The following is a 144179-nucleotide window of genomic DNA, read 5'->3' as shown; positions in this document are numbered from 1 at the left end:
ATGCATGCAATGCACGTGTACCTTACTAGTATTTCGAGTTTGTGCAACACACGTAAACTAGAATACCAATGGCACGCTACAAAGTGTCTCTCTTACAGTTCATGAAGCCACGTGGCACATGTGTAGGCGTTGTCGCGAACTCCTTGCATGGATTGATCACAGTGACGTGTTGCTGGTTCTAGAAGAATGTACTCGTCCTCCCTGAGCCATACTGGTGGTACATGCACGAAGCGAAGATGTGCACGCACGCCATGCACGCACTCATTCCTCGCACGCACATGCGGGTACACGGGCGGACGCAATTTTGTACCAAGATCCACCCCATCTGATAATTTGACGCGTGTAAAGTCGTTCACTTCATTGATGGTCGATTAATACAGCGCATGCAAATTGAGTGGACGTGAGGGCGGAAGAAAGACATTATTACTCCACTGCGCGCATGCAAGTAGTTAAATCGTGGGTTGCTAGTAGTACTTCCATTGGTCTCCTTCATATTTTGTGCCAATTTTTGATAGTAACATACTACTCAATATTTACGCATTTGAGCAGTGTAGTACTTGAAATTTACGTTCTGCAAAACTCATCGGGAGCCGTTTCGGGCCTCGAAACCAAAACCATCAATTAATCTTTACCTTGTTCCCATCACATTCGAAAGCCTGCTCACACCTACTAGTAGTACGTACCAAACCTGCACGTGTTCCCACTATGCAGGTATTAGTACTAGTGCTAGTACTTAGGTTATAAAAAGGGGAACTACCTAACCGAAAATCACTCTACCTTTCCTCCTCATAAGTGCTTCTTCTTCGTCCGTCGTTGCCATGGCCGGTGAGCGGAGCTCTAGGTCGAGAACTACTCGTAATAAGGGAGCGGCAACCAAGGCTGCGGAAAAAAAAGAGAGGGCTCGCCACCACGCAGAGACCTCAAAAGATATCTCAAAGGCAGGTGATGGCTCCCAGGAGCGCCCTAGCCGCGGAGGCGAACATGCCGAGCCGGCGGAGCTGGAGTCGTTATCCCTCGACGGCATGCCCGATCAGCTCAATAAGCAGAATGAGTTCATCCAAGGCTTGATGGACTTGCTGAAAGAGAGCCTCGACGACATGCCCGCGGAGCTCAATCAGCAGGGGGAGTCGACCGCCAGCTTGGTGATGCTGCTGAAGAAGAGCATTGCCTCGGAGAAGAAGGCGACCGGCGAAATCCTGTGACTTCGGGAGGACAATGCGAAGCTCTCCCACGAGATCGACCTGTTGAAGGAGAAGAACGCCGGCTGGAAGAAGCTGCATGAGAATAGTAGTTCCACGATGAAGATGCTGCAGGCCCTCGCCATGGAACGGAAGGAAGAGTTGGCGAAGCTCCGCATCGAGCACCCGGCTGCTGTCAAGGTACATAATATGGCCGTGGAACAGATGATGAAGGCTCGCGTCGAGAAATGCCGCATCATGGACACAATGATGAAGATGGCAGAGGAGACGCGCAAGGAGATGGAGGTCGTGCAGGCGATGAAGAAGCAGTTACGACTCTGCGGCGAATTAGATCATTTGGGGTGATAATCTTCCTTCTTCTTTTGCTCCTGTGTTTCATCTTTTGCTTCGGGTGTTTCGCCGCACGTGTCACGTTCTCTGCGAGGCATGAATATAACAATGTTTTTTGAGGGAATGAATAGAACAATGCTAACAATGAGATGACTAGCAAATTAGATCATTTTTTATCGCCATATGGCACTGGGCTTCCGTGTTTCGTGCTCCTCCGTCGCAGTACTACTCCAGTGGAAAACTTGAGTATACCGCACGGTTCTCTGCTCCTCCTCGATCAGGTCGTCGGCGCATTTATACGAGTAGTCAAATCACAAGGCCCCGCCTTCCAGTAGTAATGAGCCATCAAATCACAAAGGCCCTCGCCTCTCGTGAAACCGACCAAGCTAGACTGCCCCGCCCTCTAGCCTTTTAAAAAATGTATACTTTTGTATAGTAGTAGTATCGATGGATTGCGCCATGGAGCAAAACTTGAAATTAAAAAAAGGTGGTACATATAGAGAGCGCTCGTCGCCAAATTATGCATATAGTACTATTAAAAAGGCTAGTCACAATAATGGTGTCCAGCACAACTCACCCCTCAAATAAAACTAAGAGGGTGCTTGGATACGTTTTAGTCCCATGACTAAAAGTAGTGGGACTAAAACATGCTAGCCTCACCCATGCTTGGATCCAAATACTAAAAAGGCTAAAATCAAGTTAATGAGCATTTATTATCCTCCAAACCCTCCAATCCAGAACTCGCCTGTGTTAAAGGAGAGGAGTTAAATGAGTAGAGAGAGGACTAATCCACATTTTAGTAGGGGTACCCCTGACTAAAAAAATTAGTCTCAAGACTAGTTTTAGCCCCTCTTTAGTCAGGGGTGCTTGGAACTTTAGCCTCTTAAAGAGACTATTTTTAGTCAGACTAAAATAAGTCCCTTGGATCCAAGCACCCTCTAAGCATCCTGGAATTCTTTGACAAAACTAAGCACCTTGAAATTCTTTGACAACTAAACTGCTGGCTATATGATGTTGGCCATACATATTGTACGTATATAATGTGAAGAAACGAGTGGTAGTACTATACCAACTAAAAGATGAAATGTAAGAAATACTAGTATGTACGTACTGAAGAGTTAAAGTAACGAGAAGAAACATAACATAGTTCTGCTGGGGGCTCAGCACAACACACCCCTCAAATTAAATTAAGCACACTTGAAATTAAACTTTGGAACTGTTCCGGTAGACACTGCATTAGAACCACCATGAGCAACGACACTGCCACCTTACTCGGAGTCCTCGTCCATGTCCTTGACTTCGTCCTTGTCCCTCTTCCTCTTGGCCGATACTTCTTTGCTTGAACCGCACACTTGGCTATTGCTCTTCATCCAACCCTTGTAGATATTGAAGCAAAGGTAGCCATCCATTGTAGCGTACTGGATGTGGTCTATATCTAGTACATTCCGCTGCCATGCATGACGATGAAACGTGTTTGGAGGTTTCACCAGTTTACCGTACGAAGGATGAACCATGGCTCCTGCCAGGGTCAGCATTGAAGGCTGACGAGAGGGCACCAGCTGATTCTTCTGGAGGTCGAAGGGGTTTCCTACAACGAGGCCTATCCGACCCAGGATTTCTTTGTCGTTAGCAAAGTCTACAGTAACGAGTTTGACTAGGTTGCTCCCGAGGAAGTCCTTAAAATCCTGGGACTCAACGTCGGCATGGCATATGTGGTAGACCAAGCATAAGTCATGCACGCAAACCTGGATAATGGCGGGCTTCTTCCTCTCTTCGTCCTTTAGATCCTTCTCTCTTCCCAGGACCGTGGTGTACTCAACATCTAGCCCAGCGACCCACTCATCATCTGAGTTTTCGAACATGCATCTAAAGCGAGAAAGGCATCCTTTCACCGTCGCGGAAGAACGGGTGTAGATGACGTGGAACTCATCGCCGGTGATGGTTCTAACCTTGTACTCACCGCCGATCATGGAGATTTGGGATGCCATGGATTTGGGAGGAGGGTTAGGATTAGTGGAATTGCCGTAATGTGAATGGACGGGACGACTAGGAGCGAACCACCGTAGTATTGAAGGACGTGCGGGGACGAGTAGGAGCGAACTGCTAGCGTGTGAACGGCAGGGTAGTGGCTTTCCATTCTCCCATGATACGGGCTTCCGAGAGCCCTTGGATCTGAGATCAAACGGTTACATGGCGTGATTCTAGACCTATGGGTGAATATCCCATCCTGGAGGGTTATTCTGCAAATTTTCAGCAACTTAGCATGCGACCGTTTGATCTCAGATCCAAGGGCTGCCAGCAGCCCGTATCATGGTCGCGCCTACCACGACCGTCGCATCGCTCGCGCGGTCGCACCCTTGGAGATTTAACACAGTGCATTAGGCTATCAGATGTTGGCATGTCATACATAGTCATCACTTAGTCACTCATACTACAACAAGGTTGGCTATAAGTATATTTTTTGTTACTCCTCTCTATCTCTTTCTTCGTAGTCAAGGAAGAAACGGTGCTAGTAAGCGCGTGTATTTATTGCATTTGCCAAGGAGTGACCTCTTCCAATGAAATGGTGTTGCTAAGTTTGCTTCATTTAATTAGTTATAGACTCAAAATTGTCTTTTCACCTAGGTACACGCGCTTAGCACCGTTTCTTCCTTGGGTCACCAAACTAGTCTCTCTCTTCTTGATTAACTTGACACATCAGACTTTATGCCTATGTGGCAAGCTTAAGCACCTGTAGGAGCAAGTAAAAGTAAGTACAATAGTGCACTTTACATGGCATTTTTGCATATTTGGAGGAAAGAGAGGCAAGGAAAAAGTGGAGAAGTGGGCTCTCATGCAAGAGCCAACCTCTACTACATGGTGGAGCATTGGAGAGGCACCTGTATGGAGGTGGTCAGGAATCTGGGAGACTCACGCCGGTCGTAGCGCCGCAGTTAAAATGATAATGGCAAGTCAAATCACGGGGCCCGACCTGTCCAGCAGTAACTCGCTGTCAAATCACACAGCCCTACGTTTGCAGCAGCCTACTCCCTCGTCTTCTCGCGTCTTTGTCGAACCGACTAGGCGGAACTGCCCCGCCGTCTACCGCGCAGGAAAAGCCCCGCCCTCGACTTTTAAATAGTATACAGTATACTAATTTTGTATCCATGGATTGCACCCGCGCCATGGAGCAAAGCGTCTAGAAAACGGAGGAGACACGGTGGTCTTGCAATAGAGAAGAGGGAGAGGCGAGACGGTGGTTTTGGAATGGAGATGATGGAGAGGAGAGGAGGTGGTTTTGCAATGGAGAAGAGGGAGAGGAGCGTGCGACAGCGATTTAGGATTGGACGAGAGGGCCGGCGCGCTCTGACTGGATCAAAATAAAAATCAATTTACCCTTCAATTAAGAAAGCGACCCCACATTAACTAGTCTCCCGTTTATTCTGGGTCATAATTGACCATGATTTTCGCACATAAAATATATGTTATACGTTGTATACAAGGCCACTATCAAAATTACAATTTGCAACTATGCAAGGCCACTAACATTAATCGAGGCAAAATTGATGGCGTTTGCCTCGTACTAGCACCCGAGGACATTAATATCCCTTGTGTGCATGTGGGAGTGAGAAGGTTAGCTTGCATTCCCAACATTAATCAACCAATGAGGAGTAAGAGGGTTGGCTTGTTGTGCTTGGGAGAGAAAAAACACATTAATTAACATGACAATCAAGTTGACAAGCTAGCTAGCAACATTGACTTAAACATAGCATTGATTTTTACCTTGGTACCTGTAATATGAGTTTGTGGCCTTGTATAAAAAACTGGAGGGAGTATAATTTGAAAGTACATTCAGATACGAACCAAACGGTACAATTTTTGGTGACATGCATTCACATTTTGCTTGTCAAATACAATACGTGGTCAAACTTTGACCCAAAATACGCGAAACAACAAAAAAATACTTCCAAGACCAGCGCCGCTCTTCCATTCTTCTCCTCGTAAACCACCGCCGCTCCTCTCCTGTTCCAATCTAAATGCAGCGCCGCTCCTCTCCTCTTCCATTTCAAAACCACCGCCCCTCCTCTCCTGTTCCAGTACAAAACCAGTGTTGCTCCTCTCCCATTCTAATCCAAAACCAGCACTCTCCTCTCCTCTTCCATTCAAAAACCACTGCCGGCGAGTGAAGGTGATGTGGAGAAGTAGATCGATGGAGGAGTACAACCGATACGTGAGGATCGCAGACGGCGACCATGTGAAGCTAGCTAGGATGTTGGTTTGACAACAAGGACCAACTAGCAGCGACGGCGACATCCATGGCCAAATATCTGCAATAGTGCGAAAAGGCGGCGATACTCCCGGAGGGAGTCGCGCCGGAGTACATAGAGCTGCTCCTCTGGGCCATGGAGCAAACAGATTCACCGAATCCGATCGTGAGGGAGCGATGGTGGGAGTATCGATCCCAGATGGAGCATCCACCAGAGATTGAAGGATCGAGCATCTACATGGTGTTGTTTGTGAGGGTGTCCTGCCAGAGCGAGCCGGTGGAGTCTTCGTCGACGGAACCCAACTGCAAGAGGAGAAAAGCAGTTGGCCCTATGATGCTTCCCCGCCATCATCTCCCTCGCTGTTCACATCGTCTCACGGGGCGGTTCTCTACCGCCGAGGAATAGGAGGGGGCTGCCCCCCCCCCAGCCCAATAGTCGGGCAGGTTGTGAATTGTCAGGAGGAGCTTAGGGTTGTCAGTATTTGCAGGTTGTGAATTGTGTTTTGTGTTGTGTATTTTGAGAGTACTTCCAGATATGAATGTCTTTTGAATTTCAGATTTGCAGTATGGAGCATATGAAGTATTTTATGAATTCTAGAGATCTATTTTTAGCACTTAAAAATGTAGTTTCGTAGGAGTATAAAAGTGCAGACAATGTGATTCTTAGAGAAGAAACTGCAAGTTTCAGTTTCAGATTATAAAATGCAAGTTCAGTTTCAGATAAGAAACTGCAACTTTCAGAGGCAGAGCATTTATATTAACACAGCCTTTTCAAATAGGGTTAACATCATGTTGGAAGTTTTATTCATGGTCGAAAATGGAACTACCAGCCAGTTAACATCATGTTGATCAACATTCATGCATAGCACATCTTCATATGATGCACAGTCAAAATGCCCACACAATGTCGAGTGTGCGAAACACAGAGAAAATGAGGGACGAAGTTTTGGCAAGTGTTGGACGTGGTTTTGGGTTGCCCCGTCTAGGCTTTCATTTTTAACATGCGCAGCCCACGCCCTCGGATGGGAGGTCCATAGGCCTGTTTGTATTTTCTTAGGGCCATCATGTATCGACCAGCCTATGGACCTCCCATCCGAGGTTTTATTTTTGGCAGCCCAATTTATGTATTTTTTGAAGAAAACACAGAGGTATGTTCTATTTTTTATATAAGAATAGGAACGCAAGGTCCAACTTATGTTTCCCTTCTAACTATATTATATATATTTAAATTATTTTATATGTTGACTGTTTAGTTCACATACTCCCTCCTTTTCGGTTTATAGGGCTTATCTCAAAATTTTAGTTTTTCAATTTTATAAGGCTCAATTTGGTTGTTTTCCATCACATGTTCAGATTCCAAGGTGCATTAAATCATTGCATGCAAGTATTAAGAGAAAATTGACCAACGCATGTACTTTATGCATGCATGCATTGCAATTTATGCATTGATAAACATAATTTTTTGAGGAAAACAAGTGCATTAATTAGGTGCTTTTGCAAACTACAAAAAGTATTCCACCATTCATCATCTACCTTGGTTGGTGATATTTTTAATGTGAGCCCTATAAACCGAAAAGGAGGGAGTAATTGGCAAATAGATCTCGCCGCCACCCCCCGCCTCCTGACTCCGGGCGCGCCTGCCCCCCTCAACAAGTCTGCTCGCGTGCCCCATGGAGTCGACGGCCATATCCACGGGGGAATGGCTGGAAGACAGACAGATGTACAAGATGCATCTCCCACATGTCTACAAAGCCTTCCCGCGGATGCTCCAGCCGCTCGACTCCATCGTGCCGGCGGTGCTGCGGGAGACTCGAGGGAGGAGATGGAGGGAGCGGGCGATGCGGATCCGCGACGATGCTCTCTCCTAGACCCAGTGCACGCACGAATGGAGGGAAGCAAAGGAGGAAGCTGGGAGGGAGGAAGCCGAGGAGGGACCGAATCCGTTCTCTCACTCACGCAGGTATGCTCGGATGTGCAAGGATCATGTGGATTGGGAGCTGCTGAATCAAGCCCTGTGGATCTACTTCAAAGGAGATTTCTCGGAGAAGCACGAGATGCCCCACCCCAGTGAGCCGCCGATTGTGTTTGTTCAATGGGCAAAAGGAGAAGTGAATTCAGGAGATCCACGCCGTGCTGTGAGATGGGAATGCTTGACTGGACTCCTGCCCACCAGCACGCCACCGGAGCCGGAGCAGGTGGATCCCCTACCTTACCTCTCCCCCAAACCTGCAGAAGATTGAAATTAGGCTTGCAATCTGCTTCAATTGAGTTATCTGGTGGTTATTTCTGCTTCCTGAGAGACAACATCTGGCTGGAGGATGAGCAGGAACCAGGAACTCCGATGAATTTCCCCTATCACAATGGGGGGAGCGCCGGTTGGGCAGTGGTATGGCCCACCTCCGCCCCAAATGGGGGCACAATCTGGGCAGGCTCCTGTAATTGCCCAAGATCAATCTGCTGGTGGTTCTGACTCTCAGATCAGTGGGAAATCTCAAGGCAAGAATCAGCAAAAGAAGAGATAGGACATCCAGAAAAGTGCTCCTGCCCCTGCTTCGGGCCTTATGGCATACTCTGAGGTGATTTGCTACAACTGTGGGGAACCAGGGCATCATTTGGATAAATGTGTCAAGCCCAAGAGTTTTTTTATCTGCAAAATGGTTACCCATAAAGTTGAGAATTGCCCTGTCAGAAGGAAAACCCACAGTTCTGCTAGATATGTTGGAAGTGATAGAAATACTGCTTACTTCCATGCAGTAGCTAACCAGAGGAGGAGGAAAACCCTCATTCACTCCCTTGATGGCCCTAATGGCCCTGTTACTGAGGTAGATGAGATGCTGAAAGTGGATAGTGACTTCTACAAAGACCTGTTTAAGAAAGAAAACCCTTCTGGGTTCTCTCTACAAAACAATTTTTTCTCTGCTTCTGAAAAAGTCTCTCCTACTGAAAATGAGCTGCTAGAAGCCCCTTTTTCAGAGACAGAGGTGAAGGAAGCCATTTTTAGATCTTATCCTGATGGGGCTCCTGGTCCTGATGTGATTCCCTTCTTGTTTTACCAGCATTTTTGGGACTTGGTGAAAAATGATCTCTTAGATCTTTTCCAAGCCTTTCATAGAGGAGAGTTGGATCCAGCAACTTACTCATGGGGGATCTGTTGGGGTCAAGTTAAATAACTGTGAAAGTGATTCTTTTTCCTTGCTGGTAAAGGCCTTAGGCAAGGTGACCCCATCTCCCCACTTTTGTTTAATTTAGTAGTGGACGTTCTTACTAAAATGCTGAGCAAAGCTGCTGATCATAGTATGATTGCAGGGCTCTATCCAGAGGTCTGCCCTGGTGGCATCATCTGCCTTCAATATGCAGATGATACCATCCTTTTCTTAGACAATGACTCCACACATGCTAGCAATCTGAAAACTATTCTAACCTGGTTCGAACAAGTCTCAGGCATGAGAATCAACTACTCTAAAAGTGAACTCATCCCTATCAACATGGATGATCAGGAGTTAGCTGGCTTCCTCTCTATTCTATTCTGTAATAAACGTAACTTCCCCATTAAGTACCTAGGTATCCCTCTCCACTATGATAAACTAAGGAGAGAGGATATCCAACCCCTTCTGGATAAAATCATTAAAAGGATTGCTGGGTGGAGGGGCAAACTTCTCTCTTACAGAGGTAGATTGATCCTCATACAAGCTTGTTTGGCTAGCATTCCAGTGTATCTCCTCTCCTTCTTCAAGTTCCCTAAATGGGTAGTGAACCTCATCAATTCTCAGATGTCTCATTGCTTGTGGAATGATTTTGAGGGAAATAGGAAGCTACACCTTGCTAATTGGGCCCTAGTCTCTATGAAAAAAGATTTTGGAGGCCTAGGCATACCTAACCTCCAAGAAATTAACATCTGTCTTCTAGGGTCTTGGCTTAAAAGATTCTATGAGGAAGACCTGAAACCCTGGAAGCTTCTTATTGCCCATAAATACCTAAGAAATAAACCTAATATTTTTGTACCTTCCTCCAACCCTAAGACCTCTAGATTCTGGAAAGGATTAAAATCTATTATGCATGCTGTGAAATTTGGCTACAGACAGAACATAGGGGATGGGAGCAGAACCAGGTTCTGGGAAGATAGTTGGTTTGGCACATCCCCCCTAGCAGTCCAATTTTGGCCTATTTACTCTGTCCGCAATGAGCTTAACAAAAGTGTCAATGAAGTTTGGGATGGTCAATGCCTAAAACTCTCTTTAACAAAAGCATTACCTTTACTGCCGAGCCGGATGCCCTGATTTGGCAGCTGGACAATAAGGGGAAGTATTCCTCCATCTCCCTCTATCATGTTATCAACTTTAGAGGGGTTCAACCTGTGTTTATCCCTGCTATCTGGAAATCGAGAGTTCCCCCTAAAATTCATGTATTTATCTGGCTTCTCTCCAAAAACAAATTGATGACTAGGGATAACCTTAGGAAGAGACACATCATCAAACCCCTTGATTGTGTTTACTGCTTGGAACAAGAGTCTTGTTCTCACCTATTTTTTGAATGTATAGTTGCTAAACATCTCTGGCCCACATTGAGGAATATTTCTCTAGTCAGATTGGCTCATCCTTCAAAACTATCGCCAGATTCTGGATTGCTACCAAAAAGTGCTCAGTTTTAAACACTGTTAGCTCAATTGTCCTTTGGTGCCTCTGGAAATATAGAAATGCTATGATTTTCAGTAACACCTCCTAGATTTCCATTCCGCAGGTCTTGAGGTTGATCAGGAACATGGTCAAGAACTGGGTGATTCTCTCCTACGGATCGGACAAGGATAAGTTGATGAGCTTCGTGGAAACCCTAACAAGATCCCTCCAGAAACCATTGGTGATCACTTGTGGCTGAACAAGGCTCGACCTGCTCTGGGGCTGGACCTGTGGGCTCGTCTCAAGATCTCTGATGAAGATGATGGGCACCTGGCGCCGAAAAAGAGGGATATCCACCATGCTACGCCTTCCAGCCTGGTCTCTCTACTTGCTTACTGGTCGCCGCAGGCTGACACGGCCCCTCGGCTGAAGACCATGAAGGCTTCGCTGGACCCTCCTTGTGTCATTTGAGTGCTCTATCTGCTCTGCCTTTGGCACCGCTCGGGTGATTTGTGTTATTCAGAGAACTTGTTCATCCACCCCCCTAGTTTGTAGCTTTTCTACCTTTGCTTTCGAACCGCTCTTTGAGCTGCTGTATCAGAATATGTTGTGGTTTCGTTCTCAGGAATGGAACCGGGGAGATGCTCACTGTTTTTCTAAAAAAAAATATTTCATATGTTATTATATATTATTTTAATTGTCATGATATATTTAACAGATACTTACATATGTAAGAAACCAATATCCCACATCTTATTAACTTATAAAAATAATTTCTTAACAAATAAAATCCTGGATTGTTTTGGCATGAAAATCCTAGTGATTGTGTACAAAAGCTTGGTAATATTTAAGGACGAATGTAATCATATCACTTATTATTTAAATATATTTATAACAAAATGCTCAACCCCTTTTTATTTTTTTTATAACATTACTGGCCCAACCCAACATTATAATTAGAATCAGCCCAGCAAAATCATGTATTTCGAGAAAGTGCAAATGGCCTGTAATTTTTTAGGAAATAAAATAAACGGGCCGCATGGATGCTACATTATTTGTTCACCCAGCCCAGCTAATGGCTGTAATTCAAAAAAAAGATCAAATTGACTATAAATTCTACCGCACAAAAAAAAGACTGTAAATTCTGAAAAAATGGGTTGAATACGTGCCACATTTTTGGAGGCTGAAATGTGGGCCAATAGGTCGAAGCCAATGCAAGTCGTTGTCAATTTAGTCAACAAATGATTCTGACATGTTAGCCGTTGGATTTACATCCAATGACATGCATCCATCTTCAATCTCTCGTCTTCTTCCTCCAGCACTGCCGGGACCACCTCCCGCCTCCTGCTGCTAGCAGCTTTGCTTAGCACGCTTCGCTATGAAGCGCTACTCCACCGTTGGCCAGGCCATCCCTCCACCCCTCCACACCTCCTGTTCTTCTCCACCGACTGCCGAACCACACCGCACTAGAACCAGTTAACCCTCATACACCTCTCTGTCTGCGACTCTACTCCCACATCTTCACATCTCCGGTTCGTTGCTGTCCGGGGCCTCGCCGTCGTCCACCACCTTGGATGCGCTCGGCGCAGCATGGTCAACGTGGTCAACGAACGACACCATCGGAAGTAGACTATGCGTGGAGAGGCTGACAGCTGGGTCCATGGCCGCACACAAGGAAATGCCTCCTTATTACGCGCAAAATAATGATTCCTCCACCTGACATCTGGGACCCACCGGAAGGGCCTCTGTATTTCGTGAAATAAAGTGCCCCCCCCCGCTGACATGTCGGACCCACCAGCTATCTTCGCATGCAAGGAAGTGCCTCCTTATTACGCACAAAAAAATGAATATTCCCCCTGCCAGCTGGAACCCAGCATAGTGGGAGGCTGACTTGTGGGCCTACCAAGTTGACGGGGACGGAGGGCTTTGTCAACTTAGTCAATATGAACGATTCTAGCTCCTGTTACCGTACGATGTTCATCCAACGGCCGTAGTGCTTCTTCAACCTTTGGTCTTCTTGCTCCAGCCGCCCAAACCAGCGCTAGTCGTGCCGCGTGCTCCTGCCTCCCGTGGCCGGATGTGATGCCGCGGAGGCCTCACTGCCCCCTACTACTCCCACCGCTGGCCAGGCCATCCCTCTACTCACCCACACCCCCTGTTAATCTGCGGCAACAGCAGCCTCACACCTCCACTGCTGCGTCTTCCCCAGCTCCGACTCGTCCCCTTCCTAGTCCTCGTCGTCGTCCACCGCCCTGGTGCTCTCGACGCGGCATGGTCAACATGGTCAACGACCGACTTCCATCGGAAGAGTACTGTACGTGCAGAGGCTGACAGCTGGGTCCACGGTAGCCGCAAGGAAGTGCCTCCTTATTATGCGGAAAATAATTATTCATCCACCTAACAGCAGGGACCCACCGGACGGGCCACCAGTATTTTGCGAAAAAAATCGTTTCCCCCTGACTGCTGGGACCCACCGGACGGGCCATCGTATTTTGTGAAAAAAACGTTCACCCCGCTGTCAGCTCGGACCCACCGGAAGTGCCTCCTTATTATGCACAAAAAATGAATACTCCCGCAGCTAGCTGGGACCCACCTTGCTGGGAGGCTGACTTGTGGGCCTACTAAGTTGACGGGGACGAAGGGCTTTGTCAACTTAGTCAATATGAACGATTCTAGCTCCAGTGACCGTACGATGTCCATCCAACAGCCGTAGTGCTTCTTCAACCTCTGGTCTTCTTGCTCCAGCCGCCCAAAGCAGCGCTGGTCGGGCCGCATGCTCCTGCCTCCCCTGGTCGGCTGTGCTGCCGCAGAGGCCTCACCGCCCCCTACTATTCCCACCGCTGGCTAGGCCCTGCGGCGACGGCAGCCTCACACCGCAGCCGAACCAGTGAACCCTCGTAGTCCTCTCCACGCGGGCTTCCACTGCCGCGTCATCCCCTTCCTAGGCCTCGCCGTCGTCCACCGCCGTGGTGCTCTCCACGCGGCGTGGTCAACGTGGTCAAGGAACGACTTCCATCGGAAGAGTACTGTACGTGGAGAGGCTGACAGCTGGGTCCACAGCCACAGCCCAGTTTTTTTGTGATTTGCCAAGTAAGTCGCTTTGTCAGGCCTATTGGGCTGCAAATCTTTCAAGACGAGGAGAGCTTTCATCCGGCTGGCCGAGAAAATGGCCCATCAGTAATGAGAAATGGGTTGTACATTTTTAAAACACATCAAACCGGCAATTAGTTTCAAATATCTTTTTTTTCATTTCAAGATTTTAAATTACATTAATTTTTATGTGTGAAGAATTTGTTGGATTTTATATTGATATACATTTATTTTTAAAATCAGTTTGAATGTGAGTCGAAATTTCGAGATTAAAAACAGTTCGGACCGCACCGAAATATGAAAAATTTCGTATAATTTTTTAACCGTTGCCACAATATGGGCTGCAATGCTAACAAAAAGAATATGGGCTCCAAAAAAACCTTAAGAATTAGCAAATGGGCTGTAAATTATTAGAAATAATGGCAGATGGGTTGTATGCTGTTTTCCACAGATTTGAGGCTGTCCTAAAAAAAGGTTGACACACAAGCACTGACTGTTGGATGTCCATCCAACGGCCGTCGTGCTTCTTCAATCTCTGCTCTTCCTGCTCCAGCCGCTCAAACAAGCGCCGGCGGGACTGCCTGCTCCCTCCTCCTCGTGCAAGTTGTGCTACCGCGCAGGCCTCACCGCCCGACCGTACTCCCATCGCTGGCCTAGCCATCCCTCTACTCACCCACACCTGCTATTATTCTCCGGCGATGGCAGACGAACCAATAAACCGTCGTACAGTCGTACTCCCCTCCGCGTGGGAAACAACTGCCGAGTCTTCCCTGCCTCCGTGTCGTCCCCTTCCTAGGCCTCGTCGTCGTCCACTGCCCTGGTGCTCTCGGCGCGGCGTGGTCAACGTGGTCAAGGAACGACTTCCATTGGACATGGACTGTACGTGGAGAAGCTGACAGCTGGGTCCACGGCGACAGCAAGGAAGTGCCTCCTTATTATGCGGAAAATAATGATTCCTCCACCTGACAGCAGGGACCCACCAGACGGGCCACCGTATTTCGTGAAAAAAATGTTTCCCCCCAGACTGCTGGGACCCACCAGCTACACCTTCACACGCAAGGAAGTGTGTCTGGGCAAAAAAAATGATCCGCCCCCCTGACTGCTAGGACCCACCAGCTACATCTTCGCACGCAAGGAAGTGCGTCCGGGTAAAAAAAATCGAAAATGATTCGCCCCCTGACTGCTGGGACCCACCAGCCCCCCGACTGCTGGGACCCACCAGCTACATCTTCGCGCGCAAGGAAGTGCGTTCGGGCAAAAAAATGATCGCCCCCTGACTGCTGGGACCCACCAGCTACATCTTCGTAGGCAAGGAAGTGCCTGACAGTCGGGACCCACCTGGTCGAAGCGTACGTGGCGTTGTCATTCTGGTCGCGAACGTGTACGTACATATATACTGGTGGATGTAGAGGCGCGCATGTGTCGTAGTAGAGGCGGCCAGGGTGCAAGAAAGAAAATATGGCCACATATGTGTACATACGGGTGAGGTCTCGAACGCCTACTCGCGCATACGTACGGCGATGGCTCGTGTACATGGCTGGGTCGGAACAGAGAAACAGCGTCGTCGTCGTGTTCATGGGGAGGCAACGGAATGCTCATGTTCATCGGGAGGCAACGTGGCTGGGTCGGAACGGAATGCGTGGTCGTGTTCATCGGGAGCGCTTGGATGGAAGAGGCGATGGAAACGAGGCCTAACGTACCGCACAACGGAGGAAACGGACCTCCTACGGTCAAAACGGGGGTCCTGTTGATCGGGAGGGGTGTGGCGTACCAGAAAACGGAGGAAACGGAACTCCTACAGTCAGAACGGGGGTCCTGTTGATCGGGAGGGGTGTGGCGTACCGCAAAACGGAGGAAACGGACCTCCTACGGTCGAAACGGGGGTCATGTTGATCGGGAGGGGTGTGGTGTACCGCAAAACAGAGGAAACAGACTTGTGTTGGAGCACTATGGTCGAAACGGGGGTCCTGTTCATCGGGAGGGGTGTGGCGTACCGCAAAACGGGACTCCACGAGATACTGTTCATCTCCACCGTCGACCCCCTCCAGCCTCCACGAGCTACTATTCATCTACCGTCGACCTCCTCCAGCCTCCACGGGCTCCTGTTCATCCAGCCTCCACCGCGCGCTACTCCACCGGCTACTGTTCAACCACCCCTCCACCGTCTACTGTTCATCTAGCCCTCCACACCACGGGGGCCTGTTCAACCACCTCTCCACGGGCACCCCTCCACCCTGTACTGTTCATCCTGCCCTCCACACCACGGGGTCTTGTAGCGACCAGACCTCAAACGGTCCAATCTCTGTGCTCCGGTGTCATCCCTGGATCAGTAATGCTGACACCACACAGTACTTGAAGGATTTATAACAGAGTAGAAATCACACACTTATTACATCGAGTGTCTCAAAAGAGAACTTATTACAATAAATATGGCTTAAGGCCATCTAATAACGGTAACAGCGGAAGGCTTGGAAGATAAGTGAGTCCATCAACTCCAACAACATCACTGAGTATAGAACCACGACCTGAAACTCCTTAATCATCGTCTGAAAAGTCTGCAACATTAACATTGCAGCCCGAAACGGGTCAGCACATGGAATATGCTGGCAATGTAACACATAGAGTAATGAAATGAAACAGCTATTCTATATGCATATTTGGCTGGTGGATAGCTCTATGGTTACAGTTTTGCGAAAAGCTAATTTTTCCCTACTGCAAAGGAATAGATTTATTTAACTATCATGGTAGTTGTTAAACATTGAGAATGGTTGACAGCATTCTCAACCCCAATTAAGCATCATCATTAAACAAACCCATCAAAATTAAACTTTATAGTAACATGTTGAGATTCACATGATAATCCAGGTACTAGATACTCAAGATGTCCATAACCGGGGACTTGGGTAACCATGATTAGTTTATACACTCTGCAGAGGTTTGCGCACTTTTCCCCACAAGACTCGATCTCCTCCGTTGGATTTCTCGCACTACAAGGTGTTTGAGAAATGGATGACCGAGACATAGTTTTCAGAAGCGCTGGCACCTTACGATGGGTAGACCGTACCACCTACATCCCCTACATCTGCTAGTCTACCACTGTAAGAGTTCGCACGACTTAGTCAACTATGCTAGAGCCGATAATAGCTTGTGGCTACACACGGAAGTTTCTAGCATGAATAATCTCAGGATCCCTTTGAGCCTGGGTGGCGGCCCATAAAGAAAAACAGGCAATCCTGGAATACCCAGGTACCTCAATCCACCCAGATGTGTGTTTAAGTTGCCACCTTAAATAAACCATTAATTAACAATCTCACATCTGTCATGGATACACTCACCCAATCCACGTCTACTAGCATAGCATGGCATAATAAGCAAACGTAGAAGTAACTCCCAAAGGTTTGATAATAAACAGGTAATAGGTACTACCTCAACTACTTCCAAAACCCACAATTTAATTAGATCCTAATCATGCAATGTGTAAGCATTGATCTAATGCAACAAAATTGGGTAGTAGGAAGTATGATCAAAGTGTTACTTGCCTTGCTGATGATCCGGGAAACCTAGCGATTCGAAGTAACAAGCGGCGCACTCCAGATACTCTATTGCAAACAACAAGCACACAATAAGTACTCAACTAATGCACAGGTAAAACTCAAATAAGAGATATAACCAGAAGGTTCACCTTAAAAACTCCGGTTGGCAAAAATAATCAAATCAAACGAAGCAACGAAACACAAACAGCAAAAGAAACAGGCTTCGTTTACTATTCTGGAACTAAGGCAATTTTTACAGAAGCAAAAACTTGTTTAAGTTAGTTAAACGGAAAGAGGGTTTCGAGACGAAACTCCAGGCGCTTGAATCGCCTGATTCCGATAAACGAGCGAAAAGTTAAACTAAAACGAAAATCGGATCAGAAATCGCGTTCAGAAATAATCGCGGAAAATCCGAGAAAAAGAAAAACGACGAACAGATTAACGGACGAACATTCGTTATCTGGATCTAAACGACGAACACGTTCGTTAAAACGAACGAACGAGCGAACGCTCGCTAATTAACTAAACCTAAAAAAACCATTCTAATAAAAAAATGGATCTAAAAAACCGGGCGGTTTTTTGAGGAAAACCGCCGGTGACGGCGGCTACCTCGGGCGGTGGGACGGCGGGGTCGGCGGCGAGGCGGCAAGGCGGGGCGGCGGCGAGGCGGCGACGAGGCGGCGCGGCGTGGGCGGCGGCGAGGCGGCGCGGCGCGGGCGGCGGCACTAGTGTTTCGGCGGGCGGGCTGGAGGGCTTCGGCGGCTCGGCGGGGCCGGCTTATAAAGGCCCCCCGGGCGGAGTCCCGCTCGGGTATGGCCCGGAGTCGGTTTGGATTTTTTTTAATTAATCCCGCGCAGAAAAACTAACAAAAGAAATACTAAACGGACTCCAAAAATCCCGAAATAAATTTTCCCCTGCTTCTAAAATCAAGCCGCACAGGATGAACATTTATTTGGAGCCTAAATGCAATTTTGAAAAACGCACATTTTTCCTAAATTCAAATAAAATAGCAAGTAAAACCAAATAAAATATTATTTGATTTTATTATTAAACCCTCAATATTTATTTATTTTGGGAAATCATTTTTCCCTCTCTCATATTTTTTTGTAATAGAAATAATTGAAGATAAAATAAATAAAATCAAATGATCCTATTTTCAAAATTTGAGACAACTCAATATGAAAATAATGAAATCCCCAACTCTCTCCGAGGGTCCTTGAGTTGCGTGAAATTTCTAGGATCAACCAAAATGCAATAAATATGATATGCAATGATGATCTAGTGTGTAACATTCCAAATTGAAAATTTGGGATGTTACAGTCTTGTTCATCCACCCCTCCACGGGCACCCCTCCACCGTCGACTGTTCATCCAGCCCTCCACCACACCACGGGGTCCTGTTCATCCAGAGGCAATGCCACTACTCACTGTTCATCCACCCTCCCCCCCCCCCCCCCCGCAACGTTCACTGTTCATCCCATCAATCGGCTTTAGTTAGCAGCAGTAGCCAAGGAATCGCTCGATCGGGTTCAGTTAACAGCCATCGATCGATCGCTCTGGTTCAGTAACGCATAGCCTGCAGTGCAATCGCTCGGGTTCAGTTAGAGCCCAACGCCTCGCTCGGGTTCAGTTAGTGCCAACGCCTCGCACACACACGCGTACGTGTACGAGAGAAACACGCATCGCTCGGCCCCCGACCTCCCACCGTAACCGGGAACTCCCCGAAATTTTCCTCCCCTCGCTTCTACCATGGTTTTTTCCGTCATGGACGGCCCAAAGAATGTCATGCAGCTGCGTCTCCGGCCCGCCCAGGACGAAAAGCCCATTTTCTATCATGATTTTTTGTCGTAGAAGTAGGAGCCCACCACATCTATGATGATACCGGGTTTTGTCACAATTATCGTCATAGAAGTGTCATATGTATGACAGAAAAAAAAATTGTTCGGCCCAATATGTCATGGATGTGTCTTTTTTGTAGTGTAGATCCGTAATCTAGCGCACAAGCTCTCAGCATATCCTCGAAAATCTGATTGACTCTCTCGGTCTGTCCATCTGTCTGCGGATGAAAAACTGTACTGAACTCCAGCCTGGTACCCAAAGTTTCGTGCAACTGATTCCAGAACTTTGAGGTAAACTGGGTTCCTCTATCTGACACAATGCTCCTTGGAACTCCATGCAGACATACGATCCTGGTCATGTATATCTTTGCCAACTTTGCCCTAGTATAGGTAGTCTTTACTGGAATGAAATGAGCTACCTTTGTCAAACGATCGACTACAACCCAAATCGAGTCATAGCCTGAACGAGTTCTGGGTAATCCTGTGATAAAATCCATGCCTAGCTTATCCCACTTCCATTCGGGTATCGGTAATGGTTGTAGCAATCCTGCTGGCTTCTGATGCTCTGCCTTTACTCTCTGACATACATCACAAACTGCTACATACTCTGCAATATCCTTCTTCATTCCGGTCCACCAGAAAATATCCTTCAAATCCAGATACATCTTGGTATTTCCTGGGTGAATCGAATAAGGTGAATCATGGGCCTCTTGCAGAATTAACTTCCTGATCTCCAAATCATTAGGCACATAAACGCGGTCTTCAAACCATAAGGTATCGTGCTCATCCTCACGAAATCCTTTAGCTTTTCCTTTGCTCATTTTCTCCTTAATAGAGGCAATCTCCTTGTCAGTCTTCTGGGCTTCTCTGATCTTATCCATCAAAGTAGACTGAATCTCCAATGCGGCTACATAGCCTCTCGGAACTATTTCCAAACATAGCTCACGAAGATTTTCGGCTAACTCCCTTGGTAAATCTCCCGTCATTAAGGTGTTTACATGACTTTTATGGCTCAACGCGTCAGCTACTACGTTAGCCTTTCCGGGGTGATAATGCAATCTCATGTCATAATCCTTGATGAGCTCCAACCATCTCCTTTGCCTGAGATTCAACTCCTTCTGTGTGAAGATGTACTTCAAACTCTTGTGATCCGTGTGCACCTCATAATGATTTCCAATGAGAAAATGTATCCAAGTCTTCAATGCGTGCACTACGGCTGCTAACTCCAAATCATGCGTAGCATAATTCAACTCATGAGGCTTAAGCTGTCGGGAGGCATAGGAAACAACTCTTCCTTCCTGCATAAGCACTGCTCCAAGTCCTCGACGTGAAGCGTCACAATACACCTCATAGTCCTTAGTCTGATCTGGCAAAATCAACACTCGTGATGTAACCAAACGTTTCTTCAACTCCTGAAAACTGGCCTCACATTCCTTGGTCCATATGAACTTTGTATCCTTCTTCAACAACTCCGTCATAGGTTTTGCAATCTTCGAGAAATTTTCAATGAATCTCCGGTAGTATCCTGCAAGTCCAAGAAAACTCCAGATCTCTCCAACTGTTGTTGGCGCTTCCCAATTTGTCACAGTGTCAACCTTGGTGGGATCTACTGCTATACCTTCTCCAGATATAACGTGTCCGAGAAATCCAACTTCCTTCAACCAAAACTCACATTTGCTAAACTTGGCATACAACGGATGTTCTCTGAGTTTTCCAAGTACCAAATGCAAATGCTCCTTATGCTCCTCTTCATTCTTCGAGTAAACCAGGATATCATCAATGAACACTATGACAAACTTATCCAGAAAATCCATAAACACTTTGTTCATCATGTTCATAAAATAAGCAGGTGCGTTAGTCAGACCAAGTGACATAACGGTATACTCGTACAGCCCATACCTGGTGGTAAAAGCTCTCTTGGGTATATCCTGTTCTCGAATCTTCAACTGATGGCACCCTGATCGAAGATCGATCTTGGAAAATACCTTAGCTCCTTGCAATCGATCAAACAGATCATTGATCATGGGTAGTGGGTACTTGTTCTTGATGGTTACTTCATTCAATCCTCGATAATCAACAACCATCCTTAACGATCCATCCTTCTTCTCCACTAGAAGTACTGGTGATCCCCAAGGTGAAGAACTTGGGCGGATATATCCCTTATCTAGTAACTCCTTGATCTGCTTCTTAATCTCCACCAAATCCTTTGCGGGCATCCTATATGGTCTCTTAGATATTGGCCCTGTGCGTGGCAAAAGTTCAATCAAAAACTCAATATCTCTATCCGGTGGCATGCCTGACAATTCTTCTGGAAATACATCAGGGAAATCTTTCACCACTGGTACTTCCTCCTGCACAACTCCTGTTAAGCAATTTACTTGAGTCCTTTTTGGCACATGCCGGGATACATACTTGATCCTTCTCCCTTCTGGGGTGGTAAGAAAAATTGACTTACTGGCACATTCAATGTTCCCTTCATACTTTGATAACCAATCCATGCCTAATATCACATCCAGTCCTTGGGATTCCAATACTATTAGGTCTGAGGAAATACGTAGTTACCAATCCTTAATGGTAACCGATCACACCATAGACTAGCCATATACTCTGCTCCAGGCGAGGTTACTAACATGGGTGACCTAAGGGCTTGGGTTGGCAGTTTATACTTATCCACAAATCCCCTTGATATGTATGAATGTGATGCACCAGTATCAAAAAGAACGAGTGCAGTAAATGACTTAACCAAAAACTTACCTATTACTGCATCGGGCTGGGCTTCAACTTCCTCCAGATTTACGTGGTTCACCTGTCCCCTATTGAAAGGGTTCGGCTTCATCCCAGAGCTTCCATTGCCATTTCCATTTTGGGCTTCAGGACATTCATTAGCATAATGTCCGGTCTTCTGGCACTTAAAGCAAGTGACTTGGCTCAGGTCTCTCTTGGCTGGGGTTGATGGGTTGGTGCGATTCTGGCCGTTACTTCCTCCATTCCCATTCCCATTCTTGGTGCCATTGTGATTGTGCGAGTTACTTCCTCCATGGGTATGCTGAAAATGTCCTCCCGGCCTAGGGGTAAATCGTGGCTTCTGCTGAGCTCCAGAATTGTACTTCCCTTGTCCATACTTCCTCTTGCGGTTCTCAATCTGCTGCTGCTTCCCTTCAATCAGAAGAGCATGATCTACCAACTCCTGGTAGTTGTTGAAAGTTGCTACCATCAACTGCATGCTCAACTCATCATTCAGTCCTTCCAGAAACTTCTCCTGCTTAGCTGCATCTGTAGCAACGTCATCTGGGGCATAACGTGCTAGCTTACTAAAATCCTCCACATACTGGCCAACTGTCCGTCCTCCTTGGCGCAAGTTGCGAAACTCTTGCTTCTTCATGGCCATAGCTCCTGCTGAAACATGGGCAATACAGAAAGCCTGCTGGAACTGGTCCCATGTGACAGTGTCGACAGGGAAAGTGGCTGTGAAATTCTCCCACCATGATGCTGCGGGTCCTTCAAGTTGATGTGCGGCAAACTTCACCTTTTCTGCATCTGTGTATCCTGTCATGGTCAACTCCCTTGCTGTCTTGCGGAGCTAATCATCTGCTACTATCGGTTTGGTGCTACTGCATAACACCGGCGGATTCAGCCTAAGAAAATGGGCTAAGTGATCGAGAGGTGGTGGTGGTGGTGGGTTGTTGTTGTTGTTCCCCTGATTCTGATTCTGGACTAGCAGCTGCATCAATGTGTTCTGCTGCTGGATCAACTGGGTGAGCTCTGGTGGGAAGGTAAATCCGGGGTCACGTCTCGGAGGCATCTGAGGGTTTAGAAAAGATGAGATTTAAGAATAGAGAGGGGTCTAGAGAGAAACACTACCAATATGCATATGAGGCAAAAACAAACAATTCACTTCATTCAATCAAGCAAGGGCATACAATCGATCTATTTATCGAAAAAGGTGCTCGGACTACTATATTTACATGGTGGACTACTACTACTGTTGGGATGGTCTACTATAAATATTCTTCGTTTGCAGACTCCATGATATCTGCTCCAGCTTCATCAACATAGTCATCATCGCTATCATCTGGATCCGAGTCGGTGTCGTCGATGATGATGTAGTCTTCCAGGCGAATCTCCTTGGATTCTTCATCTTCTTCTACTGGTGCAGGGTCTCCCATAAATATTCCAATCTTCTTGATCAGGTCGTCATTCTTCCCCACTAATACTTTGATTTCCTCTTCATAATTTTCATGTGTAGCCTTGAGTTCTTCCTCCAGTTCCTTGATTCTTGTTCTCGCCTTCTTTAGATCTATCATATCAGCGCACATCTGGTTCTCCTGACGTCGAATGTGCTGGTTTAACTCCTAGATAAAAGCTGCAATTGATCTATCCTTCTTGGTGCTGATCATCTCCCATTGCTCATCTCGGCGTCCACAAATCTGGTAGATAGTATCCTGGAGATCATTGCGGTAAACTTCTCCAATACGTCCCATGGCGATGTGAGCTGCCATGCTCTTTCCTAGACTCCATGTCGGTGCATCAAAGGAAAACTCTATGGGCTCGGTGACTGGCATGAACGTCCTTCCTGGAACTTGAACTTGAATCATCCAGCGCTCCTCATCAGGTAAAGTGGCGTTGTAGGTTCCGGTGAAGCTTGGTACTCCGATGTTCAGGTACTTAGTGACTTCCTTCAGGTGACGTCCAAAGGGTGTATCTTCATCCGGCTGGGTGAACTTGTTCCTTGCATCCGCCATCCCAAAAGAGTAGAAAAGATGAGGAGTTAGAATGGGAAGAGTGAGTAGTGATCTAGGGCTATAGCTTAGTGGTCGTGTCCTACAGTCAGCATGTGCTCTGATACCATATTGTAGCGACCAGACCTCAAACGGTCCAATCTCTGTGCTCCGGTGTCATCCCTGGATCAGTAATGCTGACACCACACAGTACTTGAAGGATTTATAACAGAGTAGCAATCACACACTTATTACATCGAGAGTCTCAAAACAGAACTTATTACAATAAATATGGTTTAAGGCAATCTAACAACGATAATAGTGGAAGGCTTGGAAGATAAGTGAGTCCATCAACTCCAACGGCATCACTGAGTATAGAACCACGACCTAAAAGCACCTTACTCGTTGTCTAAAAAGTCTGCAACATTAACGTTGCAGTCCGAAACGGTTCAGCACATGGAATATGCTGGCAATGTAACACATAGAGAGCAGTAATAGAATAAGGCTATTCTATATGCATATTTGGCTGGTGGAAAGCTCTATGGTTACAGTTTTCGTAAAGCCAATTTTTCCCTACTACAAAGGAATAAATTTTATTTAACTATCATGGTAGTTTTTAAACATTGAGAGTGTAGACACGCTCTCAATCCCAATTAAGCATCATCATTAAAACCCAAGAAATTAATTTAGAGTAATATGATGAGATTCACATGATAATCCAGGTACTAGATACTCAAGATGTCCATAACCGGGGACACGGCTAACCATGATTAGTTTATACACTCTGCACAGGTTTGCGCACTTTTCCCCACAAGACTCGATCTCCTCCGTAGGGAATTTCGCACTACATGATGTTTGAGAAACGGATGACCGAGACATAGTCTTTCAGAAGTGCTAGCACATTACGAACGGGTAGACCGTACCACTCTACATCCCCTACATCTGCTAGTCTACCACTGTAAGAGTTCGCACGACTTAGTCAACTAAGCTAGAGCCCATAGTAGCTTGTGGCTGCACACAGAAGTTTCTAGTATGAATAATCTCATGATCCCTTTGAGCCTGGGTGGCGGTCCAAAAGAAAAATAGGCAATCACTGGAATACCCAGGTGCCTCAATCCACCCTGATGTGTATTTAAGTTGCCACCTTAGATAAACCATTGATTTAACAATCTCACATCTGTCATGGATTTCACTCACCCAATCCACGTCTACTAGCATAGCATAGCATAATAAGCAAACGTAGAAGTAACTCCCAAAGGTTTGATAATAACAGGTAATAGGTACTACCTCATCTACTTCCCAAACTCACAATTTAATTAGATCCTAATCATGCAATGTGTGAGGTTTGATCTAATGCAATAAAAACTGGGTAATAGGAAGTATGATCAAAGTGTTACTTCCCTTGCTGATGATTTGTGAAACCTAGCGATTTGAAGTAGCAAGCGGTGCACTCCGGGTACTCTATCGCAAACAAACAAGCATACAATAAGTACTCAACTAACGTACAGGTAAAACTCGAATAAAAGATCTAACCAGAAAGTTCAACTTAAGAACTCCGGTTGGCAAAAAGAATCAAACCGAATGAAGCAACAAAAGACAAACGGCAAAAGAAATAAGCTTCGTTTACTAATCTGAAACTAGGGCAAATTTTACTGCGGAAAAACTTGTTTGAGTTGGTTAAACAGAAAGAGGGTTTGGAGACGAAACTCCAGGCGCTTGAATCGCCTGATTCCGACAAACGAGCGAAAAGTTAAACTAAAACGAACATCGGATCAGAAATCGTGATCAGAAAAACCTCGGATTTAATCCGAGAAAAAGAAAAACGACTAACAGGTTAATGAACGAACGTTCGTTAACAGGAACTAAATGATGAACGCGTTCGTTAAAATGAACGGACGAGCGAACGCTCGCTAAATAAATAAACCGGAGAAAAACCGATCTATTTAAAAAATGAAAAATGAAAACTAGGGTTTTCAAAAAAACGAAACGGCTTTTTCTCAAAAACCGGGCGGCGTCTACCTTGGCTCGGGGCTCCGGCGAGGCTCCGGCGGGCGGCGGGTGGTGCAGGGCGGCAGGGCGGCGGCTCCTACGCGGCAGCGGGGCGGCGGGCGGCGCGAGGTGGTGGCTGCGGCGCGGCGGCGTGCGGCGGCGGCGCTGGAGGCGTGGGGTGGCGGCGGTGTGGGCTGCAGGGGGGCGGCGGCGGTTATAAAGGGGGCGGGGAGAGGCGACTTGGGGAGGGGTCGACCTCGGGAGGCGGAGTCCTCCCCGGACTCGGGCGGCGGCGGCGCTGGTCGGGACTCCTGTCCCGACCCGGCAAGAGGCGGCGGCGGGTGGCTGGGCCGGCCTGCTCAGCTGGGCCCTTGGTCCAGTCGGGCGCAGGGTCTTGTTTTTTTTAAACAATATCGCTGCGACTAAAAATAATTCTTGAAAAATAAATAAAAAATTGAAAAAATGCCAAAACAAATTTTCTCCGTCTAAATAAAATATTTAGAACAGGATGAACATTTTCTTGGCTCGAAATGCAAATTTTGAAAACGTGCAATTTTTCCTAAATTCAAATAAAATAGCAAATAAAACCAAAATAAAATCTTATTGGATTTTTTATTTAAACCCTCAATATTTCTTTATTTTGGGAAAGTCATTTTATTCCCTCTCTCATAATTTTTATAATAGAAAAAATTGAAGATGAAATAAATAAAATCAAATGATCCTATTTTCAAAATTTGAGAAAACTCAAATATGAAAATAACGAAATCCCCAACTCTCTCCGAGGGTCCTTGAGTTGCATAGAATTTCTAGGATCAACCAGAATGCGATGAAATATGATATGCAATGATGATCTAGTGTATAACATTCCAAATTAAAAATTTGGGATGTTACATTAGTGCACCATGCTTTACGGCTTAGAACCGGGACTTCAAAAATGTTTTGAATGCCATGGAGCATATAAGATGTTTCAAGAGCTGAAAATGATATTTTAGACTCATGCCCGTGTTAAGAGGTATGAGACCTCTGACAAGTACTTTGCCTACAAGATGGAGGAGAATAGCTTAGCTAGTGAGCATGTGCTCAGAATGTCTGGGTACTACAATCACTTGAATTAAGTGGGATTTAATCTTCCAGATAAGATAGTGATTGACAAAGTTCTCTAGTCACTATCACCAAGTTACTAGAACTTTTTGATGAACTGTAATATGCAAGGGATGACGAAAATGATTCCCATGCTCTTCGCGATGCTGAAACCCGCGAAGGTAGAAATCAAGAAATAGCATCATGTGTTGATGGTTAACAAAACCACTAGTTTCTAGAAAAGCGACAAGGGAAAGAAGGGGAACTTCAAAAAGAATGGCAAGAAGTTGCCACTCCCATGAAGAAGCCCAAAGCTAGACCTAAGCCTGAAACTGAGTGCTTCTACTGCAAACGGAATGGTCACTAGAAGCACAACTACCCCAAATACTTAGCGGATAAGAAGGATGGCAAAGTGAACAAAGGTATATTTGATATATAGGTTATTGATGTGTACTTTACTAGTGTTCATAGTAGCCCCTAGGTATTTGATACCGGTTTAGTTGCTAAGATTAGTAACTCAAAATAGGAGTTGCAGAATGAACAGAGACTACTTAAGAGCGAAGTGACGATGTGTGTTGGAAGTGATTCCAAGGTTGATACTGAAGGAAATATGCCCTAGAGGCAAAATAAAGTTGTTATTTATATTTCCTTATATTATGATAATTTTTTATTATTAATGCTAGAATTCTATTAACCGAAACTTAGTACATGTGTGAATACATAGACAAAACAGAGTGTCCCTAATATGCCCCTACTTGACTAGCTCGTTAATAAAAGATGGTTAAGTTTACTGACCATGGACATGTGTTGTAATTTGATGAACAGGATCACATCATTAGAGAATGATGTGATAGACAAGACCCATTCGTTAGCTTAGCATATTGATCGTTCAGTTTTATTGCTACTGCTTTCTTCATGACTTATACATGTTCCTCTAACTATGAGATTATGCAACTCCCGAATACCAGAGGAACACCTTGTGTGCTATCAACCGTCACAACGTAACTGGGTGATTATAAAGATGCTCTACAGGTGTCTCTGAAGGTGTTTGTTGGGTTGGCATAGATCGAGATTAGGATTAGTCACTCCGAGTTTCAGAGAGGTACCTCTGGGCCCTCTCGGTAATGCACATCACTTTAAGCCCTGCAAGCAATGTGACTAATGAGATAGTTGCGGGATGATGCATGACAGAACGAGTAAAAGACTTGTCGGTAACAATATTGAACTAGGTATGATGATACCGACATTCAAATCTCGGGCAAGTAACATACTGATGACAAAGGGAACAACGTATGTTGTTATGCGGTTTGACCGATAAAGATCTTCGTAGAATATGTAGGAGCCAATATGAGCATCCAGGTTCCGCTATTGGTTATTGGTCGGAGATGTGTCTCGGTCATGTCTACATAGTTCTCGAACCCGTAGGGTCCGCACTCTTAACGTTCGATGACGATTTGTATTATGAGTTATGTGATTTGATGACCAAAGTTTGTTCGGAGTCCCGGATGAGATCACATACATGACAAGGAGTCTTGAAATGGTCGAGAGGTAAATATCGATATATTGGAAGGCTATATTCAGACATCGGAAAGGTTCTGAGTGGTTCGGGTATTTTTCGGAGTACCGGAGAGTTACGGGAACTCGCCTGGGGAAGTATTGGCCCTTCATGGGTCTTAGTGAAAAGTAGAGAAGGGCCACAAGGGGAGGCCGCGCAGCCCCCCATGGGCTGGTCCGAATTGGACTAGGAGGGGGCGGCGCCCCCCTCCTTCCTTCTCCCCTCTTCCTCCTTCCCTTCTTCTCCTAGTTGGAACAGGAAAGGGGGCGGAATCCTACTTGGATCGGGAGTCCAAATAGGACTCCCCCCTTTGGCGCGCCCCCTCTAGGGCCGGCCTCCTCTTCCCCCTCCTTTATATATGTGGGAGGGGGCACCCCAAAGGAACACTAAGTCTTCTCTTAGCCGTGTGCAGTGCCCCCCTCCACAGATACACACCTTGGTCATATCATCGTAGTGCTTAGGCGAAGCCCTACGCCGGTAACCTCATCATCACCGTCGCCACGCCGTCGTGCTGACATAACTCTCCCTCGGCCTCAACTGGATCAAGAGTTCGAGGGACGTCATTGAGATGAAAGTGTGTTGAACACGGAGGTGCCGTACGTTCGGAACTTGGATCGATTGGATCACGAAGACGTTCGACTGCATCAACCATGTTACTAAACGCTTCTGCTTTCGGTCTACGAGGGTACGTGGACACACTCTCCCCGCTTGTTACTATGCTTCTCCTATATAGATCTTGCGTGATCGTAGGTATTTTTTTGAAATACTACGTTGCCCAACAGTGGCATCCAAGTCAGGTCTATGCGTAGATGTTATATGCATGAGTAGAACACAATGAGTTGTGGGCGATAATAGTCATATTGCTTACCAGCAACGTCTTACTTTGATTTTGCGGTATTGTTGGATGAAGCAGCCCAGACCGACATTACATGACCGCGTTCATGAGACTGGTTCTACCAACGTGCTTCGCACACAGGTGGCTAGTGGGTGTCTGTTTCTCCAACTTTAGTTGAATCGAGTTTGGCTACGCCTGGTCCTTGTTGAAGGTTAAAACAACACATTTGACGAAAAATCGTTGTGGTTTTTGAGCGTAGGTAAGAACGGTTCTTGCTAGAAGCCCATAGCAGCCACATAAAACTTGCAACAACAAAGTAGAGGACGTCTAACTTGTTTTTGCAGGGCATGTTGTGATATGATATGGTCAAGACGTGATGAGATATAAGTTGTTGTATGAGATGATCATGTTTTGTTAAAGTTATTGGTAACTCGCTTGAGCCTTATGGTTGTCTCTTTATTGCATAAGATGCAAGTGCCATATAATTACTTCACTTTATCGCTATGCGATAGCAATAGTTGCAAAAGCAATAGTTGGCGAGATGACCATGTGATGACACATTGATAGAGATCAAGAAGATGGAGAACATGGTGTCATGCCAGTGACGATGGAGATCATGACGGTACTTTGGAGATGGAGATCAAAGGCACAAGATGATGATGGCCATATCATGTCACATATTTTGATTGCATGTGATGTTTATCATATTATGCATCTTATTTTGCTTAGTACGGTGGTAGCATTATAAGATGATCCCTCAGTAAATTTCAAGGTATAAGTGTTCTCCCTGAGTATGCACCGTTGCTACAGTTCGTCGTGACGAGACACCACGTGACGATCGGGTGTGATAAGCTCTACGTTCACAGACAACGGTGCAAGCCAGTTTTGCACACGCAAAATACTCGGGTTAAACTTGATGAGCCTAGCATATGCAGATATGGCCTCGGAACACTGAGACCGAAAGGTCGAGTGTGAATCATATGGTAGATATGATCAATATAGAGATGTTCACCACTGAAAACTACTCTATCTCACGTGATGATCGGACATGGTTTAGTTGATATAGATCACGTGATCATTTAGATGACTAGAGGGATGTCTATCTAAGTGGGAGTTCTTAAGTAATATGATTAATTGAACTTTAATTTATCATGAACTTAGTCTTGATAGTATTTGCAAATTATGTTGTAGATCAATAGCTCACGATGTAGCTCCTCATTTATTTTTGATATGTTCCTAGAGAAAATAAGTTGAAAGATGATAGTAGCAATGATGCGGACTTGGTCTGTGATATGAGGTTTATCCTCATTGCTGCACCGAAGAATTGCGTCCTTGATGCATCGCTAGGTGATAGACCTATTGCAGGAGCAGATTCAGACATTATGAACGTTTGACAAATCTCGGTATGATGACTACTTGATAGTTTACTGCACCATGCTTTACGGCTTAAAACCGGGACTTCAAAAACATTTTGAACGCCACGGAGCATATGAGATGTTCCAAGAGATGAATTTGGTATTTCAGTATCATGCCCGTGTCGAGAGGTATGAGAAGTCTCACAAGTATTTTGCCTACAAGATGGAGGAGAATAGCTCAGCTAGTGAGCATGTGCTCAGAATGTTTGAGTACTACAATCACTTGAATCAAGTGGGAGTTAATCTTCCAGATAAGATAGTGATTGACAGAGTTCTCTAGTCACTATCACCAAGTTACTTGAACTTCATGATGAACTATAATATGCAAGGGATAACAGAAATGATTCCCTAGCTCTTCGCAATGCTGAAATTGACGAAGGTAGAAATCAAGAAAAAGCATCAAGTGTTGATGGTTGACAAGACCACTAGTTTCAAGTAAAAGGGCAAGGGAAAGAAAGGGAACTTCAAGAAGAATGGCAAGCAAGTTGCCACTCCCGTGAAGAAGCCCAAAGCTAAACCTAAGCCTGAAACTGAGTGCTTCTACTACAAAGGGAATGGTCACTAGAAGCAGAACTACCCCAAATACTTGGCAGATAAGAAGGATGGTGTCGTGGTTTTGTCACAGCAGATGTCCTAGTGAAAGGACTTAGTCGTGGAGCCATCGCAACGGGTTAGCTTAAAGGGGCTAAAGCGGACAGGGGACGCAATGAATTATACTGGTTCGGCCCCTTACGATGAAGGTAAAAGCCTACGTCCAGTTGTGATGGAATTGCTAGGGTTTCGATGACCAGGGAGCGAATCTGCTTTGCCTGGCTCTCGAGTTATTGTTGTCTGTCTCTAAACCATCGCTGGGTCATCCCTTTATATACACAGGTTAATGCCCAACAGTTTACAGAATCCCGAGGCCGGTTCATACTCTTGCCTGGCTCGGTTTCTACCTTTCCTTGCCTTACAACATAAGTTACATATCATATGGCGGTTTATGTCTATGGTCTCTAATCCTCCTTTGGGCCCTGGGCCTTCATGTTAGATCTCCTATGTAAAGCACCATACCTCTTGTCTTCATGGGCTTCAAACATGACTAACTCCTTGTGGACATATCCCGGCCCCTCATGGCCGGTTTATACTTAATAGTAATATCCCCAACAGATGGCAAAGTGAACAAAAGTATATTTGATATACATGTTATTGATGTGTACTTTACTAGTGTTCATAGTAACCCCAGGGTATTTGATACCGGTTCAGTTTCTAGGATTAGTAACTCGAAACATGAGTTGCAAAATTAACAGCGACTAGTTAAGGGCAAGGTGACGATGTGTGTTGGAAATGATTCCAAGATTGATAAAATCACCATCGCACACTCCTTTTACCTTCGGGATTAGTGTTGAACCTAAAATAAATGTTATTTGGTGTTTGCATTGAGCATTAATATGATTGGATCATGTTTATTGCAATACGGTTATTCATGTAAATCAAAGAAAAATTGTTGTTCTGTTTACATGAATAAAACCTTCTATGGTCATACACTTAATATAAATGGTTTATTAAATCTCGATCGTACTGATACACATATTCATAATATTTATGCCAAAAGATGCAATGTTGATAATGATAGTGCAACATACTTGTGGCACTACCATTTAGGTCATATTGGTGTAGAACACATGAAGAAACTCCATGCGGATGGACTTCTGGAATCACTTGATTATGAATCGTTTGATGCTTGCGAACCATGCCTCATGGGCAAGATGACTAAAACTCCGTTCTCTGGAACAATGGAGCAAGCAACTGACTTGTTCGAAATAATACATACTGATGTATGTGGTCCGATAAATGTTGAGGCTCGCGGTGGGTATCATTATTTTCTAACCTTCACAGATGATTTGAGCAGATATGGGTATATCTACTTGATGAAACACAAGCATGAAATATTTGAAAAGTTCAAAGAAATTCAGACTGAAGTGGACAATCATCGTAACAAGAAAATAAAGTTTCTACGATCTAATCGCGAAGGCGAATATTTGAGTTACAAGTTTGACCTGCAATTAAAACAATGTGGAATAGTTTCACAAACTCATGCCACCTGGAACACCACAGCATAATGGTGTGTCCGAACGTCGTAACTGTACTTTATTAGATATGGTGCGATATATGATGTCTCTTATCGATTTACCACTGTCGTTTTGGGGTTATGCATTAGAGACAGTTGCATGCACATTAAATATGGCACCGTCTAAATCCATTGAGACGACACTGTATGAACTGTGGTTTGGCAAGAAACCTAAGTTGTCATTTCTTAAAGCTTGGGGCTGCGATGCTTATGTGAAAAAGCTTCAACCTGATAAGCTCGAACCCGAATCGAAGAAATGCGTCTTCATAGGATACCAAACGGAGACTGTTGGGTACACCTTCTATCACAGATCCGAAGGCAAGATATTCGTTGCTAAGAATGGATCCTTTCTAGAGAAGGAGTTTCTCTTGAAAGAAGTGAGTGGGAGGAAAGTAGAACCTGATGAGGTAATTATACCTTCTCCCGAATTGGAAAGTGGTTCATCACAGAAATCAGTTGTAGTGATGCCTACACCAATTAGTGAGGAAGTTAATGATGATGATCATGAAACTTCAGATCAAGTTACTACCGAACCTCGTAGGTCAACCAGAGTATGTTCTGCACCAAAGTGGTATGGTAATACTATTCTGGAGGTCATGTTACTAGAACATGACAAACCTACGAACTATGAGGAAGCGATGATGAGCCCAGATTCCGTAGAATGGCTTGAGGCCATGAAATCTGAGATGGGATCCATGTATGAGAACAAAGTATGGACTTTGGTGGACTTGCCCGATGATCGGCAAGCCATTGAGAATAAATGCATCTTCAAGAGGAAGACGGACACTGATGGTAGTGTTACTATCTACAAAGATTGAATTGTCGTAAAAGGTTTTCGACAAGTTCAACGTGTTGACTACGATGAGATTTTCTCACTCATATCAATGCTTAAAGTCTATCTGAATCATGTTAGCAGTTGTTGCATTTTATGAAATCTGGCAAATGGATATCAAAACTACATTCCTTAATGGATTTGTTAAAGAAGAGTTGTATATGATGCAACCAGAAGATTTTGTCAATCCTAAAGGTGCTAACAAAATGTGCAAACTCCAGCGATCCATCTATGGACTGTTGCAAGCATCTTGGAGTTGGAATATACGCTTTGATGAGTTGATCAAAGTATATAGTTTTATACAGACTTGCGGTGAAGCCTGTATTTACAAGGAAGTGAGTGGGAGCACTACAGCCTTTCTGATAAGTATATGTGAATGACATATTGTTGATCGGAAATGATGTAGAATTTTCTAGAAAGCATAAAGGAGTATTTGAAAGGAGTTTTTCAAAAGAAAGGCCTCGGTTAAGCTGATTACATATTGGGCATCAGGATCTATAGAGATAGATCAAGATGCTTGATAAGACTTTCAACGAGTACATACCATGATACAGTTTTGAAGAAGTACAAAATGGATCAGTCAAAGAAAGGGTTCTTGCCTGTGTTACAAGGTGTGCAGATTGAGTAAGACTCAAAACCTGACCACGAAAGAAAATAGAAAAACAATGAAATTCATTCCCTATGCCTCAGCCATAGGTTCTATAAAGTATGTTGTGTTGTGTACCAAACCTATTGTGTACCTTGCCATGAGTTTGGCAAGCAGGTACGATAGTGATCCAGGAGTAGATCACTGGACAACGGTCAAACTTATCCTTAGTTACCTCAGAGGACTAAGGAAATATTTCTCAGTTATGGAGGTGATAAAGAGTTCGTCGTAAAGAGTTACGTCGATGCAAGCTTTGACACTGATCTGGATGACTCTTAGTCTCGATCAAGATACATATTGAAAGTGGGGAGCAATTAGCTAGAGTAGCTCCATGCAGAGTATTGTAGACATAGAAAATTTGCAAAATAAATACACATGGCTCTGAATGTGACAGACCCATTGACTAAATTTCTCTCACAAGCAAAACATGACCACACCTTATTACATTTGGGTGTTAATCACATAGCGATGTGAACTAGATTATTGAGTCTAGTAAACCCTTTGAGTGTTGGTCACATGGCAATGTGAAATATTGGTATTAATCACATAAAGATGTGAACTATTGGTGTTAAATCACATGGCGATGTGAACTAGATTATTGACTCTAGTGCAAGTGGGAGACTGAAGGAAATATGCCCTAGAGGAAATAATAAAGTTATTATTTATATTTCCTTATATCATGATAAATGTTTATTATTCATGCTAAAATTGTATTAACCGGAAACTTAGTACATGTGTGAATACATAGACAAACAGAATGTCACTAGTATGCCTCTACTTGACTAGCTTGTTGAATCAATGATGGTTATGTTTCCTGACCATCGACATGTGTTGTCATTTGATGAACAGGATCACATCATTAGAGAATGATGTGATGGACAAGACCCATTCGTTAGCTTAGCATATTGATCGTTCAGTTTTATTGATACTGCTTTCTTCATGACTTATACATGTTCCTCTGACTATGAGATTATGCCACTCCCGAATACTGGAGGAACACCTTGTGTGCTATCAAACGTCACAATCTAACTGGGTGATTATAAAGATGCTCTACAGGTGTCTCCAAAGGTGTTTGTTGGGTTGGCATAGATCGAGATTAGGATTTGTCACTCCGAGTTTCGGAGAGGTATCTCTGGACCCTCCCGGTAATGCACATCACTATAAGCCTTGCAAGAAATGTGACTAATGAGTTAGTTGTGGTATGATTCATTACAGAACGAGTAAATAGGCTTTCTGGTAACGATATTGGACTAGGTATGATGATACCGACGACTGAATCTCGGGCAAGTAACATACCGATGACAAAGGGAACAACGTATGTTGTTATGCGGTTTGACCGATAAAGATCTTCGTAGAATATGTAGGAGCCAATATGAGCATCCAGGTTCCGCTATTGGTTATTGGTCGGAGATGTGTCTCGGTCATGTCTACATAGTTCTCGAACCCGTAGGGTCCGCACTCTTAACGTTCGATGACGATTTGTATTATGAGTTATGTGATTTGATGACCGAAGTTTGTTCGGAGTCCCGGATGAGATCGTGGACATGACGAGGAGTCTCGAAATGGTCGAGAGGTAAAGATCGATATATTTGAAGTCTATATTCAGACATCGGAAAGGTTCTGAGTGGTTCAGGTATTTTTCGGAGTACCGGAGAGTTACGGGAATTCACCGGGGGGAAGTATTGGGCCTTCATGGGCCTTAGTGGAAAGGAGAGAAGGGCCATAAGGGGAGGCCGCGCGCCCCCGCCCATGGGCTGGTCCGAATTGGACTAGGAGGGGGCGGTGCCCCCCTCCTTCCTTCTCCCCTCTTCCTCCTTCCCTTCTTCTCGTAGTTGGAATAGGAAAGGGGGGCCTAATCCTACTTGGACCGGGAGTCCAAGTAGGACTCCCCCCTTTGGCGCGCCCCCTCTAGGGTCGGCCTCCTCTTCCCCCATCCTTTATATACGTGGGAGGGGCACCCCAAAGGAACACTAAGTCTTCTCTTAGCCGTGTGCAGTGCCCCCTCCACAGATACACACCTTGGTCATATCATCGTAGTGCTTAGGCGAAGCCCTACGCCGGTAACCTCATCATCACTGTCGCCACGCCATCGTGCTGGCGGAACTCTCCCTCGGCCTCAACTGGATCAAGAGCTCGAGGGACGTCATCGAGCTGAACGTGTGCTGATCACGGAGGTGTCATACGTTCGGTACTTGGATTGGTTGGATCGCGAAGACGTTCGACTAGATTAACCGCGTTGCTAAACGCTTCCATTTTCGGTCTACGAGGGTACGTGGAGGCACTCTCCCAGCTCGTTGCCATGCTTCTCCTAGATAGATCTTGCGTGATCGTAGGAATTTTTTGAAATACTACGTTCCCCAACAGATACGATCACCACCACACATTCCCTCTACCTTCGGGATTAGTGTTCAACCTGAAATAAATGTTATTTGGTGTTTGCTTTCAGCATGAATATGATTAGATCATGTTTATTGCAATACGGTTATTCATTTAAGTCGGAGAATAACTGTTGTTACGTTTACATGAATAAAACCTTCTATGGTCATACACCCGAGGTGAATGGTTTATTGAATCTCGATCGTAGTGATACACATATTCATAATATTGATGCCAAAAGATGCAAATTTGATAGTGATAGTGCAACATATTTGTGGCACTGCCATTTAGGTCATATTGGTGTAAAGCGCACGAGGAAACTTCATGCGGATGGAATTTTGGAATCACTTGATTATGAATCATTTGATACTTGTGAACCATGCCTCATGGGCAAGATGACTAAGACTCCATTCTCCAGAACAATGGAGCGAGCCACTGACTCATTGGAAACATTACATACCGATGTATGCGGTCCAATGAGTGTTGAGGCTCACGGCGGATATCATTATTTTCTAACCTTCGCAGATGATATGAGAAGATATGGGTATATCTACTTAATGAAACACAAGTCTGAAACATTTGAAAAGTTCAAAGAATTTTAGAGTGATGTGGAGAATCATCGTAACAAGAAAATAAAGTTTCTACGATCTGGTCGCGGAGGTGAATATTTGAGTTGGGAGTTTGGCCTTCATTTAAAACAATGTGGAATAGTTTCACAACTCACGCCACCTAGAACACCACAACGTAATGGTGTGTCCGAACATCATAACCGTACTTTATTGGATATGGTGCAATCTATAATGTCTCTTACCGATTTACCACTATCGTTTTGGGGTTATGCATTAGAGATAGCCGCATTCATGTTAAATAGGGCACCATCTAAATCCATTGAGACGACACCGTATGAACTGTGGTTTGGCAAGAAACCTAAGCTATCGTTTCTTAAAGTTTGGGGTTGCGATGCTTATGTGAAAAAGTTTCAGCCTGATAAAGCTCGAACCCAAATCGGAGAAGTGCGTCTTCATAGGATACCCAAAAAGAAACTGTTGGGTACACCTTCTACCACAGATCCGAAGGCAAGATCTTTGTTGCTAAGAATGGATACTTTGTAGAGAAGGAGTTTCTCTCAAAAGAAGTGAGTGGGAGGAAAGTAGAACTTGATGAGGTAATTGTACCTTCTCTCGAATTGGAAAGTAGCACATCAGTGAAATCCATTCCCGTGATCATGGAACTTCAGATCAAGTGACTACTAGACCTCGTAGGTCGAACAGAGCACATTCCGCACCAGAGTGGTACAGTAATCATGTCCTAGAAGTCATGTTATTAGACCATGGCGAACCTACAAACTATGAAGAAGCTATGATGAGCCCAGATTCCGACAGATGGCTTGAGGCCATGAAATCTGAGATAGGATCCATGTATATGAGAACAAAGTATAGACTTTGTTGGACTTGCCCAATGATCAGCAAGCCATTGAGAATGAATGGATCTTCAAGAGGAAGACCGATACTGATGGTAGTGATGATATTGATGGCGATGTGAACTAATCACATAAAGATGTGAGCTATTGGTGTTAAATCATATGACGATGTGAACTAGATTATTGACTCTAGTGCAAGTGAGAGACTGAAGGAAATATATCCTAGAGGCAATAATAAAGTTGTTATTTATATTTCCTTATATCATGATAAATGTTTATTATTCGTGCTAGAATTGTATTAACCGGAAACTTGATACATGTGTGGATACATACACAAAACACAGTGTCCCTAGTAAGCCTCTACTAGACTAGCTCGTTAATCAAAGATGGTTAAGTTTCCTAACCATAGATATGTGTTGTCATTTGATGAAAGGGATCACATCAGTAGGAGACTAATGTGATGGACAAGACCCATATGTTAGCTTAGCATAATGATCGTTAACTTTTATTTCTATTGCTTTCCTCATGACTTATACATATTCCTTTGACTATGAGATTATGCAACTCCCGAATACCAGAGGAATACCTTGTGTGCTATCAAATGTCACAACGTAACCGGGTGATTATAAAGATGCTCTATGATAACCCACAAGTATAGGGGATCGCAACAGTTTTCGAGGGTAGAGTATTCAACCCAAATTTATTGATTCGACACAAGGGGAGCCAAAGAATATTCTCAAGTATTAGCAGCTGAGTTGTCAATTCAACCACACCTGGAAACTTAGTATCTACAGCAAAGTGTTTAGTAGCAAAGTAATATGATAGTACTGGTAACGGTAGCAAAAAGGTAACGATAACAAAAGTAATATTTTTGGTATTTTGTAGTGATTGTAACAGTAGGAACGGAAAAGTAAATAAGCGAAGAACAATATATGGAAAGCTCGTAGGCAATGGATCAGTGATAGAGAATTATGCCAGATGTGGTTCATCATGTAACAGTCATAACCTAGGGTGACACAGAACTAGCTCAAATTCATCAATGTAATGTGGGCATGTATTCCAAATATAGTCATACGTGCTTATGGAAAAGAACTTGCATGACATCTTTTGTCCTACCCTCCCGTGGCAGCGGGGTCCTAATGGAAACTAAGGGATATTAAGGCCTCCTTTTAATAGAGTACCGGACCAAAGCATTAACTCATAGTGAATACATGAACTCCTCAAACTACGGTCATCATCGGTAAGTATCCTGATTATTGTCACTTCGGGGTTAACGGATCATAACACATAATAGGTGACTATAGACTTGCAAGATAGGATCAAGAACACTCATATATTGATGAAAACATAATAGGTTCAGATCCGAAATCATGGCACTCGGGACCTAGTGACAAGCATTAAGCATAGCAAAGTCATAGAAACATCAATCTCAGAACATAGTGGATACTAGGGATCAAACCCTAACAAAACTAACTCGATTACATGATAAATCTCATCCAACCCATCACCGTCCAGCAAGCCTACGATGGAATTACTCACACACAGCAGTGAGCATCATGAAATTGGTGATGGAGGAAGGTTGATGATGACGATGGCGACGGATTCCCCTCTCCGGAGCCCCGAACGGACTCCAGATTAGCCCTCCCGAGAGGTTTTAGGGCTTGGCGGCGGCTCCGTATCGTAAAACGCGATGAATCCTTCTCTTTGATTTTTTTCTCTCCGAAACCAAATATATAGAGTTGGAGTTGAGGTCGGAGGAGCTCTAGGGGGCCCACGAGGTAGGGGTGCAGGCGCACCCCCCACCCTCATGGCTAGGGTGTGGGCCCCCTGGTCTTCATCTTTTGCAAGGATTTTTTATTATTTTCGAAAAGATGTTCCATGAAGTTTCAGGTCATTCCGAGAACTTTTGTTTCTGCACATAAATAACACCATGGCAATTCTGCCGAAAACAGCGTCAGTCCGGGTTAGTTCCATTCAAATCATGCAAGTTAGAGTCCAAAACAAGGGCAAAAGTGTTTGGAAAAGTAGATACGACGGAGACGTATCAACTCCCCCAAGCTTAAACCTTTGCTTGTCCTCAAGCAATTCAGTTGACAAACTGAAAGTGATAAAGAAAAACTTTTACAAATTCTGTTTGCTCTTGTTGTTGTAAATATGTAAAGCCAGCATTCAAGTTTTCAGCATAGATTATGAACTAACCATATTCACGATAATGCATAGGTCCCATGTTTACTCATATCAATGGCATAATCAACTAGCGAGCAATAATAATAAATCTCGGATGACAACACTTTCTCAAAACAATCATAATATGATATAACAAGATGGTATCTCGCTAGCCCTTTCTGAGACCGCAAAACATAAATGCAGAGCACCTTTAAAGATCAAGGACTAACTAGACATTGTAATTCATGGTAAAAAATATCCAGTCAAGCCATACTCAATGTAAACTAATAGTAATGAATGCAAATGACAGCAATGCTCTCCAACTGGTGCTTTTTGATAAGAAGATGATGACTCAACATTAAAGTAAATAGATAGGCCCTTTGCGGAGGGAAGCAGGGATTTGTAGAGGTGCCAGAGCTCGGTTTTTAAATAGAGGTGGATAATATTTTGAGCTGTATACTTTCATTGTCAACATAACAACCAAGAGATGGCGATATCTTCCATGTTATACACATTATAGGCGGTTCCCAAACAGAATGGTAAAGTTTATACTCCCCCTTCCACTAACAAGCATCAATCCATGGCTTGCTCGAAACAACGAGTGCCTCCAGCTAACAAGAGTCCCAGGGGGAGTTTTGTTTGCAATTATTTTGATTTAGTTTGCATAAAGCATGGGACTGGGCATCCCGGTGACCAGCCATTTTTCTCGTGAGTGAGGAGCGGAGTCCACTCCTCTTGAGAATAACCCGCCTAACATGGAAGATACGGACAGCCCTAGTTGATACATGAGCTATTCGAGCATACAAAACGGGATATTTGTTTGAAGGTTTAGATTTTGGCACATACAAATTTACTTGGAACGACAGGTAGATACCGTATATAGGTAGGTATGGTGGATTCATATGGAATAACTTTGGGGTTTATGGAGTTGGATGCACAAGCTGTATTCCCGCTTAGTACAAGTGAAGGCTAGAAAAAGACTGGGAAACGACCAGCTAGAGAGCGACAATAGTCATGAACATGCATTAAAATCAATCAACACCGAATGCAAGCATGAGTAGGATATAATCCACCATGAACATAAATATCGTGAAGGCTATGTTGATTTTGTTTCAACTACATGCGTGAACATGCGCCAAGTCAAGTCACTTAAACCATTCAGAGGAGGATACCACCCTATCATACCACATCACAACCATTTTAATAGCATGTTGGCACGCAAGGTAAACCATTATAAGCTCCTAGCTAATCAAGCATGGCACAAGAAACTATGATCTCTAGTTGTCATTGCAAACATGTTTATTCATAATAGGCTGAATCAGAAACGATGGACTAATCATATTTACAAAAACAACAGAGGTCGAGTTCATACCAGCTTTTCTCATCTCAATCAGTTCATCATATATCGTCATAATTGCCTTTCACTTGCACGACCGAATGATGTGAATAATAATAACAGTGCACGTGAATTGGACTAAGCTGGAATCTGCAAGCATTCAATAAACAGGAGAAGGCAAGGCAATATGGGCTCTTTTGTCAGATCAACAATAATGCATATAAGAGCCACTTCAACAATTTAATCATGATCTTCTCCTATCGACCCCCAAAGAAAAGAAAAGAAATAAAACTATTTACACAGGAAAGCTCCCAACAAGCAAAAAGAAGAACAGGAAATCTTTCTGGGTTTTCTTTTTAATTACTACTACAAGCATGGAAACTAAAACTAGCTAAAAGCTACAACTAATTTTTTGGTTTTTCTTAAGGTTTATTAAACACACAAGAAGAAAGCATAAAAAGGAAAATAAACTAGCATGGATGATACAATGAAAAAGTATGAGCACCGACATCTAGCAATGAGTGTGTGAACATGAATGTAATGTCGGTGAGAAATACGTACTCCCCCAAGCTTAGGCTTTTGGCCTAAGTTGGTCTATGGCCACGACTGGCCTGGCGGATATCCATAATAATAGTTGGGGTCGTACTGCGATGCAGCGGCTATCGCCTCCTGAGCTGCAGCGTGGAGACGAGCGGCCTCCGCCCTCCTCTCATACTTATCTGCCTCCTCTCTGGTAATAACATATCTTCCTTTTGCCTGATAATGAAAGAAGGCAGGAGCAGGGAGAGTAATACGGACAGCACGGCGTCTGTCAAATATTAAGCGATACTGGAGAGGTGATTCATTCCTCTCAACAAATTGGTGGTGAACCATAGCATCAAAGTCTAGGTAAGCAGGAGGTAATTCAATATCATTGAGGGAGCCCTGGATTAGGGGGTCTCCGGACAACCGGACTATATCCTTTGGCCGGACTGTTAGACTATGAAGATACAAGATTGAAGACTTCGTCTCGTGTCTGGATGGGACTCTGCTTGGCGTGGAAGGAAAGCTAGGCAGTACGGATATGGAAATCTCCTCCTTTGTAACCGACATTGTGTAACCCTAACCCTCTCCGGTGTCTATATAAACCGGAGGGTTTTAGTCCGTAGGACACAACAACTACAACATACAATCATACCATAGGCTAGCTTCTAGGGTTTAGCCTCTCTGATCTCGTGGTAGATCTACTCTTGTACTACCCATATCATCAATATTAATCAAGCAGGACGTAGGGTTTTACCTCCTTCAAGAGGGCCCGAACCTGGGTAAAAGATCGTGTCCCATGCCTCCTCTTACCATCCGCCTTAGACGCATAGTTCGGGACCCCCTACCCGAGATCCGCTGGTTTTGACACCGACATTGGTGCTTTCGTGGAGAGTTCCTCTGTGTCGTCGCCGTTAGGCTTTATGGCTCCTACTATCATCGATAGCGATGCAATCCAGGGTGAGACTTTTCTCCCCGGACAGATCTTCATGTTCGGCGGCTTTGCACTACGGGCCAATTTGCTTGGCCATCTGGAGCATATTGAAAGTTACGCCCCTGGCCACTAGGTCAGGTTTGGAAGCTTAAACTACACAGCCGATATCTGCGGAGACTCGATCTTCGACGGATTCGAGCCTCTGCCTTGTGTGTCACGCGGTCACAATGAGTATGATTTAGCTCTACCACCGGACAGTGTTTAGGAGATCGCACCGGCAGCTGCTCTGACCCTCAATTCGGAGCTAGTTGCGCCTTCCGCGGACGGGTGGATGGACCCCGCCACGGAGGCCTTACCCTCAGCGGCGATCGAGCCGAACATCGACTTTACCTTACACGAGAGCCGTGTTGTTAAACTACCGGATACTTCTCCAGCCACGGACTCTGAACCGCCTGCGCCCGTTCTGATCGAATCTGGTTGGGCACCAATCATGGAGTTTACCTCCGTGGATATCTTTCAACACTCGCCCTTTAGTGATATACTGAATTCATTAAAGTCTCTCTCCTTGTCAGGAGAATCCTGTTCGAACTATGCCCAGCAGGATTGGGATGCGGATGACGAAGAAATCCGTCGCCCACCCACCACCCACTTAATAGCCACTGTCGATGACTTAACCGACATGCTCGACCCCGACTCCGAAGACATCGACGGTATGGACGACGATGCAGGAGACGAACAGGAACCACTGCCCCTAGGGCACTGGACGCCCACTTCACCACATGACGTATACATGGTGGACACACCAAAAGAAAACGACGACGAGGAACGGAAGGACGCAACAAAGGGTTGTCCCCTCGAGAAGCAGTCAAAGCGGCGGCGTAAGCGCTGCCCCAAATCCCGCCTCGACAGAAACAACGATCATATAGACCCAGCGTTAGAGCAGGGCGAACCATTGCCGGATCACGGCAATACGGAGAATCAAACCTAACAACCTGACTCTGTCAAAGATAATAGTCCGGACGACCTCACACCAGACAGACACCCGGAGCAACAGAATGCCTGTCAAAGGCTTATTGCCACCGCGAGGAGTCTAAAAAAGCAGAAGCAAAGACTCAAGGCTGCACAAGACACATTCGGAATCAGATGGAGCAAAGTACTCAACGCAGCAGCAAAGTACGGCGGCCATTGCCCCACCAAGAGTTACCCGAAGCGGAAGTTACTACCCGAATTCTATGAGGAGGCCTTAGATCCCCCGCAACCAAAAATCAAAACGGCCACCTGGCCAGATAGATGACCTCACGGCCAACATAGAGCGGCAAACAATGCCACATATAAGCCAATACGCGATCCACGCGAGGGCTCGCATCAAAAGGACGGCGCAACCAGATCCATCTATGGACCACGCAAGCGCTCTCCAGCATACGATGCAACTCAACAAACATCCGAACAACGCGGTACACCCAGATACAGGGGTGCCGCACACCCCCTATGTTTCACCGATGAGGTGCTGGACCATGAATTTCCAGAAGGATTCAAACCCGTAAACATAGAGGCATACGACGGAACAACAGACCCTGGGGTCTGGATTGAGGACTATATCCTCCATATCCATATGGCTCAAGGAGATGATCTCCACGCCATCAAATATTTACCCCTCAAGCTCAAAGGGCCACCTCAGCACTGGCTTAAAGGCCTCCCTGAAAGCTCCATTGGAAGCTGGGAAGAGCTCGAAGACGCTTTTCGGGCAAATTTTCAAGGGATTTATGTCCGACCTCCGGGCGCGGATGATTTGATTCATATAACTCAATAGCCCGGAGAGTCAGCCCGAAAGCTTTGGAACAAGTTTCTTACTAAAAAGAACCAAATAGTTTACTGTCCGGACGCCGAAGCCTTGGCAGCTTTTAAGCACAGCGTCCGTGACGACTGGCTTGCCAGACACCTCGGCCAAGAAAAGCCGAGAACAATGGCAGCATTAAACAAGCCTCATGACCCGCTTTTGCGCAGGTGACGATAGCTGGCTAGCCAGATGCAGCACCAGCGACCCCAGTACATCAAGTTAGAGATGGAAACAGGAAATCACGGCACAACAACAATAACAAACGCCGGAATAAAGAAGACAATACGAAGAGCACGGCAGTAAACACCGGATTCAAAAGCTCTCGGCCAAGTCAGCAAAATCCGCCCTCTAAAGGCACCAGAGATGAACTGTCCAGCCTCAACAAAATTGTGGACCAAATATGTCAGATCCATAGCACCCCCAATAAACCTGCTAATCATACCCACAGAGAATGTTGGGTCTTCAAGCAGTCCGGCAGGCTCAACGCCGTACACAAGGGGGAGGATACACCAAGCGAAGACGAGGATGAGCCTCTCAAGCAAGACACTGGGGAACAAAAGAAATTTCCACCAGAAGTCAAAACAGTAAACGTGTTACACGTGACCAAGGGGAGAAACAAAGCGGCACTCCCAGATAAATATGCCCAAGGGCCTATCACCGCGGGGTCCTGCCACTGGTCGTCTCAACCGATCACTTTTGACCATCGGGATTACTCAGCAAGTATCCGGCGTGCAGGATGGGCTGCCTTGGTATTACACCCAATAATTGACGGATACCACTTCACACGAGTCCTGATGGATGGTGGTGGCAGTCTAAACCTGATATATCAGGACACAATCCGCAAGATGGGGATAGACCCAACGAAAATTTGCCACAGCAACACTACCCTTAAAGGAGTAACGCCAGGCCCAGGGGCTCATTGCACGGGCTCCCTGCTACTAGAGGTTATATTCGGCTTCCCTGATAACTTCCGTAGCGAAAATTTAACATTCCACATTGCTCCATTCCAAAGTGTCTATCAAGCACTACTTGGACGCGAAGCTTTCGCTCGCTTTAATGCAATACCGCACTACGCTTCCCTTACGCTTAAGATGCCCGGTCCACATGGCATCATTGCAGTGAATGGGAACATTAAGCGATCCCTGCGCGCCGAAGAGAGTGTGACTGCCTTGGCAGCTGCACACTAAAAATGGCCTCACCAACTAAAGCATTTGATAGGTCGTCCAGACCACGGACACGGTTAGACGAGTCCGACGCAGCTACGTGTAATGCATACCGGAATGATGGCCACACCCCTATTACAAATACAAGGGGCTCAAGCGCGCAAACAAGTGGCAATTTTTACTCATCTTTAATCATACATGGTTTCTTTAAAACCTACCTTTTTGCACGACAACTTTTCACCTAAGTTCCTCTCTTTCACAGATGACCACCGTGCTACACCCGTCCAGGATACGGCACAACAGAGACACAGGCGCAGACGTGCAGCAGGGACCCGTCCCAAGGATTCTTTTCAGATTAAGACCCTGCGTCAACCTTTTTTACTGTCTCTTGTTGATACACATCCCTCGGATTCTCAGTACAATTGAGAAGGATGCTGGCGTCTTGGCATGTGGCCACGTCAGAATAATGCACGTACCTGGACACCAGGGGCTTCTTACAAAGGGCACTGTTTAGGCCCGGTTTATACCATAAAGACCGAATACCTTAGGGAGTGTTCGGTGTCACGAGTTTGGCCTTATATGCATCAGCTCCGAATCATGTCTTTGGTCAAATGTTGGGTTTGCCCGGCTCCTATGTTTTGGTACCTTATGTTCCGCTCTATCGGCTAAGGTAGCACTAGGAGAACTACTGCGATTGTGCCCTGGGTCATCCGGACGAGCACCTCAGTAGAGAAAGCCAAAAAGTGACTGTCATGATATAGCGTGAGACTGGTCAACCACTCGATGACCAATCGGAATGTTAGAATTCCTCCACCTTAATGAAGGGCCATTTCCCGGCCAGGCATGTACGCACCCCGAATCCGGGAGAGTGTGGAGCCACCAGGGGCTATATAGTAGCCCCACCGTCAAACTCCTATGGCTAAGTGAAAGTGTTAAAACATTATAGTCCGGTTGCCTCGTTCGCTGCGCTATCACCTCCTTAATAGGACCAAGACGTTGGGTTAAGTGTGAACACGTGTCTTCTGCGAACACCTCTGCATTATATGCGTGGGGGCTGAAGCCAACGACTGCAATCTTTCAGGTTATATGCATGTATACATAAACGGCCGCACAGGAGGCACCATATTACTTTCAGGCAAAAGTATAAACACAGCCTTAATAAATTTCATAAAAACATTGTGTTTACAATGGGAATACATGTCACTCAAACATAATATTCTTCGAGCACTGGGACTCTATCAAACGAGCACCCTCGAGAACCTCTTCGAAATAGTGCTCGGCAGCCACTCGGCCTATGGCCGAACCCTGCGCCGCAACAGTGGTAGCATCCATCTCTGCCCAGTATGCTTTAACACGGGCAAGGGCCATCCGCGAGCCTTCTATGCACGCCGACCTCTTCATCGCATTGATGCGCGGCACCACACCAAGGAACTGCTGCACTAAGCTGAAATAGTTGTTCGGCTTCGGCTTTTCTGGCCACAACTGATCCACAACAGACCTCATGGCGAGTCTGGACAACCTATTAAGTTCAGCCCATTCGGCTAGCTGATCAGTCAAGGGAAGCGGACGCCCTGGAACATTAAACTGTGACCAGAACAGCTTGTCCACTTCATGATCTGTCTGATCTCAGAAGTATTCGACCGCATCGACAGCGCTTGCCACCAAGTCCATATATGCGTCTGCCGAACTCCACAGCCGATCCAGAGGGGCATACCGCGGATCCCCGAACCTCCTCTGCAGCAGAAAGTGTTGGGGAACGTTGCAGAAAACAAAAATTTTCCTAGGTTTCACCAAGATCCATCTATGAGTTCATCTAGCAACGAGTGATTAGATGCATCTACGTACCTTGTAGATCGCGAGCGGAAGCGTTCAAAGAACGGGGATGATGTAGTCGAACACGACGTGATTCAAATCACCGATGATCTTAGCACCGAACGGACGATGCCTCCGCGTTCAACACACGTACGGAACGGATGATGTCTCCTCCTTTCTTGATCCAGCAAGGGGGGAAGAGAGGTTGATGAAGATCCAGCAGCACGACGGCGTGGTGGTGGATGCAGGGCGTCACAGTAGCAGGGCTTCGCCTATACTACGAGAGAGAGACGTAACGGGGAGAGAGGAAGCACCAAAGGCTGAGGTATGAAGTCCCTCCTCTCCCCCACTATATATAGGAGGGCCAAGGGGGGGTGGTGCGCAGCCTAGGAGATCTGATCTCCTAGGTGTGGCGGCCAGGGGAGGGTTTCCCTCCCCCCCAAGGCACCTCGGGGTGCCTTCCACCACTTGGACTCCTCCTTAGTGGAAACCCTAGGCGCATGGGCCTAGTAGGGCTGATGCCCTTGGCCCATGTAGGCCAAGGCGCACCCCCTACAGCCCATGTGGCCCCCCGGGACAGGTGGCCCCACCCGGTGGGCCCCCGGGACCCCTCCGGTGGTCCCGGTACAATACCGATAACCCCGAAACTTGTCCCGATGGCTGAAACAGCACTTCCTATATATAATTCTTTACCTCCGGACCATTCCGGAACTCCTCGTGACGTCCGGGATCTCATACGGGACTCCGAACAACATTCGGATTACTGCATATACATATCTTCATAACCCTAGCGTCACCGAACCTTAAGTGTGTAGACCCTACGGGTTCGGGAGACAAGCAGACATGACCGAGACGACTCTCCGGTCAATAACCAACAGTGGGATCTAGATACCCATGATGGCTCCCACATGCTCCACGATGATCTCATCGGATGAACCACGATGTCAAGGATTAATCAACCCCGTATACAATTCCCTTTGTCAATCGGTATGTTACTTGCCCGAGACTCGATCGTCGGTATCCCAATACCTTGTTCAATCTCGTTACCGGCAAGTCACTTTACTCGTACCGTAACGCATGATCCCGTGATCAACCACTTGGTCACCTTGAGCTCATAATGATGATGCATTACCGAGTGGGCCCAGTGATACCTCTCCGTTATATGGAGTGACAAATCCCAGTCTCGATCCGTGTCAACCCAACAGACACTTTCGGAGATACCTGTAGTGCACCTTTATAGTCACCCAGTTACGTTGTGACGTTTGATACACCCAAAGCACTCCTACGGTATCCGGGAGTTACACGATCTCATGGTCAAAGGAAAAGATACTTGACATTGGAAAAGCTCTAGCAAACGAACTACACGATCTTTGTGCTATGCTTAGGATTGGGTCTTGTCCATCACATCATTCTCCTAATGATGTGATCCCGTTATCAATGACATCCAATGTCCATAGCCAGGAAATCATGACTATCTGTTGATCAACGAGCTAGTCAACTAGAGGCTTACTAGGGACATATTATGGTCTATGTATTCACACGTGTATTACGATTTCCGGATAATACAGTTATAGCATGAATGAAGACAATTATCATGAACAAAGAAATATAATAATAATGCTTTTATTATTGCCTCTAGGGCATATTTCCAACAGTCTCCCACTTGCACTAGAGTCAATAATCTAGTTACATTGTGATGAATCGAACACCCATGGAATTCTGGTGTTGATCATGTTTTGCCCTAGGGAGAGCTTTAGTCAACGGATCTGCTATATTCAGGTCCGTATGTACCTTACAAATCTCTATGTCTCCATTTTGAACATTTTGGAGTTGAAGCGACGCTTGATGTGCCTTGTCTTCTTGTGAAACCTGGGCTCCTTGGCAAGTGCAATAGCTCCAGTGTTGTCACAAAAGAGTTTGATTGGCCCCGACGCATTGGGTATGACTCCTAGGTCGGTGATGAACTCCTTCACCCATATTGCTTCATGTGCTGCCTCCGAGGCTGCCATGTACTCCGCTTCACATGTAGATCCCGCCACGACGCTCTGTTTGCAGCTGCACCAGCTCACTGCTCCACCATTCAACATATACACGTATCCGGTTTGTGACTTAGAGTCATCCAGATCTGTGTCGAAGCTAGCGTCGACGTAACCCTTTACGACGAGCTCTTCGTCACCTCCATAAACGAGAAACATGTCCTTTTTCCTTTTCAGGTACTTCAGGATATTCTTGACCGCTGTCCAGTGTTCCTTGCCTGGATTACTTTGGTACCTTCCTACCAAACTTACGGCAAGGTTTACATCAGGTCTGGTACACAGCATGGCATACATAATAGAACCTATGGCTGAGGCATAGGGGATGATACTCATCTCTTCTATCTCTTCTGCCGTGGTCGGGCATTGAGCTGAGCTCAATCTCACACCTTGCAAAACAGGCAAGAACCCTTTCTTGGACTGATCCATTTTGAACTTCTTCAAAATCTTATCAAGGTATGTGCTTTGTGAAAGACCTATGAGGCGTCTTGATCTATCCCTATAGATCTTGATGCCTAATATATAAGCAGCTTCTCCAAGGTCCTTCATTGAAAAACTCTTATTCAAGTAGGCCTTGATGCTGTCCAAGAGTTCTATATCATTTCCCATCAAAAGTATGTCATCTACATATAATATGAGAAATGCTACAGAGCTCCCACTCACTTTCTTGTAAACGCAGGCTTCTCCATAAGTCTGCGTAAACCCAAACGCTTTGATCATCTCATCAAAGCGAATGTTCCAACTCCGAGATGCTTGCACCAGCCCATAAATCGAGCCTTGGAGCTTGCACACCTTGTCAGCATTCTTAGGATCGACAAAACCTTCTGGCTGCATCATATACAACTCTTCCTTAAGGAAACCATTAAGGAATGCCGTTTTGACGTCCATTTGCCATATCTCATAATCGTAGAATGTGGCAATTGCTAGCATGATTCGGACGGACTTTAGCTTCGCTACCGGTGAGAAAGTCTCATCGTAGTCAATTCCTTGAACTTGTCGATAACCCTTAGCGACAAGCCGAGCTTTATAGATGGTCACATTACCATCCGCGTCTGTCTTCTTCTTGAAGATCCATTTATTTTCTATGGCTCGCCGTTCAACGGGAAAGTAAGTCAAAGTCCATACTTCGTTTTCATACATGGATCTTATCTCGGATTTCATGGCTTCTAGCCATTTGTCGGAATCCGGGCCTGCCATCGCTTCTTCATAGTTCGAAGGTTCATTGTTGTCTAACAACATGATTTCCAAGACAGGGTTGCCGTACCACTCTGGTGCGGAACGTGTCCTTGTGGACCTTCGAATTTCAGTAGGAGCTTGATCAGAAGTATCTTGATCATCATCAATAACTTCCTCTCTAGTCGGTGCAGGCGCCTCAGGAACATTTTCTTGAGTTGTGCCATTTTCCGGTTCAAAAGGCAATACTTCATCAAGTTCTACTTTCCTCCCACTTACTTCTTTCGAGAGAAACTCTTTCTCTAGAAAGGATCCATTCTTGGCAACAAAGAACTTGCCTTCGGATCTGAGGTAGAAGATATACCCAATGGTTTCTTTAGGGTATCCTATGAAGACGCATTTTTCCGATTTGGGTTCGAGCTTTTCAGGTTTAAGTTTCCTGACATAAGCATCGCATCCCCAAACTTTTAGAAACAACAGCTTAGGTTTCTTCCCAAGCCATAATTCAAACGGTGTCGTCTCAACGGATTTCGACAGAGCCCTATTTAAAGTGAATGCGGCAGTCTCTAAAGCATAGCCCCAAAAAGATAGCGGTAAGTCGGTAAGAGACATCATAGATCGCACCATATCTAATAGAGTGCGATTACGACGTTCGGACACACCATTACGTTGAGGTGTTCCAGGCGGCGTGAGTTGTGAAACTATTCCACATTTTCTTAAGTGTGTGCCAAATTCGTGACTCAAGTATTCTCCTCCACGATCTGATCGTAGAAACTTGATTTTCCTGTCACGTTGATTCTCAACTTCACTCTGAAATTCCTTGAACTTTTCAAAGGTTTCAGACTTGTGTTTCATTAAGTAGACATACCCATATCTACTTAAGTCATCAGTGAGGGTGAGAACATAACGATAGCCACCGCGAGCCTCAACACTCATTGGACCGCACACATCAGTATGTATGATTTCCAATAAGTTGGTTGCTCGCTCCATTGTTCCTGAGAACGGAGTCTTGGTCATTTTACCCATGAGGCATGGTTCACACGTGTCAAATGATTCATAATCAAGAGACTCCAAAAGTCCATCTGCATGGAGCTTCTTCATGCGTTTGACACCTATGTGACCAAGGCGGCAGTGCCACAAGTATGTGGGACTATCGTTATCAACTTTACATCTTTTGGTATTCACACTATGAATATGTGTAATATTACGTTCGAGATTCATTAAGAATAAACCATTGACCATCGGAGCATGACCATAAAACATATCTCTCATATAAATAGAACAACCATTATTCTCGGATTTAAATGAGTAGCCATCTCGTATTAAACGAGATCCCGATACAATGTTCATGCTCAAACTTGGCATGAAATAACAATTATTGAGGTTTATAACTAATCCCGTAGGTAAATGTAGAGGTAGCGTGCCGACGGCGATCACATCAACCTTGGAACCATTCCCGACGCGCATCGTCACCTCGTCCTTTACCAGTCTCTGTTTATTCTGCAGCTCCTGCTGTGAGTTACAAATATGAGCAACGGCACCGGTATCAAATACCCAGGAGTTACTTCGAGTACTGGTAAGGTACACATCAATTACATGTATATCACATATACCTTTTGTTTTGCCGGCCTTCTTGTCCGCTAAGTATTTGGGGCAGTTCCGCTTCCAGTGACCCTTCCCTTTGCAATAAAAGCACTCCGTCTCAGGCTTGGGTCCATACTTTGACTTCTTCTTCCCAGCAGCTTGCTTGCCGGGCGCGGCAACTTCCTTGCCGTCCTTCTCAAAGTTCTTTTTACCCTTGCCCTTCTTGAACTTAGTGGTTTTATTGACCATCAACACTTGATGTTCCTTCTTGACTTCTACCTCTGCTGATTTCAGCATTGCAAATACTTCAGGAATGGTCTTTTCCATCCCCTGCATATTGAAGTTCATCACAAAGCTCTTGTAGCTTGGTGGAAGCGATTGGAGGATTCTGTCAATGACCGCGTCATCCTGGAGATTAACTCCCAGCTGAGTCAAGCGGTTATGTAACCCAGACATAGTGAGTATGTGCTCACTGACAGAACTATTTTCCTCCATCTTACAGCTGAAGAATTTGTCGGAGACTTCATATCTCTCGACCCGGGCATGAGCTTGGAAAACCATTTTCAGCTCTTCGAACATCTCATATGCTCCATGTCTCTCAAAACGCTTTTGGAGCCCCGGTTCTAAGCTGTAAAGCATGCCGCACTGAACAAGGGAGTAGTCATCAGTACGTGTCTGCCAAGCGTTCATAGCGTCTTGGTTCTGTGGGACGGGTGGATCACCTAGCGGTGCTTGTAGGACATAACCTTTCTTGGCAGCTATGAGGATGATCCTCAGGTTCCGGACCCAGTCCGTATAGTTGCTGCCATCGTCTTTCAGCTTGGTTTTCTCTAGGAACGCGTTGAAATTGAATACAACGTTGGCCATTTGATCTACAAGACATATTGTAAATTTTTAGACTAAGTTCATGATAATTAAGTTCATCTAATCAAATTATTAATGAACTCCCACTTAGATAGACATCCCTCTTCTAGTCATCTAAGTATAACATGATCCGAGTTGGCTAGGCCATGTCCGATCATCACGTGACACGGACTAGTCAACGTCGGTGAACATCTTCATGTTGATCGTATCTTCTATACGACTCATGCTCGACCTTTCGGTCTTCTGTGTTCCGAGGCCATGTCTATGCACATGCTAGGCTCGTCAAGTCAACCTAAGTGTATTGCGTGTGTAAATCTGTCTTACACCCGTTGTATGTGAACGTAAGGATCTATCACACCCGATCATCACGTGGTGCTTCGAAACGACGAACTATAGCAACGGTGCACAGTTAGGGGGAACACTTTCTTGAAATTATTATGAGGGATCATCTTATTTACTACCGTCGTTCTAAGCAAACAAGATGCAAAACATGATAAACATCACATGCAATCAAATAATAATAGTGACATGATATGGCCAATATCACATAGCTCCTTTGATCTCCATCTTGGGGCTCCATGATCATCCTGTCACCGTCATACTCATCGACATGTAAGTTGTGATTCCTATTACAATAGCATGAACATCTCATACATCACATATAGATCATTCATCATTCATCACAACTTGGGCCATATCACATCACATAGCATACCCTGCAAAAACAAGTTAGACGTTCTCTAATTGTTGTTTGCATGTTTTATGTGGCTGCTATGGGTTTCTAGCAAGAGCATTTCTTACCTACGCAAAGACCACAACGTGATATGCCAATTGCTATTTACCCTTCATAAGGACCCTTTTTATCGAATCCGATCCGACTAAAGTAGGAGAGACAGACTCCCGCTAGCCACCTTATGCAACTAGTGCATGTCAGTCGGTGGAACCTGTCTCACATAAGAGTACGTGTAAGGTCGGTCCAGGCCGCTTCATCCCACGATGCCGCCGAATCAAGATAAGACTAGTAACGGCAAGCATATTGAACAAAATCAACGCCCACAACGACTTTGTGTTCTACTCGTGCAAGAGAACTACGCATAGACCTAGCTCATGATGCCACTGTTGGGGAACGTTGCAGAAAACAAAAATTTTCCTACGGTTTCACCAAGATCCATCTATGAGTTCATCTAGAAACGAGTGATTAGATGCATCTACGTACCTTGTAGATCGCGAGCGGAAGCGTTCAAAGAACGGGGATGATGTAGTCGAACACGACGTGATTCAAATCACCGATGATCTTAGCACCGAACGGACGATGCCTCCGCGTTCAACACACGTACGGAACGGATGATGTCTCCTCCTTTCTTGATCCAGCAAGGGGGGAAGAGAGGTTGATGAAGATCCAGCAGCACGACGGCGTGGTGGTGGATGCAGGGCGTCACAGTAGCAGGGCTTCGCCTATACTACGAGAGAGAGACGTAACGGGGAGAGAGGAAGCACCAAAGGCTGAGGTATGAAGTCCCTCCTCTCCCCCACTATATATAGGAGGGCCAAGGGGGGGTGGTGCGCAGCCTAGGAGATCTGATCTCCTAGGTGCGGCGGCCAGGGGAGGGTTTCCCTCCCCCCCAAGGCACCTCGGGGTGCCTTCCACCACTTGGACTCCTCCTTGGTGGAAACCCTAGGCGCATGGGCCTAGTAGGGCTGATGCCCTTGGCCCATGTAGGCCAAGGCGCACCCCCTACAGCCCATGTGGCCCCCCGGGACAGGTGGCCCCACCCGGTGGGCCCCCGGGACCCCTCCGGTGGTCCCGGTACAATACCGATAACCCCGAAACTTGTCCCGATGGCTGAAACAGCACTTCCTATATATAATTCTTTACCTCCGGACCATTCCGGAACTCCTCGTGACGTCCGGGATCTCATCCGGGACTCCGAACAACATTCGGATTACTGCATATACATATCTTCATAACCCTAGCGTCACCGAACCTTAAGTGTGTAGACCCTACGGGTTCGGGAGACAAGCAGACATGACCGAGATGACTCTCCGGTCAATAACCAACAGCGGGATCTGGATACCCATGATGGCTCCCACATGCTCCACGATGATCTCATCGGATGAACCACGATGTCGAGGATTAATCAACCCCGCATACAATTCCCTTTGTCAATCGGTATGTTACTTGCCCGAGACTCGATCGTCGGTATCCCAATACCTTGTTCAATCTCGTTACCGGCAAGTCACTTTACTCGTACTGTAACGCATGATCCCGTGATCAACCACTTGGTCACCTTGAGCTCATAATGATGATGCATTACCGAGTGGGCCCAGTGATACCTCTCCGTTATATGGAGTGACAAATCCCAGTCTCGATCCGTGTCAACCCAACAGACACTTTCGGAGATACCTGTAGTGCACCTTTATAGTCACCCAGTTACGTTGTGACGTTTGATACACCCAAATCACTCCTACGGTATCCGGGAGTTACACGATCTCATGGTCAAAGGAAAAGATACTTGACATTGGAAAAGCTCTAGCAAACGAACTACACGATCTTTGTGCTATGCTTAGGATTGGGTCTTGTCCATCACATCATTCTCCTAATGATGTGATCCCGTTATCAATGACATCCAATGTCCATAGCCAGGAAATCATGACTATCTGTTGATCAACGAGCTAGTCAACTAGAGGCTTACTAGGGACATATTATGGTCTATGTATTCACACGTGTATTACGATTTCCGGATAATACAGTTATAGCATGAATAAAGACAATTATCATGAACAAAGAAATATAATAATAATGCTTTTATTATTGCCTCTAGGGCATATTTCCAACAGAAAGGGCTTCCCAGCCGCAATATTCCCAGCTTCGTGCAGCTCCTCCTTCTTCGCCCTCATAGCAAAGCGAGTGTCTCTGGTCACCATCGTGGCCTTTTCAAGGTCTGCTGCCTTCACTCGGTTCTCTTTTTCAAGGAACTGGCAACGGTCGGCAGTGTCTTTTAGTTCTATGGCCATCTTGGCCATATTCTCTTTGCTTTCACAATGTGCGGCCTTCTCGGCTCTTAACTCTTCGGCTGCCTTCAACACAGCCGCATTACTAACTCTTGCTTGTTCCTTGGCTCGGTCAAGTTTCGCCCGAAGGGTCTCCATGGTGGCAGCTCCGTCTGCAGTCACAACATATTAAAGATACTGGCATCATGCTGCTCTTATTATGTGACATTCACCAGGAAAACATTACCTACCTTGTGACTCGTCAAGCCGCCTGTTAACAAGCTCGATGTCGGCGTCTGGCGCATCTAGTTGCCGCTTTAGTTCGGCAAACTCATGAGTCCAGCTAGCCACCGGAGCTCCCATTACCTGCACATTAAAGCGGTATGGTTATTGCCTGGGACTACGATCCTTTGTTCGCCGCCGTTCTCGACGACAACCAGAGTCTCAGGGGCTACTATCTACACAGGGCACACCTAACATGTGCGATACTATCAAAAAGTATATCATTTCATGTACCTCAAAGCCCGTCAATAGACTCATAAAAGCTTCATGCAATCCGCTTTCGGCGGACGAAATTCTTTCCATCACCATACCCATTAACGTACGGTGTTCCTCTGAGATGGCTGCTCGCTCCAACAGCTCCCTCAGTATGTCCGACCGCATACCAGACGGTGCCGGATTCTTTTGTTTGCTCTCTTCAAGAGCCGGACGCTGAGGACTTCGGGTGACTATAGGATTATCTTCTGTCCTCACCAGATCCGGAGAGGCCCTCCGTGACGACACTTCAAGGTCGCCCGCTTCTTGAGCGGAGGAGTCCGGGGGAGGCGTTTCGCTCTCCATCATCTCCGGAAGAAGATCCCCCGAAGATGAGCTCTGCTGAGAAGGGCTAAGATCCGAACTGCAAGATAAATACTTCAGTTATTTTCCTCAGAGGTAAGATAATATATCTTCACCATTGAAGTACTTTCTAATTACTTACAGCTCGTTGGAGGGCTGATCCTCACGCAGACTTTGTGCGACAAAAGCACCCTCCAAGGCAGGACCCTCTAGTGGGGATTTCTCTCCTGTTTGGAAGCCTCGGTTTCCGGATCCTCAGAGGCAGTCCTCTTCCTTCCCCGAAGCGAGAGAAGGTCGGATTCTTCTCCTTGGTTATCCTCCTTCATGGAGGTGCTCATTCCCTCGGTTGGAATTGGTAGCGATGGGGTCCTGCTCTCGACCTCATTATTCCCCCCCTTTATCTTCCTTTGAGGGCTCCGGGCAGGGTGCTAGCTCGAGCATCTTTTCCAGTACCAGATTCTCCAAACCCTCAGGAAGGGGGGCCGAACACCGAATCATCTTCGCCTTTGTTAGCCAGTCCTGGTCAAAGAGCGACTTCTCAGAATGACGTCATGGTAAATAATAGACGGTGTGTTTGGCTAAAGGATTGCTTACTTGGTCGGCGGTTCGGTTGCTGCTCAGGCCCACATCCTCGGTAGTATCCGGACACTCTATTTGGGGTCCGAAGAATGATTTGTACATCTCCTCGTGCGTCAGGCCAAGGAAATTCTGAATAGCCCGCTGCCCTTCTGGGTTGAACTCCCACATACGGAGGGGCCGGCGTTTGCATGGCTGGATTCGTTGAACCAGCATGACTTGCATTACCATAATCAAACTGAAATCTCATTCGAAGAGATTTTGGATGCGGCTTTGCAGTACAGGCACGTCCTTGGCGGGACCCTAGCTCAGCCTCTGCTAATCCATGACATCAGTTGTGGTGGAGGGTTCGAGCGGAAAGAAGGGGCAGCCACCCACTTGGCACTTCTGGGAGCTGTGACGTAAAATCACTCCTGTTGCCATAATCCGGACACCTCTGGAAAGGATCCTTTGGGCCACGGAGCTCCTGCAATCTTGCTTATTAATGCTCCTCCGCACGTTGCGTGTTGTCCCTCGGTTGTCTTCGGCTTCACGTCAAAAGTCTTGAGTCACAGGCCGAAGTGAGGGGTGACACGGAGGAAGGCCGCACACGCGATAATAAATGCCGAGATGTGAAGAAAGGAGTCCGGGGCTAGATCGTGGAAGTCTAGCCCGTAGTAAAACATCAAACCCCTTATGAAGGGATCCAGAGTGAGGCCTAGACCTCGGAGGAAGTGGGAGATGAACACGACATCTTCGTTGGGTTCAGGAGTAGGGACGACCTGCCCTCGGGCAGGCAGCCGATGCGAAACCTCGGCGGTTAGGTATCTGGCCTCCCTCAACTTCTTGATGTCTTCTTCCGTAACGGAGGAGGGCATCCATCGGCCTTGAAGGCTAGATCCGGACATGATTGAAGGTTCGGAGCACCTGACCTGGGCTTTGGGTGTTAGAACTCGAGGCAGGGGAAGGATTCGATTGAGCACGGGAGGGAAAAAGTAAAAGCCTTGTCCCTTTATAAAGAGGGTGGATATCAAGCGTCCTCTTCATAGCCGTTTGGGACTTGCCTATAATCTAGGAGTCCTAGACACGGTTGGGTTACCCACGCCCGTATTGATGAGAATCCCGTAATAAGGGGATATGATCTCTACTTTGACAAGACGTGTCAAAAAACTGCCTCGCGTTATGTGCGGGGCTAGTTAAAGAAAACGGTTCGAATAATCACCGGGCCATGACATAACGTCATGCTGCCAAAACAAGTCAGCAAATTAGATTTGCGAAAATATTATTCTCTCTACGGTGGTATGTGGAACTTATTTTGCAGGGTCGGACACTATCCTTGTATTCAAATTCTTCTGTGGTGTATTCGGAGGAGGAACCCACCTTGCAATGCCGAAGACAATACTGCGCGCCGGACTCATCGTCATTGAAGCTTGGTTTAGGGGCTACTGAGGGAGTCCTGTATTAGGGGGTCTCCGGACAGCCGGACTATATCCTTTGGCCGGACTGTTAGACTATGAAGATACAAGATTGAAGACTTTGTCTCGTGTCTGGATGGGACTCTACTTGGCGTGGAAGGCAAGCTAGGCAGTACAGATATGGATATCTCCTCCTTTGTAACCGACCTTGTGTAACCCTAACCCTCTCCGGTGTCTATATAAACCAGAGGGTTTTAGTCCGTAGGACACAACAACTACAACGTACAATCATACCATAGGCTAGCTTCTAGGGTTTAGCCTCTCTGATCTCGTGGTAGATCTACTCTTGTACTACCCATATCATCAATATTAATCAAGCAGGACGTAGGGTTTTACCTCCATCAAGAGGGACTGAACCTGGGTAAAAGATCGTGTCCCCTACCTCCTGTTACCATCCGCCTTAGACGCACAGTTCGGGACCCCCTACCCGAGATCTGCTGGTTTTGACACCGACAATCATCATTACATATAGTTACACCAAGAAAATCAGCTAAGCAGGTTGCATAAATTCCACCAAAGAGATCTCCATTAAATCTATTGAGATGCAACCTACGTGCAACAATGGCTCCCAAATTATAAGATTTGTCTCCTAACATAGCACTCCTAAGAATACTGAGGTCAGGGACACACATGTGGCATGCCTCATCTTTACCATTAATGCATTTACCTATGAAGAGAGCAAAATAATGTATAGCAGGAAAATGAATGCTCCTTATGGTAGCTTGTGTTATATCTGTAGATTCCCCCACAGTTATACTAGCAAGAAAATCTCTAAATTCATATTTGCGAGGATCCCTGATACTACCCCATTGTAGAAGTTTGCAAGCAATGGTAAAATCCTCTAAGTCTATAGTGTAAGAATTTTCATAAAGATCAAACAGGACAGTTGGAGAATTACGTGAAGATGAAAATTCAAACCTCCTCACAAAGGAACTAGTGAGATAGTGGTACTGACGGCATTTTTCTTCCTCGAAGCTCACAAGATCAGCGCTACGCAAATATGTGTTAAATTCTTCCTTAATCCCCGCTCGATCCATAAAGTTTTCCGAAGGCCATTCACAAGGACGTACTGGAGCGTCTCTTGGTGGCTCTTCATCAGCATCATGCATTGCAAGCCTGGGCTCTTGTTTCCTTGAAGAGCCACCTTGTTACATTTTCCTAAACATATTTCTTCCTCTGGAAAATTTCTGAAATTTTTAGTAACTTCAAAATAAAAGTGAACAAAGCTCAATAATATTGATAGCAACTACTCCTACAAGTGCCTAGAGCCTATATCATGCATCAAAACTACTTGGAACCATATAAATTTGACATGCAAGCTCACGAACATGGTCACCTAGGCAGCATAAATTTGCAATGAATAAAGCACTAGAACAAAAACTAATTGGACCAATGGAGGAGTCACATACCAAGGAACAATCCCCCCAAGCAGTTTTGTGAGAGGTGCTTTGAGCAAGGAGATCGAAAATGGCTGCAAAATGAGCTTGGACTCGGGTATGAACTGGATATTCGTGTTTGTGGGAGGAAGAAGAAGTGTGTGGGTGCAGGAATAAGTGGAGGAGGTCCACCGTGGGCCCACGAGGCAGGGGGCGCACCCAGGGGGTAGGGCGCACCCTCCACCATCGTGGCCAGGTGGATGACCCCCGTGTTGTGTTCTCAGTGCCAAATATTCTCAAATATTCTAGAAAAAAAATCATATTTAAATTTCAGGGCATTTGGAGAACTTTTATTTTCGGGGTATTTTTATATTGCACGGATAATCAGATAACAGACAAAAAATACGTATTTTTATTTTATTTAATATAAATAACAGAAAGTAAAAGGAGGGTACAGAGAGTTGTGCCTTCTAGTTTCATCCATCTCATGCTCATCAAAAGGAATTCACTAACAAGGTTGATCAAGTCTTGTTAACGAACTCATTCTGAATAACATGGAATCGGAGAAATTTCGAATAACACTATGTTACCTCAATGGGGATATGCACATCCCCAATAATAAGAATATCATATTTCTTCTTGACAGTAGAAAGAGGAAATTCAAAACCTCCAAATATAATCGATGAAAATTTTCCAATAGAGTTGATACTATGAACTTGAAGTTGTTTCCTCGGAAAGTGTACCGTATGCTCATTACCATTAACATGAAAAGTGACATTGCCTTTAGTGCAATCAATAACAGCCCCTGCAGTATTCAAAAAGGGTCTTCCAAGAATAATAGACATACTATCGTCCTCGGGAATATCAAGAATAACAAAGTCCGTTAAAATAGTGACGTTTGCAACTACAACAGGCACATCCTCACAAATACCGACAGGTATAGCAGTTGATTTATCAGCCATTTGCAAAGATATTTCAGTAGGTGTCAAATTATTCAAATCAAGTCTACGATATAAAGAGAGAGGCATAACACTAACACCGGCTCCAAGATCACATAAAGCAGTTTTAACATAATTTCATTTAATGGAGCATGGTATAGTGGGTACTCCTGGATCTCCAAGTTTCTTTGGTATTCCACTCTTAAAAGTATAATTAGCAAGCATGGTGGAAATTTCAGCTTCTGGTATCTTTCTTTTATTAGTAACAATTTTTTCATATACTTAGCATAAGGATTCATTTTAAGCATATCAGTTAATCGCATACGCAAAAAGATAGGTCTAATCATTTCAGCAAAGCGCTCAAAATCCTCATCATCCTTTTTCTTGGATGGTTTGGGGGGAAAAGGCATGGGTTTCTGAACCCATGGTTCTCTTTCTTTACCATGTTTCCAAGCAACAAAGTCTTTCTTATCATAACATTGATTCTTTGATTGTGGGTTATCAAGATCAATAGCAGGTTCAATTTCTATATCATTATCATTACTAGGTTGAGCATCATCATGAACATTATCATTAACATTATCACTAGTTTCAGGTTCATTACCAGATTGTGTTTCGGCATCAGAAATAGAAATATCATTTGGATTCTCAAGTATTTCAGTAATAGGTTCACTAGAAGCATGCAAAGTCCTATCATTTTTCTTTTTCTTCCTTTTAGAAGGACTGGGTGCATCTATATTATTTCTCTAAGAATCTTGCTCAATTCTCTTAGGGTGGCCTTCGGGATACAGAGGTTCCTGAGTCATTCTACCACCTCTAGTCATAACTCTAACAGCATTATCGTTATTCTTAGTATTCAATTTATTGAGAAAATCATTTTGAGCTTTAAGTACTTGTTCTACTTGAGTAGTAACCATAGAAGCATGTTTACAAATAAGTTTAAGTTCACCTTTGACATTAGCCATATAATCACCCAAGTGTTCAAGCATACCAGCACTGCATTTTAATTCTCTACCAAAATAGGCATTGAAGTCTTCTTGCTTAGCCATAAATTTATCAAACTCATCTAAGCATGGGCTAGCAAATTTAGTAAACGGAATTTCAGCTTTATCATATCTATAGAGAGAATTTACCTTTACTACCTGTGTCGGGTTATCAAGACCATGGATTTCTTCAATGGGTAATTAATGGATTAAAATCATATGTTTCTTCAACAGGCGGTAAATTAAGACCATGTATTTCTTCATTAGGAGGTAAATTCTTAACATCTTAAGCTTTAATACCCTTTTCTTTCATAGATTTCTGTAACGCCCGGGTAATCTAGCTACAGTAAAACTCTCCTAATGATGCCATGTCATCTGCGGTTACTGTTACTAATCTCGGGTTAATTCGAAACCGCGTCAAATTCAAATTCAAATTAATGTCAAACGGCAAAAGTTTCAGAATATTAAACTAAAATGTTCGGAGTGAGCAGTTAAATGCCAGGGTAATTATAATAAAGCAAACACATTTTTATAAAATGCCTAAATGGTTTAAAATGCTTTAAAACAGAAGAGATAATAAATAAAAGGAAAACAGGAAACAAACAAAAAAAAGGGGAGAGAGAGTCCCCCCCCACTGGGCTCCGGCCCAGCAGGCCGGCCCTTTCGGCCGCAGGCCCAACCGGCCCCCCCCACGCCTCCCTTATCCCCCCCCCACGATCGAACCCTAGCTTACCCCACCCCCCACTCGCACCACTCCTCCCCCCCCCCCCGCTGGATCTGGATCGGGGAATCCCGATCCCCTCGCCCTTCTCCCTCGCGCACCCGTCCCCGCCTGGACCGCGCCTCCGCCTCGACCTCCCCGTCGCCGGACCCCCCCCCCCATCACCGGACTGCTCCTCTACGGCGTCGTCGCCGTCTTCCTCCTCAACCCCCGCTCCCCAGACCCTACGCACCCCGGTGAGGCCCTCGGCCTCCTCTCCCCTCTCCGCCGCACGCTCGCGCCCGCCTCGTCTCAGGTCGGACGAGCCCCATGGCTCCGCCCCCCCCCCCCCCGCCTGGAGCTCTGCTCCCGCACGCGCCCCCGCACAGCCCCGTGCCTCCCCTCTCGCTTGCCCGCGCCGGGGCACACCCCCTGGCTGCGGCCTTTGCACGCACGTTCCGCCGTGCCCGTCAGCTTCCACCACCGCAGCACACCGTGCCCCACCTCCCGCCTCTCCCCCCCGCTGCGTTGCCGCGCCGGCGTGCCCTCAAGCCCGCACGCGCCCCCACTTTCCTCCTCCCCGTGCGCGCACGACCGCAGCGGCCGTCGTGCCCGCCTGCCTTCGCATCGCCCGCCACTGCTGCGGCAGCTGCTACCTCTGCCGCACCCCCCCGCTGCCCAGCATCGTCGGCGCCGCCCCATTCCGGCCACCCTCGCCGCTGCCGCTGTCGTCCCAGGCGGCCGGGCTTGCCGTGCCCGTGGCCGGCGCCCCCCTGCCCATCTGGGCATTTGCCAATCGGGTTGGGTGCCTCCGCCCGTAACCCGCGCGCCCGAATCGCTGTGGCCCCTTGGGCCACTGACATGTGGGGCCCGGCCCCAGAACGTTTTAATTAAAAAAAAGAGAAGAAAAGAATTTTAAAATAATAATAATAATAATAATAATTAAGGAATTAATTAAGTTAATTAATTATAATTAGATTAACCTAATCACTAATTAACCTAATTAACTATTAGTTAATTAAAACAGAGTATGACGATCGGGACCCACACGTCAGTTGACTGCTGACGTCATGCTGATGTCAGCAGGCACTATTCTGGATAATGTTGATTAAATTAAATAAATAAATCCTAAAAAATGATTTAAACCTTTTAAAATTAATATAAAATAAACCGTAGCTCGTATGGAAAAACTTTGTACATGAAAGTTGCTCAGAACGACGAGGCGAATTCGGATACGTAGCCCGTTTATCCGCCACGCATCCCTAGCATAGCGAACATGCAACTTTCCCCCTCTATTTCACCGGTCCGAAAACGCGGAACACCGGGGATACTTTCCCGGATGTTATCCCCCTTCACCGGTATCACCTACTACCGCATTGGGGCACCTCTAACGCCGTAACTTGACATGTCATGCATCGCTATGCATCTGTTTGCTTAAATATTTATTGTTTCTTCCCCCTCTTCTCTCCGGTAGACCACGAGACCGACGTCGCTGCTGGGGCCCCGACCGACTACGCTGTTGACGACCCCTCTCTCTTGCCAGAGCAACCAGGCAAGCCCCCCCTTTGATCACCAGATATCGCCTACTCTTCTCTATACTGTTTGCATTAGAGTAGTGTAGCATGTTACTGCTTCCCGTTAATCCTATACTGATGCATAGCCTGTCCTTGCTACTACTGCTGTTACCTTTACCTGCAATCCTAATGCTTAGTATAGGATGCTAGTTTATCATCAGTGGCCCTACATCCTTGTCCGTCTGCCATGCTATACTATCGGGCCGTGATCACTCGGGAGTTGATCACGGGTATATACTATATACTTTATACATGATACATGTGGTGACTAAAGACGGGTCGGCTCGTAGGAGCACCCGCGAGTGGATCTTTGAGGCGGAGCGGCAGGGCAGGTTCCGACCACCTAGGAGAGAGGTGGGCCTGGCCCTGGTCGACGTTCACGGATACTTAACACGCTTAACGAGATCTGGGTATTTGATCTGAGTCTGGCCATTTGGTCTATACGCACTAACCATCTACGCGGGAGTAGTTATGGGTATCCCGGCGTCGTGGTATCAGCCGAAGCCTTCTTGACGTCAGCGACGGAGCGGCGCGCGCTGGATTGGACTGGAACGCCACTAGGCTAGGTCTGCTTTCGGCCGCCCACGCAACGTGCAGGTGTGCTAAGGGCGATGGGCCCAGACCCCTGGGCGCTTAGGTTTAGACCGGCGTGCTGACCTCTCTGTTGGTCTAGGTGGGGCTGCGACGTGTTGATCTTCCGAGGCCGGGCATGACCCAGGAAAGTGTGTCCGGCCAAATGGGATCGAGCGTGTTGGGGTATGTGGTGCACCCCTGCAGGGAAGTTAATCTATTCGAATAGCCGTGATCTTCGGTAACAGGACGATTTGGAGTTGTACCTTGACCTTATGACAACTAGAACCGGATACTTAATAAAACACACCCTTCCAAGTGCCAGATACAACCGGTGGTCGCTCTCTCTCAGGGATACGAGGAGGGGATCGCTGGGTAGGATTATTGCTATGCGATGATACTTGGAGGACTGCAATCTACTCCCTTCTACATGCTGCAAGACGGAGGCTGCCAGAAGCGTAGTCTTCGATAAGACTAGCTATCCCCCTCTTATTCTGGCTTTCTGCAGTTCAGTCCACATATGATACCCTTATTCCATTTGATACCAATGCATACATATGTAGTATAGCTCCTTGCTTGCGAGTACTTTGGATGAGTACTCACGGTTTCTTTCTCCCTCTTTTCCCCCTATCCCTTCTACCTGGTTGTCGCAACCATATGTTGGAGCCCAGGAGCCAGACGCCACCTTCGACGATGACTCCTACTGCACCGGAGGTGCCTACTACTACGTGATGCCCGCTGACGACGACCAGGAGTAGTTAGGAGGATCCCAGGCAGGAGGCCTGCGTCTCTTTCGATCTGTATCCCAGTTGTGCTAGCCTTCTTAAGGCAAACTTGTTTAACTTATGTCTGTACTCAGATATTGTTGCTTCCGCTGACTCGTCTATGATCGAGCTCTTGTATTCGAGCCCTCGAGGCCCCTGGCTTGTAATATGATGCTTGTATGACTTATTTTAATTGTAGAGTTGTGTTGTGATATCTTCCCGTGAGTCCCTGATCTTGATCGTACACGTTTGCGTGTATGATTAGTGTACGATTAAATCGGGGGTGTCACAATTTCTTTGCCTCTTGCATATCTTCAGGACTGAGAAATAGGATACCCCTCTTCTTCGGAGTTGGTTTAGGAATAGGCTCAGGAGCTGGCTTAGGAAGTGTCCAATTATTTTCATTTGTCAACATAGTATTCAATAGAATTTCAGCTTCATCCGGTGTTCTTTCCCTGAAAACAGAACCAGCACAACTATCCAGGTAATCTCTGGAAGCATCGGTTAGTCCATTATAAAAGATATCAAGTATTTCATTTTTCTTAAGAGGATGATCAGGCAAAGCATTAAGTAATTGGAGAAGCCTCCCCCAAGCTTGTGGGAGACTCTCTTCTTCAATTTGCACAAAATTATATATATCCCTTAAAGCAGCTTGTTTCTTATGAGCAGGGAAATATTTAGTAGAGAAGTAATAAATCATATCCTGGGGACTACGCACACAACCAGGATCAAGAGAATTAAACCATATCTTAGCATCACCCTTTAATGAGAACGGAAATATTTTAAGGAAATAAAAGTAGCGAGTTCTCTCGTCATTAGTGAACACGATGGCTATATCATTTAATTTAGTAAGATGTGCCACAACAGTTTCAGATTCAAAGCCATGAAAAGGATCAGATTCAACCGAAGTAATTATATCAGGATCAACAGACAATGCATAATCCTTATCAGTAACACAGATAGGTGAAGTAGCAAAATCAGGGTCAGGTTTGATTCTAGCATTAAGAGATTGTTGCTTCCATTTAGCAAATAGCCTCTTGAGCTCGTATCTATCGTTGCAAGCTAAAATAGCTAGAGTGGCATCTTTTTCAAAAACATAACCCTCAGGAATAACAGGTGATTCATTTTCATTAAGGGGAGAGTCTTCATCATCACTTTCATCAATATTATCAGTTTCAATATTTTCATTCTCTCTAACCCTAGCAAGTTGTTCATCAAGAAATTCACCAAATGGCATAGTGGTATCAAGCATAGAAGTAGTTTCATCATAAGTATCATGCATAGCAGAAGTGGCATCATCAATAACATGCGACATATCAGAACGAATAGCAGAAGCAGGTTTAGGTGTCGCAAGCTTACTCAAAACAGAAGGTAAATCAAGTGCAGAGCTAGATGGCAGTTCCTTACCTCCCCTCGTAGTTGAGGGATAAATCTTGGTTTTTGGATCTCTCAAGTTCTTCATAATGATAAGCAGATATAAATACCAAGTGACTCAAAGAATAGAGCTATTCTCCCCGGCAACGGTGCCCGAAAATAGTCTTAGTAACCCGCAAGTATAGGGGATCGCAACAGTTTTCGAGGGTAGAGTATTCAACCCAAATTTATTGATTCGACACAAGGGGAGCCAAAGAATATTCTCATGTATTAGCAGCTGAGTTGTCAATTCAACCACACCTGGAAACTTAGTATCTGCAGCAAAGTGTTTAGTAGCAAAGTAATATGATAGTAGTGGTAATGATAGCAAAAAGGTAACGATAACAAAAGTAATGTTTTTGGTATTTTGTAGTGATTGTAACAATAGCAATGGAAAAGTAAATAAGCGAAGAACAATATATGGAAAGCTCGTAGGCAATGGATCAATGATAGAGAATTATGCCGGATGCGGTTCATCATGTAACAGTCATAACCTAGGGTGACACAGAACTAGCTCCAATTCATCAATGTAATGTAGGCATGTATTCCAAATATAGTCATACGTGCTTATGGAAAAGAACTTGCATGACATCTTTTGTCCTACCCTCTCGTGGCAGCGGGGTCCTAATGGAAACTAAGGGATATTAAGGCCTCCTTTTAATAGAGTACCGGACCAAAGCATTAACACATAGTGAATACATGAACTCCTCAAACTACGGTCATCGCTGGTAAGTATCCTGATTATTGTCACTTCAAGGTTAATGGATCATAACACATAATAGGTGACTATAGACTTGCAAGATAGGATCAAGAACACTCATATATTGATGAAAACATAATAGGTTTAGATCTGAAATCATGGCACTCGGGCCCTAGTGACAAGCATTAAGCATAGCAAAGTCATAGCAACATCAATCTCAGAATATAGTGGATACTAGGAATCAAACCCTAACAAAACTAACTCGATTACATGATAAATCTCATCCAACCCATCACCGTCCAGCAAGCCTACAATGGAATTACTCACACACGGCGATGAGCATCATGAAATTGGTGATGGAGGAAGGTTGATGATGACGATGGCGATGGATTCCCCTCTCCGGAGCCCCGAACTGACTCCAGATCAGCCCTCCTGAGAGGTTTTAGGGCTTGGCGGCGGCTCCGTATCGTAAAACGCAATGAATCCTTCTCACTGATTTTTTTCTCTCTGAAACCAAATATATAGAGTTGGAGTTGAGGTCGGAGGAGCTCCAGGGGGCCCACGAGGTAGGGGGCACGCCCTATGGGGTAGGCGCGCCCCCCACCCTCATGGCTAGGGTGTGGGCCCCCTGGTCTTCATCTTTTGCAAGGATTTTTTATTATTCTCTAAAAGATGTTCCGTGAAGTTTCAGGTCATTCCGAGAATTTTTGTTTCTGCACATAAATAACACCATGGCAATTCTGCTGAAAACAGCGTCAGTCCGGGTTAGCTCCATTCAAATCATGCAAGTTAGAGTCCAAAACAAGGGCAAAAGTGTTTGGAAAAGTAGATACGACGGAGACGTATCACTCTAAAGGTATCTCCGAAGGTGTTTGTTGGGTTGGCATAGATCGAGATTAGGATTTGTCACTCCGAGTATTGGAGAGGTATCTTTGGGCCCTCTCAGTAATGCACATCATGATAAGCCTTGCAAGCAATGTGACTAATGAGTTTGTTGTGGGATGATGCATTACGAAATGAGTAAAGAGACTTGCCGGTAACGAGATTGAACTAGGTATGAAGATACCGACGATCGAGTCTCACGCAAGTAACATACCGATGACAAAGGGAATAACGTATGTTGTTATTACGGTTTGACCGATAAAGATCTTCATAGAATATGTAGGAACCAATATGAGCATCCAGGTTCCGCTATTGGTTATTGACCGGAGATTTGTCTCGATCTTGTCTACATAGTTCTCGAACCCGTAGGGTCCGCACGCTTAACGTTCGATGACGATTTGTATTATGAGTTATGTGTTTTGGTGACCAAAGATTGTTTGGAGTCTCGTATGAGATCATGGACATGACGAGGAATCTCGAAATGGTCGAGAGGTAAATATTGATATATTGGATGATGGTATTCGGACACCAGAATGGTTTCGGAGTGGTTCAGGTATTTTTCGGAGTACCGGGAGGTTACCTGAAACCCCCGAGGAAGTAATGGGCCTACATGGGCCATAGGCGAGAGAGAGGGGAGCTCGCAAGGGGTGCCCCCCCAATGGAGTCCGAATTGGACAAAGGGGAGGGGCGCGGCCCCCTTTCCTTCTCCCTCTCCTTCCCTTTTCCCCCTCCGAAAGAAAAGAAAGGGGGGCCTACTAGGATTGGGAGTCCTAGTCGGTTTTCCCCCACTTGGGCGTGCCCCTAGGGCCAGCCTCCTCCCCTCCTCCTTTATATACGGGGGAAGGGGGCACCCCAAAACAACAACAATTGTTTCTTAGCCGTGTGCGTTGCCCCCCTCCATAGTTTACTCCTCCGGTCATATTGTTGTAGTGCTTAGGCGAAGCCCTGCGCGGATCACATCACCATCACCGTCACCACACCGTCGTGCTGACGAAACTCTCCCTCGAAACTTTTCTGGATCAAGAGTTCGAGGGACGTCATCAAGCTGAACGTGTCCTGAACTCGGAGGTGCCGTACATTCGATACTAGATCAGTTGGATCGTGAAGACGTTCGACTACATCAACCACGTTAACCTAACGCTTCTGCTTTCGGTCTATGAGGGTGCATGGACACACTCTCTCCCTCTCGCTGCTATGCATCTCCTAGATAGATCTTGCATGGTTGTAGGAAAATTTTGAAATTGCATGCTACATTCGCCAACAATATTAAGGTCTCCTTTTAATAGAGAACCGGAACAAAGCATTAGCACACGATGAATACTTGAACTCCTCAAACTACGGTCATCATCGGGAGTGGTCCCGACTATTGTCACTCCAGGGTTGCCGGGTCATAACACGTAGTAGGTGACTATAACTTTCAAGATTGGAGCTAGAACATGGATATGATGGTGATAGCATAAACGGTTCGGATCTGAAATCATGGCACCCGGGCCCAAAGTGACAAGCATTAAGCATGGCAAAGTCATAGCAACATCAATCTCAGAACATAGTGGATACTGAAGGAAATATGCCCTATAGGCATAATAAAGTTGTTATTTATATTTCCTTATATCATGATAAATGTTTATTATTCATGCTATAATTGTATTAACCGGAAACTTAGTACATGTGTGAGTACATAGACAAAACAGAGTGTCTCTAGTATGCCTCTACTTAACTAGCTCGTTAATCAAAGATGGTTAAGTTTCCTAACCATAGACATGTGTTGTCATTTGATGAACAGGAGCACATCATTAGCAGAATGATGTGATGGACAAGACCCATCCGTTAGCTTAGCATTATGATCGTTTATTTTTATTGCTATTGCTTTCTTCATGATTTATACATGTTCCTCTGACTATAAGATTATGCAACTCCCGAATACCAGAGGAACACCTTGTGTGCGATCAAACGTCACAACATAATTGGGTGATTATAAAGATGCTCTACAGGTGTCTCCGATGGTGTTTGTTGAGTTGGCATAGATCGAGATTAGGATTTGTCACTCCGTGTATCGGAGAAGTATCTATGGGCCCTCTCAATGCACATCACTATGAGCTTTGCAAGTAATGTGACTAATGAGTTAGTTATGGGATGATGCATTGCGGAACGAGTAAAGAGACTTGCCGGTAACGAGATTGAACTAGGTATGATGATACCGACGATCGAATCTCGGGCAAGTAACATACCGATGACAAAGGGAACAACATATGTTGTTATGTGGTTTGACCGATAAAGATCTTCGTAGAATATGTAGGAGCCAATATGAGCATCTAGGTTTCGCTATTGGTTATTGACCAGAGATGTGTCTCGTTCACGTCTAATAGTTCTCAAACCCGTAGGGTCCGCACGCTTAATGTTCGATGACGATTTATATTATGAGTTATGTGATTTGATGACCGAAGTTCGTTCGGAGTCCCGGATGAGATCACGAACATGACGAGGAGTCTTGAAATGGTCGAGAGGTAAAGATCGATATATTGGAAGGCTATATTCGGACATCAGAATGGTTCCAAGTGATTCGGGTATTTTTCGGAGTACCGGAGAGTTACGGGAATTCGCCGGGGGAAGTTAATGGGCCTTATTGGGCTTTAGTGGAGAGAGGTAAGAAGGGCCACGTGGTGGCGCACGCCTCCCCCCTGCCCAAACCAAATTGGACAAGGGTGCTACCTCTTGTGCACTGCTTTGGTTTTCCCTTGAAGGGGAAAGGGTGATGCAGCAAAGTAGCGTAAGTATTTCCCTCAGTTTTTGAGAACCAAGGTATCAATCCAGTAGGGGACTACATGCAACTCCCTCGTACCTACACAAACAAATAAGAACCTCGCAACCAATGCGATAAAGGGGTTGTCAATCCCTTCACGGTCACTTACGAGAGTGAGATCTGATAGAGATAATAATAATAAGATAAATATTTTTGGTACTTTATGATATAGATTGAAAGTAAAGATTGAAAAATAAACGGTGCCAGAAATAGCTTGTTGATGTGAGATTAATATAAAGGAGAATAGACCCGGGGGCCATAGATTTCACTAGTGGCTTCTCTGAAGATAGCATAAGTATTACGGTGGGTGAACAAATTACTGTCGAGCAATTGATAGAAAAGTGCATAATTATGAGAATATGTAGGCATGATCATGTATATAGGCATCACGTCCGCGACAAGTAGACCGAAATGCTTCTGCATCTACTACTATTACTCCACACATCAACCGCTATCCAGCATGCATCTAGAGTATTAAGTTCATAAGAACAGAGTAATGCATTAGGCAAGATGACATGATGTAGAGGGATAACCTCAAACAATATGATATAAACACCATCTTTTTATCCTCGATGGCAACAATACAATACGTGTCTTGTTGCCCCTGCTATCACTTGGAAAGGACACCACAAGATTGAACCCAAAGCTAAGCACTTCTCCCATTGCAATAAAGATCAATCTAGTAGGCCAAACCAAACCGATAATTTGAAGAGACTTGCAAAGATAACCAATCATACATAAATTATTTCAGAGAAGAATCAAATATTGTTCATAGATAAACTTGATCATAAACCCACAATTCATCGGATCTCGACAAACACACCGCAAAAAGAATTACATCAAATAGATCTCCAAGAAGATCGAGGAGAACATTGTGTTGAGATCCAAAGAGAGAGAAGAAGCCATCTAGCTAATAACTATGGACCCAAAGGTCTGAGGTAAACTACTCACACATCATCGAAGAGGCCATGGAGTTGATGTAGAGGCCCTCTGTGATCGATTCCCCCTCCGACGGAGCTCCAGAAAAGGCCCCAAGATGGGATCTCTTGGCTACAGAAGGTTGCCGAGGTGGAAATAGGGTTTCGTGGTGCTCCTGCATGTTTTCGGGGTATATGGATATATATATAGGAGGAAGAAGTAGGTCGGTGGAGCCACGAGGGGCCCACGAGGGTGGAGGGCGCGCCCAGGGGGTAGGCGCGCTCCCTGCCTCGTGGCCTCCTCGTTAGTTTATTGACGTCCACTCCAAGTCCCGTGGATCACGTTTGTTCCAAAAATAACTCTCCTGAAGGTTTTATTCCGTTTGATATTCCTTTTCTGCAAAACACTGAAATAGGCAGAAAAATAGCAATTTGCACTAGGCCTTGGGTTAGTAGGTTAGTCCCAAAAATAATATAAAAGTGTATAAATAATCCCATTAACATCCAAAACAGATAATATAATAGCATGGAACAAAAAAATATAGATACGTTGGAGACGTATCAAGCATCCCTAAGCATAATTCATGCTCGTCCTCGAGTAGGTAAATGATAAAAACAGAATTTTTGATGTGGAATGCTACCTAGCATAATTCTCAATGTAATTTTCTTTATTGTGGCATGAATATTCAGATCCGAGAGATTCAATACAAAAGTTTAATATTGACATAAAAATAATAATACTTCAAGCATACTAACTAAGCAATCATGTCTTCTCAAAATAACATGGCAAAAGAAAGTTCATCCCTACAAAATCATATAGTTTGGTCATGCTCCATTTTCGTCACACAAGAATGCTCTCATCATGCACAACCCCGATGAGAAGCCAAGCAATTGTTTCATACTTTAGTAATCTCAAACTTTTTTCAACTTTCACGCAATACATGAGCGTGAGCCATGGATATAGCACTATGGGTGGAATAGAATAATGATAGGGGGTTATGTGGAGAAGACAAAAAAGGAGAAAGTCTCACATCGACGAGGCTAATCAATGGGCTAGGGAGATGCCCATCAATTGATGTCAATGCAAGGAGTAGGTATTTCCATGCAACGGATGCACTAGAGCTATAAATGTATGAAAGCTCAACAAAAGAAACTAAGTGGGCGTGCATCCAACTTGCTTGCTCATGAAGACCTAGGGCATTTGAGGAAGCCCATTGTTGGAGTATACAAGCCAGGTTCTATAATGAAAAATTCCCACTAGGATATGAAAGTGACAAAACAAGAGACTCTCTATCATAAAGATCATGGTGCTACTTTGAAGCACAAGTGTAGAAAAAAGGATAGTGGCATTGCCCCTTTTATTTCTTTTCTTTTCTTTTTTGGGGGCCTTTCTTTTTTTGGCCTTTCTCTTTTTTTTGGGACAATGCTCTATTAATGATGTTCATCACACTTCTATTTATTCACAACTCAATGATTACAACTAGAAACTAGAACAAAATATGACTCTATATGAATGCTTCCGGCAGTGTACTGGGAAGGGCAATGAATCAAGAGTGACATGTATGATAAATTATGCATGGTGGTTTTGCCACAAATACGATGTCAACTACATGATCATGCAAAGCAATATGACAATGATGAAGCGTGTCATAAATGAAACGGTGGAAAGTAGCATGGCAATATATCTCGGAATGGCTATGGAAATGTCATAGTAGGTAGGTATGGTGGCTGTTTTGAGGAAGATATAAGGAGGTTTATGTGTGATAGAGAGTATTATATCACGGGGTTTGGATGCACCGGCGAAGTTTGCACCAACTCTCAAGGTGAGAAAGGGCAATGCACGGTACCGAAGAGGCTAGCAATGATGGAAGGGTGAGAGTGTGTATAATCCATGGACTCAACATTAGTCCTAAAGAACTCACATACTTATTGCAAAAATCTACAAGTCATCAAAAACCAAGCACTACATGCATGATCCTAGGGGGATAGATTGGTAGGAAAAGACCATCGCTCGTCCCTGACCGCCACTCATAAGGAAGACAATCAAAGAACACCTCATGTTTCAAATTTGTTACACAACGGTTGCCATACGTGCATGCTACGGGACTTGCAATCTTCAACACAAGTATTTCTCAAATTCACAATTACTCAACTATCACACTCTAATATCACCACCTTTATATCTCAAAACAATTATCAAGTATCAAACTTCTCATAGTATTCAATGCACTTTCTATGACAGTTTTTATTATACCCATCTTGGATGCCTATCATATTAGGACTAGTTTCATAAGCAAAGAAAATTACCATGATGTTCTAAAGGACTCTCAAAATAATATAAGTGAAGCATGAGAGATCAATAATTTCTATAAAATAAAACCATCACTGTGCTCTAAAAGATATAAGTGAAGCACTAGAGCAAAATCATCTAGCTCAAAAGATATAAGTAAAGCACATAGAGTATTCTAATAAATTCCAATTCAAGTGTGTCTCTCTCAAAAGGTGTGTACAAAAAGGATGATTGTGGTAAACTAAAAAGCAAAGACTCAAATCATACAAGACGCTCCAAGCAAAACACATATCATGTGGTGAATAAAAATATAGCCTCAAGTAAAGTTACCGATAGAAGAAGACGAAACAGGGGATGCCTTCCGGGGCATCCCCAAGCTTAGGCTTTTGGTTGTCCTTGAATCTTACCTTGGGGTGCCTTGGGCATCCCCAATCTTAGGCTCTTGCCACTCCTTGTTCCATAATCCATCAAATTTACCCAAAACTTGAAAACTTCACAACACAAAACTTAAATAGAAAATCTCATGAGCTCCGTTAATATAAGAAAACAAACCACCACTTAAGGTACTGTAATGATCTAATTATTTATTTATTTGGGTGTTAAACCTACTGTATTCCAACTTATCTATGGTTCATAACCTCCGATACTAGCCATAAATTCATCAAAATAAGCAAACAACACACGAAAAACAGAATCTGTCAAAAACAGAATAGTGTGTAGTGATATGTAGGTTTCGAATACTTATGTAACCCCAAAAATTCTAAAATAAATTTCTGGACGTGAGGAATTTATCTATTAATCATCTTCTAAAAGAATCAACCTAATCGCACTCTCCAGTAAAAAATGGCAGCAAATCTCGTGAGCGCTAAAGTTTCTTTTTTTTACAGCAAGATCGCAAAGAATTTCCCCAAGTCTTCGCAAAGGTTCTACTTGGCACAAACACTAATTAAAAGCATAAAACCACATATAAACAGAGGCTAGATGAATTATTTATTACTAAACAGGACCAAAAAGCAAGGAACAAAAATAAAATTGGGTTGCCTCCCAACAAGCGCCATCATTTAACGCCCCTAGCTAGGCATAAAAGCAAGAATAAATCTAGGTATTATCATCTTTTGTATGCAATCCATAAGTGGCTCTCATAATAGATTCATAAGTTAATTTAATTTTATTTCTAGGAAAGTGTTCCATGCCTTTCCTTAATGGAAATTGGAATCTAATATTCCCTTCCTTCATATCAATAATTGCACCAATCGTTCTAAGGAAAGGCCTACCAAGAATAATGGGACATGTAGGATTACAATCTATATCAAGAACAATGAAATCCACGGGCACATAATTCCTATTTGCAATAATAAGAGAATCATTAATTCTTTCCATAGATTTCTTAATAGTGGAATCCGCGAGGTGCAAATTTAAAGGACAATCATCAAATTCACAGAAACCTAACACATCACACAAAGTTTTTGGAATCGTGGAAACGCTAGCACCCAAATCACATAAAGCATAGCATTCATGATCTTTAATTTTAATTTTAATAGTAGGTTCCCACTCATGATGAAGTTTGCTAGGGATAGAAACTTCCAATTCAAGCTTTTCTTCATAAGATTGCATTAAAGCATCAATGATATGTTTAGTAAAAGCTTTATTTTGATTCTAAGCATGTGGAGAATTTAGCACGGATTGCAACAAGGAAATACAATCTATTAAAGAACAATTATCATAATTAAATTCCTTGAAATCCAAAATAGTGGGTTCATTGCTATTTAAAGTTTTGACCTCGTCAATCCCACTTTTAGCAATTTTTGCATCAACATCTAAAAACTCCAAATCATTGGGACGCCTTTTAACTAAAGTTGACTCATCTCCAGTCCCATCATTATCGAGATTCATATTACAAAACAAAGATTTAATAATGGACACATCAATCACTTTTAGATCTTCATCCTTATTATCATTAAAACTAGAAGAACACGCTTTCACAAAGCAATCTTTTTTAGCACGCATCCTAGCGGTTCTTTCTTTGCACTCATCAATGGAAATTCGCATAGCTTTGAGAGACTCATTGATATCATGCTTAGGTGGAATAGATCTAAGTTTCAAAGAATCAACATCAAGAGAAATTCTATCCACTTTCCTAGCCAACTCATCAATCTTAGACAGTTTTTCTTCAATCAAAGCATTGAAACTCTTTTGCGAACTAATAAATTCTTTAATATTAGATTCAAAATTAGATGGAATCTTATTATAATTTCCATAAGAATTGTTGTAGGAATTACCATAATTATTAGAGGAATTACTAGGAAACGGCCTAGGATTAAAATTACCTCTATACACGTTATTACCAAAATTGTTCCTACCAATAAAATTCGCATCCATAGATTCATTATTATTCTCAATCAAAGTAGACAAAGGCATATCATTAGGATTAGATGAAACACTCTTATTAGCAAACAGTTTCATAAGTTCATCCATCTTTCCACTCAAAACATTGATTTCTTCTATAGCATGCACCTTTTTACTAGTAGATCTTTCAGTGTGCCACTGAGAATAATTAACCATAATATTATCTAGGAGTTTAGTAGCTTCTCCTAAAGTGATTTCCATAAAAGTGCCTCGCACGGCCGAATCTAAAAGATTTCTAGATGCAAAATTCAATCCGGCATAAAAATTTTGTATAAACATCCAAAGATTCAAACCATGTGTAGGGCAATTACGTATCATTAATTTCATCCTCTCCCATGCTTGTGCAACATGTTCATAATAAAGTTGCTTAAAATTCATGATATCGTTTCTAAGGGAGATGATCTTAGTGGGAGGAAAATAATTAGAGATAAAAGTATCTTTGCACTTATTCCATGAATCGATACAGTTTTTAGGCAAAGACGAAAACCAAGTTTTAGCACGATCTCTAAGTGAAAACGGGAATAGCTTCAATATAACAATATCATTATCCACATCTTTCTTCTTTTTCATATCACACAAATCAACGAATCTATTCAGATGGGTAGCGGCATCTTCACTAGGAATGCGGAAAACGGATCTATCATGACAAGATTCGGCAAAGCAGTATTAATCTCACAAGATTCAGCATCAGTAAGAGGGGCAATCGGAGTGCTAATAAAATCATTATTGTTGGCATTGGAAAAGTCAGACAATTTAGTATTATCTTGAGCCATCGTGACAAACAACCCAACACACAAGCACACAAGAAGCAAGCGAAAAAGAGATGAACTAGAAAAGAGAAGGGGAATGGAAAAGGCGAATAAAACGGCAAGGGTGAAGTGGAGGGGAGGAAAACAAGAGGCAAATGGCAAATAATGTAATGTGAGGGATAAGAGTTTGTCATGGGTACTTGGTATGTCTTGACTTGTGTGTAGATCTCCCAGGCAACGGCGCCAGAAATCCTTCTTGCTACCTCTTGAGCACTACGTTGGTTTTCCCTTGAAGAGGAAAGGGTGATGCAGCAAAGTGGCATAAGTATTTCCCTCAGTTTTTGAGAACCAAGGTATCAATCCAGTAGGATACTACACGCAAGTCCCTCGTGCCTACACAAACAAATAACAACCTCGCAACCAACGTGATAAAGGGGTTGTCAATCCCTTCACGGTCACTTACGAGAGTGAGATCTGATAGAGATAATAATAATAATAATAATAATAATATTATTATTGGTATTTTTATGATATAGATTGAAAGTAAAGATTGCAAAATAAACGGTGCCAGAAATAGCTTGTCGACGGGAGATTAATATAAAGGAGGATGACCCGGGGGCCATAGGTTTCACTAGTGGCTTCTCTCAAGATAGCATAAGTATTACGGTGGGTGAACAAATTACTGTCGAGCAATTGATAGAAAAGTGCATAATTATGAGAATATCTAGGCATGATCATGTATATAGGCATCATGTCCGCGACAAGTAGACTGAAACGATTCTGCATATACTACTATTACTCTACACATCGACCGATATCCTGCATGCATCTAGAGTATTAAGTTCATAAGAACAGAGTAATGCATTAGGCAAGATGACATGATGTAGAGGGATAAACTCAAGCAATATGATATTGTGACGCCCTCGATTCAATCGTACACTAATCATACACGCAAATGTGTACGATCAAGATCAAGGACTCACGGGAAGATATCACAACACAACTCTAGACACAAATTAAAATAATATAAGCTTTATATTACAAGCCAGGGGCCTCGAGGGCTCGAATACATAAGCTCGAATACACAAGAGTCAGCGGAAGCAACAATAATTGAGCACAGACATAAGTTAGACAAGTTTGCCTTAAGAAGGCTAGCACAAAAGCAACAACGATCGAAAAGGCAAGGCCTCCTGCCTGGGAGCCTCCTAACTACTCCTAGTCGTCTGTGGTCTTCACGTAGTAGTAGGCATCCTCCGGGTAGTAGTAGTCATCAGTGGCGTCGTCTGGCTCCTGGGATCCGTCATCTGGTCGCAACAATCGGGTATCGGGGAAAAAGAAGTAGCAAAGCAACCGTGAGTACTCATCCAAAGTACTCACAAGAGTTACATCAGATCTAAACTAAGTATGCATCTATATCAAAGGAATGGGTTGTATCTGTGGATTAAACTGCATAATGCCAGAAGGGAAGGGGAAAGCCTAGCCTATTGAAGACTAGCATCTTCAAGCATCTTGCAGCATATAGAAGAGTACAGATCACCATAACGTAAAGTAGTAGTGTTATAAACCTCGTCCAGATATCCTTTCTCGACTCCCAGCGAGAAAGCAATCCCAGAGCCATACTATCCAAGTGTCATCACAATCCAATTCTCATCACCATCCTGTTCTCATCACAAGTATAAAGTTCTAGTTGTATCGATCGGGATACAACTCCAAGTGTCCGTTACCGTAGGACAGGCTATCGATAGATGTTTTCTTCCCTGCAGGGGTGCACCAACTTACCCACCACGCTCGATTAACTCCGGCCGGACACACTTTCCTGGGTCATGCCCTGCCTCGGCCAAACAATACGCCGCAACCCGACCTAGGCTTAATAGAGAGGTCAGCATGCCGGACTAAACCTATGCCCCCAGGGGTCATGGACCATCGCCCTGGGAACTCTTGCACGTTTCGTGGGCGGCCGGTGAGCAGACCTAGCTACATCCTTAAAAAGGCAGGAGCTTACCAGTCCAACCCGGCGCGCCCCGCTCAGTCGCTGACGTCTATTAAGCTTCGGCTGATGCATACGACACAGAACACCCATACAATGCCCACGTGATGGTTAGTGCTATTAGGCCAGAGGCCCCTCGGATCAAATATCCAAATCGTAGTGGATTAGGAACGCACGGTAACAAGCACAGACTCACGAAAGATGTGACCCCGTCGCCCCGTCTCGAGTACTTGCGGCAAGGGCTAAGAATGCCCGGCCATGCCTCGTAAGTATCTCGCGGGCACCTTCCAGGTTAACCCGACTCCACATCACTCGCTATTAAGCTCGCGCGAGTACCCCTCAGGGCCGACCCGTCTTTAGTAACATGGTTCAGTGTAAAGTCATAGTAACCATAGTAACTGTGTGTCTAACACCAAGGGGAAAACCCAAGGAATCACCCCCGGTGAATTACACTCGATGTAATCATCAAGGTGGACGTAAGAGGATCCACCCTCGAGGTTCACACTTGAGGGGTTGCACGACAGAGCCATATCGAAAGTGGTTAAGGAGGAAATCACCCTCGATGACCATGACTAAATAGTTACACTACAGAGATCTCATCAGGAGTGACGTAAGAGGTTCCACCATTGGCACTCGATGGTAACTCTGCAGAGTTGTACACTAGGGGGGTGATGTGCGGTGCCGGGGCCTGGAAGTCGATCACATTGATCGAGTCATCGAACATAAAGCGAGGCAACTGGGACAAGGTGGGGGTCACTGATGGATCACTAACCAACCTATACTAAGCAGTATAGGATAAGCAGGTAAGGTATGAAAGCATGTAACAACAACAGGCTTTGCATCAGAGTAGGATCATACAGAAAGCAGTAGCAGCTCTAATGCAAGCATGAGGGGGGAAAGAAATGGGCGATATCGGAATGCTCAAGGGGGGTTTGCTTGCCTGGTTGCTCTGGCAAGGAGGGGTCGTTATCGACGTAGTCGATCACAGGGGCAACATCGGTCTCAGGGTCTACGGGAGAGAAGAGGGGGAAGAAACAGTAAATACAGAGCAAACAATGCATCACAAGGCATAACATGACGATAGGCAAAGCTAGGGTTGCCCTAACGTAGTACTACACGTTGCATGCGGAGGGGATAAACATCCGAGGATGAATTCCCGACGTTAGGCGGATTCCGGACAGATGAAAGAGAGGGGACAGTTCCATGTTCAGCATGCTAGGGGCATGTGATAGGTGAATGGACTGCGCATTTGGATTCGTTGGATTTTTCTGAGCAACTTTCATATAGAAAACATTTTCATCGGAGATACAGTTTATTTTCTATGATTTTTCAAAGATTAAAGCAATATTCTGGAATTATTAAAATAACAGAAAAGAGAATATGACATCAGCATGACGTGTTGATGACATCAGCAATCAACAGACACGCTGACCAGGTCAAACCTGACCAGTGGGTCCTACATGTCATAGACAGAGGGCTAACAGTGGGTTATTTTAATTGAACATGGGTTAATTAGCAGTTGGGCCCCACATGTTACTGACTAATTAGTCTAACATTTATAAAAACGTTTAGTTAGCCTAATTAGCAGATGGGGCCCATAGGTCATGCACAGTAACTGCGTTGACCAGAGTCAACATGGTCAACTGGGGCGCCGGGGCCCATTGGCAGCCTCACTTGGGTGGGCCCCACAGGGCCACGTCTGTGCCAGGTCAGCACGGCGGCCGGACCAATGCCGACGACCATAGGAGGCGGCGGCGACACGCGGGATTGTCCCCCATCGTCCGTTTGATGCGCGGGGGGTGCGTTCGGTCAAGGACGATGAGCCGCATCGAACTGGGGTGGTAGCCGGGCCAGGGGCGGCCGGAGACGGCGCCGGTGACAAGCCGTGGCGGTGGCGGTGTTCGGGCCTCGTTCGAAATGTGGTAGGAGCGGCCTAGGGGTGCGGTTGGGGCTGCGACTGGGTCTTGCGCGCGTCCTGGAGCACGCCCGTGACTTGCGCTGGGGCTCGGGAGCGCGCACGACGCGCAGGCGGCGGCCATGGCGGGCGGCGGAGTTCACCTCCGCGGGGACGGCGACGGAGTGCACTAGAGCGTGAGAGAGAGGGAAGGGAGCGACGCGGAGGCTCACCTAGCAGGCACACGGTGGCCCTGTGAATGCTTGGGAGCACCAGAACATCGTCGAGGAAGAAGGGGATCACCGGCGACCTAAGGAAGACGACGACGTGGTCGGCGATGCAGAGCTCCTCAACTCTTTCCAGCGGCTCCAGAAGATGAGGGAGTCCACGGCGATGCCGACGAGCACGGCCAGGACGTGTCGAAGGCACGGTGGCCGCAGAGATGAAGAAGACGCAACGGCGATGGCGCTCGGACAAGAGGGAGAGAGCTCGAGAGGGGATCTGGTCGGGAGAGGGGGAGGCAGAGAGAGGGAGCAAGTGGGAGAGATGGGTGGAGGCCGAGGCGTCGGGGCGGCCTTGTCCTCTCCCGCGTCGCCGACGAGGTGGTGCGGTGCCGACCGTGGGTGGGAGCGCCCTGTAGCGGCCGAGTCCGAGGAACAGGAAGGAGGGGGAGGCAACCGGTGCAGGGAGTTGGGCCGTGGGGGGTTAGGTGGGCTGGCTCGGGTGGAGGGGTGGGCCGAGGCCCAGGGGGAGTCCGGGGCCTTCTCTCTCTCCCTTTTCCTTTTTTAAAGCTTTTCTGTTTTAGCTATTTTAGGCCACTTAGGCATTTTGCAAAAATGCTAGTTCACCACCAATATTACCAGAAGAATACTTTCCACATGATGAACATTTTAGTTTTCATGTCTGAGCATTTTGAATTTCACTCATAATTTGAAAATGAATTCAACTGGAATTTTTTTGAGAGAGGAGACAATGATGATCAAACACTTATTTAGCAAAATGATTAACTTAACCCCAGGGGTTACTGTAGCATCATTACACTGGGGTGTTACAACTCTCCTCCTCTAAAAGAAATTCTCATCCCAAGAATTAAGAGGTAGAAGGGAACAGATCGGGGTATTCAGCACGGAGGTTATCCTCGTGTTCCCAAGTGGCTTCATCTTTAGAATGATTTGACCATTGCACTTTGAGGAACTTGGTAACCTTCTGGCATGTTCGACGTTCAGCTTCTTCAAGAATGCAGATCGGATGCTCCTTGTATGTGAGATCATCTTGCACTTCAATCAGTTCCGGATCCACTTCACGTTCCGGATCCTTGAAGCAACGATGAAATTGCGACACGTGGAAAACGTCATGGATGTAAGAGAACTGAGGTGGCAACTCCAATTGATAAGCCACCAGTCCACGATGGGCCAGAATGCGGAAAGGACCAATGTAGCGCGGAGCTAGCTTGCCCTTGACTCCGAACCGATGAGTGCCTCTCAAAGGAGTGACGCGCAGATAAGCTTGTTCACCAGGTTGATAAGTTGAACCCAGTGTTTTCGGTCATAGTTGCTCTGCTGGCGGGACTGGGCCGCCTTGAGATTATCCTGGACAATGTGAACCTGCTCTTCAGCTTGTTGAATAATGTCTGGACCAATGAGTGTTTGTTCCCCAGTTTCTGACCAATTCAGAGGGGTTCGGCACTTACGTCCATAAAGCACTTCAAAGGGTGCCATCTTCAAGCTGGCTTGATAGCTGTTGTTATAAGAGAACTCCGCATAAGGGAGAGATTCTTCCCACTTCTTGCCGAAAGAAATAACACAAGCTCGAAGCATGTCTTCAAGAATTTGATTGACTCGCTCGACTTGGCCTTGGGATTGGGGATGATAAGCAGTGCTCCAGGTAATATGAGTTCCCATTGCCTCTTGGAAACTATCCCAGAACTTCAAAGTGAATAAACTGCCGCGGTCTGAACTGATCTCCTTCGAAATGTCGTGGAGTGACACAATTCGGGAGATATACAAGTTTGCTAATTGACTAGCAGTGATGGTCTCCTTGACTGGCAGAAAGTGAGCAACCTTCGAGAATTGGTCGATGACGACAAAGATAGCATCGTTACCTTTCTGAGACTTGGGAAGGCCAGTGACGAAGTCCATCTGAATCTTATCCCACTTCCATTCAGGAATCGGAAGCGGTTGTAGAAGTCCAGCCGATTTCTGATGTTCTACTTTGACGCGACGACAAACATCACATTCTTCGATATACCGAGCAATATTGTAACATCCCAAATTTTCAATTTGAAATGTTATACATTAGCTCATCACTGCATACCATATTTTATTTGCTTGTGGGTTTGATCCTAAGAAATTCTACGTAACTCAAGGACCCTCGGAGAGAGTTGGGGATTTCGTTATTTTCATATTTGAGTTTTCTCAAATTTTGAAAATAGGATCATTTGATTTTATTTATTTTATCTTCAATTATTTCTATTATAAAAATATGAGAGATGGAATAAAATGACTTTCCCAAAATAAACAAATATTGAGGATTTAATAATAAAATCAAAAAATCAGAGTTTTCTCGCTATTTTACTTTATTTAGGAAAAATGCACGTTTTTCAAAATTGCATTTAGGCCCCAAATAAATGTTCATCTTGTCCGGCTTGATTTTAGAAGTCCGGGAAATTTTATTTCGGGATTTTTGGAGTCCATTTAGTATCTCTTTTATTTGTTTTTCTGCGCGTAATTATTTAAAAAAATCGCGCGAACCGACTTTGGGCCGTGTTCGGCCAGGACTCCGTCCGGCCGGGCCTTTATAAGGCGCCGCCCCGAGCCCGCAGCCCAACCGAGCCGCGCCGCGCAACCCTAACCCTAGCCCGAGCCGCCGCCACCACGTGCCGCCGCCGTCGCCGATGCCGCTGCCCAACCCGCCGCCACCCGCTGACCCCGCCGCCTCGCCGGAGCCGCCGCCCGCCGAGGTTGACTGCTGCCCCGCCGCCAGCGGTTTTCCTCCAGAAAACCGTTCGGTTTTCCGTTTGGTTTTCTTAGATCCGTTTTTTTATTTAGATCGGTTTTTTTCCAGTTTAGTTTATTTAGCGAGCGTTCGCTCGTTCGTTCGTTTTAACGAACGCGTTCACCGTTTAGTTCCAGAAAACGAACGTTCGTCGTTTTTTATTGCGATTTCTGATCCGATTTTCGTTCTAGTATAACTTTTCGCTCGTTTATCGGAATCAGGCAATTCAAGCGCGTGGAGTTTCGTCTCGAAACCCTCTTTCCGTTTAACCAACTCAAACAAGATTTTGCTTCTGTAAAATTTGACCTAGATCCAGATTAGTAAACGAAGCTTGTTTCTTTCGTCGTTTGACTTTCGTTGTTTCGTTCGATTTGGTTCTTTTTGCAAACCGGAGTTCTTAAGTTGAACTTTTCTGGTTAGATCTCTTATTTGAGTTTTACCTGTACATTAGATGAGTACTTATTGAATGCTTGTTTGTTTGCGGTAGAGTACCCGGAGTGCGCCGCTTGCTACTTTGAATCTCTAGGTTTCACGGATCATCAGCAAGGCAAGTAACACTTTGATCATATCTCTTTACTACCCAGTTTTTATTGCATTAGATCAATCCTCAAACAATGCATGGTTAGGATCTAATTAAATTGTGGGTTTGGGGAGTAGATGAGGTAGTACCTATTTCCTGTTTTATTATCAAACCTTGGGAGTTACTTCTACGTTTGCTTATACTGCCATGATATGCTAGTAGACGTGGATTGGGTGAGTGTATCCATGACAGATGTGAGATTGTTAAATTAATGGTTTACCTAAGGTGGCAACTTAAACACACATCTGGGTGGATTGAGGCACCAGGGTATTCCAGCGATTGCCTGTTTTCTTTATGGACCGCAACCCAGGCTCAAAGGGATCACGATATTATTCATACTAGAAACTTCCGTGTGCAGCCACAAGCTACTATGGGCTCTAGCATAGTTGACTAAGTCGTGCGAACTCTTATAGTGGTAGACTAGCAGATGTAGGTTGGTACGGTCTACCCGATCGTACGGTGCTAGCGCTTATGAAAGACTATGTCTCGGTCATCTGTTTCTCAAACATCATGTAGTGCGAGAATCCCAACGGAGGAGATCGAGTCTTGTGGGGAAAAGTGCGCAAACCTATGCAGAGTGTATAAACTAATCATGGTTAGCCATGTCCCCGGTTATGGACGTCTTGAGTATCTAGTACTTGGATTATCATGTGAATCTCATCATGTTACTCTAATTAATATTGTTGGGTTTTAAAGATGATGCTTAATTGGGATTGAGAGGACGTCTATCTTCTCAATGTTTAACAACTACCATGATAGTTAAATAAAATTTATTCCTTTGCAGTAGGGAAAAATTGGCTTTATGCAAAAACTGTAACCATAGAGCTTTCCACCAGCCATATATGCATGTAGTATTGCTTTATTCTTTCATTACTCTCTATGTGTTACTTTGCCAGCATATTCCCTGTGCTGACCCGTTTTCGGGCTGCAATGTTCATGTTGCAGACTTTTCAGACGACGAGTAAGGTGCCTTTATGTCATGGTTCTATACTCAGTGATGCCATTGGAGTTGATGGACTCGCTTATCTTCCAAGCCTTCCGCTGTTATCGTTATTAGATGGCCTTAAGCCATATTTATTGCTATAAGTTCTCTTTTGAGACATTCGATGTAATAAGTGCGTGATTGCTACTCTGTTACAAATCCTTCAAATAATGTGCGTGTCAGCATTACTGATCCAGGGATGACACTGATGCACAGAGATCAGACTGGTTGAGGTCTGGTCGCTACAATATGGTATGAGAGCACACGCTGACTGTAGGACACGACCACTAAGCTAAAGCCCTAGATCACTACTCACTCTCCTCATTTCTGACTCCTCATCTTTTCTACCCTTTTAGGATGGCGGACGCAAGGAACAAGTTTACACAACCGGATGAAGATACACTCTTTGGACGCCACCTGAAGGAAGTCACTAAGTACCTGAACATCGGAGTACCAAGTTTCACCGGAACCTACAACACCACTTTACCTGAAGAGGAGCGCTCGATGATTCAAGTTCAAATTCCAGGAAGGACGTTCATGCCTGTCACTGAGCCCATAGAGTTTTCCTTTGATGCACCAACCTGGAGTCTAGGAAAGAGCATGGCATCTCACATCGCCATGGGACGTATTGGAGAAGTTTACCGCAATGATCTCAAGGATACTATCTACCAGATTTGTGGGCACCGAGATGAGCACTGGGAGATGATCAGCACCAAGAAGGATAGATCAATCGCAGCTTTTATCCAGGAGTTAAACCAGCACATTCGACGTCAGGAAAACTAGATGTGCGCAGACATGATAGATCTGAAGAAGGCGAGGACAAGAATCACGGAGCTGGAAGAAGAACTCAAGGCTACACGTGAAGATTATATGGAGGAAATCAAAGTATTAGTGGAGAAGAATGACGACCTGATCATGAAGATCGGAATATTCATGGGAGGCCCTACACCAGTAGAAGAAGACGAAGAACCCAAGGAGATTCGCCCGGAAGACTACATCATCATCGATGACACCGACTCGGACCCAGACGATAGCGATGATGACTATGTTGATGAAGCTGGAGCAGATATCATGGAGTCTACAACCGAAGAATATTCTAGTAGACCACCCCACCAGTTGTAGTGTTCCACCATGTAAATAGCATAGTTCAAGCACTTTTATAACGATAGTTCTAGACCGATTGTATGCCCTTGTTTGATTGAATGAAGTGATTTTGTGTGCATTTGCCTCATGTGCATTTGGGTAGTGTTTTCTCTCTAGACCCCTCTCTATTCTTAAATCTCATTTTTTTCAAAACCCATCAGATGCCTCCGAGACGTGACAATGGATTTGCATTTCCACCAGAGCTCACTCAGTTGATCCAGCAGTAGAATATGTTGATGCAGTTGCTAGTCCAGAATCAGAATCAGGGGAACAACAACAACAACAACAACAACCCACCACCGCCACCACCTGTTGATCACTTAACCCGTTTTCTTAGGCTGAATCCGCTGCTGTTCTCCAGTAGCACCGAGCCGATTGTTGCAGATGATTGGCTCCGCAAGACCGCAAGGGAGTTGACCACGGCAGGATGCACAGATGCGGAAAAGGTGAAATTTGCTGCACATCAGCTTGAAGGACTCGCAACATCATGGTGGGAGAATTTCACAGCCACTTACCCTGTCGACACTGTCACATGGGACCAGTTTCAGCAGGCTTTCCATACTGCCCATGTTTCAGCGGGAGCTATGGCCATGAAGAAGTGTGAGTTTCGCAACTTGCGCCAAGAAGGATGGATAGTTAGCCAGTATGTGGATGACTTTAGTAAGCTAGCACGTTATGCCCCAGATGACGTTGCTACGGATGCAGCTAAGCAGGAGAAGTTTCTGGAGGGACTGAATGATGAGTTGAGCATGCAATTGATGGTAGCAAGCTTCAACAACTACCAGGAGTTGGTAGATCGCGCACTTATGATTGAAGGGAAGCAGCAGCAGATTGAAAACTGTAAGAGGAAGTATGGACAAGGGAAGTACAATTCTGGAGCTCAGTAGAAGCCGCGTTTTACCCCTAAACCGGAAGGACCTTTTCAGCATATCCATGGGGGAGGAAGCTCACACAATCATGATGGCCCCTAGAATGGTAATGGGAATGGAGGAAGCAACGGCCAAAACCGTACCAACCCATCAACCCCAGCCAAGAGAGACCTGAGCCAAGTCACTTGTTTTAAGTGCCAGAAGACCGGACATTACGCCAATGAATGTCCTGAAGCCCAGAATGGTAATGGCAATGGAAGCTCTGGGAAGAAGCCTAACCCTTTCAATAGGGGACGGGTGAACCACGTTAACGTGGGGGAGGTTGAAGCTTAGTCAGATGCAGTAATAGGTAAGTTTTTGGTTAAGTCATTTACTGCACTCGTTCTTTTTGATACTGGTGCATCACATTCATACATCTCAAGGGGATTTGCGGATAAGTATAAACTGCCAACCCAAGCCCTTAGGTCACCCATGTTAGTAACCTCGCCTGGAGCAGAGTATATGGCTAGTCTATGGTGTGATCAGTTACCATTAAGGATTGGTAACTATGTATTTCCCTCGGACCTAATAGTATTAGAATCTCAAGGATTGGATGTGATATTAGGCATGGATTGGTTATCGAAGTATGAAGGGAACATTGAATGCGCTAGTAAGTCAATTTTTCTTACGACGCCAGAAGGAAGAAGGATCAAGTATGTATCCCGGCATGTGCCTAAGAGGACTCAAGTAAATTCCTTATCAGGAGTTGTGTAGGAGGAAGTACTAGTGGTGAAGGATTTCCCTGACATATTTCCAGAGGAGTTGCCAGGCATGCCACCAGATAGAGATATTGAGTTTTTGATTGAGCTTTTGCCAGGCACAGGGCCAATATCTAAGAGACCATACAGGATGCCCGCAAAGGATTTGGAAGAGATTAAGAAACAGATTAAAGAGTTACTAGATAAAGGTTATATTCGCCCAAGTTCTTCGGTTTGGGGATCGCCAGTACTTCTAGTGGAGAAAAAGGATGGATCGTTAAGGATGGTTGTTGATTATCGAGGATTGAATGAAGTAACAATCAAGAACAAGTACCCACTACCGATGATCAATGATATGTTTGATCGATTGCAATGAGCCAAGGTATTTTCCAAGATCGATCTGCGATCAGGATACCATCAATTGAAGATTCGAGAACAGGATATACCTAAGACGGCTTTTACCACTAGGTACGGGCTGTACGAGTATACCGTTATGTCATTTGGTCTGACTAACACACCTGCCTATTTTATGAACATGATGAACAAAGTGTTTATGGAATTTTTGGATAAGTTTGTCGTAGTGTTCATTGATGATATTCTGGTTTACTCGAAGAATGAAGAGGAGCATAAGGAGCATTTGCGTTTGGTACTTGAGAAGCTCAGAGAACATCAGTTATATGCCAAGTTTTGCAAATGCGAGTTTTGGTTGAAGAAAGTTGGATTCCTCGGACACGTTATATCCGGAGAAGGTATAGCAGTAGATCCCACCAAGGTTGTCACTGTGACAAATTGGGAAGCCCCAACAACAGTTGGAGAAATCCGGAGTTTTCTTGGACTTGCAGGATACTACCGGAGATTCATTAAAAATTTCTCAAAGATTGCGAAGCCTATGACGGAGTTGTTGAAGAAGGATACCAAGTTCATATGGACTGAGGAATGTGAGGCCAGTTTCCAGGAGTTGAAGAAACGTTTGGTTACATCACCAGTGTTGATTTTGCCAGATCAGAACAAGGATTATGAGGTGTATTGCGACGCTTCATGTCGAGGACTTGGAGCAGTGCTTATGCGGGAGGGAAGAGTTGTTTCATATGCCTCACGACAGCTTAAGCCTCATGAGTTGAATTATTCCAAGCATGATTTGGAGTTAGCAGCCGTAGTGCATGCATTAAAGACCTGGAGACATTTTCTCATTGGAAACCATTGTGAAGTGTACACGAATCACAAGAGTTTGAAGTATATTTTCACACAGAAGGAGCTAAATCTCAGGCAAAGGAGATGGTTGGAGCTCATGAAGGATTATGACATGAGATTGCATTATCATCCCGGAAAGGCTAACGTAGTAGCCGATGCGCTGAGCCGTAAAAGCCATGTCAACACCCTAATGACGGGAGATTTACCGAAGGAGTTAGTCGAGGACCTTCGTGAGCTATGTTTGGAGATAGTTCCGAGAGGCTATGTAGCAACATTGGAGATTCAGTCTACTTTGATGGATAAGATCAGAGAAGCCCAAAAGACTGACAAGGAGGTTGCCTCTATAAAGGAGAAGATGAGCAAAGGAAAAGTTAAAGGATTTCGTGAGGATGAGCATGATACCCTATGGTTTGAAGACCGTGTTTTTGTGCCCAGTGACCTGGAGATCAGGAAGTTAATTCTGCAGGAGGCCCATGATTCACCATATTTGATTCACCCAGGAAATACCAATATGTATTTGGATTTGAAGGATACTTTCTGGTGGACCGGAATGAAGATGGATATTGCGGAGTATGTACCAGTTTCTGATGTATGTCAGAGAGTAAAAGCAGAGCATCAGAAGCCAGCAGGATTGTTACAGCCATTGCCGATACCCGAATGGAAGTGGCATAAGCTAGGCATGGATTTTATTACAGGTTTGCCCAGAACTCGTTCAGGCTATGACTCGATTTGGGTTGTAGTCGATCGTTTGACAAAGGTAGCTCATTTCATCCCAGTGAAGACTACTTACACCAGTGCTAAGTTGGCAAAGATATACATGACCAGGATCGTATATCTGCATGGAGTTCCAAGGAGCATTGTATCAGATAGAGGAACCCAGTTTACCTCAAAGTTCTGGAATCAGTTGCACGAAACCTTGGGTACCAGGCTAGAGTTCATCACAACTTTTCATCCACAGACAGATGGACAGACCGAGAGAGTCAATCAGATTCTGGAGGATATGCTGAGAGCTTGCGTGCTAGATTACGGATCTAGTTGGGATGACAATTTGCCATATGCGGAGTTCTCTTACAACAACAGTTATCAATCCAGTTTGAAGATGGCCCCTTTCGAAGCCTTGTACGGAAGGAGGTGCAGGACCCCATTGTTGTGGGATGAAGTTGGAGACCGCGAGTTGTTTGGACCGGATTTGATTAAGGAGTCTGAACAGAAGGTGAAATTGATTCGCGATAGGCTCAAGGTAGCCCAGTCCAGGCAGAAGAGCTACGCAGATTCTAAACGCAAGGAAACAGTTTACGAAGTTGGAGACCGAGTTTATCTTCGAGTATCTCCACTTCGCGGAGTTAAGCGCTTTGGAGTTAAGGGAAAGTTAGTGCCACGTTTTGTAGGACCATACAAGGTTTGGAGCATATGGGAGAAGTAGCCTACAAATTGGAATTACCCGAAGGATTGTCAGGAGTTCATGATGTATTCCATGTTTCCCAGTTGAAGAAGTGCCACGCAGAGATGGCTGATATACCTCTGAGAGATATAGTGCCGCTGGAAGCGATTCAGTTCGACAGTGATTTGACCTATGAGGAGAACCCAGTCAAGATTCTTGAGTATGCCAGCCAAGTCACCCACAGCAAGATTATAAATTTTTGCAAAGTTCAGTGGAGCCACCACACCGAGGATGAAGCCACCTGGGAGCGAGAGGAAGAACTGCTGAAGGACCACCCTCACCTATTTTCTAGCCAACCCGAATCTCGAGGGCGAGATTCATCTTAAGGGGGGTAGGTTTGTAACATCCCAAATTTTCAATTTGAAATGTTATACATTAGATCACCACTGCATATCATATTTTATTTGCTTGTGGGTTTGATCCTAAGAAATTCTACGCAACTCAAGGACCCTCGGAGAGAGTTGGGGATTTCATTATTTTCATATTTGAGTTTTCTCAAATTTTGAAAATAGGATCATTTGATTTTATTTATTTTATCTTCAATTATTTCTATTATAAAAATATGAGAGAGGGAATAAAATGACTTTCCCAAAATAAAGAAATATTGAGGATTTAATAATAAAATCAAAAAAATCGGGGTTTTCTCGCTATTTTATTTGAATTTAGGAAAAATGCGCCTTTTCAAAATTGCATTTAGGCCCCAAATAAATGTTCATCTTGTCCGGCTAGATTTTAGAAGCTGGGAAATTTTGTTTCGGGATTTTTGGAGTCCATTTAGTATTTCTTTTATTTGTTTTTCTGCGCGTAATTATTTAAAAAAATCGCGCGAACCGACTTTGGACCGTGTTCGGCCAGGACTCCGTCCGGCCGGGCCTTTATAAGGCGCCGCCCCGAGCCCGCAGCCCAACCGAGCCGCGCCGCGCAACCCTAACCCTAGCCCAAGCCGCTGCCCGTACTTGGATTATCATGTGAACCTCATCATGTTACTCTAATTAATATTGTTGGGTTTTAAAGATGATGCTTAATTGGGATTGAGAGGATGTCTATCTTCTCAATGTTTAACAACTACCATGATAGTTAAATAAAATGTATTCCTTTGCAGTAGGGAAAAATTGGCTTTATGCAAAAACTGTAACCATAGAGCTTTCCACCAGCCATATATGCATGTAGTATAGATTTATTCTTTCATTACTCTCTATGTGTTACTTTGCCAGCATATTCCATGTGTTGACCCGTTTTTGGGCTGCAACATTCATGTTGCAGACTTTTCAGACGACGAGTAAGGTGCCTTTAGGTCGTGGTTCTATACTCAGTGATGCCGTTGGAGTTGATGGACTCGCTTATCTTCCAAGCCTTCCGCTGTTATTGTTATTAGATGGCCTTAAGCCATATTTATTGCTATAAGTTCTCTTTTGAGACATTCGATGTAATAAGTGTGTGATTGCTACTCTGTTATAAATTTTTCAAGTACTGTGCGTGTCAGCATTACTGATCCAGGGATGACACTGATGCACAGAGATTAGACTGGTTGAGGTCTGGTCGCTACAAATATCTTGCTTCATCTTGGACCACCAATACTTCTGACGAATGTCTAAGTACATCTTGGTACTTCCCGGATGAATAGAGAGAGGGGTGTCATGCGCTTCTTTCATCACCTTCTCTGTCATAAGCTCGAACCGGGTACGACAATGCAATCTCTGAAGTATAAGGTTCCATCTTCACCAAGTGAGAAATCTCTTGATTTCTCTAAGGCAAGATCCTTTTTCATCAGATCAACATGAGCCTCTTTGGCTTGAGCAGACTTAATTGCTTTCAGAAGAGTTGGTTCCAAGACAAGGTTATTCAGAGAACCCTATGGAACTAGTTGGAGGTTCAGCTTGCATAGCTCTTCATAAAGGCGGGGTTGAGCCTTGTAGACCATGTGGTTATTGCAATAAGACTTACGACTCAGGGCATCGGCCATTACATTAGCCTTACCAGGGGTATAGGATATACCGCAGTTGTAGTCAGCAATAGCTTCCATCCATCGCTGCTGATGGAGGTTTGGATCTGGCTGAGTAAACAAATACTTCAGACTCTGATGATCAGTGAAGATCTCACAATGATTACCGAGAAGGTACTATCGCCGTAACTTCAATGCATAGATAACCGCAGCAAGCTCAAGGTCATGAACTAGGTATTTCTCTTCATGAGAACGCACTTGATGAGAGGCATAAGCAATCACACTGCGCTCTTGCATTAGGACACAGCCTAATCCTTGACGTGAAGCGTCGCAATAGATGACGAAGTCCTTGCAAGAATCAGGGGGAGCAAGCACTGGGGCAGATGTCAGCTTGTCTTTGAGTGCCTGGAAACTTTCCTGACATTTGTCTGTCCAATCGAACTTAACACCTTTGTGAAGCAGATTGGTCAGTGGCTTGGCGATCTTGGAGAGAAGTTCTCGACGAAGCGGCGACAATAACTGGCAAGTCCGAGAAAGCTTCTGACTTGCTTGACAGTCTTTGGAGGGGTCCAGTCAAGAATAGCCTGAACATGCTCTGGGTTGACGGCAATACCATCTTTGGAGATGACATGACCAAGGTAGGTGACTTCGGGTAACCAGAATTCGCACTTGGAATACTTGGCATAAAGTTGATGTTCTCGAAGCTTCTCTAGAACAAGTCGAAGATGTTTAGCATGTTCTTTTTGTTCTTCGAATATACTAGAATATCATCCAGATAGACTACGACGAACTTGTCGAGGTAATCCATGAATATATAGTTCATCAGACGAGAGAATGTAGCTGGAGCATTGGTTAAACCGAATGACATGACGGTGTACTCGTAAGAACCATAATGAGTGACGAATGCGGTCTTGGGAATATCCTCTTCATGAACACGGATCTGGTGGTAACCCAACCTCAAGTCGAGTTTAGAGAATATTGATGAACCATCCAGTTGATCATACAGATCATTGGTCCGAGGAAGGGGATATTTGTTCTGAATTGTAGCTTGGTTGATAGGACGATAGTCTTGAACCAAACGGTTCATTCCATCCTTCTTCTTCACAAAGAGAGAAGGTGCTCCCCAAGCAGAGGAACTTGGAAGAATGAAACCACTGCAAAGAGATTTGTCGATTTCCTCCTTAAGTTCAAAGAGTTCATGAGGTGGCATCTTGTAGGGTCATTTGGCAGTAGGAACGGTGCCTGGTTTCAAGTCGATGATGAACTCGACAGCCCGGGCAGGAGGTATTCCTGGAAGTTCTTCAGGAAAGACGTCTAGGAAGTCACAAACAACTGGGATCTTTTCAATTCCCTTAAGAGGTGCTGCGTTCAATGCATTCAAAGCATAAAGTCATGCTTTGGCGTTTTGAACAATCTGAGCATGGTAGCTTACTATCTCATCGGAAGGATGTAGGAGATGAACGACTTTGGTGGGACAAACGATAGAGGCAGTATGTGCTTTCAACCATTCCATTCCTAGAATGATGTCAATGTTGGAAGACTCTAGAATAATGGGAGAAACATGAAATTCCAACCCTTCAATTTCAACAGGGATGTCGCGACCAATCATGGTAGTTCGACACTGACCCACAGGGGTGCGTGCCACTATCGGAGTGTTCATGGGCTCGCGTCGAATATCGTGTGCATATGCAAAATTTTCTGACATGAATGAATGTGATGCTCCCGAATCAAATAAAACAGATGCTGGTACTAAATTAACAAGGAGAGTACCCATCACAGTAGCAGGCTGGTCTTGAGCGTCATTCAGATCAACATGAGTAGCCTGACCACGACCATCAGGTCTGGCATTGTTGTTGTGGGGCTGGTTGTTACGGCCAGTTGAAGGCAAAGCCAGCTGGTTCCTTTTCTGATTGCACTCTTTGGCAAGGTGACCTGGACGGCCACATCTGAAGCACATACCATCATTGGGATTGGTAGCAGGCACTTGGGGTGGTGCAGTCCGAAGAGGCTGCCTCATTGGCGGAGGAGGCAAACGTGAAGCAGCATAGGACTGTCTTGGTGTAGGTGCAGTTGGACGATACATGCTGTGGGGAATCCATATCTGACGCTTCTGTGTTGACGGGCCCGAAGATGAGCCAGCGTCACGGCTGCGCCTAAGGGATCCCTGGTGTTCCTGAAGACCAGTCTCAACCTGAATAGCCTTGTTCACCAAGGTGGCGAATTCGGCAAAGTCATGAGCAAGCAGTGCTAGCTTAATATCAGGGTGAAGTCCATCACGGAACTTTTCTTGCCTACGAGCATCAGTTGCAATGTCTTCTTCAGCATAACGAGACAAGTCCAGAAATTCCCACTGATAAGCATCTACAGTATTGTTGCCTTGGGTGAGGTTGCAGAACTCGCGCTTCTTCTTGTCCATGATTCCTTGAGGAATGAAGCGGGCACGGAAAGCAGCTTGGAAATCCGGCCAAGTGATGACCGTTCCAGCAGGCAGGGTACGCCTGTGGCTGTCCCACCATTGAGCAGCGGGACCCTTCAGAAAGAAAGATGCAAAGGTGACATAGCTAGCAGGGGCCACACTAGCAGACTCCATCTCATATGTGATGTCGCGGAGCCAGTCATCAGCATCAAGGGGTTGAGTTGAGCTGCGGTAAATAGTTGGGTTGAGACGCATGAAGTCCTGCAGAGTTACTGGGGTTGGCTGTTGATTCATGTTCGGACGAGGAAACTGAGCCATCATTCCTTCCATGAACTAGCGGTTCAGCTCAAATTGTTGCATCATTCCAGTAAAGAATTCAAGCGGTGGTGGATCGTTGGCACCACGGCCACGACCAGCGGGTCTAACCATCCTGCTAACATATAACAGGGGGTAGTTCAGCATTGAGCATTTGTAAAAACAAGGATCATTCATGATGAGACATGCATAATGAAAGAGGTACGATGGATACCACTTCGTTGTCACCATGACGGTGTGTGTACTATCCAGAATACTATTCTAAGGAAAACTATGGCTTATCCAGCTTTGGGGTGAATGTGGTCACGGGATCCTAATGTTACAGTTAGTAAAACCATTTTAACCTGAATAGAAGAAAGATCAGACTCCTAGAGTATAGACGAGGAATAAAAGATCCTAATACCACCCATATGGCGACGTGGGCCCGTAAGACACACAGCCATGTTAGTAAAAGATTTTGTACTGGCTAGACTCAACTTTGGCCAAGGAGTTGGAAAGGGGGATACCTACAGACAGTCGGCTCTGATACCAACTTGTGACGCTCTCGATTCAATCGTACACTAATAATACACGCAAATGTGTACAATCAAGATCAAGGACTCACAGGAAGATATCACAACACAACTCTAGACACAAATTAAAATAATACAAGCTTTATATTACAAGCCAGGGGCCTCAAGGGCTCGAATACATAAGCTTGAATACACAAGAGTCAGCGGAAGCAACAATATCTAAGCACAAACATAAGTTAGACAAGTTTGCCTTAAGAAGGCTAGCACAAAAGCAACAACGATCGAAAAGGCAAGGCCTCCTGCCTGGGATCCTCCTAACTACTCCTAGTCATCTGTGGTCTTCACGTAGTAGTAGGCATCCTCCGGGTAGTAGTAGTCATCAGTGGCGTCGTTTGGCTCCTGGGATCCGTCATCTGGTCGCAACAATCAGGTATGGGGGAAAAAGAAGTAGCAAAGCAACCGTGAGTACTCATCCAAAGTACTCGCAAGACTTACATCAGATCTAAACTAAATATGCATCTGTATCAAAGGAATGGGTTGTATCTGTGGATTAAACTGTAGAATGCCAGAAGGGAAGGGGAAAGCCTAGCCTATCGAAGACTAGCATCTTCAAGCATCTTGCAGCATATAGAAGAGTACAGATCACCATAATGTAAAGTAGTGGTGTTATCAACCTCGGCGAGAGATCCTTTCTCGACTCCCAGCAAGAAAGCAATCCCAGAGCCATACTATCCAAGTGTCGTCACAATCCAATTCTCATCACCATCCAGTTCTCATCACAAGTATCCAGTTCTAGTTGTATCGATCGGGATACAACTCCAAGTGGCCATTACCGTAGGACAGGCTATCAATAGATGTTTTCTTCCCTGCAGGGGTGCACCAACTTACCCACCACGCTCGATTAACTCCGGTCGGACACACTTTCCTGGGTCATGCCCGGCCTCGGCCAAACAATACGCCGCAACCCGACCTAGGCTTAATAGAGAGGTCAGCACGCCGGACTAAACCTATGCCCCCAGGGGTCATGGGCCATCGCCCCGGGAACTCCTGCACATTGCGTGTGCGGCCGGTGAGCAGACCTAGCTACCTCCTGAAAAAGGCACGAGCTTACCAGTCCAACCCGGCGCGCGCCGCTCAGTCGCTGACGTCTATTAAGCTTCGGCTGATGCATACGACGCAGAACGCCCATACAATGCCCACATGATGGTTAGTGTTATCAGCCAAAGGCCCCTCGGATCAAATATCCAAATCATAGTGGATTAGGAACGCGCAGTAACAAGCAGAGACTCACGAAAGATGTGACCCCGTCGCCCCGTCTCAAGTACTTGCGGCAAGGGCTAAGAATGCCCGATCACGCCTCGTAAGTATCTCGCGGGCACCTTCCAGGTCAACCCGACTCCACATCACTCACTATTAAGCTCGCGCAGGTACCCCTCAGGGCTGACCCGTCCTTAGTAACATGGTTCAGTGTAAATTCATAGTAACCATAGTAACTGTGTGTCTAACACCAAGGGGAAAACCCGAGGAATCACCCCCGGTGAATTCCACTCGATGTAATCATCAAGGTGGACGTAAGAGGATCCACCCTCGAGGTTCACACTTGAGGGGTTGCACGACAGAGCCGTATCGGAAGTGGTTAAGGAGGAAATCACCCTCGATGACCACAACCGAATAGTTACACTACAGAGATCTCTTCGGGAGTGACGTAAGAGGTTCCACCCTCAGCACTCGATAGTAACTCTGCAGAGTCATACACTAGGGGGTGATGTGCGGTGCTGGGGCCTGGACATCGATCACGTTGATCGAGTCATCAAACATAAAACGAGGCAACTGGGACAAGGTGGGGTCACTGATGGATCACTAACCAACCTATACTAAGCAGTTTAGGATAAGCAGGTAAGGTATGAAAGCAAGTAACAACAACAGGCTATGTATCAGAGTAGGATCATACAGAAAGCAGTAGCAGTTCTAATGCAAGCATGAGGGGAAAGAAATGGACGATATCGGAATGCTCAAGGGGGGTTTGCTTGCCTGGTTTCTCTGGCAAGGAGGGGTCGTCGTCGACGTAGTCGATCACAGGGGCAACATCGGTCTCGGGGTCTACCGGAGAGAAGAGGGGGAAGAAATAGTAAATACAGAGCAAACAATGCATCACAAGGCATAACATGATGATAGGCAGAGCTAGGGTTTCCCTAACGTAGTACTACACGTTGCAGATGGAGGGGATAAACATCCGAGGATGAATTCCCGGCGTTAGGCGGATTCTGGACAGATGAAAGAGAGGGGACGGTTCCATGTTCAACATGCTAGGGGCATGTGATAGGTGAATGGACCGCGCATTTGGATTCATTGGATTTTTCTGAGCAACTTTCATATAGAAAACATTTTCATCGGAGATACAGTTTATTTTCTATGATTTTTCACAGATTAAAGCAATGTTCTGGAATTATTAAAATAACAGAAAAGAGAATATGACGTCAGCATGACGTGTTGATGACGTCAGCAGTCAACATACACGCTAACCAGGTCAAACCTGACCAGTGGGTCCTACATGTCATAGACAGAGGGCTAACAGTGGGTTATTTTAATTGAACAGGGGTTAATTAGCAGTTGGGCCCCACATGTCAGTGAATAATTAGTCTAACATTTATAAAAACGTTTAGTTAGCCTAATTAGCGGATGGGGCCCATGGGTCATGCACAGTAACTGCGTTGACCAGAGTCAACGTGGCCAACTAGGGCGCCGGGGCCCACTGGCAGCCTCACTTGGGTGGGCCCCACAGGGCCACGTCCGTGCCAGGTCAGCACGGCGGCCGGAGCAACACCGGCGACCATAGGAGGCGGCGGCGACGCGTGGGATTCGTCCCCCGTCGTCCGTTTGACACGCTCGGAGGGGTTTGTTTGGTCGAGGACGATGAGCCGCATCGAACTGGGGTGGTAGCCGGGCCGGGGGCGGCCGGAGACGGCGTCGGCGACAAGCCGTGGCGGCGGTGGTGTTCGGGCCTCGTTCGAAACGCGGCAAGAGCGGCCTAGGGGTGTGGTTGGGGCGGCGACTGGGTGCTGTGCGCATCCTGGAGCACGCCGGTGACTTGTGCTGGGGCTCGGGAACGCGCACGACGCGCGGGCGGCAGCCATGGCGGGCGGCGGAGTTCACCTCCACGGGGACGGCGACGGAGAGCACTAGAGCGTGAGAGAGAGGGAAGGGAGCGATGCGGAGGCTCACCTAGCAGGCACACGGTGGCCCCGTGAATGCTTAGGAGTAGCAGAACGTCGTCGGGTAAGAAGGGGATCGCCGGCGACCCGAGGAAGACGATGACGTGGTCGGTGATGCAGAGCTCCTCGACTCCTTCCAGCGGCTCCAGAAGATGAGGGAGTCCACGGCGATGTCGACAAGCACGGCCAGGACGCGTCAAAGGCACGGTGGCCGCAGAGATGACGAAGACGCAGCAGCGACGGCGCTAAGAGGAGAGGGAGAGAGCTCGAGAGGGGATCTGGTGGGGAGAGGGAGAGGTAGAGAGAGAGGGAGCAAGTGGGAGAGATGGGTGGAGGCCGAGGCGTCGGGGCGGCCTTGTCCTCTCCCGTGTCGTCGACGAGGTGGTGCGGTGCCGACCATGGGCGGGAGCGCCCTGTAGCGGCCTAGTCCGAGGAACGGGAAGGAGGGTGAGGCAACCGGTGCAGGGAGTTGGGCCGTGGGGGTTAGGTGGGCTAGCTCAGGTGGAGGGGTGGGCCGAGGCCCACGGGGAGTCAGGGGCCTTCTCTCTCTCCCTTTTCCTTTTTTAAATCTTTTCTGTTTTAGCTATTTTAGGCCACTTAGGAATTTTGCAAAAATGTTGGTTCACCACCAATATTACCAGAAGAATACTTTCCACATGATGAACATTTTAGTTTTCATGTCTGAGCATTTTGAATTTCACTCATAATTTGAAAATGAATTCAACTGGAATTTTTTTTGAGAGAGGAAACAATGATGATCAAACACTTATTTAGTAAAATGATTAACTTAACCCCAGGGGTTACTGTAGCATCATTACACCGGGGTGTTACAGATATAAACCCCATCTTTTTATTGTCACTTCAAGGTTAATGGATCATAACACATAATAGGTGACTATAGACTTGCAAGATAGGATCAAGAACACTCATATATTGATGAAAACATAATGGGTTTAGATCTGAAATCATGGCACTCGGGCCCTAGTGACAAGCATTAAGCATAGCAAAGTCATAGCAACATCAATCTCAGAATATAGTGGATACTAGGAATCAAACCCTAACAAAACTAACTCGATTACATGATAAATCTCATCCAACCCATCACCGTCCAGCAAGCCTACAATGGAATTACTCACACACGGTGGTGAGCATCATGAAATTGGTGATGGAGGAAGGTTGATGATGACGATGGCGATGGATTCCCCTCTCCGGAGCCCCGAACGGACTCCAGATCAGCCCTCCTGAGAGGTTTTAGGGCTTGGCGGCGGCTCCGTATCGTAAAACGCAATGAATCCTTCTCACTGATTTTTTTCTCTCTGAAACCAAATATATAGAGTTGGAGTTGAGGTCGGAGGAGCTCCAGGGGGCCCACGAGGTAGGGGGCACGCCCTATGGGGTAGGCGCGCCCCCCACCCTCATGGCTAGGGTGTGGGCCCCCTGGTCTTCATCTTTTGCAAGGATTTTTTATTATTCTCTAAAAGATGTTCCGTGAAGTTTCAGGTCATTCCGAGAATTTTTGTTTCTGCACATAAATAACACCATGGCAATTCTGCTGAAAACAGCGTCAGTCCGGGTTAGCTCCATTCAAATCATGCAAGTTAGAGTCCAAAACAAGGGCAAAAGTGTTTGGAAAAGTAGATACGACGGAGACGTATCACTCTAAAGGTATCTCCGAAGGTGTTTGTTGGGTTGGCATAGATCGAGATTAGGATTTGTCACTCCGAGTATCGGAGAGGTATCTTTGGGCCCTCTCAATAATGCACATCATGATAAGCCTTGCAAGCAATGTGACTAATGAGTTTGTTGTGGGATGATGCATTACAAAATGAGTAAAGAGACTTGCCGGTAACGAGATTGAACTAGGTATGAAGATACCGACGATCGAGTCTCACGCAAGTAACATACCGATGACAAAGGGAATAACGTATGTTGTTATTACGGTTTGACCGATAAAGATCTTCATAGAATATGTAGGAACCAATATGAGCATCCAGGTTCCGCTATTGGTTATTGACCGGAGATTTGTCTCGATCTTGTCTACATAGTTCTCGAACCCGTAGGGTCCGCACGCTTAACGTTCGATGACGATTTGTATTATGAGTTATGTGTTTTGGTGACCAAAGATTGTTTGGAGTCTCGTATGAGATCATGGACATGACGAGGAATCTCGAAATGGTCGAGAGGTAAATATTGATATATTGGATGATGGTATTCGGACACCAGAATGGTTTCGGAGTGGTTCAGGTATTTTTCGGAGTACCGGGAGGTTACCTGAAACCCCCGAGGAAGTAATGGGCCTACATGGGCCATAGGGGAGAGAGAGGGGAGCTCGCAAGGGGTGCCCCCCAATGGAGTCCGAATTGGACAAAGGGGAGGGGCGCAGCCCCCTTTCCTTCTCCCTCTCCTTCCCTTTTCCCCCTCCGAAAGAAAAGAAAGGGGGGCCTACTAGGATTGGGAGTCCTAGTCGGTTTTCCCCCACTTGGGCGTGCCCCTAGGGCCAGCCTCCTCCCCTCCTCCTTTATATACGGGGGAAGGGGGCACCCCAAAACAACAACAATTGTTTCTTAGCCGTGTGCGTTGCCCCCCTCCACAGTTTACTCCTCCGGTCATATTGTTGTAGTGCTTAGGCCAAGCCCTGCGCGGATCACATCACCATCACCGTCACCACACCGTCGTGCTGACGAAACTCTCCCTCGAAACTTTGCTGGATCAAGAGTTCGAGGGACGTCATCAAGCTGAACGTGTCCTGAACTCGGAGGTGCCGTACATTCGATACTTGATCAGTTGGATCGCGAAGACGTTCGACTACATCAACCACGTTAACCTAACGCTTCTGCTTTCGGTCTATGAGGGTGCATGGACACACTCTCTCCCTCTCGTTGCTATGCATCTCCTAGATAGATCTTGCATGGTCGTAGGAAAATTTTGAAATTGCATGCTACATTCCCCAACAATATTAAGGTCTCCTTTTAATAGAGAACCGGAACAAAGCATTAGCACACGATGAATACTTGAACTCCTCAAACTACAGTCATCATCGGGAGTGGTCCCGACTATTGTCACTCCAGGGTTGCCGGGTCATAACACGTAGTAGGTGACTATAACTTTCAAGATTGGATCTAGAACATGGATATGATGGTGATAGCATAAACGGTTCGGATCTGAAATCATGGCACCCGGGCCCAAAGTGACAAGCATTAAGCATGGCAAAGTCATAGCAACATCAATCTCAGAACATAGTGGATACTGAAGGAAATATGCCCTATAGGCAATAATAAAGTTGTTATTTATATTTCCTTATATCATGATAAATGTTTATTATTCATGCTATAATTGTATTAACCGGAAACTTAGTACATGTGTGAGTACATAGACAAAACAGAGTGTCCCTAGTATGCCTCTACTTAACTAGCTCGTTAATCAAAGATGGTTAAGTTTCCTAACCATAGACATGTGTTGTCATTTGATGAACAGGAGCACATCATTAGCAGAATGATGTGATGGACAAGACCCATCCGTTAGCTTAGCATTATGATCGTTTATTTTTATTGCTATTGCTTTCTTCATGATTTATACATGTTCCTCTGACTATAAGATTATGCAACTCCCGAATACCAGAGGAACACCTTGTGTGCGATCAAACGTCACAACATAACTGGGTGATTATAAAGATGCTCTACAGGTGTCTCCGATGGTGTTTGTTGAGTTGGCATAGATCAAGATTAGGATTTGTCACTCCGTGTATCGGAGAAGTATCTATGGGCCCTCTCAATGCACATCACTATGAGCTTTGCAAGTAATGTGACTAATGAGTTAGTTATGGGATGATGCATTGCGGAACGAGTAAAGAGACTTGCCGGTAACGAGATTGAACTAGGTATGATGATACCGACGATCAAATCTCGGGCAAGTAACATACCGATGACAAAGGGAACAACATATGTTGTTATGTGGTTTGACCGATAAAGATCTTCGTAGAATATGTAGGAGCCAATATGAGCATCTAGGTTTCGCTATTGGTTATTGACCAGAGATGTGTCTCGTTCACGTCTAATAGTTCTCAAACCCGTAGGGTACGCACGCTTAATGTTCGATGACGATTTATATTATGAGTTATGTGATTTGATGACCGAAGTTCGTTCGGAGTCCCGGATGAGATCACGAACATGACGAGGAGTCTTGAAATGGTCGAGAGGTAAAGATCGATATATTGGAAGGCTATATTCGGACATCAGAATGGTTCCAAGTGATTCGGGTATTTTTCGGAGTACCGGAGAGTTACGGGAATTCGCCGGGGGAAGTTAATGGGCCTTATTGGGCTTTAGTGGAGAGAGGTAAGAAGGGCCACGAGGTGGCGCGCGCCTCCCCCCTGCCCAAACCAAATTGGACAAGGGTGCTACCTCTTGAGCACTTCTTTGGTTTTCCCTTGAAGGGGAAAGGGTGATGCAGCAAAGTAGCGTAAGTATTTCCCTCAGTTTTTGAGAACCAAGGTATCAATCCAGTGGGAGACTACACGCAAGTCCCTCGTACCTACACAAACAAATAAGAACCTCGCAACCAATGCGATAAAGGGGTTGTCAATCCCTTCACGGTCACTTACGAGAGTGAGATCTGATAGAGATAATAATAATAAGATAAATATTTTTGGTACTTTATGATATAGATTGAAAGTAAAGATTGCAAAATAAACGGTGCCAGAAATAGCTTGTTGATGTGAGATTAATATAAAGGAGAATAGACCCGGGGGCCATAGATTTCACTAGTGGCTTCTCTGAAGATAGCATAAGTATTACGGTGGGTGAACAAATTACTGTCGAGCAATTGATAGAAAAGTGCATAATTATGAGAATATCTAGGCATGATCATGTATATAGGCATCACGTCCGCGACAAGTAGACCGAAATGCTTCTGCATCTACTACTATTACTCCACACATCAACCGCTATCCAGCATGCATCTAGAGTATTAAGTTCATAAGAACAGAGTAATGCATTAGGCAAGATGACATGATGTAGAGGGATAAACTCAAACAATATGATATAAACCCCATCTTTTTATCCTCGATGGCAACAATACAATACGTGTCTTGTTGCCCCTGCTGTCACTTGGAAAGGACACCACAAGATTGAACCCAAAGCTAAGCACTTCTCCCATTGCAATAAAGATCAATCTAGTAGGCCAAACCAAACCGATAATTTGAAGAGACTTGCAAAGATAACCAATCATACATAAATTTTTTCAGAGAAGAATCAAATATTGTTCATAGATAAACTTGATCATAAACCCACAATTCATCGGATCTCGACAAACACACCGCAAAAAGAATTACATCAAATATATCTCCAAGAAGATCGAGGAGAACATTGTGTTGAGATCCAAAGAGAGAGAAGAAGCCATCTAGCTAATAACTATGGACCCGAAGGTCTGAGGTAAACTACTCACACATCATCGAAGAGGCCATGGAGTTGATGTAGAGGCCCTCTGTGATCGATTCCCCCTCCGACGGAGCTCCAGAAAAGGCCCCAAGATGGGATCTCTTGGCTACAGAAGGTTGCGGAGGTGGAAATAGGGTTTCGTGGTGCTCCTGGATGTTTTCGGGGTATATGGATATATATATATATAGGAGGAAGAAGTAGGTCGGTGGAGCCACGAGGGGCCCACGAGGGTGGAGGGCGCGCCCAGGGGGGTAGGCGCGCCCCCTGCCTCGTGGCCTCCTCGTTAGTTTATTGACGTCCACTCCAAGTCCCCTGGATCACGTTTGTTCGAAAAATAACTCTCCTGAAGGTTTTATTCCGTTTGATATTCCTTTTCTGCAAAACACTGAAATAGGCAGAAAAATAGCAATTTGCACTAGGCCTCGGGTTAGTAGGTTAGTCCCAAAAATAATATAAAAGTGTATAAATAATCCCATTAACATCCAAAACAGATAATATAATAGCATGGAACAAAAAAATATAGATACGTTGGAGACGTATCAAGCATCCCTAAGCATAATTCCTGCTCGTCCTCGAGTAGGTAAATGATAAAAACAGAATTTTTGATGTGGAATTCTACCTAGCATAATTCTCAATGTAATTTTCTTTATTGTGGCATGAATATTCAGATCCGAGAGATTCAATACAAAAGTTTAATATTGACATAAAAATAATAATACTTCAAGCATACTAACTAAGCAATCATGTCTTCTCAAAATAACATGGCAAAAGAAAGTTCATCCCTACAAAATCATATAGTTTGGTCATGCTCCATTTTTGTCACACAAGAATGCTCTCATCATGCACAACCTCGATGAGAAGCCAAGCAATTGTTTCATACTTTAGTAATCTCAAACTTTTTTCAACTTTCACGCAATACATGAGCGTGAGCCATGGATATAGCACTATGGGTGGAATAGAATAATGATAGGGGGTTATGTGGAGAAGACAAAAAAGGAGAAAGTCTCACATCGACGAGGCTAATCAATGGGCTAGGGAGATGCCCATCAATTGATGTCAATGCAAGGAGTAGGTATTTCCATGCAACGGATGCACTAGAGCTATAAATGTATGAAAGCTCAACAAAAGAAACTAAGTGGGCGTGCATCCAACTTGCTTGCTCACGAAGACCTAGGGCATTTGAGGAAGCCCATTGTTGGAGTATACAAGCCAGGTTCTATAATGAAAAATTCCCACTAGTATATGAAAGTGACAAAACAAGAGACTCTCTATCATAAAGATCATGGTGCTACTTTGAAGCACAAGTGTAGAAAAAAGGATAGTGGCATTGCCCCTTTTATTTCTTTTATTTTATTTTTTTTGGGCCTTTCTTTTTTTGGCCTTTCTCTTTTTTTGGGACAATGCTCTATTAATGATGTTCATCACACTTCTATTTATTTACAACTCAATGATTACAACTAGAAACTAGAACAAAATATGACTCTATATGAATGCTTCCGGCGGTGTACTGGGAAGGGCAATGAATCAAGAGTGACATGTATGATAAATTATGCATGGTGGTTTTGCCACAAATACGATGTCAACTACATGATCATGCAAAGCAATATGACAATGATGAAGCGTGTCATAAATGAAACGGTGGAAAGTAGCATGGCAATATATCTCGGAATGGCTATGGAAATGTCATAGTAGGTAGGTATGGTGGCTGTTTTGAGGAAGATATAAGGAGGTTTATGTGTGATAGAGAGTATTATATCACGGGGTTTGGATGCACTGGCGAAGTTTGCACCAACTCTCAAGGTGAGAAAGGGCAATGCACGGTACCGAAGAGGCTAGCAATGATGGAAGGGTGAGAGTGTGTATAATCCATGGACTCAACATTAGTCCTAAAGAACTCACATACTTATTGCAAAAATCTACAAGTCATCAAAAACCAAGCACTACATGCATGATCCTAGGGGGATAGATTGGTAGGAAAAGACCATCGCTCGTCCCCGACCGCCACTCATAAGGAAGACAATCAAAGAACACCTCATGTTTCAAATTTGTTACACAACGGTTGCCATACGTGCATGCTACGGGACTTGCAATCTTCAACACAAGTATTTCTCAAATTCACAATTACTCAACTATCACACTCTAATATCACCACCTTTATATCTCAAAACAATTATCAAGTATCAAACTTCTCATAGTATTCAATGCACTTTCTATGATAGTTTTTATTATACCCATCTTGGATGCCTATCATATTAGGACTAGTTTCATAACCTAAGAAAATTACCATGATGTTCTAAAGGACTCTCAAAATAATATAAGTGAAGCATGAGAGATCAATAATTTCTATAAAATAAAACCACCACTGTGCTCTAAAAGATATAAGTGAAGCACTAGAGCAAAATCATCTAGCTCAAAAGATATAAGTGAAGCACATAGAGTATTCTAATAAATTCCAATTCAAGTGTGTCTCTCTCAAAAGGTCTGTACAAAAAGGATGATTGTGGTAAACTAAAAAGCAAAGACTCAAATCATACAAGACGCTCCAAGCAAAACACATATCATGTGGTGAATAAAAATATAGCCTCAAGTAAAGTTACCGATAGAAGAAGACGAAACAGGGGATGCCTTCCGGGGCATCCCCAAGATTAGGCTTTTGGTTGTCCTTGAATTTTACCTTGGGGTGCCTTGGGCATCCCCAATCTTAGGCTCTTGCCACTCCTTGTTCCATAATCCATCAAATTTACCCAAAACTTGAAAACTTCACAACACAAAACTTAAATAGAAAATCTCATGAGCTCCGTTAGTATAAGAAAACAAACCACCACTTAAGGTACTGTAATGATCTAATTATTTATTTATTTGGGTGTTAAACCTAATGTATTCCAACTTATCTATGGTTCATAACCTCCGATACTAGCCATAAATTCATCAAAATAAGCAAACAACACACGAAAAACAGAATCTGTCAAAAACAGAATAGTGTGTAGTGATATGTAGGTTTCGAATACTTATGTAACCCCAAAAATTCTAAAATAAATTTCTGGACGTGAGGAATTTATCTATTAATCATCTTCAAAAAGAATCAACCTAATCGCACTCTCCAGTAAAAAATGGCAGCAAATCTCATGAGCGCTAAAGTTTCTTTTTTTTACAGTAAGATCGCAAAGAATTTCCCCAAGTCTTCGCAAAGGTTCTACTTGGCACAAACACTAATTAAAAGCATAAAACCACATATAAACAGAGGCTAGATGAATTATTTATTACTAAACAGGACCAAAAAGCAAGGAACAAAAATAAAATTGGGTTGCCTCCCAACAAGCGCCATCATTTAACGCCCCTAGCTAGGCATAAAAGCAAGAATAAATCTAGGTATTATCATCTTTTGTATGAAATCCATAAGTGGCTCTCATAATAGATTCATAAGTTAATTTAATTTTATTTCTAGGAAAGTATTCCATGCCTTTCCTTAATGGAAATTGGAATCTAATATTCCCTTCCTTCATATCAATAATTGCACCAATCGTTCTAAGGAAATGCCTACCAAGAATAATGGGACATGTAGGATTACAATCTATATCAAGAACAATGAAATCCACGGGCATATAATTCCTATTTGCAATAATAAGAGCATCATTAATTCTTTCCATAGGTTTCTTAATAGTGGAATCCGCGAGGTGCAAATTTAAAGGACAATCATCAAATTCACAGAAACCTAACACATCACACAAAGTTTTTGGAATCGTGGAAACGCTAGCACCCAAATCACATAAAGCATAGCATTCATGATCTTTAATTTTAATTTTAATATTAGGTTCCCACTCATGATGAAGTTTGCTAGGGATAGAAACTTCCAATTCAAGCTTTTCTTCATAAGATTGCATTAAAGCATCAATGATATGTTTAGTAAAAGCTTTATTTTGATTCTAAGCATGTGGAGAATTTAGCACGGATTGCAACAAGGAAATACAATCTATTAAAGAACAATTATCATAATTAAATTCCTTGAAATCCAAAATAGTGGGTTCATTGCTATGTAAAGTTTTGACCTCGTCAATCCCACTTTTAGCAATTTTTGCATCAAGATCTAAAAACTCCAAATCATTGGGACGCCTTTTAACTAAAGTTGACTCATCTCCAGTCCCATCATTACCGAGATTCATATTACAAAACAAAGATTTAATAATGGACACATCAATCACTTTTAGATCTTCATCCTTATTATCATTAAAACTAGAAGAACACGCTTTCACAAAGCAATCTTTTTTAGCACGCATCCTAGCGGTTCTTTCTTTGCACTCATCAATGGAAATTCGCATAGCTTTGAGAGACTCATTGATATCATGCTTAGGTGGAATAGATCTACGTTTCAAAGAATCAACATCAAGAAAAATTTTATCCACTTTCCTAGCCAACTCATCAATCTTAGACAGTTTTTCTTCAATCAAAGCATTGAAATTCTTTTGCGAACTAATAAATTCTTTAATATTAGATTCAAAATTAGAGGGAATCTTATTATAATTTCCATAAGAATTGTTGTAGGAATTACCATAATTATTATAGGAATTACTAGGAAACGGCCTAGGATTAAAATTACCTATATACGCGTTATTACCAAAATTGTTCCTACCAATAAAATTCGCATCCATAGATTCATCATTATTCTCAGTCAAAGTAGACAAAGGCATATCATTAGGATCAGACGAAACACTCTTATTAGCAAACAGTTTCAGAAGTTCATCCATCTTTCCACTCAAAACATTGATTTCTTCTATAGCATGCACCTTTTTACTAGCAGATCTTTCAGTGTGCCACTGAGAATAATTAACCATAATATTATCTAGGAGTTTAGTAGCTTCTCCTAAAGTGATTTCCATAAAAGTGCCTCGCGCGGCCGAATCTAAAAGATTTCTAGATGCAAAATTCAATCCGGCATAAAATTTTTGTATAAACATCCAAAGATTCAAACCATGTGTAGGGCAATTACGTATCATTAATTTCATCATCTCCCATGCTTGTGCAACATGTTCATGATAAATTTGCTTAAAATTCATGATATCGTTTCTAAGGGAGATGATCTTAGTGGGAGGAAAATAATTAGAGATAAAAGTATCTTTGCACTTATTCCATGAATCAATACAGTTTTTAGGCAAAGACGAAAACCAAGTTTTAGCATGATCTCTAAGTGAAAACGGGAATAGCTTCAATATAACAATATCATTATCCACATCTTTCTTATTTTGCATATCACACAAATCAACGAATCTATTCAGATGGGTAGCGACATCTTCACTAGGAAGGCCGGAAAATGGATCTATCATGACAAGATTCGGCAAAGCAGTATTAATCTCACAAGATTCAGCATCGGTAAGAGGGGCAATCGGAGTGCTAATAAAATCATTATTGTTGGCATTGGAAAAGTCAGACAATTTAGTATTATCTTGAGCCATCGTGACAAACAATCCAACACACAAGCACACAAGAAGCAAGCGAAAAAGAGATGAACTAGAAAAGAGAAGGGGAATGGAAAAGGCGAATAAAACGGCAAGGGTGAAGTGGAGGGGAGGAAAACAAGAGGCAAATGGCAAATAATGTAATGCACACGATATTTGATTCGGGAGCATCACATTCATTCATGTCAGAAAATTTTGCATATGCACACGATATTCGACGCGAGCCCATGAACACTCCGATAGTGGCACGCACCCCTATGGGTCAGTGTCGAACTACCATGATTGGTCACGACGTCCCTGTTGAAATTGAAGGGTTGGAATTTCATGTTTCTCCCATTATTCTGGAGTCTTCCAACATTGACCTCATTCTAGGAATGGAATGGTTGAAAGCACATACTGCCTCTATCGTTTGTCCCACCAAAGTCGTTCATCTCCTACATCCTTCCGATGAGATAGTAAGCTACCATGCTCAGATTGTTCAAAACGCCAAAGCATGACTTTATGCTTTGAATGCATTGAACGCAGCACCTCTTAAGGGAATTGAAAAGATCCCAGTTGTTTGTGACTTCCTAGACGTCTTTCCAGAAGAACTTCCAGGAATACCTCCTGCCCGGGCTGTCGAGTTCGTCATCGACTTGAAACCAGGCACCGTTCCTACTGCCAAATGACCCTACAAGATGCCACCTCATGAACTCCTTGAACTTAAGGAGGAAATCAACAAATCTCTTTGCAGTGGTTTCATTCTTCCAAGTTCCTCTACTTGGGGAGCACCTTCTCTCTTTGTGAAGAAGAAGGATGGAACGAACCGTTTGGTTCAAGACTATCGTCCTATCAACCAAGCTACAATTCAGAACAAATATCCCCTTCCTCGGACCAATGATCTGTATGATCAACTGGCTGGTTCATCAATATTCTCTAAACTCGACTTGAGGTTGGGTTACCACCAGATCCGTGTTCATGAAGAGGATATTCCCAAGACCGCATTCGTCACTCGTTATGGTTCTTACGAGTACACCGTCATGTCATTCAGTTTAACCAATGCTCCAGCTACATTCTCTCATCTGATGAACTATATATTCATGGATTACCTCGACAAGTTCGTCGTAGTCTATCTAGATGATATTCTAGTATATTCGAAGAACAAAAAGAACATGCTGAACATCTTCGACTTGTTCTAGAGAAGCTTCGAGAACATCAACTTTATGCCAAGTATTCCAAGTGCGAATTCTGGTTACCCGAAGTCACCTACCTTGGTCATGTCATCTCCAAAGATGGTATTGCCGTCAACCCAGAGCGTGTTCAGGCTATTCTTGACTGGACCCCTCCAAAGACTGTCAAGCAAGTCAAAAGCTTTCTCGGACTTGCCAGTTATTGTCGCCGCTTCGTCGAGAACTTCTCTCCAAGATCGCCAAGCCACTGACCAATCTGCTTCACAAAGGTGTTAAGTTCGATTGGACAGACAAATGTCAGGAAAGTTTCCAGGCACTCAAAGACAAGCTGACATCTGCCCCAGTGCTTGCTCCCCCTGATTCTTGCAAGGACTTCGTCATCTATTGCGACGCTTCACGTCAAGGATTAGGCTGTGTCCTAATGCAAGAGCGCAGAGTGATTGCTTATGCCTCTCATCAAGTGCGTTCTCATGAAGAGAACTACCTAGTTCATGACCTTGAGCTTGCTGCAGTTATCTATGCATTGAAGCTACGGCGATAGTACCTTCTCGGTAATCATTGCGAGATCTTCACTGATCATCAGAGTCTGAAGTATTTGTTTACTCAGCCAGATCCAAACCTCCGTCAGCAGCGATGGATGGAAGCTATTGCTGACTACAACTACGGTTTATCCTATACCCCTGGTAAGGCTAATGTAATGGCCGATGCCCTGAGTCGTAAGTCTTATTGCAATAACCACATGGTCTACAAGGCTCAACCCCGCCTTTATGAAGAGCTATGCAAGCTGAACCTCCAACTAGTTCCACAGGGTTCTCTGAATAACCTTGTCTTGGAACCAACTCTTCTGAAAGCAATTAAGTCTGCTCAAGCCAAAGAGGCTCATGTTGATCTGATGAAAAAGGATCTTGCCTTAGAGAAATCAAGAGATTTCTCACTTGGTGAAGATGGAACCTTATACTTCAGAGATCGCATTGTCGTACCCCGGTTCGAGCTTATGACAGAGAAGGTGATGAAAGAAGCGCATGACACCCCTCTCTCTATTCATCCGGGAAGTACCAAGATGTACTTAGACATTCGTCAGAAGTATTGGTGGTCCAAGATGAAGCAAGATATTTGTAGCGACCAGACCTCAACCAGTCCAATCTCTGTGCATCAGTGTCATCCCTGGATCAGTAATGCTGACACGCACAGTACTTGAAGAATTTATAACAGAGTAGCAATCACACACTTATTACATCGAATGTCTCAAAAGAGAACTTATAGCAATAAATATGGCTTAAGGCCATCTAATAACAATAACAGCGGAAGGCTTGGAAGATAAGCGAGTCCATCAACTCCAACGGCATCACTGAGTATAGAACCACGACCTAAAGGCACCTTAATCGTCATCTGAAAAGTCTGCAACATGAATGTTGCAGCCCAAAAATGGGTCAACACATGGAATATGCTGGCAAAGTAACACATAGAGAGTAATGAAAGAATAAATCTATACTACATGCATATATGGCTGGTGGAAAGCTCTATGGTTACAGTTTTTGCATAAAACCAATTTTTCCCTACTGCAAAGGAATACATTTTATTTAACTATCATGGTAGTTGTTAAACATTGAGAAGATAGACATCCTCTCAATCCCAATTAAGCATCATCTTTAAAACCCAACAATATTAATTAGAGTAACATGATGAGATTCACATGATAATCCAAGTACGGGCAGCGGCTTGGGCTAGGGTTAGGGTTGTGCGGCGCGGCTCGGTTGGGCTAGAAAATAGGTGAGGGTGGTCCTTCAGCATCTAACTGGGGTGGTAGCCGGGCCGGGGGCGGCCGGAGACGGCGCCGGTGACAAGCCGTGGCGGTGGTGGTGTTCGGGCCTCGTTCGAAATGTGGTAGGAGCGGCCTAGGGGTGCGGTTGGGGCTGCGACTGGGTGCTGCGCGCGTCCTGGAGCACGCCCGTGACTTGCGCTGGGGCTCGGGAGCGCGCACGACGCGCGGGCGGCGGCCATGGCAGGCGGCGGAGTTCACCTCCGCGGGGACGGCGACGGAGTGCACTAGAGCGTGAGAGAGAGGGAAGGGAGCGACGCGGAGGCTCACCTAGCAGGCACACGGTGGCCCTGTGAATGCTTGGGAGCAGCAGAACATCGTCAAGGAAGAAGGGGATCACCGGCGACCCGAGGAAGACGACGACGTGGTCGGCGATGTAGAGCTCCTCGACTCCTTCCAGCGGCTCCAGAAGATGAGGGAGTCCACGGCGATGCCGATGAGGGAGTCCGGGGCCTTCTCTCTCTCTCCCTTTTCCTTTTTTTAAAGCTTTTCTTTTTTAGCTATTTTAGGCCACTTAGGCATTTTGCAAAAATGCTGGTTCACCACCAATATTACCAGAAGAATACTTTCCACATGATGAACATTTTAGTTTTCATGTCTGAGCATTTTGAATTTCACTCATAATTTGAAAATGAATTCAACTGGAATTTTTTTGAGAGAGGAGACAATGATGATCAAACACTTATTTAGCAAAATGATTAACTTAACCCCAGGGGTTACTGTAGCATCATTACACTGGGGTGTTACAACTCTCCTCCTCTAAAAGAAATTCTCGTCCCGAGAATTAAGAGGTAGAAGGGAATAGATCGGGGTATTCAGCACGGAGGTTATCCTCGTGTTCCCAAGTGGCTTCATCTTTAGAATGATTTGACCATTGCACTTTGAGGAACTTGGTAACCTTCTGGCATGTTCGACGTTCAGCTTCTTCAAGAATGCAGATCGGATGCTCCTTGTATGTGAGATCATCTTGCACTTCAATCAGTTCCGGATCCACTTCACGTTCCAGATCCTTGAAGCAACGATGAAGTTGCGACACGTGGAAAACGTCATGGATGTGAGATAACTGAGGTGGCAACTCCAATTGATAAGCCACCAGTCCACGACGGGCCAGAATGCGGAAAGGACCAATGTAGCGCGGAGCTAGCTTGCCCTTGACTCCGAACCGATGAGTGACTCTCAAAGGAGTGACACGCAGATAAGCTTGTTCACCAGGTTGATAAGTTGAACCCTAGTGTTTTCGGTCATAGTTGCTCTTCTGGCGGGACTGGGCCGCCTTGAGATTATCCTGGACAATGCGAACCTGCTCTTCAGCTTGTTGAATAATGTCTGGACCAATGAGTGTCTGTTCCCCAGTTTCTGACCAATTCAGAGGGGTTCGGCACTTACGTCCATAAAGCACTTCAAAGGGTGCCATCTTCAAGATGGCTTTGATAGCTGTTGTTATAAGAGAACTCCGCATAAGGGAGAGATTCTTCCCACTTCTTGCCGAAAGAAATAACACAAGCTCGAAGCATGTCTTCAAGAATTTGATTGACTCGCTCGACTTGGCCATTGGATTGGGGATGATAAGCAGTGCTCCAGGTAATATGAGTTCCCATTGCCTCTTGGAAACTATCCCAGAACTTCAAAATGAATAAACTGCCGCGGTCTAAACTGATCTCCTTCGGAATGCCATGGGGTGACACAATTCGGGAGATATACAAGTTTGCTAATTGACTAGAAGTGATAGTCTCCTTGACTGGCAGAAAGTGAGCAACCTTTGAGAATTGGTCGATGACGACAAAGATAGCATCGTTACCTTTCTGAGACTTGGGAAGGCCAGTGACGAAGTCCATCTGAATCTTATCCCACTTCCATTCAGGAATTGGAAGCGGTTGTAGAAGTCCAGCCGGTTTCTGATGTTCTACTTTGACGCGACGACAAACATCACATTCTTCGATATACCGAGCAATATTGTAACATCCCAAATTTTCAATTTGAAATGTTATACATTAGATCATCACTGCATACCATATTTTATTTGCTTGTGGGTTTGATCCTAAGAAATTCTACGCAACTCAAGGACCCTCGAACAGAGTTGGGGATTTCGTTATTTTCATATTTGAGTTTTCTCAAAATTTGAAAATAGGATCATTTGATTTTATTTATTTTATCTTCAATTATTTCTATTATAAAAATATGAGAGATGGAATAAAATGACTTTCCCAAAATAAAGAAATATTGAGGATTTAATAATAAAATCAAAAAAATCGGAGTTTTCTCGCTATTTTATTTTATTTAGGAAAAATGCGCGTTTTTCAAAATTGCATTTAGGCCCCAAATAAATGTTCATCTTGTCCAGCTTGATTTTAGAAGTCCGGGAAATTTTATTTCGGGATTTTTGGAGTCCATTTAGTATCTCTTTTATTTGTTTTTCTGCGCGTAATTATTTAAAAAAATCGCGCGAACCGACTTTGGGCCGTGTTCGGCCAGGACTCCGTCCGGCCGGGCCTTTATAAGGCGCCGCCCCGAGCCCGCAGCCCAACCGAGCCGCGCCGCGCAACCCTAACCCTAGCCCGAGCCGCCGCCGCCACGTGCCGCCGACGCCGCCGCCCGACCCGCCGCCACCCGCTGACCCCGCCGCCTCGCCGGAGCCGCCGCCCGCCGAGGTTGACTGCTGGCCCACCGCCGGCGGTTTTCCTCGAGAAAACCGTTCGGTTTTCTGTTCGGTTTTTTTAGATCCGTTTTTTTATTTAGATCGGTTTTTTCCGGTTTAGTTTATTTAGCGAGCGTTCGCTCGTTCGTTCGTTTTAACGAACGTGTTCACTGTTTAGTTCCAGAAAACAAACGTTCGTCGTTTTTTATCGTGATTTTTGATCCGATTTTTGTTCTAGTATAACTTTTCGCTACTTTATCGGAATCAGGCAATTCAAGCGCGTGGAGTTTCGTCTCGAAACCCTCTTTCCGTTTAACCAACTCAAATAAGATTTTGCTTCTGTAAAATTTGACCTAGAACCAGATTAGTAAACGAAGCTTGTTTCTTTCGTCGTTTGACTTTCGTTGTTTCGTTCGATTTGGTTCTTTTTGCAAACCGGAGTTCTTAAGTTGAACTTTTCTGGTTAGATCTCTTATTTGAGTTTTACATGTACATTAGATGAGTACTTATTAAATGCTTGTTTGTTTGCGATAGAGTACCCGGAGTGCGCCGCTTGCTACTTTGAATCTCTAGGTTTCACGGATCATCAGCAAGGCAAGTAACACTTTGATCATATCTCTTTACTACCCAGTTTTTATTGCATTAGATCAATCCTCAAACAATGCATGGTTAGGATCTAATTAAATTGTGGGTTTGGGGAGTAGATGAGGTAGTACCTATTTCCTGTTTTATTATCAAACCTTGGGAGTTACTTCTAGGTTTGCTTATACTGCCATGATATGCTAGTAGACATGGATTGGGTGAGTGTATCCATGACAGATGTGAGATTGTTAAATTAATGGTTTACCTAAGGTGGCAACTTAAACACACATCTGGGTGGATTGAGGCACCAGGGTATTCCAGCGATTGCATGTTTTCTTTATGGACCGCCACCCAGGCTCAAAGGGATCATGAGATTATTCATACTAGAAACTTCCGTGTGTAGCCACAAGCTACTATGGGCTCTAGCATAGTTGACTAAGTCGTGCGAAATCTTACAGTGGTAGACTAGCAGATGTAGGTTGGTACGGTCTACCTGATCGTACGGTGCTAGCGCTTATGAAAGACTATGTCTCGGTCATCTGTTTCTCAAACATCATGTAGTGCGAGAATCCCAACGGAGGAGATCGAGTCTTGTGGGGAAAAGTGCGCAAACCTGTGCAGAGTGTATAAACTAATCATGGTTAGCCATGTCCCCGGTTATGGACGTCTTGAGTATCTAGTACTTGGATTATCATGTGAATCTCATCATGTTACTCTAATTAATATTGTTGGGTTTTAAAGATGATGCTTAATTGGGATTGAGAGGATGTCTATCTTCTCAATGTTTAACAACTACCATGATAGTTAAATAAAATTTATTCCTTTGCAGTAGGGAAAAATTGGCTTTATGCAAAAACTGTAACCATAGAGCTTTCCACCAGCCATATATGCATGTAGTATTGCTTTATTCTTTCATTACTCTCTATGTGTTACTTTGCCAGCATATTCCCTGTGCTGACCCGTTTTCGGGCTGCAACGTTCATGTTGCAGACTTTTCAGACGACGAGTAAGGTGCCTTTATGTCATGGTTCTATACTCAGTGATGCCATTGGAGTTGATGGACTCGCTTATCTTCCAAGCCTTCCACTGTTATCGTTATTAGATGGCCTTAAGCCATATTTATTGCTATAAGTTCTCTTTTGAGACATTCGATGTAATAAGTGTGTGATTGCTACTCTGTTACAAATCCTTCAAATAATGTGTGTGTCAGCATTACTTAAACCAGGGATGACACTGATGCACAGAGATCAGACTGGTTGAGGTCTGGTCGCTACAATATGGTATGAGAGCACACGCTGACTGTAGGACACGACCACTAAGCTAAAGCCCTAGATCACTACTCACTCTCCTCATTTCTGACTCCTCATCTTTTCTACCCTTTTAGGATGGCGAACGCAAGGAACAAGTTTACACAACCAGATGAAGATACACCCTTTGGACGCCACCTGAAGGAAGTCACTAAGTACCTGAACATCGGAGTACCAAGTTTCACCAGAACCTACAACACCACTTTACCTGAAGAGGAGCGCTCGAAGATTCAAGTTCAAATTCCAGGAAGGACGTTCATGCCTGTCACTGAGCCCATAGAGTTTTCCTTTGATGCACCAACCTGGAGTCTAGGAAAGAGCATGGCATCTCACATCGCCATGGGACGTATTGGAGAAGTTTACCGCAATGATCTCAAGGATACTATCTACAGATTTGTGGGCACCGAGATGAGCACTGGGAGATGATCAGCACCAAGAAGGATAGATCAATCGCAGCTTTTATCCAGGAGTTAAACCAGCACATTCGACGTCGGGAAAACTAGATGTGCGCAGACATGATAGATCTGAAGAAGGCGAGGACAAGAATCACGGAGCTGGAAGAAGAACTCAAGGCTACACGTGAAGATTATATGGAGGAAATCAAAGTATTAGTGGAGAAGAATGACGACCTGATCATGAAGATCGGAATATTCATGGGAGGCCCTACACCAGTAGAACAAGACGAAGAACCCAAAGAGATTCGCCCGGAAGACTACATAATCATCGATGACACCGACTCGGACCCAGACGATAGCGATGATGACTATGTTGATGAAGCTGGAGCAGATATCATGGAGTCTACAATCGAAGAATATTCTAGTAGACCACCCCACCAGTAGTAGTGTTCCACCATGTAAATTGCATAGTTCAAGCACTTTTATAACGATAGTTCTAGACCGATTGTATGCCCTTGTTTGATTGAATGAAGTGATTTTGTGTGCATTTGCCTCATGTGCATTTGGGTAGTGTTTTCTCTCTAGACCCCTCTCTATTCTTAAATCTCATCTTTTCTAAACCCATCAGATGCCTCCAAGACGTGACAATGGATTTGCATTTCCACCAGAGCTCACTCAGTTGATCCAGCAGTAGAATATGTTGATGCAGTTGCTAGTCCAGAATCAGAATCAGGGGAACAACAACAACAACAACAACAACCCACCACCGCCACCACCTGTTGATCACTTAACCCGTTTTCTTAGGCTGAATCCGCCGCTGTTCTCCAGTAGCACCGAGCCGATTGTTGCAGATGATTGGCTCCGCAAGACCGCAAGGGAGTTGACCACGGCAGGATGCACAGATGCGGAAAAGGTGAAATTTTCCGCACATCAGCTTGAAGGACTCGCAACATCATGGTGGGAGAATTTCACAGCCACTTACCCTGTCGACACTGTCACATGGGACCAGTTTTAGCAGGCTTTCCATACTGCCCATGTTTCAGCGGGAGCTATGGCCATGAAGAAGTGTGAGTTTCGCAACTTGCGCCAAGGAGGATGGATAGTTAGCCAGTATGTGGATGACTTTAGTAAGCTAGCACGTTATGCCCCAGATGACGTTGCTACGGATGCAGCTAAGCAGGAGAAGTTTCTGGAGGGACTGAATGATGAGTTGAGCATGCAATTGATGGTAGCAAGCTTCAACAACTACCAGGAGTTGGTAGGTCGCGCACTTATGATTGAAGGGAAGCAGCAGCAGATTGAAAACCATAAGAGGAAGTATGGACAAGGGAAGTACAATTCTGGAGCTCAGTAGAAGCCGCGTTTTACCCCTAAACCGGAAGGACCTTTTCAGCATATCCATGGGGGAGGAAGCTCACACAATCATGATGGCCCCAAGAATGGTAATGGGAATGGAGGAAGCAACGGCCAAAACCGTACCAACCCATCAACCCCAGCCAAGAGAGACCTGAGCCAAGTCACTTGTTTTAAGTGCCAGAAGACCGGACATTACGCCAATGAATGTCCTGAAGCCCAGAATGGTAATGGCAATGGAAGCTCTGGGAAGAAGCCTAACCCTTTCAATAGGGGACAGGTGAACCACGTTAACGTGGGGGAGGTTGAAGCTTAGTCAGATGCAGTAATAGGTAAGTTTTTGGTTAAGTCATTTACTGCACTCATTCTTTTTGATACTGGTGCATCACATTCATACATCTCAAGGGGATTTGTGGATAAGTATAAACTGCCAACCCAAGCCCTTAGGTCACCCATGTTAGTAACCTCGCCTGGAGCAGAGTATATGGCTAGTCTATGGTGTGATCGGTTACCATTAAGGATTGGTAACTATGTATTTCCCTCGGACCTAATAGTATTAGAATCTCAAGGATTGGATGTGATATTAGGCATGGATTGGTTATCGAAGTATGAAGGGAACATTGAATGCGCTAGTAAGTCAATTTTTCTTACGACGCCAGAAGGAAGAAGGATCAAGTATGTATCCCGGCATGTGCCTAAGAGGACTCAAGTAAATTCCTTATCAGGAGTTGTGTAGGAGGAAGTACCAGTGGTGAAGGATTTCCCTGACATATTTCCAGAGGAGTTGCCAGGCATGCCACCGGATAGAGATGTTGAGTTTTTGATTGAGCTTTTGCCAGGCACAGGGCCAATATCTAAGAGACCATACAGGATGCCCGCAAAGGATTTGGAAGAGATTAAGAAACAGATTAAAGAGTTACTAGATAAAGGTTATATTCGCCCAAGTTCTTCGGTTTGGGGATCGCCAGTACTTCTAGTGGAGAAAAAGGATGGATCGTTAAGGATGGTTGTTGATTATCGAGGATTGAATGAAGTAACAATCAAGAACAAGTACCCACTACCGATGATCAATGATATGTTTGATCGATTGCAATGAGCTAAGGTATTTTCCAAGATCGATCTGCGATCAGGATACCATCAATTGAAGATTCGAGAACAGGATATACCTAAGACGGCTTTTACCACCAGGTACGGGCTGTACGAGTATACCGTTATGTCATTTGGTCTGACTAACGCACCTGCCTATTTTATGAACATGATGAACAAAGTGTTTATGGAATTTTTGGATAAGTTTGTCATAGTGTTCATTGATGATATTCTGGTTTACTCAAAGAATGAAGAGGAGCATAAGGAGCATTTGCGTTTGGTACTTGAGAAGCTCAGAGAACATCAGTTATATGCCAAGTTTTGCAAATGTGAGTTTTGGTTGAAGGAAGTTGGATTCCTCGGACATGTTATATCCGGAGAAGGTATAGCAGTAGATCCCACCAAGGTTATCACTGTGACAAATTGCGAAGCCCCAACAACAGTTGGAGAAATCCGGAGTTTTCTTGGACTTGCAGGATACTACCGGAGATTCATTAAAAATTTCTCGAAGATTGCGAAGCCTATGACGGAGTTGTTGAAGAAGGATACCAAGTTCATATGGACTGAGGAATGTGAGGCCAGTTTCCAGGAGTTGAAGAAACGTTTGGTTACATCACCAGTGTTGATTTTGCCAGATCAGAACAAGGATTATGAGGTGTATTGCGACGCTTCATGTCGAGGACTTGGAGTAGTGCTTATGCGGGAGGGAAGAGTTGTTTCATATGCCTCACGACAGCTTAAGCCTCATGAGTTGAATTATGCCAAGCATGATTTGGAGTTAGCAGCCGTAGTGCATGCATTAAAGACCTGGAGACATTTTCTCATTGGAAACCATTGTGAAGTGTACACGAATCACAAGAGTTTGAAGTATATTTTCACGCAGAAGGAGCTAAATCTCAGGCAAAGGAGATGGTTGGAGCTCATGAAGGATTATGACATGAGATTGCATTATCATCCCGGAAAGGCTAACGTAGTAGCCGATGCGCTAAGCCGTAAAAGCCATGTCAACACCCTAATGACGGGAGATTTACCGAAGGAGTTAGTCGAGGACCTTCGTGAGCTATGTTTGGAGATAGTTCCGAGAGGCTATGTAGCAACATTGGAGATTCAGTCTACTTTGATGGACAAGATCAGAGAAGCCCAAAAGACTGACAAGGAGGTTGCCTCTATAAAGGAGAAGATGAGCAAAGGAAAAGTTAAAGGATTTCGTGAGGATGAGCATGATACCCTATGGTTTGAAGACCGTGTTTTTGTGCCCAGTGACCTGGAGATCAGGAAGTTAATTCTGCAGGAGGCCCATGATTCACCATATTTGATTCACCCAGGAAATACCAATATGTATTTGGATTTGAAGGATACTTTCTGGTGGACCGGAATGAAGATGGATATTGCGGAGTATGTACCAGTTTCTGATGTATGTCAGGGAGTAAAAGCAGAGCATCAGAAGCCAGCAGGATTGTTACAGCCATTGCCGATACCCGAATGGAAGTGGCATAAGCTAGGCATGGATTTTATTACAGGTTTGCCCAGAACTCGTTCAGGCTATGACTCGATTTGGGTTGTAGTCGATCGTTTGACAAAGGTAGCTCATTTCATCCCAGTGAAGACTACTTACACCAGTGCTAAGTTGGAAAAGATATACATGACCAGGATCGTATATCTGCATGGAGTTCCAAGGAGCATTGTATCAGATAGAGGAACCCAGTTTACCTCAAAGTTCTGGAATCAGTTGCACGAAACCTTGGGTACCAGGCTAGAGTTCATCACAACTTTTCATCCACAGACAGATGGACAGACCGAGAGAGTCAATCAGATTCTGGAGGATATGCTGAGAGCTTGCGTGCTAGATTACGGATCTAGTTGGGATGAAAATTTGCCATATGCAGAGTTCTCTTACAACAACGGTTATCAATCCAGTTTGAAGATGGCCCCTTTCGAAGCATTGTACGGAAGGAGGTGCAGGACCCCATTGTTGTGGGATGAAGTTGGAGACCGCGAGTTGTTTGGACCGGATTTGATTAAGGAGTCTGAACAGAAGGTGAAATTGATTCGCGATAGGCTCAAGGTAGCCCAGTCTAGGCAGAAGAGCTACGCAGATTCTAAACGCAAGGAAACAGTTTACGAAGTTGGATACCGAGTTTATCTTCGAGTATCTCCACTTCGCGGAGTTAAGCGCTTTGGAGTTAAGGGAAAGTTAGTGCCACGTTTTGTAGGACCATACAAGGTTTGGAGCATATGGGAGAAGTAGCCTACAAATTGGAATTACCCGAAGGATTGTCAGGAGTTCACGATGTATTCCATGTTTCCCAGTTGAAGAAGTGCCACGCAGAGATGGCTGATATACCGCTGAGAGATATAGTGCCGCTGGAAGCGATTCAGTTCGATAGTGATTTGACCTATGAGGAGAAACCAGTCAAGATTCTTGAGTATGCCAGCCAAGTCACCCACAGCAAGGTTATAAATTTTTGCAAAGTTCAGTGGAGCCACCACACCGAGGATGAAGCCACCTGGGAGCGAGAGGAAGAACTGCTGAAGGACCACCCTCACCTATTTTCTAGCCAACCCGAATCTCGAGGGCGAGATTCATCTTAAGGGGGGTAGGTTTGTAACATCCCAAATTTTCAATTTGAAATGTTATACATTAGATCACCACTGCATATCATATTTTATTTGCTTGTGGGTTTGATCCTAAGAAATTCTACGCAACTCAAGGACCCTCGGAGAGAGTTGGGGATTTCATTATTTTCATATTTGAGTTTTCTCAAATTTTGAAAATAGGATCATTTGATTTTATTTATTTTATCTTCAATTATTTCTATTATAAAAATATGAGAGAGGGAATAAAATGACTTTCCCAAAATAAAGAAATATTGAGGATTTAATAATAAAATCAAAAAATCGGGGTTTTCTCGCTATTTTATTTGAATTTAGGAAAAATGCGCGTTTTTCAAAATTGCATTTAGGCCCCAAATAAATGTTCATCTTGTCCGGCTAGATTTTAGAAGCTGGGAAATTTTGTTTCGGGATTTTTGGAGTCCATTTAGGATTTCTTTTATTTGTTTTTCTACGCGTAATTATTTAAAAAAATCGCGCGAACCGACTTTGGACCGTGTTCGGCCAGGACTCCATCCGGCCGGGCCTTTATAAGGCGCCGCCCCGAGCCCGCAGCCCAACCGAGCCACGCCGCGCAACCCTAACCCTAGCCCAAGCCGCTGCCCGTACTTGGATTATCATGTGAATCTCATCATGTTACTCTAATTAATATTGTTGGGTTTTAAAGATGATGCTTAATTGGGATTGAGAGGATGTCTATCTTCTCAATGTTTAACAACTACCATGATAGTTAAATAAAATGTATTCCTTTGCAGTAGGGAAAAATTGGCTTTATGCAAAAACTATAACCATAGAGCTTTCCACCAGCCATATATGCATGTAGTATAGATTTATTCTTTCATTACTCTCTATGTGTTACTTTGCCAGCATATTCCATGTGTTGACCCGTTTTTGGGCTGCAACATTCATGTTGCAGACTTTTCAGACGACGATTAAGGTGCCTTTAGGTCGTGGTTCTATACTCAGTGATGCCGTTGGAGTTGATGGACTCGCTTATCTTCCAAGCCTTCCGCTGTTATTGTTATTAGATGGCCTTAAGCCATATTTATTGCTATAAGTTCTCTTTTGAGACATTCGATGTAATAAGTGTGTGATTGCTACTCTGTTATAAATTCTTCAAGTACTGTGCGTGTCAGCATTACTGATCTAGGGATGACACTGATGCACAGAGATCGGACTGGTTGAGGTCTGGTCGCTACAAATATCTTGCTTCATCTTGGACCACCAATACTTCTGACGAATGTCTAAGTACATCTTGGTACTTCCCGGATGAATAGAGAGAGGGGTGTCATGCGCTTCTTTCATCACCTTCTCTGTCATAAGCTCGAACCGGGGTACGACAATGCGATCTCTGAAGTATAAGGTTCCATCTTCACCAAGTGAGAAATCTCTTGATTTCTCTAAGGCAAGATCCTTTTTCATCAGATCAACATGAGCCTCTTTGGCTTGAGCAGACTTAATTGCTTTCAGAAGAGTTGGTTCCAAGACAAGGTTATTCAGAGAACCCTGTGGAACTAGTTGGAGGTTCACCTTGCATAGCTCTTCATAAAGGCGGGGTTGAGCCTTGTAGACCATGTGGTTATTACAATAAGACTTACGACTCAGGGCATCGGCCATTACATTAGCCTTACCAGGGGTGTAGGATATATCGCAGTTGTAGTCAGCAATAGCTTCAATCCATCGCTGCTGACGGAGGTTTGGATCTGGCTGAGTAAACAAATACTTCAGACTCTGATGATCAGTGAAGATCTCGCAATGATTACCGAGAAGGTACTATCGCCATAGCTTCAATGCATAGATAACCACAGCAAGCTCAAGGTCATGAACTAGGTAGTTCTCTTCATGAGAACGCACTTGATGAGAGGCATAAGCAATCACTCTGCGCTCTTGCATTAGGACACAGCCTAATCCTTGACGTGAAGCGTCGCAATAGATGACGAAGTCCTTGCAAGAATCAGGGGGAGCAAGCACTGGGGCAGATGTCAGCTTGTCTTTGAGTGCCTGGAAACTTTCCTGACATTTGTCTGTCCAATCGAACTTAACACCTTTGTGAAGCAGATTGGTCAGTGGCTTGGCGATCTTGGAGAGAAGTTCTCGACGAAGCGGCGACAATAACTGGCAAGTCCGAGAAAGCTTCTGACTTGCTTGACAGTCTTTGGAGGGGTCCAGTCAAGAATAGCCTGAACACGCTCTGGGTTGACGGCAATACCATCTTTGGAGATGACATGACCAAGGTAGGTGACTTCGGGTAACCAGAATTCGCACTTGGAATACTTGGCATAAAGTTGATGTTCTCGAAGCTTCTCTAGAACAAGTCGAAGATGTTCAGCATGTTCTTTTTGTTCTTCGAATATACTAGAATATCATCCAGATGGACTACGACGAACTTGTCAAGGTAATCCATGAATATATAGTTCATCAGACGAGAGAATGTAGCTGGAGCATTGGTTAAACCGAATGACATGACGGTGTACTCGTAAGAACCATAACGAGTGACGAATGCGGTCTTGGGAATATCCTCTTCATGAACACGGATCTGGTGGTAACCCAACCTCAAGTCGAGTTTAGAGAATATTGATGAACCAGCCAGTTGATCATACAGATCATTGGTCTGAGGAAGGGGATATTTGTTCTGAATTGTAGCTTGGTTGATAGGACGATAGTCTTGAACCAAACGGTTCGTTCCATCCTTCTTCTTCACAAAGAGAGAAGGTGCTCCCCAAGCAGAGGAACTTGGAAGAATGAAACCACTGCAAAGAGATTTGTCGATTTCCTCCTTAAGTTCAAGGAGTTCATGAGGTGGCATCTTGTAGGGTCATTTGGCAGTAGGAACGGTGCCTGGTTTCAAGTCGATGACGAACTCGACAGCCCGGGCAGGAGGTATTCCTGGAAGTTCTTATGGAAAGACGTCTAGGAAGTCACAAACAACTGGGATCTTTTCAATTCCCTTAAGAGGTGCTGCGTTCAATGCATTCAAAGCATAAAGTCATGGTTTGGCATTTTGAACAATCTGAGCATGGTAGCTTACTATCTCATCGGAAGGATGTAGGAGATGAACGACTTTGGTGGGACAAACGATAGAGGCAGTATGTGCTTTCAACCATTCCATTCCTAGAATGAGGTCAATGTTGGAAGACTCCAGAATAATGGGAGAAACATGAAATTCCAACCCTTCAATTTCAACAGGGACGTCGCGACCAATCATGGTAGTTCGACACTGACCCACAGGGGTGCGTGCCACTATCGGAGTGTTCATGGGCTCGCGTCAAATATCGTGTGCATATGCAAAATTTTCTGACATGAATGAATGTGATGCTCTCGAATCAAATAAAACAGATGCTGGTACTAAATTAATAAGGAGAGTACCCATCACAGTAGCAGGCTGGTCTTGAGCGTCATTCAGATCAATATGATTAGCCTGACCACGACCATAAGGTCTGGCATTGTTGTTGTGGGGCTGGTTGTTACGGCCAGTTGAAGGCAAAGCCAGCTGGTTCCTTTTCTGATTGCACTCTTTGGCAAGGTGACCTGGACGGCCACATCTGAAGCACATACCATCATTGGGATTGGTAGCAGGCGCTTGGGGTGGTGCAGTCCGAAGAGGCTGCCTCATTGGCGGAGGAGGCAAACGCGAAGCAGCATAGGACTGTCTTGGTGTAGGTGCAGTTGGACGATACATGCTGTGGGGAATCCATATCCGACGCTTCTGTGTTGACGGGCCTGAAGATGAGCCAGCGTCACGGCTGCGCCTAAGGGATCCCTGGTGTTCCTGAAGACCAGTCTCAACCTGAATAGCCTTGTTCACCAAGGTGGCGAATTCGGCAAAGTCATGAGCAAGCAGTGCTAGCTTAATATCAGGGTGAAGTCCATCACGGAACTTTTCTTGCCTACGAGCATCAGTTGCAATGTCTTCTTCAGCATAAGACAAGTCCAGAAATTCCCACTAATAAGCATCTACAGTATTGTTGCCTTGGGTGAGGTTGCGGAACTCGCGCTTCTTCTTGTCCATGATTCCTTGAGGAATGAAGCGGGCATGGAAAGCAGCTTGGAAATCTGGCCAAGTGATGACCGTTCCAGCAGGCAGGGTAGGCCTGTGGCTGTCCCACCATTAAGCAGCGGGACCCTTCAGAAAGAAAGATGCAAAGGTGACATAGCTAGCAGGGGCCACACTAGCAGACTCCATCTCATATGTGATGTCGCGGAGCCAGTCATCAGCATCAAGGGGTTGAGTTGAGCTGCGGTAAATAGTTGGGTTGAGACGCATGAAGTCCTGCAGAGTTACTGGGGTTGGCTGTTGATTCATGTTCGGACGAGGAAACTGAGCCATCATTCCTTCCATGAACTGGCGGTTCAGCTCAAATTGTTGCATCATTCCAGTAAAGAATTCGAGCGGTGGTGGATCGTTGGCACCACGGCCATGACCAGCGGGTCTAACCATCCTGATAACATATAACAGGGGGTAGTTCAGCATTGAGCATTTGTAAAAACAAGGATCATTCATGATGAGACATGCATAATGAAAGAGGTACGATGGATACCACTTCGTTCTCACCACGACGGTGTGTGTACTATCCAGAATACTATTCTAAGGAAAACTATGGCTTATCCAGCTTTGGGGTGAATGTGGTCACGGGATCCTAATGTTACAATTAGTAAAACCTTTTTAACCTGAATAGAAGAAAGATCAGAGTCCCAGAGTATAGACGAGGAATAAAAGATCCTAATACCACCCATATGGCGACGTGGGCCCGTAAGACACACAGCCATGTTAGTAAAAGATTTTGTACTGGCTAGACTCAACTTTGGCCAAGGAGTTGGAAAGGGGATACCTACAGACAGTCGGCTCTGATACCAACTTGTGACGCCCTCGATTCAATCATACACTAATAATACACGCAAATGTGTACGATCAAGATCAAGGACTCACAGGAAGATATCACAACACAACTCTAGACACAAATTAAAATAATACAAGCTTTATATTACAAGCCAGGGGCCTCAAGGGCTCGAATACATAAGCTTGAATACACAAGAGTCAGCGGAAGCAACAATATCTAAGCACAGACATAAGTTAGACAAGTTTGCCTTAAGAAGGCTAGCACAAAAGCAACAACGATCGAAAAGGCAAGGCCTCCTGCCTGGGATCCTCCTAACTACTCCTAGTCGTCTGCGGTCTTCACATAGTAGTAGGCATCCTCCGGGTAGTAGTAGTCATCAGTGGTGTCGTCTGGCTCCTGGGATCCGTCATCTGGTCGCAATAATCAGGTATGGGGGAAAAAGAAGTAGCAAAGCAACCGTGAGTACTCATTCAAAGTACTCGCAAGACTTACATCAGATCTAAACTAAGTATGCATCTGTATCAAAGGAATGGGTTGTATCTGTGGATTAAACTATAGAATGCCAGAAGGGAAGGGGAAAGCCTAGCCTATCGAAGACTAGCATCTTCAAGCATCTTGCAGCATATAGAAGAGTACAGATCACCATAATGTAAAGTAGTGGTGTTATCAACCTCGGCCAGAGATCCTTTCTCGACTCCCAGCAAGAAAGCAATCCCAGAGCCATACTATCCAAGTGTCGTCACAATCCAAATCTTATCACCATCCAGTTCTCATCACAAGTATCCAGTTCTAGTTGTATCTATCGGGATACAACTCCAAGTGGCCATTACCGTAGGACAGGCTATCAATAGATGTTTTCTTCCCTACAGGGGTGCACCAACTTACCCACCACACTCGATTAACTCCGACCGGACACACTTTCCTAGGTCATGCCCGGCCTCGGCCAAACAATAAGCCGCAACCCGACCTAGGCTTAATAGAGAGGTCAGCACGCCGGACTAAACCTATGCCCCCAGGGGTCATGGGCCATCGCCCTGGGAACTCCTGCACATTGCGTGTGCGGCCGGTGAGCAGACCTAGCTACCTCCTGAAAAAGGCACGAGCTTACCAGTCCAACCCGGCGCGCGCCGCTCAGTCGCTGACGTCTATTAAGCTTCGGCTGATGCATACGACGCAGAACGCCCATACAATGCCCACATGATGGTTAGTGTTATCAGCCAAAGGCCCCTCGGATCAAATATCCAAATCATAGTGGATTAGGAACGCGCAGTAACAAGCAGAGACTCACGAAAGATGTGACCCCGTCGCCCCGTCTCAAGTACTTGCGGCAAGGGCTAAGAATGCCCGGTCACGCCTCGTAAGTATCTCGCAGGCACCTTCCAGGTCAACCCGACTCCACATCACTCACTATTAAGCTCGCGCGGGTACCCCTCAAGGCTGACCCGTCCTTAGTAACATGGTTCAGTGTAAATTCATAGTAACCATAGTAACTGTGTGTCTAACACCAAGGGGAAAACCCGAGGAATCACCCCCGGTGAATTCCACTCGATGTAATCATCAAGGTGGACGTAAGAGGATCCACCCTCGAGGTTCACACTTGAGGGGTTGCACGACAGAGCCGTATCGGAAGTGGTTAAGGAGGAAATCACCCTCGATGACCACAACCGAATAGTTACACTACAGAGATCTCTTCGGGAGTGACGTAAGAGGTTCCACCCTTAGCACTCGATAGTAACTCTGCAGAGTCATACACTAGGGGGGTGATGTGCGGTGCCGGGGCCTGGACATCGATCACGTTGATCGAGTCATCAAACATAAAACGAGGCAACTGGGACAAGGTGGGGTCACTGATGGATCACTAACCAACCTATACTAAGCAGTTTAGGATAAGCAGGTAAGGTATGAAAGCAGGTAACAACAACAGGCTATGTATCAGAGTAGGATCATACAGAAAGCAGTAGCAGTTCTAATGCAAGCATGAGGGGAAAGAAATGGACGATATCGGAATGCTCAAGGGGGGTTTGCTTGCCTGGTTTCTCTGGCAAGGAGGGGTCGTCGTCGACGTAGTCGATCACAGGGGCAACATCGGTCTCGGGGTCTACCGGAGAGAAGAGGGGGAAGAAATAGTAAATACAGATCAAACAATGCATCACAAGGCATAACATGATGATAGGCAGAGCTAGGGTTTCCCTAACGTAGTACTACATGTTGCAGATGGAGGGGATAAACATCCGAGGATGAATTCCCGGCGTTAGGCGGATTCTAGACAGATGAAAGAGAGGGGACGGTTCCATGTTCAGCATGCTAGGGGCATGTGATAGGTGAATGGACCACGCATTTGGATTCATTGGATTTTTCTGAGCAACTTTCATATAGAAAACATTTTCATCGGAGATACAGTTTATTTTCTATGATTTTTCACAGATTAAAGCAATATTCTGGAATTATTAAAATAACAGAAAAGAGAATATGACGTCAGCATGACGTGTTGATGACGTCAACAGTCAACATACACGCTAACCGGGTCAAACCTGACCAGTGGGTCCTACATGTCATAGACAGAGGGCTAACAGTGGGTTATTTTAATTGAACAGGGGTTAATTAGCAGTTGGGCCCCACATGTCAGTGAATAATTAGTCTAACATTTATAAAAACGTTTAGTTAGCCTAATTAGCGGATGGGGCCCACGGGTCATGCACAGTAACTGCGTTGACCAGAGTCAACGTGGTCAATTGGGGCGCCGGGGCCCACTGGCAGCCTCACTTGGGTGGGCCCCACAGGGCCACATCCGTGCCAGGTCAGCACGGCGGCCGGAGCAACACCGGCGACCATAGGAGGCAGCGGCGACGCGTGGGATTCATCCCCCGTCGTCCGTTTGACACGCTCGGAGGGGTTTGTTTGGTCGAGGACGATGAGCCGCATCAAACTGGGGTGGTAGCCGGGCCGGGGGCGGCCGGAGACGGCGTCGGCGACAAGCCGTGGCAGCGGTGGTGTTCGGGCTTCGTTCGAAACGCGGCAGGAGCGGCCTAGGGGTGCGGTTGGGGCGGCGACTGGGTGTTGTGCGCGTCCTGGAGCACGCCGGTGACTTGCGCTGGGGCTCGGGAGAGCGCACGACACGCGGGCGGCGGCCATGGCGGGCGGCGGAGTTCACCTCCACGGGGACGGCGACAGAGCGCACTAGAGCGTGAGAGAGAGAGGGAAGGGAGCGATGCGGAGGCTCACCTAGCGGGCACACGGTGGCCCCGTGAATGCTTAGGAGCAGCAGAACATCGTCGGGTAAGAAGGGGATCGCCGGCGACCCGAGGAAGACGATGACGTGGTCGGTGATGCAGAGCTCCTCGACTCCTTCCAGCGGCTCCAGAAGATGAGGGAGTCCACGGCGATGCCGACGAGCACGGCCAGGACGCGTCAAAGGCATGGTGGCCGCAGAGATGACGAAGACGCAGCAGCGACGGCGCTCAGAGGAGAGGGAGAGAGCTCGAGAGGGGATCTGGTGGGGAGAGGGAGAGGTAGAGAGAGAGGGAGCAAGTGGGAGAGATGGGTGGAGGCCGAGGCGTCGGGGCGGCCTTGTCCTCTAACGTGTCGTCGACGAGGTGGTGCGGCGCCGACCATGGGCGGGAGCGCCCTGTAGCGGCCTAGTCCGAGGAACGGGAAGGAGGGTGAGGCAACCGGTGCAGGGAGTTGGGCCGTGGGGGTTAGGTGGGCTAGCTCAGGTGGAGGGGTGGGCCGAGGCCCACGGGGAGTCAGGGGCCTTCTCTCTCTCCCTTTTCCTTTTTTTAAAGCTTTTTTGTTTTAGCTATTTTAGGCCACTTAGGAATTTTGCAAAAATGTTGGTTCACCACCAATATTACCAGAAGAATACTTTCCACATGATGAACATTTTAGTTTTCATGTCTGAGCATTTTGAATTTCACTCATAATTTGAAAATGAATTCAACTGGAATTTTTTTTGAGAGAGGAAACAATGATGATCAAACACTTATTTAGTAAAATTATTAACTTAACCCCAGGGGTTACTGTAGCATCATTACACCGGGGTGTTATAGATATAAACCCCATCTTTTTATCCTCGATGGCAACAATACAATACGTGCCTTGCTGCCCCTGCTGTCACTGGGAAAGGACACCACAAGATTGAACCTAAAGCTAAGCACTTCTCCCATTGCAAGAAAGATCAATCTAGTAGGCCATACCAAACTGATAATTTAAAGTGACTTGCAAAGATAACCAATCATACATAAAAGATTTCAGAGAAGAATCAAATATTGTTCATAGATAAACTTGATCATAAACCCACAATTCATCGGATCTCGACAAACCCACTGCAAAAAGAGTTACATCAAATAGATCTCCAGGAAGATCGAGGAGAACATTGTATTGAGATCCAAAGAGATAGAAGAAGCCATCTAGCTAATAACTATGGACCCGAAGGTCTGAGGTAAACTACTCACACATCATCGGAGAGGCCATGGAGTTGATGTAGAGGCCCTCCGTGATCGATTCCCCCTCCGGCAGAGCTCCGAAAAAGGCCCCAAGATGGGATCTCTTGGGTACAGAAGGTTGCGGCGGTGGAAATAGGGTTTTGTGGTGCTCCTGGATGTTTTAGGGGTATATGGATATATATATATATAGGAGGAAAAAGTAGGTCGGTGGAGCCACGAGGGGGCCACGAGGGTGGAGGGCGCGCCCCCTGCTTGGTGGCCTCCTCGTTAGTTTCTTGACATCCACTCCAAGTCCCCTGGATCACATTTGTTCCAAAAATAACTCTCCCGAAGGTTTTATTCCGTTTGGATTCCGTTTGATATTCCTTTTTTGCGAAACACTGAAATAGGCAAAAAAAACAGCAATTTGCACTGGGCCTTGGGTTAGTATGTTAGTCCCAAAAATAATATAAAAGTGTATAAATAATCCCATTAACATCCAAAACAGATAATATAATAGCATGGAACAATCAAAAATTATAGATACGTTGGAGACGTATCAAAGGGGTGGGGGCGCGGCCCCCCTTTCCTTCTCCCTCTCCTTCCTTTCGTTCTTTCCTACTCCGAAAAGTAAAGGGAATCCTACTAGGACTTGGGAGTCCTAGTAGGACTCCCTACACTTGGCACGCCCCTAGGAGGGCCGGCCTCTCTCCCTCCCTCCTTTATATACGTGGGCAGGGGCACCCCAAAGAGACACCAAGTCATCCCTTAGCCGTGTGCGGTGCCCCCCTCCATGGTTACACACCTCGGTCATATCGTCGTAGTGCTTAGGCTAAGCCCTGCGCCAGTAACTTCATCATCACCGTCGCCACGCCGTTGTGCTGACGGAACTCTCCCTTGTTCTCAACTGGATCAAGAGCTCGAGGGACGTCATCGTGCTGAACGTGTGCTGAACACGGAGGTGCCGTACATTCAGTACTTGGATCGGTTGGATCATGAAGACGTTCGACTACATCAACCGTGTCACTAAACGCTTCCGCTTTTGGTCTACGAGGGTACGTGGACACACTCTCCCCTCTCGTTGCTATGCATCTCCTAGATAGATCTTGCGTGATCGTAGGAATTTTTTTAAATACTGCATTACCCAATAGTGGCATCTGAGGCAGGTCTATGGGTAGATATTATATGCACGAGTAGAACACAAAGAGTTGTGGGCGATAATAGTCATATTGCTTACCAGCAACGTCTTACTTTGATTCGACGGTATTGTTGGATGAAGCGGCCTGGACCGACATTACATGACCGCGTTCATGAGACTGGTTCTACCGACGTGCTTTCCACATAGGTGGCTGGCGGGTGTCTATTTCTCTAACTTTAGTTGAATCAAGTTTGACTACGCCCGGTCCTTGTTGAAGGTTAAAACAGCACACTTGACAAAAAATCATTGTGGTTTTGATGCATAGGTAAGAACGGTTCTTGCTAGAAGCCCGTAGCAGCCACGTAAAACTTGCAACAACAAAGTAGAGGCTGTCTAACTTGTTTTTGCAGGGCATGTTGTGATGTGATATGGTCAAGACATGATGATATATAAATTGTTGTATGAGATGATCATGTTTTGTAAAAGTTATCGGCAACTGGCAGGAGCCTTATGGTTGTCGCTTTATTGTATGAAAAGCAATCGCCATGTAATTGCTTTACCTTATCACTAAGCGGTAGCGATAGTCGTAGAAGCGATAGTTGGCGAGGCGACAACAATGCTACAATGGAGATCAAGGTGTCAAGTCGGCGATGATGGAGATCATGACGGTGCTTTGGAGATGGAGATCAAAGGCACAAGATGATGATGGCCATATCATGTCACATTTTTTGATTGCATGTGATCTTTATCCTGTATGCATCTTATTTTGCTTAGTATGGCGGTAGCATTATAAGATGATCCCTCACTAAATTTCAAGATATAAGTGTTCTCCCTGAGTATGCACCGTTGCTACAGTTCATCGTGCCAAGAAACCACGTGTTGATCGGGTGTGGTAAGCTCTACATTCACATACAATGGGTGCAAGCCAGTTTTGCACGTGTAGAACACTCGGGTTAAACTTGACGAGCCTAGCATATGCAGATATGGCCTCGAAACCCTGAGACGGAAAGGTCGAACGTGGATCATATAGTAGATATGATCAACATAGTGATGTTCACCATTGAAAACTACTCCATCTCACGTGATGATCAGACATGGTTTAGTTGATATGGATCACTGTTCGCACACGAACACGTCACCGTGTACCTCCAACGCCGAGGGTGATGCACCGCAGCTCACGCCAAAGAGACCCGTCCGGAAGCGCGGTACGCAAGCAATCCGGCGGGTGCTTTTCAGGACCCAAAACCCCACGCGTCCGGGAGGGACCCCGTCTGGACGCGCGGCAGCTATGGGCTGCCCTAGGTCGGTTCGCCCGCCCTTAGAGCCTCGAGGATCGCTGCCCTTCAACGAATAACGAAGGAAGAATGAGAGAGAAAGAACAAGGGAGAGATGTAAAACTAGGGTAAAAGTAGATTGATTGTTCGATTGTGTGGTGTTATTCAACTGGCCGTCACCCCTTACATATATATAAGGCGGCTGGACTTTCCGTACAAGAAAAGGACTCAAATCCTGTCCAAAACATCAAAAGTTAACCTAATTAGGAATACGAGGGCCGGAACTTCCGGTCAGCCCGGAACTTCCGGGATAAAATTACATCAAGTATCCCTCTTGTACAGCTCTTGCATGTCGCACATGGCCTCAGATCACAATGGTCCAAAAAGCAAAGTTGTAGATCTTGCAATGGAGAAAAACTCTTCAGTTCATCACTCTTTCATCCGAGGTCATCTTGATGTCGAAATCGGCCCTGCAAATCTGCAAATAATATTAAAATTCCAGTTTTCGGGGCGCACCACGTGCAAACTTTCGGTTTGGCCCGGAAGTTTTGCCCGAAACTTCCGGGCTAAATTTTGCAGCACACTGTTTTGCCCCTAAATTTTGCATACGAACTCCGATCTAGACGTTTTTTATATTAAAACCAATCGTTTCGACGAGGCGAAGACAATCCATGTAGAAACTTTTCTCATATGAGGCCATCTTGGGGGCGTAATCAGCCGAATAGTATTTTGAATGCAAAATCCGAGTACTTCAAACACAACTTCAGCTTTAGAGATGAGACCGCATGGCTATGGCCCAAATATCAAAGTTTCTCCTTTTGACGATACGGAACTTTCTCACTTTGAACACTTCTCCATTTGAGTCCATCATAATTATGTTCTTGGTCGTGCCAAAATCTGGTGTCAACACATGCCCCTTGTTTTTCGGCAAACTTGTGTGCCAAAAAATAACTTCCACGATGCTTTTTTTAAAGATGATGTCAACACTCCATCGTCCATTTTATGTTCTTAGAGCGATAATTCAATATCGGCCATTGATTTTAACTTCTTGTTTACATCATAACTTGGAACCGATTACCACCAATCGGCTTTAAAGAGATGGGAATGAACCCGTTCCTCGTAGCACTAAGGAAATAAAACTCCGAGAGGTCACGCCCTGTTAAGCAAGTAACATCGGGATGATTCCAATCCACTGATTCATCGGCCAAAGCAACACAAGCCGAATTATCCGCGTGAATGACTTCTACCTCATCATCGACCCATTGTATTAAGAATTGATGCATGGTAGATGGCACACATTGGTTAGCATGAACCCAATCGCGACCTAATATAACATTATAGTTACCTTGCACCTCGGCGATGAAGAATGTGGTGGCCAAAGTTTTGCTTCCCACGGTGAGTTCCATGCACATCACACCTTTGGCCTCTGTCTTTTCTTTACCCTCAAACCCATTAAGTACCATATTGGTCTTCATCAATGCATCATCATCTAACCCCAACTTGTTGAAGACCGAGTAGGGCATAAGATTTACCACAGCACCACCATCAACGAGCATCCTAGCAACCGGTGATCCGTTAATATGACCTTTGAGGTACAATGGCTTCAAGTGTTTCACCGGTTCTTTTGGTTTCTCAAAGATAGCGTTCTTAGGACCAAAATCTAGTTGGGCTACCTCCCCTTCTTCACCTATAGCACGAAACTCAGTAGGTAAGTAATACACCATATTAATATCCATACCTTCCCGAACCGGCATAGATTCGTAATCCACCATCTCATCTTCATCCCCCAATGTGCATATTGGGCTTAAAGTCTCCTCAATTGAAGGGGGTGTTTCAGGTGATGTGGACGATGTAATAGGGGTCGCATCATCCTCTTTTGGTGGTGAAGGTGTTGCTGTAGTTAATGTAGAAGCATCTGTATTTTCTTTTTGTTTAGGCCTCCACACTTGTTTTGTGAGTGTCATGGGCCGAATTTCATGAAACAATTTGTCCCTTTGCTTTTCTTCTTTTCGCTCTACCTTCTCGTGGTTCCTCATACGGTGTAATCTCCTTTTCATGGTCTTAGTTAAACTGGGAGGACACCACTTAGGTTGAGTATATTTGAGATCCCTAGGTTTGGCTTTGCTTGGAGAAATTTTTGTTGTCCGATTAGCACCATAGCTCAAACGGCCTTGTTTGGGATAATAAAGCCTCTCGCGAGCAGGCCTTCTAGGTGCTGCCCACCCCATATGAAAAGCATAAGGAGCCATTGGGGGCTGCCCCCATCCACCATTGAAACCTCCCATGTAATATGGCGCATAGGGGGTTGTGACATCCATGGTGTTTGTGCCCATGACCCATATGGCCTTGCATAGCATCGAAACTCTTGTTCTGGAGGTGATCTTGAACGCTTTGAATGTGATGGACGATTAGAGCTAGAACCGGTCGCTTGACTTGCATATTTGGATAGCAACATATCAAAAGTTGGCTTGATTTGCTTGCGCTTAGCTTCACTCTTTCCCCACTTGCCAACTTCTGAATTTTTGGGCTTGATAAATTTAACATGAGTATCTTTTTGTACTGGTGGTTGCCCCCTGAGTGCAGGATTTTTTACGGTGATCCTCAATACTTCCTTGCCATCAGGTTGCTTATCAAGCACAACCTCTCATCCCAAGACTTTGTCGCCCTCCTTGCCATTCTTGGGTTCACCAATAACAAGACATCTTTATTAGCAGATTCGGCTATGGTAGGCCGAATCAACATTTTCTTTCCCTCCAAGTCCATGGTGTTTATCGGGAAGGGTTGTTTATCAACTTGCATCTCAGCAAAATTCAATCGTCCGTCATTAATGGCCGATTGTATCTGTCATCGAAAAACATTGCAAACATTAGTAGCATGAGAAAATGAATTATGGTACTTGCAATAAGCACGCCGTTTTAGCTCCTCAAACGGCGGTATGGTGTGTGATATTCTAATCACCTTGTCTTGCAAGAGAGCATCAAATATTTTATCACACTTTGATATATCAAAAGTAAACCTCATCTCCTCATCACGGTTCTTGTGAATCAGCTTAAGAGCATTGCACATATAGGGTTTGGCCTTTGAGGACCAAACAAATTCAGTAGTATAGACATCAACCTCATCGTCTGAATTATCATCATTGTGTTCAACCATATGCATTCTAGGACGATCGGTTATAGACCTATGGACCTCTTTACTTCGACTCTCTTGGGCCAAAGCTTTTTGTAAGACTTGATTAATGCTCAAAAACTCATAACTTTCTAACCTCTCTTTAATGTGAGTTTTCAAACCATTAAGAACAAGATCCGCCAAGTCTCTCTCAGTTATCACTAAGCTATAACATCGGTTTTATATATCTCTAAATCTCTTGACATAATCGGTGACTGATTCATCATGTTTTTGCCTAACCGATGTAAGATGTGACAACTTCAGCTCATTATCGCTGCTATAAAAGTGATCATGAAACTTTTGCTCTAATTGCAACCATAAGAGAATTGAATGATGTGGTAAAGCAGCAAACCATGAAAATGTGGTGCCAGTTAAAGACAAGGGAAATAAACGCACTTTCAACTCTTCTGTGGAACCTGCTTCACCCAACTATGCTAGATACTGACTCACATGCTCCCAAGTTGTTTTTGTACCCTCACCACTAAATTTAACAAAATCAGGAACCTTATAACCTTGAGGGTAAGAAATTGCATCGAAGTGTTCAGGATAAGTCATTTGGTATACACGACTCTTTACTTTCGGCTCGTTTCCGAAACTTTCTAGAAACATCTTATGCAAATCCTCCCTTAATTTGGCTAAAATTGGATCCGAGGTAGACGAAGATGTTTGTGGCAATGACATAGGAGCAACCTAAGTATTAGCTAGTGGTGCAACTTGTGGGATGGGCGTCGAACCATAATTCGGTGGAAGACCAAACATGCTTGCGCCTATGGGTGGTGTTGGGGATATTACTACTGGGTGTAAACCGGCCTATCTGGGCAGGATTAACTTCATCAGTAGTTAAGCAGGTTAAAGCCCATGAAGATAGATGAGGGCTCAAGACCCATAATCAGTTGAGAGCCTATAGCTGTAAACCGGCATGAATATGTAACTTGTATTGTAAGTTAGGAATAAGTAGAGACCAAACCGAACACATCTATGAGCCGGTGTTGGGACTCTGTAAACCGATGGGCGTCACCCATGTATATAAGGGGACGACCCGGCGGCGGTTCAAGGACAACAGACACAACCCAAGACATAGGCGAAGCTTGTTTGCTCCCTAGTCATCGAAACACCCATCAATTCCATCACAACTAGACGTAGGCTTTTACCTTCATCGAAGGGGCCAAACTAGTATAAATCCTCTTGCGTCCTTGTGTCCGCTTTAACCCCTTCAAGCTAACCCGTCGCGATGGCTCCACGACTAAGTCCTTTCTCTAGGACATCTGTCGTGACAAAACCATGACAGTTGGCGCCCACCGTGGGGCTATCGCACGATGGTTTCCGGTTCTTGGAGGGCCGCTTTGAAGGACTCGAGGGCTACGCTGTAGGCAGTTGACTAAGAGTCGTCGCGGCAAGCTCTACATCGACGACGCAGGCTGGGGCCCCGAGGCCGGCTCAATTGAGTATGGGTACCGGGTCCCCTTTGGTAGCATTCACGTTTTCATTGGCAAGATCGGTGAACCGGGCCCTGAGCCGGACATCTGCACCGACCTCGTCGAGACGGCTCAACGTGCATGATCCGCCCGGGTTAAACCGGCCATGAAGCGTGCCTTCGTGGGAATGATCCATGGAGGGAGTTATGAGGACGGATCGGAGCTTCGCGGGGCGACTGCCGTATGTTTCGGTGACGAATCTTCGACCGGAGAAACCAAATCTCTTTATCAGCTACAAGATGGCCGGATTGAGAGATGTTCCGATGGTGACAGTATTCCGGACCCCTCTAATCTGCCTAAACGGGTTGGGATATTCATGACCGGAACACAAGCAGCGCTTCATTCTTCGACAGCCACGGCAACGATCTCCGGTTCAGCAGCGGCAACAGCTGCCGGGGCAGGAGGCCCTGTGCGCCCGCCGGCTCAGGTTCTGTCAGAACTATTTGATGCATTGGTTGTGCTTATAGCAGAAGTTAATCCGCCAGATCAGGACGCTCATAACGCGGAGATTGCAAAGGTAAAGGAACAAATCACCCAGGCCAAGACGGATCTAGCGGCTGAGGACACCAGAATGGCCGGGGAGCGGGCCGCTTTAGACGCACAGGCCTACAGGCTTATGTTGGACCAGAGCACGTCGCATGAAGTCATGAGGAGGAAGCACCGATCCCGCTTACCTCCGGTTTTCGAGGCCAAAGACCTTTTCAACACTCCAGGACCAAGAACCGGCAATCCGCTGGAGGGGAACCGGGCAGAAGCCCCTGGGAGCGGTGCACCGGTTCAGCCCCGTCAGATGAACCCGCCTCGTCAAAACACCGTTATACCTCAGGATGCTTTAACACCTCCGGGTCATTACTCCAACCCAATGGACAATCTTGTTGCCGCTGCTGCACGGCTGGAGGCCATTCCAATTGAAGGTGACTCGCCGCAGGCAGTAGAGACGCGACGGGTCAAGGAACTGCTGAGGACAGCTTTGGCCCAACAAGAAGCGTACTCGTACAGCCGTGACCGGATCCACTCGACCCCCCGTCCAAGCCGGAGCTATAGCAGGCATATGGAGGAACCAGCAGTGTCGAGTAACGAACGACGTGGAGCACCCCGTGGCAACAACCCAACGGGTGGTGCTGATGACGCTCAGGAAGTGGTGAACCGGGCCCGAGCGCGCAGGGAGGCCGAGTTAGCCGCACAGCATCAGGCTCGGCAGCTCACGCCGGTTCGTCCAACCATCTCGATCGAACCTGGTGTTGCTTCCAGTTCTTTGGGGGTGCCTTGCCTTATCCCCGCTTTACGCAATGTGCGCCTGCCCAAGGATTTCAAAGGCCCGCGCAAGGTACCAAATTACACAGCGGATCAACCTCCAGAGACTTGGGTGGAGAGCTATGAGATGGTCATGGAGATGTTGGATGTGGATGACACAGAGTGTGCGAAATACTTCACCATGATGCTTGAAGGAACGGCATGTACTTGGTTAAAAAGCCTGCCAGCTAATTCTATCAGTTCATGGGCCCAATTGCGAGCCCGGTTTATCAACAATTTCAAGGATACCTGTAAACAGCCTATGTCAATAGTGGACTTAGTTGCATGCGTCCAGGAGGAAGGAGAATCAACGACTCATTGGGTGCGCCGGGTTTCACAAGTGTTGCACTCCTCCGACCGCATCAACGCTGACACTGCAGTATTAACCCTAGAAGGCAACTGCCGGTTTGGGCCCCTGAAGTTGAAATTGGGATGGATGAAGCGTCATTGCACCGACATGGGGACCCTTATGGCCGCTTTGGTAAAATATGCTGATTCTGATAGTACCAAGGATCCCGAATCTGATGATGACAAGACAGGGAAGGGGAAGAAGAACAGCAGCTCCAAAGGTGAGCAGCATCACTGGGTAGGCAATGGCGGAGGAGGCAAGCGTAAAGCAGATGGTAACATGGATTTTGTGGCTAATACCAATGCACAGGACAATGGCCAGCAGCGCAAGGGTAGGCCAAAAAATCATAGTGGAGCACCCAACCCTAACCCAAACCACCTGAACTATCTGCTAAGCCAGCCCTGTCCAAGACATGGGACGAAGGAGGAGCCAGCAAACCACCTTTGGAAGGATTGCTTTATTATGCAGGAGTTCAAGAATTCTAATAATTTCCGGTATGATCACGGATCTGGTGGTGGCTCAGGGTCCGGGCCGGGTTACGGTGGAGGAAGTTCCGGTTTAGGATTTAATGGTAATCCGGGCGGACATAATGGTCAAAATCATCAGAACAACCAAGGTGGTTACAACCAACAGCAGCAACAGTCAGGTTACCAGAGCAACCCAAAGTAGTTGAGTAGTGGGCAGTACCATGTCTTTACCACTAGCTTGGACAAGCGAGACCGGAAGGTTCAGAGACGGGCAGTCAACTCTGTTGAACCGGCCACACCCCATTATCTACGTTGGTCTGAACAGCCAATCATATGGAGCAGAGAGGATCACCCACCCCAGATAATCCGGGTCAGTTGGCTCTGGTGGTGGCGCCTCAGGTGGGAGGTTATAAGTTCACCAAGGTGCTCATGGATGGAGGGAGCAGCATTAACATCATATACTATGAAACCTTCCGTCGTATGGGACTAACAGATAAGAATCTCAAACCGTCCAATACAGTATTCCACGGTGTAGTGCCTGGCAGATCAGCATATCCGGTTGGTAAGATAGCTCTTGAAGTGGCCTTTGGGGATGATCATGATTCCAGGTCGGAGACATTGACGTTTGAAGTGGTGAAAATCCAAAGTCCATATCGTGCCCTGTTTGGGTGACCGGCATACGCCAAGTTTATGGCTCGACCCTGTTATGTGTATTTGCAGCTCAAGATGCCGGGTCACAAGGGGACAATAACGGTTCACGGAAGCTGCAAAATCGCTTTGGAATGCGAGGAAGGAGATGCGGCTTATGCAGAGTCGGTTTGTGCCACCGAGGAGTTGAAATACTATAAAGACAATGTTGATCCGGCGGACATGACTCCATTGAAGAAGCCAACTACGGAGCATGATCCGGCCCTGAAGTTCAAATCGGCAACAGAAACTAAGCTTGTTGACTTCGTACCTGGTGACTCGTCCAAGCAGTTCAGCATCAGTGCCAACTTGGATCCGAAATAGGAAAGCGCGCTCATCAAGTTCATCCGTGAGAATCGGGACATTTTTGCATGGAAGCCCTCTGACATGCCAGGTGTACCGAGGCAACTCGCTGAGCACACACTTAATGTGGATCCTAAATATAAACCGGTGAAACAGTTCCTCCGCCAGTTTAACGAAGAAAGACGCAAGGCAATTGGAGAAGAAGTAGCCAGGCTCTTAGCAGCTGGCTTTATTGTTGAAGTTTTTCACCCTGAGTGGCTTGACAATCCGATGCTAGTCCTCAAGAAAAATGGCACCTGGCGCATGTGTGTGGATTACACAGATCTTAATAAGGCTTGTCCAGCAGATCCTTTTGCTCTTCCCCGTATTGATCAAATTATTGATGCTACGGTGGGCTGTGAGCATTTAAGTTTTTTGGATGCGTATTCTGGCTATCATCAGATCAAAATGGCAGTTAAGGACCAGGAGAAGACAGCATTTATAACTCCCTTTGGAGCCTTATGCTATGTGTCTATGCCCTTCGGGCTCAAGAGTGCCCA

The sequence above is a fragment of the Triticum urartu genome, chromosome 5A (assembly GCF_056163025.1).
Source record: "Triticum urartu cultivar PI428250 chromosome 5A, HENAU_Tu73, whole genome shotgun sequence".
Taxonomy (NCBI): domain Eukaryota; kingdom Viridiplantae; phylum Streptophyta; class Magnoliopsida; order Poales; family Poaceae; genus Triticum; species Triticum urartu.
Note: the sequence above shows the minus strand (reverse complement) of the source record.